This window comes from Lolium perenne, chromosome 2 (assembly GCF_019359855.2).
Source record: "Lolium perenne isolate Kyuss_39 chromosome 2, Kyuss_2.0, whole genome shotgun sequence".
In the NCBI taxonomy this organism is placed as follows: domain Eukaryota; kingdom Viridiplantae; phylum Streptophyta; class Magnoliopsida; order Poales; family Poaceae; genus Lolium; species Lolium perenne.
In genome coordinates this window covers 255,626,480-255,770,658 of record NC_067245.2, presented here as the reverse complement: position 1 = coordinate 255,770,658, position 144,179 = coordinate 255,626,480, and the positions used below count along the sequence as shown (strand labels likewise).

The following is a 144,179-nucleotide window of genomic DNA, read 5'->3' as shown; positions in this document are numbered from 1 at the left end:
TACTGACAGTGCCGTCTCTCATATGGTAGGGTACTAGACACTGGACAGTCAGCTAAACTTGATGTGTCATCGTTAGACCACGGACAGATGAGACTAACAACAAGCACGAGAGAAACTGAACCACGAAAACGATGAATAACTTCTCTGATGGCGGCGTCGACCCGCCGAATGAAAACGATGTGTGCACCGTGCCTGCGTGCACTTGTGCTCTGTGTTTACATGTAATCCTAGTACTCGTATATTTGCAACGGTAGCTTCAGTGCATACAACAATTCTCCGAAATTGACTTCCGCTACTAACAACTGGAGTAGCTCTTATTCATATCTCCATTTTGAGGAAAACTCTTCCTGGATGTGAGCTCGCAGCGTCTCTTGGTCAGTCAGCATTTAAAGGCGGTCCTTTTCCAACTGAAAAGCACAACGAACTACTAGGATGGAGATGAAGTCGTCGTCAGGTAGTTCGCAGTTGCGACGGTTTGTCACTTGCGTTCAACTCATTGGCTCGAGGTTCAAATCAACAATCCACGCCATGACATGTACAGGTACAGCTCGCAAGTTGCAGCAGGAAACTTACAGGCGAAGGATATCCTTCAAGGAAAGCCAGCCAATCCTGATACATCATTGTCCATTATTTGATTAATCAGTTGGACAGCATGCCCGCTACAACCTGGTTAACTCTGCATGGTCGACAAGGAAAGAAGAAACTAAATGGAATGATCAGCCAGAAACGCTCACAAAGTCACAATACATTCAGACAGCGTCGAGCTAAGAAAAGTTTGGACTTCAACAGAGGTCTCCAAATATGAAAGGGAAAACTACTGGCTAATTAAATAGCATAACAGAGTTTCATGTGGGTCATCTAAACATTAAAAGCAATCAGACGAACCCTCATGTTATGTGTCACCAGACAAGGCATGTCACGTTCAATTGGATGCCAAAAATCTCCCAACAAGCGCATAACAAACTCCACAGTGCCAAGGCTCATTAGTATCAGTCAATGCATAATGGTGCATCAGTATTCCTGTACGAGTGACAATACTACTGACGAGAACAGCCAAACAGCATGCTAAAGGGGCAAATATGATCACCTACTTTCAGTTCAGTATACATACGATAAAAAGGAGATAAACCCAGTACCAGAAATATGAATATCAAGACCTTATATGGAATGCCACATTTGTTGCTCCAAAGAGATGACAAGCAAAGTGAAGCGTTCTCAACAAGTTTTCATTATTAGTAAACTTCCTGTTGAATGCCCAATAAAATGAGGAGGTCGTCTCCTAACCCAGAAACCACCAACATTCGGTGCATTAACGTTTGTGTTAGGGTCACTTGCGCATGATTGTTTGGGGGTAAACCTTAGCAACTGATCCAACTGAGAAATTTGAATCGAACACCGAAAGCAGGTACAATGGTGAAGAAACATGAATTGTCGAGACATGTAAATATGACAGTTATTGCGTGCATTATCATGGTATTTTATATGTTTCTACTAGCTTGAAAATATCGGAGGCAATATTTTGCATAAGAAAAGTGACTTGATCGCCATGGAAAAATAGAAGTGTGCATAAGTTTCTTCTTGTAACAATATTCCATGGAACTAAGAAAAAACAGACCAACTCGGCTAAGACTTCACAATTTCAAGCGGATATTATCCTGGAGCTGATTAGTGAGAACTATTGATCATTGGAGGAATTACTGATGAAGCATAAATAGCACTAACCCAGAAAAAGTATATGCTCACAGCAGCAACCTAGTAAAATAGTTATTATCATTAAAACGGCTATGTTCTTCCTTGCCAAAAAAAAAAAAACTAACAAACAGTTGTACTCAAAATAGCAATTAGCACGTCAGACAAAGTAATATAGAATTATTTTGACAACCTTGCCAAAATAAATATTTAGACAACAGCCTAAGAACCACTGATCGACCAATATTTCACAAAACATCATCTAAATGACAAAATGGTGGTATCAAGACCCAAGACATTTATCTCAGCCAACTTAAAAAGTAATAAATGAATTTAGAGAAACCTTACATTTCTAAATGCACAACGAAACCATGTCCAGCGCCAGTGGACCTCAAAAGCAAATTGAAATGATTCTTCAAAACATATATCATGAATCAATGCTCCAACTAGTAAATACTATTTCTATTAATTCATGCACGATGCAATAAATTGAACTCTGAACTAGAGTTTATCGAAATCATATGCAAGTTAAACCCAATACAGGATACTTATCTCCAGCAATTGATGCTTAGAGAAGAAGTTCAGAAAGAAAGCACCGTCACAACAACCTGCTTAACCCTGCAAAATCAAGAAGAAGGAAATAAACTAAATGGAATGAACAGCCAATAACACTCACAACACAGGGTTCAGATGGTGTCAAAGTCAAATAAAGAAAAGTTTGGACCTGAACAGAGGTCCCCAAACATGAAAGAGAAGTCCAATGGCTAATTAAATAGACATTACATAACAGTGTTTCATGTGGGTCATCTATACATTGAAGGTAACCAGCCTAATCCCCGTGTTAAGTCTCACCAGATCACAAGGCATGGCACATTTTATTAGGAGCCAAAAATCTCCCAACAGACACAGAACAAACTCAACCGTACCAAGTCTGGTTAGTACTACTAGTCAATGGAGAATGGTGCGAATACATCAGGGCTCCTGTACAAGTGACAACATCCATGACGATAATAGCCAGACAGCATGTTAGAGAGGCAAATATGATCACTTACTTTCCTGTCCAGATATACACAACATAAAAAGGAGATAAATACAGTACTCCGTACAAGAAATATGAATGACAGACCTTATATGGAATGGCACATTTGTTGCTCCCAAGAGATGAGAAGCAAAGGGAACAGGTTTGAACAGGTTTTCGTAATTGGTGAACTTCTTGTTCAATGCCCAAGAAAACGAAAAGGCCGGTCTCCAACCCAGAAATGCCGTACATTAACAACAGTGTTAGTGTCACTCAGAGCACCACATCAATGCATGAGTTCTTTGAGCAGACTTCGCAACTGAACCAACTGAAAATTTTGAATCGAACACTGAAAGCAGGTAAACTGCTTAAGAAACATGAATTGTTAAAACCTGTAAATAGGACATCATTATGTGCATTATCACATTACGATCGGTATTGTATATATTTCTACTGGTTTGAAAATATTTGTGGCAAGACTCCATTGTTTGTTGCCCAAGAAAAATAGAAGTGTGCATGAGTTTCCTCTTGTCACAATATTTCATGGAAATAGAAGTGACCAACTCGCTAAAGCTTCCCAAATTCATGTGTATGTTGTTTTGGAACAGATAAACTGGAACTATTGATCATTAGAGAAATCAATGTTGAAGCATATAAGCTATTTGCATAAATAGCGCCATCCTATATATTAACAAAGAGCATAGGCCCACAAAGCTCAGTATACAGTTGCTATCGTTCAAAACATAGTTCTGTTCTTCTTTGAAAATACAAACAGTTACATTTGAAATAGCAATTAAAAAATACATCAGTCCTCCTGTACAAGTGACAGAACTACTGACAAGAATAGTCAAACAGAAATGTTAAAATGTAAATATGATCACCTACTTTCCAGTTCGGATATACAAATTAAAAAAAAGATAAACCCAGTACTAGAAATATGAATGTCAAGACTTTATATGGAAAGACACATGTGTTGCTCCTAAGAGATGAGAGCAAAGAGAATTGCCTTGAACAGTTTTTTGTAATTGGCGAACTTCTTGTTCAAGGCCCAAGAAAATGAAGAGGTCGTCTCCAAACCCAGAAATTCCCACAAATGATCAGCCAGAAACGCTCACAATAAGGTTTTAGATTGCGTCAAACTAAGAAAAGTTTGGACTTGAACAGCAGCCTCTAAATATGAAAGGGAAGACTACTGGCTAAATTAAATAGATGTTTTACATATAACAGAGTTTCATGTGGGTCATCTATACATTACAAGTAACCAGCCAAACCCTCATGCTACGTGCCACCAGACAAGGCCATGTCACATTCAAGATGCCAAAAATCTCCCAACAAACACAGAACAAACCCCACAGTACCAAGGCTGATGAGTATTAGTCAATGCATAATGGCACATCAGTGCTGCTGTACAAGTGACAATACTACTCATGAGAACAGCCATACAGGATACAATATGCTAAAGAGGCAAATATGATCACCTACTTTCCAGTTCAGATATACATACAATAAAAAGGAGATAAAACCAGTACTAGAAATATGAATGTCAAGACCTTATACGGGAATGACACATTTGTTGCTGCTCCAAAGAGATGAGAAGCAAAGAGAACAGTTTTCAACAGGTTTTCGTGATTGGTAAGCTTCTTGTTGAATGCCCAAGAAAATGAGAAGGTTGTCTCCTAACACAGAATTCACCAATATTCGGTGCATTGACGTAAGTGTTAGGGTCACTTAAGCACTGCATGATTGTTTTGGGTAGCCTTAGCAACTGAACCAACTTAGAAATTTGAATTGAACACTGAAAGCAGGTACAATGGTAAAGAAACATGCATTATTAAGACATGTAAATAGGACAGTTATTGTTTGCATTATCATGTTAAAACTAGTAATGTATGTTTCTCCTAGTTTGAAAATATGGGTGGCAACTGGCAAGACTCTTGCGATTGTTGCCCTACAAAACTAGAAGTGTGCATAAGTTTCTTCTTGTAATGATATTACATGGAACTAAGAAAAAAACACGACTCAGCTAAGGCTTAACAATTTCAAGTATATATTATTCTGACGGATAAATGAGAACTGTTGATCATTGGAGGAATTACTGTTGAAGCATAAATAGCACCATCCCATATTAAACAAAAAGTATAGGCCAACATCAGCAATCTAGTAAATAGTTATGTACTATCGTTAAAAAAACAGCTATGTTCTTTCTTGCAAAAAAGAAACAGTTGTATTCAAAATAGCAATTAGCATGCCAGATATTCAGCATACAACTGAAGTAAAACAGAATTTTTTTACAACCTTGCCAAAAAAGAAAAGTTCGACAAGAATCTGCCTAAGAACCACTGATTGGCCAATATTTCACAAAACATCGTCCAAATGAAGAAATGGCGGTATTAAGACTCAAGACCTTATACATGCACAACAAAAACATGCCCAGCTGCGATGCTCCTCGAGATAAGTTGAAATGATACTTCAAAAGATATATGTCATGAATCAATGCTCCAACTAGTAAATACTATTTCTATTAAGTCATGCGCAGTGCAATAAAGTAAACTCTGAACTAGTGTTTATGGAAATCATATCCAAGTTAAACCCAATACAGGATACTAGTCTTAAGCCAATTGACGGTCAGGGAAAAGGCAAAATGGAGAGGAAGGAAAGAAAGAAACTAAATGGGATGAATAGCCAGAAATACTCAAAACACAGGGTTCAGAAATATGAAAGAAATGTCTAATGTTAAATAGACATTGCGTAAGAGTTTTTCATTTGGGTCATATATACATTAAAGGCAACCAGCCTAATCCATGCTAAGTGTCACCAGATCACAAGACATGGCACATTTTATTAGAAGCCAAAAATCTCCCAACAGACACAGTAACTCAACCGCAAAAGGTCAGGTCAGTACTACTAGTCAATGCATAATGGTGCAAGTACATCAGTGCTCCTGTACAAGTGACAAAATCCCTGACATAATAGCCAGACATCATGTTATAGAAGCAAATATGACCACTTACTTTCCAGTCCAGATATATACACAAAATAAAAATGAGATAAATCCAGTACCAGAATATGAATGGCAGACCGTATATGGAATGACACATTTGTTGCTCCTAAGAGATGAGAAACAAAGAAAACAGTATTGAACATGTTTTCGTAATTGTAAACTTCTTGTTCAATGCCCAAGAAAAGAAAACGATTGTCTCCAAACCAAAAATCCCCAATATTCAGTACATTAGCATTAGTGTTAGTGTCACTTGAGCACTGGTAGGATCTGTGATCCTACCAGGCCGGTTACGTAGATTGTAGGGGTGGAAGTGTGCTGGACGAGGGAGAGGAAGGCGGCGCCGGCGGCTGGCCGCCGTCGCGAGGTTGGAGGAAGGTGGCGCAAGGGAAGAAGCGGCGGCTAGGGCAGGGAAGACCGACTCCTCAAGGAGTCGGCAATAACGATCTATAAGATCTGTTTATTGCTTGATTTCTCACGTACGTTTACAGCAGTATAAATAAGCTAATGAAAAGGATAAATGGGCTAAGCCCCTAATTTAGGCCCACTAATGGGCTTCCTCCTACTATAGGCCAAACCGGTCATAACAAGCACCACATAAATGCATGCTTTTTTTGAGTAAACTTAGCAACTGAACCAGCTGAGAATTTTGAATAAAAAAAGCAGGTACACTGCTGAAGAAACATGAATTGTTAAGACTTGTAAAGACACCATCATTGTGTGCATTATCATGTTAAGATTCGTATTGTACAATTTCTCCTAGCTTGATATTGGTGGCAAGACTCCATTATTTGTTGCCCAAGCACAATAGAAGTGTGCATGAGTTCTTTCTTGTGACAATATTCCATGGAACTAAGAAGAAACAGACCAACTCAGCTAAGGCTTTACAAATTTATGTGTATGTTGTTTTAGAACAGATAAATGAGAACTATTGATCATTGGAAAAATCAATGTTGAAGCATCTAAGTTGTTTGCATAAATAGTACCGTCCCATATATTAAACCAAGAGCATAGGCCCAGAGCAGCTCAGCAAATAGTTGCTATTGTTCCACCATAGTTTTGTTATTCTTTGCAAAAAAGACAAAGAGAGTTACATTGACGGAATACCTAACGAGAATAGCCGAAGAGCATTTTAAAGAGGCAAATATGATAACCTACATTCCAGTTCAGATATACATACATTAAAGAAGGAGATAAACCCAGTACTAGAAATATGAATGTCAAGACCTTACATGGAAAGACACATTTGTTGCTCTTAAAAGATGAGAAGCAAAGAGAACCCTCCTTACTGCATATTTTGCCAACTCCATAATAGAGTCTATTCTCTCTCCTACAACTCTAGGTTGTATATTCATATGCATTTCTAACTTTTTTTTGCAACCAAGCAGATTGTCCGTAACCGTGCATGAATTGAGCTAAGCTAAAAAAAAAAGACTATTTAAAAACTAGTCAATTCAATGATGACCCTCCATGGATTCACCTATATAGGCTGCGGCTAATGTTGCAAAAATAAGAGCTTGAATACCACTTGTAAATAATCCAAGAAACATGACAGGTATAGGGACTACTAAGGGGACTAAAGAAACAAGAACAACAACAACTAATTCATCCGCCAATATATTCCCGAAAAATCGAAAGCTAAGCGATAATGGTTTTGTGAAATCCTCTAGTATGTTAATTGGTAAAAGGATTGGACACATTTTGAACAGGTTTTTGCAATTGGCAAACCTTTTGTTCAATGCCTACGAAAATGAAGAGGTAGCCTCCAAACCCAGTAATCCCCAATATTTGGTGCATTAAACTTAGTGTTAGGGGTGACTTGAGAAGTACATAACTCCATGAGTGTTTTGGGTATGCAACTGAACCAACTGGGAAATTGGAACCGAGAACTGAAAACAGGTACAATGTTGGAGAAACCTGAATCATGAAGACTTGTAAATAGGACACTGTCCAGTGCATTATCATGTTAAGACAGATACATATATTTATCCTAGCTTGAAAATATTGGGGAAACACCCCAGCGCCTGTTGCCCTAGTAAAATAGAAGTGTGCATAAGTTTCTTCTTATAACAGTATTCAAAGGAACTAAGAAAATCAAGACAACTCATCTAAGGCTTCAGAAATTCAAGCAATATTGTTTTGGAGCAGATAAATGAGAAATATCAATCAATGGAGGGATCAATGTTGAAGCGTAAAGTTATTTACTCCCTCCGATTCAAATTAATTGACTCCACTTTATCTAGGTATTGATGTATCTAGTTAACAAAAGCATGTAGGTACATTCGTATTTAGATAAAGTGAAGTCAATTAATTTGAATCAGAGGGAGTACATAAATAGCACCATCCTGGATTAAACCAGAAGTATAGGTCCACCATCCACAGAAACCTAGTAAATATTACTACCATTCAAAAACCAGATATATTCTTCCTTGCAAAAAAGCCCAGTTATATTTGATATAGCAAATGGCATAAGAATCTGGACGCTCATGGACCGATGTCCACAAACATCATCCAAATGAAGAATTGGTAGTATCAAGACCTTTATCTCAGTCAACTTCGAATATCAAAATAAACTTCTATACGTCATAATTTCTTAAACGCGCAGCAAAACCATGTCCAGCAGTGATGCACACAACCCAGAAGTGATTCTTGAAAACATATATGTCATGAATCCATTTACAGATCATATCCAAGTTAAACCAGAGTACGTATCCCATGCCAATCCATGATTAGAGATTCAACTTACAATTCTCTGGAAGCCACATGATGCATGATCCAACAATAGACTTTTGCCACATTAGAAATAGATCATGAAGGCCAACAATATACTTGTGTCAAATTAGACATAGATCACAAAGGATAGCACAAGGTGATTAAAAACGCACTATTGATAGTCACGCACTCAAACTCACCTTTTGAAACTTCAAAAAAAAATCATAATATTTATTCAATGCAAGCAAAGTTTAATAGGAAATGTCTGCCCACTGAAAGGCCACAGCAATGTTTGGTCATATAATTATCTACCGATCACTATTAAGCACTCTCACCTCTCTTTTTGCTGAAGAACAAATTGTTCCGTTTTGTGGGTCTGAAAATGACAGCAGTTCGACAAATAGCATAAAAGCAGGACAAGAATTACTGCATGTACTAGAAAAACAAGACGGTCCATATACATGAAGCTATCACGTTAAATTGTTGAAACATACAACTGCCCTCAACCCCGTTACTAATAACTTTACGAAGTGAAATTTATTAAAGAATGTATTACAAAAGTAAACTCAAAAGGGCTACCGCAAAGAAAAGAATAGTGAAGTCTGAACAAAAGGCTGCGAAGCATAACCTTTCTTTACTGGCATTTGAGCAGAGCAAAATGTCATGCTTCGTTTGGAGATTCCGGTGTAGCATCCTCATTTCTATGAATAAAAGACCGGAAACCAGAAGGACTGTACAGCTGACCTGATCCGCTGCTGCTCACTGACCTCTCAATATCAGCCAGGTTTGCAACAACAGGGAGCGGACGGTCTGGAATTATTAGAGGTCCTGGTGCTGAATCCGCCTCTAGTATCTTCACGACTTGCTCCATTGTTGGCCTGGCATGGAGTTGTGGATGTGTGCAGAGTGCTGCGACAAGTACATACTTCTCCATGACCTTAGTAGGACCAGGTTCAGCCATTCCTTCTTGGATCACATCAATTGTCTTTCCTGTCCGCACCAATGACCAAGCCCAATCAGCGAGCACGAAGCTCTGTCCCTCACTTAGAGAGATGAAGGCTTTCTTCCCACTCAGAAGCTCAAGAAGCACGACTCCAAAACTGTACACATCGCTCTTCTCAGTTAACTGGCCATAGAGGGCATACTCTGGAGCGACATAACCCATTGTCCCAGCAACCCGTGTGCTCACATGTGTCATCCCCTCTGGCGCAAACTTGGCCAATCCAAAATCAGCCACCTTCGCCTCAAAGTCATCATCAAGCAAAATGTTGCTAGCCTTGATATCCCTGTGGATGATAGCTGGCTGTGTGTCACGGTGCAGGTAAGAGAGCCCCCGTGCCATCCCGATGGCAATCCTCTGCCTGAGCGGCCACGCCATGAGGCACTCCCCAGCACCAAACAGATGGTCGTGGAGGCTGCCATTATGCATGAGGTCGCACACGATCATGCGCTGGTGGCCCTCCCTCTGCGTGCTGGCGATGCAGTATCCGCGGAGCGAGACAAGGTTGACATGGCGCACGCTGGCCACCACCTCCACCTCATGCGCGAACACGGCATCCCCAGCCGCGGAGCAGTTCTTGAAGCGTTTCACGGCCACCTCCGCGCCATCTGGAAGCACCCCCTTGTACACGTTCCCGAACCCTCCACGGCCGATGATGCTATCTCTGTTGAATCCCCCTGTGGCCGCCTTGATCTCGTCGTAGGTGAACTTGAGCAGCGTGGTGCTGGCGGTGATGGACTCCATGGCCTGAGAGCGCTTGCTCCTGCTGTCTGCTCTGGCCGCAGCTAGCGCCGCGGCGGCGGCCCGCTCCCGGCGTCGCCGCAGCAAGAACCACGAACCGGCGGCGGCGGCGACCACCAGCACGAAGCCGACGCATCCGAAGATGACGCCGTAGAGCCAAGCAGGGGTGCCGGATCCGCTGGAGGGTCCAGCGCCCTCCTTGAGGAGGTAGAGGCAGAAGGCGGTGTCCGGGTCGTCGGGGCCGCGCGGGCTGGCCGCGGCACCGGCGTAGATGAAGGGGTACTGGACGCAGCCGGTGACGTTGTTCCCACCGTCGGGGGACCCCGGCAGGAGGTAGGCGGCCGCCGCCTTGCTGAGCGAGGTGGTGCAGCCGGTGCAGACGGGTACGGGGCCGAGCTCGCGGTTGCAGCTGGCGTTCATGTCCCCGCGGGCGGAGGCGGGCACGAGGGCGTCGAAGTCGGCGAGCGTGGAGATGTTGCCGCATCCGGGGGTGGAGAGGAGCGCGTCGATGCCCGCGAGGCCGCATGCGTCGGGCGGAGGGAGTGTGAAGGGGAGCGCGGCGCGGAGCGGCGGGAGGCAGGAGGAGGAGGTCGTGGTGTTGGCGGGGACGAGGAAGGAGCCGGTGGCGGCGAGGTGGAGGGAGAGGAGGAGGCGCACGGACTGCACCGCGAAGTTGCAGCGGGAGGCGTCGTCGGAGGGGAGCGGCGCGGCGAGGAAGGGGCGTAGCGCTGTGAAGTTCAGCGGGCATTGCGGTGGCGTGGGTTGCGAGTGGAGGGAGGTGGCGAGGAAGCAGACGGCGAGGAGGAGCAGGAGCGGGGGACGGCGGCGGAACATGGGAGAACCGGAGATGATAGAGGAGGAGCAAAGGGAGGAAGACGAGCGCGGGGTTGATGATTTGGGAAGGAGATTCAACGAAAGGCCCAGGTGGGTCCACCTAGTCAGTGTCCCACTCGCTCTCTTCCTCCTCCCGTCCAAGCCTCGTGTCCAGCAGCCGGAGCTGCGGCCGAGAGCGAGGCGTGGGCGGAGGAGCTCGCCGCGGCCCGGGCGATGGAGATCGAGCTCTCCCGGTGGCGGCCGGAGCAGGTCGAGCGGGCGCCCCGGAGCTCCTCTCGAGCCCGGGACCGACGGAACGGGGCCGGGGGAAGGAGGATAGGGAGAAGGCCTCCGAGCACGCGGGCGAGCAGCTCGATCTGGAGCGCGCGGCGAGGTGGAGGAGCGAGCTTGGCCGGCCGTCGGCCCGTGAGGCGAGAGAGAGGGAGGTGCAGGAAGGAGACGAGTTTGGTGGTTTTGAGGATAAAAAAAAAAAAGGTGATGGATGCGGATCTGTCAAAGCACGTTCATCCCCAAACCGGAAAACAGGGGAGGATGGGAATCTATCTGCTAGAGTTGCTTCCTAGCATTTTACCATATAAGCACGTGGCTGTATGTGTTAAGATTTTTCTTTCTACCTGTCTGAATTCTTCTCAATTTGTTCTCCTCACAGTCACAGTAGGTTTTTGTTTGGTAGCTCAATATTCTCAAAACCAAAGTGTTTCTAAACCAACGATCCCAACGCCCCTTCCCAAGTTCCCAACAAACACCACAGTTTTTCTCCTTTCTCCGCTTTAGAAAACAGAGGGTCAGACCTCGTTTTCCAATACTCCGAAATAAACACAATTTTTTATCTTCAAAACTAAAATATTTGTTAGAGACAAACAACTCAAAGTACTATTTAAAACTACACTATTTTTAGAAACCACGGTATTTTGACAAATCTTCAAAAATACTCAGCCTAACAACTTCTAATGTTGCTATACCCACTATGAATGAATCTGGTGGTACATTTTGCAGATACTGACGACATGCCAATATTTTTACTTAAAGCTGCACATTAAAATCGGGTCAAGCATTTTATTGCTTAGATATTACAGATACCGGGGATGAGTTACAAGGTAAGTCTGTAAAGGAGGGCAAAAAGCAACCAAGGCACCTCACTCAATCTCGATCTGTTGAGGCCCATCATCTTGAGCTCCCTCATCAGATTCCTCGGTGCTGTTCTCCTCAGCTATTCCAGAAGCCTCCACCGTTCGAGTCACCCACTCCTTGAGAGGATCCTCGTTCAGGTCAAGCCTCAAGAGACCAGCAAACACGCCACCCAAGAATGCAACTGGCTCCTGCGCACAAGGCATGGAAGATATCAGAGAAAATTGGAGCTAACGCCAGGAGTTGGTGCACCAAACACAGAAACAAATAAGTACTCTTTTGCAGCCCACCACAGGTTTTGCCTTAATTAGTTGCACCTAGCCTAAATAACATGGTTTGTGGTTTACAGGTGATTAGCACTTAAACTAATAATAAGCTGAAACAGTGATGGGGCCAGTTCCAGTAACAAGATGATTAACATCTCTCATAATGATTGTGTGTAGCACATAAATACTAAGTTTATTTAACCTTTTCGACAGACAGAGATTTGGTGCACATGGGCACCAGTGATCTCGTTTTTCAAATAAATCAAAAATCATATTTTTGAGTTTCAAAACATTCTAAAAAAAATCTGCATATAGCTAATAATATATCCCACAAACGTGTAAAATATCAATTAAATATTTTATATTTTAAGCTACACAAAAATGACAAAAGTGCAGATTTGAGTACTCATTTTCAAATCTCCAAAAACATGTCAGATTTTGTTATTTTTGTGTACCACATAGTAAAAAGAATTTTGGGTTGAGATTTTGCATGATCGTGAAATATATCACTGACAATCTTCAGAATTATTTTTTAGATTTTTTGATAACTTATTAAAAAAAATGACGAGAGTACTGGAGCTCGGGAGCCAAAAGCACTTTTCGAAACGTAATAATATGACTAATAAAAAGAGCTCCTAGTCTTAGTTACGAATATAAGGAGGGGCAACTGGGCAAGCCCAATAGTATGATTAATAAATCGATCTGTGTGAAACAAAATCACAGAACAAGCTAGTTAGACTAGCCATATCAGTAAATATAATGGATATGATGATTTTTTTTGTTCCAGAATTCATATTACATTTAGCATGTAGTACCTCCGTTCCAAAACATAAGCCTTTCTAGAAAGCTAAACTAGCTTTATAAAAGGCTTACAATTCGGAACAGAGGTAATAGATGATATTTCCTCCCCACGATTTCTTTCTTCAAAATACACAATCAAATAAATATTCATGCTAGTGACAAGAAAATGACTGCACATACGTGTCACGGATCCCTAAATTTGTTGGAACAACAAACAGTTAATTCGAGAGAGTATTGTCATTTTGATGATCCCTAAATTTTAGCCATTGAACTTTTTTGCACTTGTACCCAATTTTGGATTGTATGACATCACCTAAGAATAATGCAACACATGTTTACTTGAAAAAAGAGAGTATTAATAACCACTCACCTACATTTGCAATTAAATTATTTCTGTTTTATCTCTCCCCTATAACGGTAAGAAGACAACAGGAACAACAATTCGAGGCAATTAACAAATTGTTCTGAGCTCTTTCACTGAACATCAAATGGCCATATGCACTTTGTGGATAATTAAACAACCCTCTTTTCTAAACGCACGCCAAGAAAGGGAGATCCTTGAGGACTAAAAATTTGATAATTCTGCAACTACGAGTGTGTACCTAAGCATATATACGATTGATTCCAGTCCAATTGCCAATTAACAATCCCAAAGAGCAAACATGCACATCAAGGAACCGGTACATCAACCTGGACCTGACGAACCAACTCGTATCCTAGCTCAACCTGAACCTGACGACCCAACTCAGCTACCCAATCGCTAGATCGACAGATAAAAACACACCGAAAGAGCTGGGGCAGAATTTTACCTTCAAGGCCTCCCGGAGGATGCGCTCGTCCCCGAGAGGGTTGAAGCACGCTCGCACGGAGCCCACCGCGCCCCTTCTCCTCTCCCGCCGAACAGCTGCGCAGGGAGAGCTCCGCCCGGAAGCCGGACCGGGAAACCTCTGCAGAAACTACCAAAACCAGATCGATCAGTACGGCGCTGCTAAACTCAGTGATGAGCAATCGAGGGGCTTCTGCGCTAGGCCATGGAATTTACGGTGGGGGGAGTTCGCGGGCTGGTGAGGAGAGTGGAAGCGCCGGAAGGACTGTAGGCGGCCATGGATAACGCGCCTCGCTCGGGCGCTGGGTGAGCGGCGAAATGCGAGCTGCCTTGTTTGTTGCCTCGCAGCCGGAGGTGGAGTGGAGGGGATTTTTTCGTGGAGCAGCGGGCGAATGCAGGGGTTGGGCCAGGCCTAGTCTGCAGCGGCCCCGTACAGAGAATTGTCACCCACAGGCCGCTTGCGAGGGCCTACATGTGGCCTAGCAGGCTAAGAGCATCCCCACTCGTCTCCCCGACGAGGCCCCCGAGCGACGTTTTTCTCATCCGGACGGCGAAATTCGGTCCAGTCGCGCCCCCGGTTTCTCGTTTTCGTCCGGATTTGGCCATTCATCCATCCGGCGAGCCCACGCCATCCCCGGTCCCCCGGTGAGCTATCGGGGAGTCCGGACGAGTGAAAAGCGGGTGACATAGGCATTCCCAATAGGCCTGCCGAAGATGGTACCCGGGGTTTACTGAAGGCCCATGAAGTCAAAGAATATGAAGATCGGAAGCCCAATTAATTGTTAAGGAAAGATAGGTTGTATTAGGAATAAAGAGATTTGTAACTTTACGGGTCGGACTCAAAGAGCCTCCCGGAATCTGTAAACTTGTGTAATACGAAACCCTCGGCTCCGCCTCCTATATAAGGGGAAGTCGAGGGACAAAGAGAGGATCGAATCATTGGTCACGCAACCCTAGTTTTCATAAGCAGTCGAGTACTTTTCCGGCTGAAACCCTCGAGATCTACTTGCCCTCTACTTCCAACAAAATCCTAGTCTACAACTTGTAGGCATTGACAAGTCGATACCTTGTCAGCGGGGAAGGGCCCGATCTGTCGGCAACTGGACACACGAACCCCACCACCACCTCACTCAAAATCCCCCCACCCCTCGTATCTCTCTCGCCGCCGGCACCACCCCACCGGCTTGTTGCCCAGATTCCACCTTCCCTCCTTCCCACCTGCCTATATTCCGCCGTCTTTCGACGACGGCCTATCTGCCTGCTCCTCCGCCTGCCTGTTTTTCGACGCCGGCCTACTCCTCGTCCGGCTAGCCTCGACCACGCCCGTCAGGTGTTCGTCCATTTGCCTCGCCGGCCATGGACTCGGACAAAGAGGAGGAGCAGATGTTCGTCGAGCTTATGCGAGAAGAGATGGCAGCCGCTGCCCAAGACGAGGAGCACATGATGATCCTCGGTTGCTTGTCAAGCATGTACGTCGGGGTGGCAACTGGTCGACGTGGTGGATCGGCACCAGGTCGCCGGGAGTGCAAGCCGAGACAACGAATGGAGGGCTACTGCATGTTGTATGCCGACTACTTCGCCGACAATCCATTGCACGGTGAGACTGTTTTCAGGCATCGTTTCAGGATGAGCAGAAAGCTATTTCTGCAAATTGTGTATGCCATCCGAGACTTTGACCCCTACTTCAGATGCAAGGCGGATTGCACTGGCTTGGTTGGATTTTCGTCACTGCAGAAGTGCACAGTGGCAATGAGGATGCTAGCGTATGGAGCTCCCGGTGATGGTGCAGATGACTATCTTCGGATGGCGGAGTCCACCGCCCTTGATTGTTTCTACCGGTTCTGCAGGGCCGTCATAGCAGTGTTCGGGGACTTTTACTTGAGATCACCCACTGTCGAAGACACTTAGAGGATCCTTGCAACAAATGAAGCTAGGGGTTTTCCAAGGATGCACTGGAAATGGAAGAACTGTCCGTTTGCGTGGCAGGGAATGTACAAGGGTCACAAAAAAGGCTGCACTGTGATACTTGAAGCAGTGGCTACCCATGATCTCTGGATTTGGCACTCTTTCTTTGGTATGCCTGGATCCAACAATGAGATCAACGTCCTAAACTGCTCCCCGATCTTTTCCAAGCTTGTTGAGGGTCATGCTCCCCCGGTGAACTATGTGATCAATGATCGGCAGTACAACAAAGGATACTACCTTGCAGACGGTATCTATCCAAAGTGGGCAATATTTGTGAAGACTATCTCGAGACCCGGCAACCCCAAACATTGCGAGTTTGTCAAGAAACAAGAAGCTTGCCGAAAAAACCTCGAGCGTGCATTTGGTGTCCTCCAGCAGAGATTTGCTGTCGTCCGGTTCCCCGCTATGACTTGGTCCAAAGATCAGATGTGGGAGGTGATGAACTGTTGTGTGTGCTTACATAATATGATTATTGAAAATGAGCGAAGACATCCGGTTCCTCTGGCTGAGCAAGAAGCACCATATGAGAGAGAGGGTCCTCTTGCACAGCCTAATCACCAGGTGCCGACATCATGGGCCGCCTTCATTGCTATGCGCCAAGAGATTCGAGACTCTACAATGCATCAACAACTGCAAGATGATCTGGTGGAGCACATATGGACACTCCGAGGCAACGCCGACGCCAACTAGTCTGTCTTTATTAATTTGTTTCAAAACTCGTGAAATTGTGTGCTTCATTTGTTTCAGCACTCACTACTAGGAAAAGGCCTATAGATGGAAATACCACCCCGGCGCACCAGCAAATCCATGCGCCGGTGGCAAATAGTGCCGGCGCACCTACATGTCGCCGCACCGGCGATGGTGTCTTACTGCCGGCGCACAGGCAAAAAAGATGCGCCGGCGATAAAGTTCGAAGGGGACCAGACCAAATCAAAAAAATCGAGCTCTTACCGCCGGCGCACCACCATGTTGGTGCGCCGGTGGTAAATTTCTTACCACCGGCGCTGCAGCATGATGGTGCGCCGGCGGTAAGGGCTGCCATGTTTTTCACCCCCCCCCCCCCCCCCCCCCCGGGGACCGCCTTTTCAGTTTTCGAAAAAATAAAAGAAAATGATAGAAAATTCAAAAAATTAAATCCTTTGAGATTCCCATGTAATATGTCATCTAGGTTTAGTGAAATTTTAAAAAAAATGAATTTTGATATATTATGCAAAATGGCATCATCTTTCGGTAAAACAGGATTTCTGGTTGCATACGACCTCCGATGAAAAACTTTTTTATATCAAAATCTATCTACGAGAAATTTCCTATCGGAATTCAACGGCCTATGGCCGTTTGGACAAAAAATGGATTCATCAATTGTAAAACAGAAACAGGACTTTTTTCAAGTTTAAGATTTGGGTGAAAAAAAGAAAAAAAACACCCCCGGCGCACCACCATACTACGTGCGCCGGCGGTAAGCTGTACTACATATTGGATCCGGCCCTCCTCTCTCTTGTCCTTCCTCACTTCTCCTCTTTCCCTCATCCTCTTCTCCTTACAATACTCATTGACGGCCTCCTCCTCCTACTACTCCGGTGACCTCCTCCTACTCCGGTGATGTCCTCCTCCTCCTCCTACTCTGGTGAACTCCTCCTCCTCCTCCTACTCCGGTGAACTCCTCCTCCTACTACTACTACGGTGAACTCCTCCTCCTCCTACTCCGGTGAACTCCTCCTCCTCCTACTACTACGGTGAACTCCTCCTCCTCCTACTTCGGTGACGTCCTCTTCCTCCTCCTCCTACTCCGGTGAACTTCTCCTCCACCTCCACCTCCGGCCATCTTATCCTCCTCCTCCACCTCCGGCCATCTTCTCCTCCTCCTCCTCCTAAACCACCACCTCCGACCTAATCATCCTCCTCCTCCTTCTAAACCATCACCTCCGGCCTCATTCTCCTCCTCTTCCACCTCCACCGGCGCGGCAACGACGACAAGGTGGCGCACGGCCACTGTTTTCGAGGACCCGAGCTAGATCTAGATCTGGATCTAGATCTGGATCGGGCTTTTTTTTTGAATTTCGAAAAAACGTACCGCCGGCGCACCAGGCCTGGTTCGCCGGGGATAATTCATGTTACTGCCGGCGCACCAGCTGGTGCGCCGGCGGTAACTCATTACCACCGGCATGTTCCCACCGGCGGGCTCTGGTGCGCCGGCAATAGCGTTTTTTGGTGCGCCGGCAATAAGGCTTTTCCTAGTAGTGACTTATTAAACATTTCGCCGAATTTGGGTCAGCAGTTTTCTGAATCTTGTTTGCCGAACTTGTTAAATTTTATGTCGAATTTGTTTGAAATGTCAAATGGCCAAAGTCGGGGGTGTCCTGCCGGGGGGACGGCTGGAACTTCGGCGCTCCCCACGCCAAATTTTCCTCCAATCCGGAGAAAAATTTCGCCGAATTTGGGCGTGGGGAGCGCCAACTAGTGGAGATGCTCTAACAGCCTAACAGCATCTCAAAGGCCCTTCCCCAAACTCGGCCCAAACAACATTTGACATTTAAATAAAATTCTACTAATGTATTGCCCAGTTTCAAATATGTAAACGTGCAAACAGAAATATTCTCATTCAATCACAATATTGATATCCTGATATATCATTATTCATGCTACTAATGTATTGCCCAGCTTCTGGATTACACCTGGGCATTTCTCGGGCCGGGCTGGGTTTCGGGCCGGGCCCGAAAAAGCCCGAACTGAAATTCCCAGGCCCGAGCTCGGCCCGGCCCGACCTTCGGGCTTACAAATTAGGCCCGAACGGCCAAAAGCCCGGCCCGGTCCGACAAACCCAGCCCGAACTAGGCTTAAACTGTGTTTTATGTACAACTGGGCATGTGCAGCCCGGCCCAGACGACCCGGCCCAAAAATCCCGGGCCGGGTCGGGCTTGCACATCAGGTTCGGGCCTGATTTTGGAGCCCGAAGGTCGGGCCGGGCCGGGCTCGGGAGCCTAGTTCGGGCCGGGCCAGGCTTTTGGTAGTTCGGGCCGGGTTCGGGCCTAATTTCTAAGCCCGAAGGTCGGACCGGGTCGGGCTCGGGCTTGGGAATTTCAGTTCGGGCTTTTTCGGGCCCGACCCGAGGAATGCCCAGGTGTAGTTTTATGCAAGCCCAAGCCCGGCCCGGCCCGACGTTCGGGATCAAAAATCAGGCCCGAACCCGGCCCGATGTGCAAGCCCAACCCGGCCCGGCCCGGGATTTTCGGGCCGGGCTGCCCATGCCCAGCTGTATTCTGGATGCATACGTCCAAAGTGAGCCTAATAGTACTATACAGATATAATATGAATATATACTTCATGATGTACGATATGATAATATTGCTTTAATATTTTAAAGGTTGGTAGGTTTTCCCATGATCTTTATCAAAGTTTACTTTATTTTACTTTTAATAAATATATAATATATATGTTTTTTTATGAAAGGGAGGGAGTTAGCTTGAACTTGTACTAATAAAGGAGAAACCGGTCTTGCATATATAAAGGAGAAACCGGGTCTTGGCCAATTGGAAATCACTTGCCCCACTATTAGCATAATTGAAAAAAAAATCTCTTCCGCAAGAATAAAGATGCATTTTCAGGTGTGGAATCTAGTGGCTAGAAGACATGACCACGAGGTCGTGGAGCTTACGATCGACAAGATTCGAGCGCTCCATACGGCGATTAGAGACAGAGCCTAGAAGCTCGTTGTCGATCTTCCTACTTGTATCATGTGTGTTGCGTGGTAGTTATCGTTTGGCCGTTGGAATGAACTTGTATGCCCCTTCTGGAAAGTTTTTGTGTGGTACTTGGCCCTTAGTTCGCTGTCTGGTGTGGTTTGTTGAATTTTGTACTCGCCGTCTTGGCTTCATCAATTTAAACCCGAGCACTCGAGCCTTCCTTCCATCTAGAATAAGTAAGGAGAAAGGAACTAACACCCTGCATATGACATCTCTGTTTCAAATCTACGCCATCCCACCGACTACATTTTCTAAATCATCTTTGGCATCCACTACTGAAGCCCAAGGATCATGTGTTGATGACTTAGTTTTTTCTTTAAAACCAGGACAAAAGCTTTGTCTTATTCACTAATTAAGAAAAAGGTGCATAGTTAATTAGCAAAAACTCAAGAGAAAACCATACATCACAACCACCGCATACGCTCGCCACAACGCAAAGCCAACTCAACACTCGAGAAACGAAGGGCAGAGCCCAAACACATCGGTGAAACATCAGACAACACACTCATCGGGACCAACTAACATCCCACCCCTGCTACAGAAAAGACACTTTTGATTACTATGGGAAGAGAAAGCAGGGACGCTCCAACATAGCTGAAGAATATGGATCTCCATGAGAAATACGTCAGATCAACCTTGTCGGCCATACCACGCAAGGTCAATGGATGAGTTGTTGTCCCTGGTCAGGCATGTCTACATCGATGTTCACTCGCCGATCACCATGGCACCTACCAATACCAAGACCCCCAAGCGGTTACGGTTTATGTCCCCTTGATGCGTGCAGTTAACACATGTCCGTTGGGAACCCCAAGAGGAAGGTGTGATGCGTACAGTAGCAAGTTTTCCCTCAGAAAGAAACCAAGGTTTATCGAACCAGGAGGAGCCAAGAAGCACGTTGAAGGTTGATGCCGGCGAAGTGTAGTGCGGCGCAACACCAGGGATTCCGGCGCCAACGTGGAACCTGCACAATACAATCAAAGTACTTTGCCCCAACGTAACAGTGAGGTTGTCAATCTCACCGGCTTGCTGAAAACAAAGGATTAAACGTATTGTGTGGAAGATGATGATTGTTTGCGAAGAACAGTAAAGAACAATTGCAGTAGATTGTATTTCGGATGTAAAGAATGGACCGGGGTCCACAGTTCACTAGTGGTGTCTCTCCCATAAGATAAATAGCATGTTGGGTGAATAAATTACAGTTGGGCAATTGACAAATAAAGAAGGCATAAGTATGCATATACATATATCATGATGAGTACTATGAGATTTAATCAGGGCATTACGACAAAGTACATAGACCGCTATCCAGCATGCATCTATGCCTAAATAGTCCACTTTCAGGTTATCATCCGAACCCCTTCCGGTATTAAGTTGTAAACAACAGACAATTGCATTAAGTATGGTGCGTAATGTAATCAACACAAATATCCTTAGACAAAGCATCGATGTTTTATCCCTAGTAGCAACAACACATTCACAATCTTAGAACTTTCTGTCACTGTCCCAGATTTAATGTAGACATGAACCCACTATCGAGCATAAATACTCCCTCTTGGAGTTACAAGTATCAACTTGGCCAGAGCCTCTACTAGCAACGGAGAGCACGCAAGAACATAAACAACATATATGATAGATTGATAATCAACTTGACATAGTATTCAATATTCATCGGATCCCAACAAACACAACATGTAGCATTACAAATAGATGATCTTGATCATGATAGGCAGCTCACAAGATCTAACATGATAGCACAATGAGGAGAAGACGACCATCTAGCTACTGCTATGGACCCATAGTCCAGGGGTGAACTACTCACACATCGATCCGGAGGTGATCATGGCGATGAAGAGCCCTCCGGGAGATGATTCCCCTCTTCGGCAGGGTGCCGGAGGCGATCTCCTGAATCCCCCGAGATGGGATTGGCGGCGGCGGCGTCTCTGGAAGGTTTTCCGTATCGTGGCTCTCGGTACAGAGGGTTTCGCGACGAAGGCTTTAAGTAGGCGGAAGGGCGGAGTCGGAGGAGTCACGGGGGACCCACACGCTAAGGCCGCGCGGGCCCAAGCCTGGCCGCGCCGCCCTAGTGTGGCGTCGCCTCGTGGCCCCACTTCGTATCTCCATCGGTCTTCTGGAAGCTTCGTGGAAAAATAAGCCCCTGGGCGTTGATTTTGTCCAATTCCGAGAATATTTCCTTACTAGGATTTCTGAAACCAAAAACAGCAGAAAACAGCAACTGGCTCTTCGGCATCTCGTCAATAGGTTAGTGCCGGAAAATGCATAATAATGATATATAATGTGTATAAAACATGTGAGTATCATCATAAAAGTAGCATGGAACATAAGAAATTATAGATACGTTTGAGACGTATCAAACATCCCCAAGCTTAGTTCCTACTCGCCCTCGAGTAGGTAAACGATAACAAGGATAATTTCTGAAGTGACATGCTATCATAATCTTGATCAATACTATTGTAAAGCACATGAGATGAATGCAGCGATTCGAAGCAATGATGAAGATAATGAGTAAACAACTGAATCATATAGCAAAGACTTTTCATGAATAATACTTTCAAGACAAGGATCAATAAGACTTGCATAACAGTTAACTCATAAGCAATAAATTCTTAGTAAAAAGCTTTGAAACAACACAAGGAAGATATAAGTTTCAGCAGTTGCTTTCAACTTCAACATGTATATCTCATGGATAATTGTCAACACAAAGTAATATAACAAGTGCAATAGGAAAACATGTAAGAATCAATGCACACAGTTTACACAAGTGTTTGCTTCTAAGATAGAAAGAAGTAGGTAAACTGACTCAACAATAAAGTAGAAGAATGGCCCTTCGCAGAGGGAAGCATGGATTACTATTTTTGTGCTAGAGCTTTTCATTTTGAAAACATAGAAACAATTTTGTCAACGGTAGTAATAAATCATATGTGTTATGTATAAGATATCCTATAAGTTGCAAGCCTCATGCATAGAATACTAATAGTGCCCGCACCTTGTCCTAATTAGCTTGGATTAACACGGATTATCATTGCATAACATATGTTTCAACCAAGTGTCACAAAGGGGTACCTCTATGCCGCATGTACAAGGGTCTAAGGAGAAGGTTCGCATTGGATTTCTCGCTTTTGATCATTCTCAACTTAGACACCCATACCGGGACAACATAGACAACAGATAATGGACTCCTCTTTTAATGCTTAAGCATTCAACAAAAGATAATATTCTCATAAGAGATTGAGGTTTTGTGTCCAAACTGAAACTTTCACCATGATTCACGGCTTTAGTTAGCGGCCCAATGTTCTTCTCTAACAATATGCATACTCAAACCATTTGATCATGAAAATCGCTCTTACTTCAGACAAGACGAACATGCATAGCAACTCACATGATATTCAACAAAGGTAAAAGTTGATGGCGTCCCCAGAAACATGGTTACCGCTCAACAAGCAACTTATTAAGAAATAAGATACATAAGTACATATTCTTCACCACAATAGTTTTTAAGGCTATTTTCCCATGAGCTATGTATTGTAAAGGCAAAGAATGGAAGTTTAAAGGTAGCACTCAAGTAATGTACTTTGGAATGGCAGAGAAATACCATGTGGTAGGTAGGTATGGTGGACACAAATGGTATAGTTTTTGGCTCAAGGATTTGGATGCACGAGAAGAATCCCTCTCAATACAAGGCTAGGCTAGCAAGGTTGTTTGAAGCAAACTCAAGTATAAAATGGTGCAGCAAGACTCACATATGAACATATTGTAAGCATTATAAGACTTTACATCCTCTCCTTGTTGTTCAAACACCTCAACCAGAAAATATCTAGACTTAGAGAGACCAATCATGCAAACCAAATTTTAACAAGCTCTATGTAGTTATTCATTAATAGGTGCAAAGTACATGACGCAAGAGCTTGAACATGATCTATATGAGCACAAAAATTGCCAAGTATCAAATTATTCAAGACATTATACCATTTACCACATGCGGCATTTTCCGTTTCCAACCATGACGTGGGCATTACCCTTCGGGTAACCAATGTTGCTCTACCCTATGCGGTCCAGCTGGAGGCCCATGAAGGTACCCGATGGCAAGATGGGCCACTAGGACGGTGCGGCGGAAGCTTACTTGAAGTACAAGACACGGAAGAAGCCGAACAAGGAAGGTTTAGAGATAGATCTACAGTAAACCTACTCGTACTGAATTAGACCTCTCGAGACCTGGCCACCTATATAAAGGCCAGGAGAGGGGCTATCGAGGAATACAATCAATCTTAGCGATCTTAGCCAGCAGAAGCTTAGAGCTAGGTTACCCTAGCAATTAGCCATCTCGACGAGATCACAGCCAAACTATTCGGCACCCCATTGTAACATGTTATCATCATAATCAAGAACAGACAGGCAGGACGTAAGGGTTTTACCTCATCGAGGGCCCCGAACCTGGGTAAATCGCTCTCCCCGCTTATCTGTGAACCGATGTCTCGTGTCAGCTTGCAGGATTCCATCAACCCTAAGCCCCTATCGGAGGGCATTGCCGAGGAGCACCCTCGACAATTGGCGCCGTCTGTGGGAAGCCTGTCGGCACAAGGCAGGGCATCGGCAATACTAGTCACGTCTGCAGCGTTCGTGCTCGAGTCGCCGACACCTCCAGATCCAAAGGACCCGATTCGCTGCGGATCCTTCGAGTTCGTACCACACCTCAAGCCGCCGCACTCGATTCCCGCAGAATCGTGTGATGACATGACCGCCACCTTTGGAGGCGTTCACTTCATCATCGACTCCGGAGGCTTTCTTCGCCTCCCCAGGACAAATACGTCCGGTTTAGGGCCCTCAGTTTCGGCAGATGATACCCTGGCAGCAACTTTGGAAATCCCGCCCAGAAGCGCGCATGGAGGTAGCCGAGGAAGTTTTGATCTCTCAACAGGGCGAAAGAAAAGGCGAAGGGACTTGCACCATGAAGAAGAAGAACGTACAGCGCCTCACCCTCGTCAGTCCGAACGGGGACTGGAGGGCGCGCAATCGATCCATGGCCGCGCTCGTTCACCGTACTTATCGGCCACAGAGCAACTCAATGCGCCATGCTACCTCCACTCCTACATCGACCCGAAGGACGGTCGGGAGAAATCCAGTCACATGTTGAGAAACTGCCGACACTTCCTGGAGATTCGACAGTTCTGTGATGACCTCAGGAGCGAAGCTATATCAAGAGTTCACATAATGGAGAAGAGGGCAAGATCTTACAGCTATCGGTCGGAACCGTACGTGCCAGAGCCGTATGAACCGATGGAAAAGGACGAGTATGTACCAGCCGAGATATTCCCAGAACCGCACGGGCAGGTCAGCATGATCCATAAAACCATCTTTTCAAAAAGGGAAATCGAGAAATTCTCGCGAGAAGTGAAGTACGCAGAAGTTGCTATGGTCGACACACCCGAATTCATCGACTGGTCGGAACAAAGTATCTCCTTCGACAGGACAGACCACCCGAAAGCTGTCCCTAGACCAGGCCATGCAGCCCTTGTCCTTGAGGCGCAGATCGGAGGGTACAACATGAGCAAAGTATTCATGGACGGAGGAAGCGGCTTAAACCTACTATTCGCCAACACAATGAGAGCAATGGGTTTAACAGTCGATATGCTGAGAGAATCTGACACAGGATTCCATGGCATTATACCGACTCGACCCGCTTATTCTCTCGGAAAAACGTCATTGGATGTAGTCTTCGGTACGCCCACCAATTTCAGGAAAGAAAAGATCGAGTTCGAAGTAGTCGACTGGGAGTCTCAATATCATGCCATCCTCGGCAGGCCGGCGTTTGCCAAATTTATGGCCATACCTCATTATGCGTACCTAAAACTGAAGATGCCAGGCAACAACGGGACCCCAATAACCGTTCACGGGAGTTTTGCCCGATCAGACACCTGTGACAGGGAGTTCCAGAAGATCGCCTCGAAATTCGGCGCTAAGGAGGAAATCAATGCGATCGACGCTGCCATGGATCATACGCAGCCACCAGCCGACAATCGAAACGTGAGATCCGACGAGTTTGATGCTACAAAGGAAGCCAAGAAGCTGCAGGTGCATCCCACTGACCCGAAGAAAACGGTCAATATATCGGCTGATCTTACGGTCGCATAGGAAGGCGCGCTCATCGAGTTCCTCCGTGAGCGCTGGGAGATATTTGCATGGGAACCATCCGACATGCCAGGTATCCCCAGGGAACTCGCTGAGCACGCCCTTAACGTTGACCCGACAGCCAAACCCGGTCTGACGATCGATGCGTCGATTTTCTGAACCAAAGAGGAGAGCAATTGGTGAGGAAATCAATCGACTCCGTAAAGCAGGATTTATCCGAGAGCTCAAGGAATCAGAGTGGGTGGCCAACCCTGTCATGGTGCCCAAAAAGGACACCACCGCTCTGCGTATGTGTATCGATTACACCAGCCTCAACAAACACTATCCTAAAGACCACTTCCCGCTGCCTAGAATTGACCAGATAGTCGATTCCACAGCCGGATGCGACCGCCTCTCCTTCCTCGATGCCTACTCTAGGTATAATCAGATCAAACTGAAGAAAGAAGATCAGGAGCTAACCACGTTCATCACCCCACACGGCGTTTTCTGCTACAACGTCATGACCTTCGGGTTGAAAAACGCGGGAGCAACTTACCAACGTTGCATGCAAGCTTGCCTTGGAGAGCAGATTGGGCGAAACATCGAAGTCTATATTGACGATATCGTGGTGAAAATGAAGCACACTGCCACCCTCATCGATGATCTGCGGGAGACCTTTGATAACTTAGACAGGTATAAGATCAAGTTGAATCCCAAAAAATGCTTCTTCGGAGTACCAGGGGGGCAAGTGCTAGGATACTTCATCTCGGCCAGGGGGATCGAAGCCAACCCTTTGAAAATCAAAGCTATTCTCGACATGGAGCCGCCAAAGAATCTGCACCAAGTGCAGCAATTGGCAGGACGTTTAGCAGCGCTCAGCAGGTTCATCGCCAAGCTAGGAGAAAAAGCTTTGCCTTTCTACAATTTGATGAAAAAATCTGAAAAGTTCGAGTGGACAAAGGAGGTGCAGGAATCCTTCGACAATCTGAAGAAAATCTTGTCGACATCTCCAGTCCTTGTAACCCCCCGTGAGAAGGAAACGCTACTCATGTATATATCTGCGACAGCCCAAGTCTTTAGCAGCGTCTTGGTCGTCGAACGAGAAGAAGCAGGGAGAGTTCATGGCGTGCAGAGGCCCGTTTACTATCTCAGTGAAGTGCTCACACCCGCAAGACAGAGGTACCCTCATCATCAGAAGCTGGCATACGCAGTATGGAGGTCAGCCCGCAAGTTACGGCACTACTTCACAGAGCATCCGATTGTCATCGTGAGCGAAGCACCGTTGAAGAACATAATGACCAATCCAGAGGCCACAGGTCGAGTGTCCCAATGGGCTATCGAGATAGCACCACATGACATAACTTACGTTAACCGAACAGCTATAAAATCCCAAATCCTCCCAGACTTTGTGGCGGACTGGATCCAATCCCAGACACCAGCGGCACCCGACATGTCGGGATCGTGGATAATGTATTTCGACGGGTCGAAACGAAGCACAGGCGCAGCAGCAGGAGTGGTGCTGATATCACCACAGGGGGATAAGATGAAGTATATACTACGTATGAACTTCTCTCTGCCGACGAACAATGAAGCAGAATACAAAGCGCTGCTGCATGGAATGAAGATGGCAAAGGCATGTGGGGAAACTCGCCTGGAAATCTACGGAGACTCAAACTTGGTAGTACAACAGTCGATGAATCTGTCCGACGCGGTTAGCGACAACATGATCGCCTATCGGCAGCTGTACCAAAATATGGAAGCCAAATTCGAGGGATGTGAGCTCAAACATATCGGCAGAGCCAGCAACGAGGAAGCCGACACCTTAGCAAACATTGGCTCCATGTGCTCTCCCATCCCAGACGGAGTGTTTTACGAGGTGATCACTCAGTGATCAATAAAAGAGAAGGCGTCGGCACCTCTAAAACCATCGACTGACGAAGCAGAGGCAAACCCACAGCAAGTTGCCGACGAAACTCCAACTCTCCCTGCCGAACAAGTCCTCCTCCTTGAGCCACTATGGACCAAACCGTTCCTAGCATATCTAACAAAGCAGGAACTGCCGGCGGATCCAGTAGAAGCAAAACGAATCGTCAGGCGATCGAAAGCCTTCACCATAGTAAACGGTGAACTCTACAAGCGCAGCATTTCCGGTATCTTCCAAAGGTGCATTGCCATTGAGACGGAAGAGCACTGTTGCGTGAGATACACGAGGGAACTTGTGGGCATCATGCGGGAAGTAGGGCTCTCGTACCAAAAGCCTTCAGGGCAGGATTTTATTGGCCAACGGCGGCGTCGGATGCTCGAGATCTGGTCATGAAGTGCGACCCTTGCCAACGGTTTTCCCCAAAACCGCACGCCCCTGCGACAGACCTAATGACGATACCCTTGGCATGGCCGTTCGCCCAATGGGGACTCGATCAAGTTGGACCGCTGCCGAGATCATCGCCTGGAGGAAACACATACTTATTAGTCGCAGTCGACAAATTCACAAAGTGGATCGAGGCAGTACCAGTACGAAACCAGAAAGCAAAAACAGCAGTCCAATTCTTCAAGGAAATAACATGTCGATTCGGCGTGCCTCACAGTATCGTCACAGATAATGGAACTAACTTTGACTCCAAAGAATTCCGAGAATTTTGTGATGACAGGGGAATAAAACTGAAATTCGCATCAGTGGCTCACCCGCAAACCAACGGTCAGGTGGAAAGGATCAACGGTCTAATAGGGGACGGTCTCAAGAAACGTCTTACAGGCGCGGAGGGAGCTTGGGTCGAAGAGTTACCATCGGTACTTTGGAGTTTGCGTACCACACCTAACAGGTCGACGCAGTACACCCCATTCTTTCTGGTACATGGAGCCGAAGCAGTCCTACCAGCCGACGTTCGATTCGAAGCACCTCGAGTGACGGCATACACAGAACCCTCTTCCAACATCGCACTGCAGGATGTCGTAGACCTACTAGACGAAGCTCGAGACATTGCTTTAGCCAGAACCAGACTGTACCAGCATGCGCTGAGGAACTATCACAGCCGACGAATACGCAACCGATGCTTTAGTGTTGGAGACATGGTACTTTGGCTAAAACAAAAAAGACCCTCGAAACTCGAGTCTCCATGGGAAGGACCTTACATCGTCACTGAAGTGATACCAGGAGGAGCGTACAGGCCCAAAAATCCAACTTCGGGAAAAGATGTCGGAAATCCATGGAATATTGCACACCTGTGACGGTTCTATACATAGGACGCGATCGCTTTTTATTATTTAATAGCCTTTAGGGTTGCTTTTCGTTATGAATAAAGTTTTAATTAGGTTTTCTGCCTCCTTTCTTCAATTTAGGTCCTACCACCTGAATAGGTCGACTGCGGCCCCTACCTTCGGCTCTTACTCCCATCGGGAGCGCTGGCCCAGAAAACACGCAGTGTCATTAATTAAATACTCTCAACGGGAGCTAAGATTAGTGACACACAAAAAAACAACCAATCCAAGCCTCGAGAAAATACGCGAGTGCTGCAGTCGATGGTTACATTATCACAAAATAAGGCTCAAACCGGTGCACCGCGTGACGATGCCAAGCGTCTAATTCCCTCGACTAAGTCGACGGGTCTCGCTCTTGCAAAACTTACATAAAGGCTTCGCAATAACATTGCATAATCCAACGAAGTCGTCGGGAGAGCAGGTTGAACTGATCACTCAGCCGCCCTCGACAATAAAATATCAATCGAATTAACATAGCGTGCAACGTACGCAATAAATTTATACAAAACAATCTTATGCAGGAAATAAGGCTATTACATTCATAGTCGGGCTCCCCGGTCCCAATGGGCCTTCAGATCCTTCTCAAGGCACGACTCCATCCGAGAAACAATGGTGTATGCGGGACCTCTAGCAGCATCATAATACTGGCCTAAGCTCCTCTCGGTGTTTGCTACGGCTCCCAAGTCTAGAGATGGATGGCATGCCAATATTGAAGCAAAAGCAAGCTCAGCACCAGCCAGGAGTTCCTTCCGCACCAGCTGCCGAATCCTTTCGGGAGACTTGAATCGGGTGAACAAGGCAGACAAAGTTTCGGGTGCCTGGTCCAGAGGGAACAAAGTGTTCCAAACCATCGTGAGATGAGCGTGGAATTTATCAAAATAATGATGCACCTTCTTGATACGTCTCCGACGTATCGATAATTTCTTATGTTCCATGCCACATTATTGATGATATCTACATGTTTTATGCACACTTTATGTCATATTTGTGCATTTTCTGGAACTAACCTATTAACAAGATGCCAAAGTGCCAGTTGCTGTTTTCTGCTATTTTTGGTTTCAGAAATCCTAGTAAAGAAATATTCTCGGAATCGGACGAAATCAACGCCGAAGATCTTAGAATCCCCGGAAGCATCCAGAACACACGAGAGAGGCCAGAGGGGGGCCACAGGCCCACCAAACCATAGGCCGGCGCGGCCTAGGGGTGGCCCGCGCCCCCCTATAGTGTCGTCGCCTCGTTGACCTCCTGACGCCGCCTCTTCGCCTATTTAAGCCCCCTCGACCTAAAACCTCGAGACGGAAAAGCCACGGTACGAGAAACCTTCCAGAGCCGCCGCCATCGCGAAGCCAAGATCTGGGGGACAGGAGTCTCTGTTCCGGCACGTCGCCGGGACGGGGAAGTGCCCCCGGAAGGCTCCTCCATCGACACCACCGCCATCTCCATCAACGCTGCTGTCTCCCATGAGGAGGGAGTAGTTCTCCATCGAGGCTCAGGGCTGTACCGGTAGCTATGTGGTTCATCTCTCTCCTATGTACTTCAATACAATAATCTCATGAGCTGCCTTACATGATTGAGATTCATATGATGATGCTTGTAATCTAGATGTCGTTATGCTAGTCAAGTGAATTTTACTTATGTGATCTCAGGAGACTCCTTGTCCCACGTGTGTAAAGGTGACAGTGTGTGCACCGTGTGGGTCTCTTAGGCTATATTTCACAGAATACTTATTCACTGTTATGAATGGCATAGTGAAGTGCTTATTTATATCTCTTTATGATTGCAATGTGTTTTGTATCACAATTTATCTATGTGCTACTCTAGTGATGTTATTAAAGTAGTTTTATTCCTCCTGCACGGTGTAATGGTGACAGTGTGTGCATCCGTGTTAGTACTTGGCGTAGGCTATGATTATGATCTCTTGTAGATTATGAAGTTAACTATTGCTATGATGGTATTGATGTGATCTATTCCTCCTACATAGTGTGAAGGTGACAGTGTGCATGCTATGTTAGTACTTGGTTTAGTCGTGTTGATCTTTCATGCACTCTAAGGTTATTTAAATATGAACATTGAATTGTGGAGCTTGTTAACTCCGGCATTGAGGGTTCGTGTAATCCTACGCAATGGTGTTCATCATCCAACAAGAGTGTAGAGTATGCATTTATCTATTCTGTTATGTGATCAATGTTGAGAGTGTCCACTAGTGAAAGTCTGATCCCTAGGCCTTGTTCCTAAATACTGCTATCGCTGCTTGTTTACTGTTTTACTGCGTTACTACTGCTTGTTTACTGTCCTGGGCAAAGCACTTTTCTGGTGCCGTTGCCACTGCTCATATATATTCATACCACCTGTATTTCACTATCTCTTCGCCGAACTAGTGCACCTATTAGGTGTGTTGGGGACACAAGAGACTTCTTGCTTTGTGGTTGCAGGGTTGCATGAGAGGGATATCTTTGACCTCTTCCTCCCTGAGTTCGATAAACCTTGGGTGATCCACTTAAGGGAAACTTGCTGCTGTCTTACAAACCTCTGCTCTTGGAGGCCCAACGCTGTCTAGAGGAAAAGGAGGGGGGCGTAGACATCAAGCTATTTTCTGGCGCCGTTGTCGGGGAGGAAAGGTAAAAGGTACTCACACTCCGGATCTCGGCTACTAAGCTATTTTCGCCGTTGTAAGTACTCGAAGCTATTTCCTTTAGATCCTGCAATTGCATCTTTTTGTTTCTTGTTTACACTAGTTTGGCATAATGGACAACAATGAGCTTCTTATTCTATTTCCTGATTTAAGACATGGATGGTTTGATGCGAAAATTAAAAAACCTATGGAACATATTAGTATGAACGCTTTGAACACCATTGTTGCTAATGATATGGAAAATTCTAAGCTTGGGGAAGCTGGCTTTGATGAGCATGATATTTTTAGTCCCCCAAGAATTGAGGAGAAAATTTACTTTGATGATACTTTGCCTCCTATTTATGATGATTATAATGATAGTAGTCTTTTGTTACCACCTGTTATGGAGGATGAATTTGATTATGATTACAATATGCCTCCTATATTTGATGATGAGAATAATAATGATAGCTACTTTGTTGAATTTGCTCCCACTAGTACTAATAAAATTGATTATGCTTATGTGGAGAGTAATAATTTTATGCATGAGACTCATGATAAGAATGCTTTATGTGATGGTTATATTGTTGAGTTTTCTCATGACACTACTGAAAGTTATTATGAGAGGAAAATATGGTGGTAGAAATTTTCATGTTACTAAAACACCTCTCTATATGCTTAAAATCTTGAAGTTGAGCTTGTCTAGTTTTTCTATGCTTGTTGCATTATGCTTCTTGAATTTGTTTATTTACAAGATTCCTTTGCATAGGAAGCATGTTAGACTTAAATGTGTTTTGAATTTGCCTCTTGATGCTCTCTTTTGCTTCAACTACTATTTCTTGCGAGTGCATCATTAAAACTGCTGAGCCCATCTTAATGGCTATAAAGAAAGAACTTCTTGGGAGATAACCCATGTGTTATTTTGCTACAGTACTTTGTTTTATATTTTTGTCTTGGAAGTTGTTTACTACTGTAGCAACCTCTCCTTATCTTATTTTAGTGTTTTGTTGTGCCAAGTAAAGTCGTTGATAGTAAGGTTCATACTAGATTTGGATTACTGCGCAGAAACAGATTTCTTTGCTGTCACGAATCTGGGCAAAATTCTCTGTAGGTAACTCAGAAAATTATGCCAATTTACGTGAGTGATCCTCAGATATGTACGCAACTTTCATTCAATTTGAGCATTTTCATTTGAGCAAGTCTGGTGCCCTTTTAAAATTCGTCTTTACGGACTGTTCTGTTTTGACAGATTCTGCCTTTTATTTCGCATTGCTTCTTTCGCTGTGTTGGGTGGATTTCTTTGTTCCATTACCTTCCAGTAGCTTTGGGCAATGTCCAGAAGTGTTAAGAATGATTGTGTCACCTCTGAACATGTGAGTTTTTGATTATGCACTAACCCTCTAATGAGTTTGCTTTGAGTTTGGTGTGGAGGAAGTTTTCAAGGGTCAAGAGAGGAGGATGATATATTATGATCAAGGAGAGTGAAAGCTCTAAGCTTGGGGATGCCCCGGTGGTTCACCCCTGCATATATCAAGAAGACTCAAGCGTCTAAGCTTGGGGATGCCCAAGGCATCCCCTTCTTCATCGACAACATTATCAGGTTCCTCCCCTGAAACTATATTTTTATTCGGTCACATCTTATGTACTTTACTTGGAGCGTCGGTTTGTTTTTGTTTTTGTTTTCTTTGAATAAATGCTTGTGTGGGAGAGAGACACGCTCCGCTGTTGCATATGGACAAGTATGTCCTTAGGTTCTACTTATAGTATTCATGGCGAAGTTTCTTCTTCGTTAAATTGTTATATGGTTGGAATTGGAAAATGATACATGTAGTAATTGCTATAATGTCTTGGGTAATGTGATACTTGGCAACTGTTGTGCTCATGTTTAAGCTCTTGCATCATATACTTTGCACCTATTAATGAAGAAATACATAGAGCATGCTAAAATTCGGTTTGCATATTTGGTCTCTCTAAAGTCTAGATAATATCTAGTATTGAGTTTTGAACAACAAGGAAGACGGTGTAGAGTCTTATAATGTTTTCAATATGTCTTTTATGTAAGTTTTGCTGCACCGGTTCATCCTTGTGTTTGTTTCAAATAACTTTGCTAGCCTAAACCTTGTATCGAGAGGGAATACTTCTCATGCATCCAAAATCCTTGAGCCAACCACTAAGCCATTTGTGTCCACCATACCTACCTACTACATGGTATTTCTCCGCCATTCCAAAGTAAATTGCTTGAGTGCTACCTTTAAATTTCCATTCTTCACCTTTACAATACATAGCTCATGGGACAAATAGCTTAAAAACTATTGTGGTATTGAATATGTACTTATGAACTTTATCTCTTATTAAGTTGCTCGTTGTGCGATAACCATGTTCCTGGGGACGCCATCAACTACTCTTTGTTGAATATCATGTGAGTTGCTATGCATGTTCGTCTTGTCTGAAGTAAGAGAGATCTACCACCTTAATGGTTGGAGCATACATATTGTTAGAGAAGAACATTGGGCCGCTAACTAAAGCCATGATTCATGGTGGAAGTTTCAGTTTTGGACATATATCCTCAATCTCATATGAGAATAATAATTGTTGCCACATGCTTATGCATTAAAGAGGAGTCCATTATATGTTGTCCATGTTGTCCCGGTATGGATGTCTAAGTTGAGAATAATCAAAAGCGAGAAATCCAAAATGCAAGCTTTCTCCTTAGACCTTTGTACAGGCGGCATGGAGGTACCCCATTGTGACACTTGGTTAAAACATGTGTATTGCGATGATCCGGTAGTCCAAGCTAATTAGGACAAGGTGCGGGCACTATTAGTATACTATGCATGAGGCTTGCAACTTGTAAGATATAATTTACATAACTCATATGCTTTATTACTACCGTTGACAAAATTGTTTCATGTTTTCAAAATAAAAGCTCTAGCACAAATATAACAATCGATGCTTTCCTCTTTGAAGGACCATTCTTTTACTTATATTGTTGAGTCAGTTCACCTATTTCTCTCCACCTCAAGAAGCAAACACTTGTGTGAACTGTGCATTGATTCCTACATACTTGCATATTGCACTTATTATATTACTCTATGTTGACAATATCCATGAGATATACATGTTACAAGTTGAAAGCAACCGCTGAAACTTCATCTTCCTTTGTGTTGCTTCAATGCCTTTACTTTAAATTATTGCTTTATGAGTTAACTCTTATGCTAGACTTATTGATGCTTGTCTTGAAGTACTATTCATGAAAAGTCTTTGCTATATGATTCACTTGTTTACTCATGTCATTTACATTGTTTTGATCGCTGCATTCACTACATATGCTTTACAAATAGTATGATCAAGGTTATGATGGCATGTCACTCCAGAAATTATCTTTGTTTATCGTTTACCTGCTCGGGACGAGCAGGAACTAAGCTTGGGGATGCTGATACGTCTCCGACGTATCGATAATTTCTTATGTTCCATGCCACATTATTGATGATATCTACATGTTTTATGCACACTTTATGTCATATTTGTGCATTTTCTGGAACTAACCTATTAACAAGATGCCGAAGTGCCAGTTGCTGTTTTCTGCTGTTTTTGGTTTCAGAAATCCTAGTAAAGAAATATTCTCGGAATCGGACGAAATCAACGCCGAAGATCTTAGAATCCCCGGAAGCATCCAGAACACACGAGAGAGGCCAGAGGGGGGCCACAGGCCCACCAAACCATAGGCCGGCGCGGCCTAGGGGTGGCCCGCGCCCCCCTATAGTGTCGTCGCCTCGTTGACCTCCTGACGCCGCCTCTTCGCCTATTTAAGCCCCCTCGACCTAAAACCTCGAGACGGAAAAGCCACGGTACGAGAAACCTTCCAGAGCCGCCGCCATCGCGAAGCCAAGATCTGGGGGACAGGAGTCTCTGTTCCGGCACGTCGCCGGGACGGGGAAGTGACCCCGGAAGGCTCCTCCATCGACACCACTGCCATCTCCATCAACGCTGCTGTCTCCCATGAGGAGGGAGTAGTTCTCCATCGAGGCTCAGGGCTGTACCGGTAGCTATGTGGTTCATCTCTCTCCTATGTACTTCAATACAATAATCTCATGAGCTGCCTTACATGATTGAGATTCATATGATGATGCTTGTAATCTAGATGTCGTTATGCTAGTCAAGTGAATTTTACTTATGTGATCTCCGGAGACTCCTTGTCCCACGTGTGTAAAGGTGACAGTGTGTGCACCGTGTGGGTCTCTTAGGCTATATTTCACAGAATACTTATTCACTGTTATGAATGGCATAGTGAAGTGCTTATTTATATCTCTTTATGATTGCAATGTGTTTTGTATCACAATTTATCTATGTGCTACTCTAGTGATGTTATTAAAGTAGTTTTATTCCTCCTGCACGGTGTAATGGTGACAGTGTGTGCATCCGTGTTAGTACTTGGCGTAGGCTATGATTATGATCTCTTGTAGATTATGAAGTTAACTATTGCTATGATGGTATTGATGTGATCTATTCCTCCTACATAGTGTGAAGGTGACAGTGTGCATGCTATGTTAGTACTTGGTTTAGTCGTGTTGATCTTTCATGCACTCTAAGGTTATTTAAATATGAACATTGAATTGTGGAGCTTGTTAACTCCGGCATTGAGGGTTCATGTAATCCTACGCAATGGTGTTCATCATCCAACAAGAGTGTAGAGTATGCATTTATCTATTCTGTTATGTGATCAATGTTGAGAGTGTCCACTAGTGAAAGTCTGATCCCTAGGCCTTGTTCCTAAATACTGCTATCGCTGCTTGTTTCTTTGTTTCTTTGCGTTACTCGCTTGTTTACTGTCCTGGGCAAAGCACTTTTCTGGTGCCGTTGCCACTGCTCATATATATTCATACCACCTGTATTTCACTATCTCTTCGCCGAACTAGTGCACCTATTAGGTGTGTTGGGGACACAAGAGACTTCTTGCTTTGTGGTTACAGGGTTGCATGAGAGGGATATCTTTGACCTCTTCCTCCCTGAGTTCGATAAACCTTGGGTGATCCACTTAAGGGAAACTTGCTGCTGTCTTACAAACCTCTGCTCTTGGAGGCCCAACGCTGTCTACAGGAAAAGGAGGGGGGCGTAGACATCACTTCTCCACCCGATACTTAAACTTCGCCATGACAACAGCCTTCAGACGGTGCAGCCATAAATCATGCTTCGGGTGCGCTACGTCAGTCATCGCCTCGACCTCTTCATGGATCCTTTTGTTCTCTTCAGCTGTATCTGAAGCTACGATTGGAAAGGAACAAGAATCAGTTAAAGGAACATTCAAACTATGGCAGAAAGCAGAAGATGGGCTAATACTTACAGCCCAAACTTTCGGTAGCAATATGAAGACCATCAAGAGCGTACTGTTCGATAGCAGCCGCTATCTCCCCCTTTCTCTTCACCAAGGCCGCCATCGCACGAAGAGAAGTGATATCTTTGTCTAAACTAGACACTTGGTCACGCAAGCGGCGAACGAGGCTTGACTCATCATTACTCGAAGGGTTCGGAAAAAGCTCAGCACGAGAAGAAGATGGAGGAATCTGCAGCACAGTCCCCAGTTCAGACTAGCATCAAAGTAAAAACTCCCATCAGGAGCGCTGGGCATATATGATACATTCAAAAGCATGATTCAATTGGCAACAGAGCCAAAATAAAACTGAACTACGACAAAGTTACGGTTGATCTTATTTACAACAAGTCAAATAAAAAGTTCAAGGATTCGCCGATGATGAGCCAGGGGCAGATTCGGGAGTAGGCTTGGCTTGTGCTTCATCTACCAGCGTCAGAAGTTGATTGGCACAAGTTACTGCCGATCGCTTGAAAGGCTCAAGGTCGACTAAATGATTGTCATCATCGACAGGCAATGCCTTGGACAACTCCTCCAATTCTGACCCCATCCCATGGCCCATGAGCAACTGGAAAGTAAGAACCGCCCCAAATAAACGGCTACGGCGTTTCAATACCTCCACAGGCTCGGAAGGGTCAACGAGGAAAGAAGCCGCCATCTCGTCGAGAGTCTTGTCCTGCTTCATCTTCGGGAAGATCACCGAGTATAACCTTGACATCGCTCCTTTGGCCTTTTTAAAAAGACCAAGGACTTGGACATTAGACTCGGCAGCGAGTGACAAGGCGTCGGCTGTAGAGTCCACCCGAAGCTGATGACGTCGAGTGACGGTTAAGTCGGCAGCATCTGAAAGGAAGACAGATCAGTAATCAATAATAGAAACACCAAGACAGAAAACGGTGAACCATGGATTTTACCTAGTAAATCCTTGATGGACTCGCGAAGGACGCCTTCCTTTTTGTCGATTGCAGCCGCCGCTGCGCGCCTGGCATCCTGTTCATCCTTCAGCCGCTGCTTCAGCTTCTTCACCTCCTCCTTCAGCAAGACGTTCTCATTCTTGGCGTCGGTGGCAAGCATGTTGGCCTCAAGCACCTGATCAGCCGAAGATCTGATAGTCTTTCGAAGTTGGGAGTTTTCGGTCTCTAGCCGAGTGAATTGTTCGGCGAATTCGGCCACCGCATTGACTGTGGCATAAATTGGCTGCGGTAAAGTAAGATCATGAAGATTCAGTCGATATAAACTCGGCAAAAGCAAAGCAGGTTGAATACTTACATGATCGCGATCAGCCGACGAAGTAGGAACATCGCCAGGAGGAATAACTGTCGACACAGGAACCTTCTCTACAACCGTTCGCGAGGGAGGCGTCGACTTCGCGGGAGAAGGATTAGATTCCTTAGCCGATGCAGCTCTCTCGGAGACAAATTTGGCCCTCTTCGCAAGAGGGACTTCATCATCATCATCTTCAGAGCTATTTAAATACAGCGCACAGTTAGCATGCAAGTTGATAAGAAATAAATCAAGAAAAGAGTATAAGACGCTCACAGGTCAAGGTCATCTTCACCTGCAAAGAAACTTGTTGAACTCTTCTTGACGGGAGGAGGCGCGGCAGCTTCATCGGCATCATTATCTCCTTCGCTAGGACTTGATTCAGCCGTGGTGATGAATTCATCGTGTACCTGCTTCCGATGCCTACTCCTGATGAAGGCGTCATCTTCAGTAGCCTCTTCCCCTTGGACATCGCTGTCCTCAAGGGCGTGCTGGGCATCCTCGGTTCCATCAGAATCTTCATCGTCATCCTCTAGTACCACACCACTTTCGGGTGTAGGAGGATAGCATCGGGCAGCAGCGAGCGCCGGCCGAGGAAAAAGAAATTTGTGAGACACGACAGAAAAAGGGGTAACAACAGCAAAAAACAAACAAAGGATTGCCTCGGTTGGAGGATGATCAGAATCATAGGGAGAACGAGCCGATGTCAAGACGATGTTGTCCTTCATACTAAGGCACGTTAAGCGGCGGACTTCGTCTCGGAGGTCTTCAGCCGAAAGATCGGCAGAGCTAACTCTGGACTCATCATCCTTGCCCGTGTAAAGCCACAGCTGGTGGGGGCGAGACATTAACGGTTGCACTCGATGTTGCAGGAACACTGAGACAACCTCAGTGCCGCACATTGTCAAGCCTCCCGTGTTCTTCAGGATGACGATTTGGTCGAACAGCCTGTCGGCTGTCAATCTCTCTTCGGGAGAAAGGGTGTTTCACCAAGATTTCTTCGGCTTAGCTATCAGTTTATCTTCAAAGGGAGGAAGGTTTGAGCGTCGCCCAGGCACCAAAGGGTCTCGCAGGTAAAACCACTTGTTGCGCCAGCCTTGGACGGACTCCTTCATTGGATAATCAAGGTAGTCGACCTCCTTCCTAACAACAAAGCCAACGCCACCAACGACGGGGGGGCCGTTGCTGTCATTATGGCGCTTCACGTAGAAGATCTTCCTCCAAAGACCCCAGTGAGGGTCAATGCCGAGGAAGGCTTCGCAGACAGTGATGAAGATAGAAAGGTGGAGGATGGAGTTTGGGGTCAGCTGCCAGAGCTGGATCCCGTAAAAGAAAAGAAGAGAGCGAAGGAACTCGTGCGCCGGGAGAGAAAGACCACGGAACAAAAAGGCAGTAAACATGACAGTGAAGCCCTTCGGGGGCTTTGGGCGAGAAACCGCACCTGGAAGACGAATATCATCCTCAGATGCGGAGATGAATCCAAGGGCTCGCAGCTTGTTGATGTCGCGGTTGGAAATGGCGGAGGCACTCCAATCACGACTAACCTTGGTCGCGTCTGAAGCACTGGCACCCTTCTTTTTACCCATGGCGTCTGAAGCTTTTGAGGGAAGGATGTAGGAAGAAGGAAAGGATGGGCGAAGAAGATGAGCAGTAGGAGGCGTAAAAAAGTAAAAACGAGGAAGCCCTCTATTTATACCATGAGAATTAGCGTGAGATCGTGGCCATAACTCCATAGGCGTCGTGGGAGGTGGAGCGAATCTGGCTGTACACATGGCGTTTGGAAAGAGAATGGAACCGGCGGCCTATTATTCCCACGTCGCGCGAAAATCGAGGAAACGCCTCGGTCGCTGCGCGTGCACTGGTCAAAACCTAAAAACTTCCCACGCAGAACTAGGGTGGGCCCGTTAGGTCAAGTCTTGTCAATCGAGCCACGACGGCGAAACGTCATCAGTGACATCATGGGTGCTGTCGAAAGCACTCAAAGAAATAAAAAGCTATCGGATGGTCAATTCGAGTCTATGTACAGATTGCGAAGCATCTGCACTTAGACTCGGGGGCTACTCCCATCGGGAGCGCTGGACGCGCACCCGACAGAATGAGGACTCGAAGGAAAAATTTGACTCAAATCTGCACCCGGACGAAAACGCCCGTGTCCAGACTCGGGGGCTACTCCCATCGGGAGCGCTGGACGCGCACCCGACAGAATTTTTTTCGCATTCCAGGATCATGCCCGGGGACTTGATTCTGTGTAGGGTAATGTTGTTTTGCCATCGGCAGTTAACCAACAAAAGTTGGGCACGTTGTTCATTATCCCTTGCATAAAGAAAATATATTGGATGACCTACGAAGACTTGCAGGAAAAAACTTCGGCAGAAGATGTTCGAGTGGTAACAACTTGAGTCTACGCACGGATTGCAAGCGTCCGTACCTAGACTCGGGGGCTACTCCCATCGGGAGCGCTGACGCGCACCCGATAGAAGAGAATAATACAGACAGAAGAAAAGCAAGAATGATCAAAGAGAAGGACGTCGGAAGAAGACATGCTTCAATCTCTACCCGAACTATGTTCGGGTAGACACTCGGGGGCTACTGACGTGGGCATTACCCTTCGGGTAACCAATGTTGCTCTACCCTATGCGGTCCAGCTGGAGGCCCATGAAGGTACCCGATGGCAAGATGGGCCACTAGGACGGTGCAGCGGAAGCTTACTTGAAGTACAAGACACGGAAGAAGCCGAACAAGGAAGGTTTAGAGATAGATCTACTGTAAACCTACTCGTACTCGATTAGACCTCTCGAGACCTGGCCACCTATATAAAGGCCAGGAGAGGGGCTATCAAGGAATACAATCAATCTTAGCGATCTTAGCCAGCAGAAGCTTAGAGCTAGGTTACCCTAGCAATTAGCCATCTCGACGAGATCACAGCCAAACTATTCGGCACCCCATTGTAACCTGTTATCATCATAATCAAGAACAGACAGACAGGACGTAAGGGTTTTACCTCATCGAGGGCCCCGAACCTGGGTAAATCGCTCTCCCCGCTTGTCTGTGAACCGATGTCTCGTGTCAGCTTGCAGGATTCCATCAACCCTAAGCCCCTATCGGAGGGCATTGCCGAGGAGCACCGTCGACAAACCATATATCAATGAACGAGGTAGTTCAACCTTCGCAATGAACATTAAGAATAAAGCTAAGAACACATGTGTTCATATGCAACAGCGGAGCGTGTCTCTCTCCCACACAAAGAATGCTAGGATCCGACTTTATTCAAACAAAAACAAAAATAAAAGCAAACAGACGCTCCAAGCAAAGCACATAAGATGTGACTGAATAAAAATATAGTTTCACTAGAGGTGACCTGATAAGTTGTCGATGAAGAAGGGGATGCCTTGGGCATCCCCAAGCTTAGATGCTTGAGTCTTCTTAAAATATGCAGGGATGAACCACGGGGGCATCCCCAAGCTTAGACTTTTCACTCTTCTTGATCATATTGTATCATCCTCCTCTCTTGACCCTTGAAAACTTCCTCCACATCAAACTCGAAACAAACTCATTAGAGGGTTAGTGCATAATTGAAAATTCATACATTCAGAGGTGACATAATCATTCTTAACACTTCTGGACATTGCACAAAGCTACTGAAATTTAATGGAACAAAGAAATCCATCAAACATAACAAAACAGGCAATGCGAAATAAAAGGCAGAATCTGTCAAAACAGAACAGTCCGTAAAGACGAATTTTCCAGGGGCACTTAACTTGCTCAGATGAAAATGCTCAAATTGAATGAAAGTTGCGTACATATCTGTGGATCACGCACGTAAATTGGCAGATTTTTCTGAGTTACCTACAGAGAACCCTGCCCAAATTCGTGACAGCAAGAAATCTGTTTCTGCAAGAATCCAAATCTAGTATTGACTTTACTATCAAAGACTTTACTTGGCACAACAATGCAATAAAATAAAGATAAGGAGAGGTTGCTACAGTAGTAACAACTTCCAAGACTCAAATATAAAACAAAGGTACTGTAGTAAAATCATGGGTTGTCTCCCATAAGCGCTTTTCTTTAACGCCTTTCAGCTAGGTGCAGAAGGTGTGAATCAAGTATTATCAAGATATGAAGCATTGACATCAAAAAATTTCTCACAAACGAAACTTGTTGCAGAGGGTACCTTAGATGCTCCATTGTCTAAATTTCCCATAGTGGTACTAAGGGTTTTATCAATTTTATAATAATTCTTTGGCTTAGGCACCTTAGAGACATACATGAATTTTTGCTCCTTGCCCACATAAGCTTTATCCTTAAATTTAAGAGAAGAAAAAGTTGAACCCAATGTTCCCATAGCTTCTTCAAGTTTACCAATTCTATGGGTTTGATTATCATGGATAGCACAAGTTTCTAAAGTGGCAATTCTTTCATTAATTCCTCCTAGGGATTTATCAAGTTTATCAGTACTATCAAGTAATATCCCCAGTTTAGTCTCAACACTTGGAAGATTTTTCTCTATGGCTTCCAACTTTTTCATGACATCCTCAAGAGAGATTTCAATTTTAGTTTCATTAATAGGTGGTATTCCAACTAGACTCTCAATGATGCAACTAGCTTCTAAAGCAGGAGTACCTAGGAAATTACCCCCCGAAAGAGTATCAAGAACATACCTATTCCAGCTAGATATACCAACATAAAAGTTCCTAAGTAGGATAATAGTGGAGTGTTTCTTAGTGCACCTATGATGAGCATCACTAATTCTATACCAAGCATCTTTAAAACTTTCTCCACCTTGTTGCTTAAAAAAACGAACTTCAACTTCAGGATTACTCATTTTAGCAATAGTAAATAAAGCAAACTAGATGAAGTAAATGCAAATAACTAATTTTCTTGTGTTTTTAATATAGAGAACGCAAACAAGACAGTAAATAAAGTAAAGCTAGCAACTAATTTTTTTGTGTTTTGTTTTAGTGCAGCAAACAAAGTAGTAAATAAAGTGAAGTAAAGCAAGACAAAAACAAAGTAAAGAGATTGGAAGTGGAGACTCCCCTTGCAGCGTGTCTTGATCTCCCCGGCAACGGCGCCAGAAAAAGTGCTTGATGCGTGCAGTTAACACACGTCCGTTGGGAACCTCAAGAGGAAGGTGTGATGCGTACAGTAGCAAGTTTTCTCTCAGTAAGAAACCAAGGTTTATCGAACCAGGAGGAGCCAAGAAGCACGTTGAAGGTTGATGGCGGCGAAGTGTAGTGCGGCGCAACACCAGGGATTCCGGCGCCAATGTGGAACTTGCACAACACAATCAAAGTACTTTGCCCCAACGTAACAGTGAGGTTGTCAATCGCACCGGCTTGCTGAAAACAAAGGATTAAACGTATTGTGTGGAAGATGATGATTGTTTGCGAAGAACAGTAAAGAACAATTGCAGTAGATTGTATTTCAGATGTAAAGAATGGACCGGGGTCCACAGTTCACTAGTGGTGTCTCTCCCATAAGATAAATAGCATGTTGGGTGAACAAATTACAGTTGGGCAATTGACAAATAAAGAAGGCATAACAATGCACATACATATATCATGATGAGTACTATGAGATTTAATCAGGGCATTACGACAAAGTACATAGACCGCTATCCAGCATGCATCTATACCTAAATAGTCCACTTTCAGGTTATCATCCGAACCCCTTCCGGTATTAAGTTGTAAACAACAAACAATTGCATTAAGTATGGTGCGTAATGTAATCAACACAAAGAGAGGCGCTTGCTGGAGTTCACATTCGGGCGGGCCTCCTCGACGTTGCAGGCGAGCGTACGGTATCTGCGCTCGTGCAGCGCATCTACGCCATGGACTTCATCAACGACAACGCGGGCTGCTTCGCCAACGGCGGTAAGTTCCCCAAGAACGACCGCATCATCGAGTTCGGCAGCCACTGCATCTACTTCGGCACCGTCCCTGTGCGCCAGTGCCTCTCGCCGGTGCTGGTGGCACCGGATCCGCCAAGGTGGCTATGTGCTGGCCACGCCGCCGACAGCGTGGAGGTCATGATGGCTGGCGTGGCTGGCGCTGGCAAGGAAGCTGTGGAAGAAGGTGCTGGCCGTGCGGCATCGACCCGTCCGGCCAAGCCACCACTGGAGCGCGACGCAGGCGCTGCGGGAGCATCTTCCGCACCACCGGAGACACCACTTCAAGCGGCGATGAACGTGCTGGCGACGCCCATCGCGCAGAACATCGGCCCGGCTGCGGCTCTGGCGCAGCTGGAAGCCACACGCAAGACGCTGCTTTCCGGCGGCGCAAACATCATCCAGGCACAGCGCGAGCTGAACCTAACCCTACGTGAGTATAACGCTGCCCATGGCTTTGCTTCAGTTAGCGCTCAGGCTGCTAGGATGCCGGAAAACCAGCTTAAGGCTCGCAATCTAGATCAGGATTTGCGTAAGGAAGTTCTTGCCGGCAAAAGTACCTCTGCATCTGTGAGTATTGTAGAGAAACCTAAGTACAGTAGTCCGGATAAAACTATAAAAGCTGCTAAGGCCGCAATGGAGATGTGTGAGTCATTATCCGGTGATGCATTAGCAAAGCAGCAGGATAGAGTTAGAGAGCTGCTTGATACAATACAGGCACAAAATGACGAGCTTGCTAGAATCAATAAAGCAGCGCTCCAGTCAAAATCGATCCGATCGACAAAAGTAGCCGGAAGCAAGTCCCAGGGGCAGACGTCGTCCCCTCATCCGGATAAAAGAAGGGAAAAGGAAATGAATGCACGGCAGATGACCGTGTACGATCCGGTTCTTGCCGGAAAACAAAAAGCCGGGCCGCATGATGCCGGAGGAAAAAGCTATGGAGCAGGTCGCGGCTATGCCGGAAATGGCTATGCTGGAAATGGTTATATCGGAAACAATCATGCCGGTAGGTACGAAACCGGGCAAAATTATCGAGCTGCAAGGGCAGCGTACGCTGAAGAGGAAATGCAACCACCAAGGTACCAGCAGGCAAGAGCCGCGGAACCGGAAAGATACGAAGAAGGAGATTCCGAAGTGGAACGAATCAGAGCCTACCGGAACCCTTTGGGAGAACGTGTGGGGGAAAGATGCTTGCCAGGCCAGGATGCGAGGCACATGCTGGACAGTGTGCATCTTTCCGAGATAATCGAGTTTGAGGGTCCTCCTGGCCCAAAGTGCTTTGGCCCGCGAATCATGGGAGAAGAGCCACCGGTACGCAATTTCCAATTGCCCCGGGACACAAAAACGTATGATGGCACGACCAAGCCGGAAGATTGGCTAGCAGACTATGTCACAACTGTTTATGTGGCTGGTGGCGGAGTAAACCGGCGTTGGGCCATAAGAATCATACCGTCCTTCCTAGTAGGACCTGCACGTATTTGGCTTAACAACTTGCCGGCGGGAAGCATAAATGGATGGTTGGACTTTGAGGAAGCCTTTGTGAGCAACTTCAGCAGTACTTACAAGAGGCCAAACAGGCCTCAGGAGCTCGCTTTATGCCAGCAGCGTATGAATGAAACAGATCGGGACTATCTCACCCGGTGGAACTCAACGAGAAACACGTGTGAAGGAGTGATAGAAGCACAAGTGATTGCCTGGTTCAGTCAGGGATGCCGAAGAGGATTACCGCTGTGGCAAAGGCTACAAAGAAATATGCCAAGCACGTTGGCTGAAATGATGCGGGTGGCGGAAAACTACGCGTTGGGAGATCCAATGCAACCGGCAGTGCAAGCTGAGCCGGCACAAACAAGCCAACCCCGGCAAGATCAACACCGAGATAACCGGCACAACAAAAGAAGGGAAGACTTTCCGGACCGAAGGTATGGTCCGCAGCAAGTAGCCGCGGTGCAGGAAAATTCTGGCCCCAGCGGAAACCAGAGGCAGAAAACCGGATCACAGCCATGGGCGGGTCCTAAGAAGAAATGGGTTGAAACGGAAAAATGGGGACATAAAAAGATTGGCAAGAGCATGCGAGATACACCATGGAAGCGGCAATGGAGATGCCATGCAAGCTTCACACTCCACATCCATCGAAGCCAGCGAACCATTTGACAAAAGATTGTTCCTGGATCAAGCACTTGATGCTGAGAGGTGCGGCAAAAGATGCGCAAGCACAAGGCTGTTCCACAATACTGCCGCCCTCGCATGACATGCTGCACCAGCATCCATTACCACCACCACCACCGCTTACCGGAGCCAATACCATACCGGTACAACAACACCAGCAAGTTAACCGTGTGGAGGAAAATCATGATCAACCACCTCCGCTGGCACCTTTAGGCCGGAATGTTTACGAGGACCCACATCTGTGCTGTGTTGTCTTTGTCACTGAGCCAACCGACAGGCAAAGTGTGCATCGCCGTTCCATGGAAGTGAACGCCGTGATGCCAGCAATTCCCAAGTACATGCTGTGGTCAGATCAGGAAATCACCTGGTCATTCAAGGATCACCCCAAGATCATGCCGAATCCGGGTGGTTACGCTCTTGTTGTGGACCCAATCATGCGAGGGCCAGAAACTCGAGTCAAGTTCAGCAAAGTGCTGATAGACAATGGAAGCAGCATTGAGAATAAGCAAGTGCGTGTGGGTGGGGCGTCTTCCTAGCCTATCCACGATACCCGCTGCCGTGCGTGAACTGGGCGAGCGAGGAAAAAGACCGTGCGTGGATTGGGCGGACCAGGAAATAAGCCATGCGTGGATTCGGCGGGCGAGGAAAAAAGCGGTTCGTCACGGTCCATCATCCGGCAGATGTACCTTTTCCTCCTCTCCCTAGGCTTCCTCCCTCCCAAACCCTATTTCTCTCCAGTCTCGCTATCCTAGTGGCCGGCGGCGGCGGCGAGCGGGCAGCAGGCTGCAGGGGATGGCGAGGGGTGGTGAGTGCATCCTCTCCCCTCTTCTATCCTCTCTCGTTCTGTCCTCTCTCCTGTCTCAGGGCGAGGAACGACAAGAAGCGGCGGCAGGGAACTGGCATGTTCTCCTCTCTTGCTCTGTCTTCTCTCTCCTCTCTTGTGCGGCGGCGGGAAATAGTGAACACTGCTGCCTGGAATGGGTTCCCTCAGCTGTTCCCTCTCTTATTTGCCCCCCATGTCTTTGTTCTGACCCCTCTTTATATCTGAAGGAGCACGGGATGGTTACAGAAGACTGAGCCGGTGTCCAAGAAGAAGCCCAACAACAACATTCTTCAGGTTTGGTGATTACCCCCTAAAAAATCAGAGGTATAATTCTCCCGAGTTTATCCTTATTTGTTTCATTGTTTGTTCATAAGATTTGGTGAAGTTGAGCCTTCTTGTGGATGTATCCAAGGTCGTGGGGGTGATGGCCATCAAGATAGAGATACATGACGAGTACAACATCCTGGGCAAATCTCTCTTTCGGTAAACATCCTTTTTGTTCCTTGGTAAATTGCATGAGGTTTTATGTCGCCTTTATAATTATTTGTAAATGTTTTATTGTAGGTGGACAAGCGAAGATATTATGCAACTTTCGTTGTGATGGGCGAGGTGTACACGCATGTCTCGTAGCTGGTTGATGATGAGGTACTACTGTACTAATCTGAATAGGCTGTGGTGACGGATCTGGGATTGGTCAATGTGTGTTGAAATATCAGGGATTCAATGAACTCTGTTATTATATCATATTGATGATATGATCATGTATTAAATATATTGTATTTAGAAAGAATTGTCATTGTAGATCCTAGGCAGGTAGCATGTCATAATGCATTTGTTTCTGTCATTTTGAAATATGCATTGTTTAACTGACAAGTATTGTGATACATTGAGGAAGACCAAGACCTATGCTAATCATGTAACCAGAATAATTACTGATTCTTTCATAGGAGTACTACTTTTTGTATTTACTACATTAATGAGTCGCACAATAGGAGTTCAAATATAGCATTGTTCTAATAATGCACATGTATTTATATGTGGGTGTGTGCCAGATAGTTTTGGCTTCAGGTTTGCAAAAAGTTCGAAGGTGAATATGTAATAAGACTTACATTGTGGTCAATATGGTTGCTGAACCTGGATTGCAGAGACAAGCTCAAATTTTGTTTAGTAGTTTTTCCCCCATATTTCTAGACTGTTAAATTTGCAATGGTAGCCTCTTCTGGGCGTGCTTATGCATCATGGCATTTGTCAGTATAAATTTTTGATTATGAACTACTCTTTCCCCGCTCCTTCCTCAGCTCCGCCACGGCTCGACTTCTAAGGGATTGCTAGCTGGGTCCTAGCCATGTTAGCAACTTGGTAGGGGACGGTCTTGGTGGCTGGTTGCTCCCTGAGAAGACGGTTAAACATGGAAGGGAAGGTTGATCTATCAATGATTTTCGTTGTTCACTGAGTACTGAATTTGGAGGGATTGCACCTTTGAGCGGATACTTTGTTGTTATGTTGTGACCAGTAGGGATTGCATTTGCATGGTTCAGGAGAGCTCTCGTGGCCGGTTCGGGGATTTGCTAGCAATCATGTTGGCTGGGATCACATGGCGCTTGATATCCTCGAGGAAGTGTAAGTCCCTCACCATTTTCCCCCACCGTATGAATACTAAATTGACAAATCTGAATTTTTATTTCGATGTGATACTGAACTTGTCATTTTTGCTGTCTTGGATAGATTTATGGAACATTTATCTTCATAATTTCACATGTTTGTGTCTTCTCAGGAGCTTCAAAGCATTGCCACACTCAGAATTTGAGGTATGTATTATGAACACTAATAGAGAAGTCGAGCAATTGACTTTTGCTCTATAGTGTCAAAGTACTGAAATTCTTGTTTTCATGGTTTACTTATGAAAGAAAGCTTCCACAATCCATTGAAATTCTTTTTTTCAAGGTTTAAATTATGGAAGACATTTAACCAGCTATAAAAGTACAAAACCACAGGAGTTACATATTCATAGTATGTACTCTATTTCTCTGACATCATAGCTAGGAATATTCAGTAAAGGCTTACTGTTTTCCGATTTAATAATGCACGCTGACATAAATTTCCTGACAATAACCTTATGCATATTTGTTGCCTGTCAGTTCCATTTTAGAGACGGATGGTTTTGTAATTGTCGATTGAGGTGGTGGTAGTGCTACAAGATCTGATTCTGTTTGTTCTTTTTAGGAGTGGCCAATTCTGTCGAGAACTTACAATCTTCAAGCAAGCCATACAGTGAAAAGAAATATTGGAGCACATTGGTTCCTTCTCAAGAAAAAATCTATTTCACCCAAGACCATAAAACATGTTGTGCTAAAACAATTGATCTTGAACAGGGAGTAGACAGGGTCAGGCTGCATCGTTTTTTGGTAAAGGGCATTTCTCTTGAGGGTAGTAGGTAGGATTTTCGAAGATAGATTTCCCTTTATATGGAATTCTTTAAAGCATTGCAAGTTCTTGGAAACAATCCATTTATATGGATTCAGTGATGGATGCCACTCAAATTTGTCATCCAAGGCATTCAGGTAATTTATTTCTTAGCTCTTCAAAGGCTTGGATCTCCTCAAGTGTCCAAGCTGCTTGTTGTTGTTTTTTGTTACAAAATGAGATGTGCTTTTGAAAATTGCGAGCTACCCTAATATTGTGTTAGTTAATCTATGTGCATACCGATAAATGAAAGAATACATGTCCTATTTGTATTCGTTTTATCTAGATGACCTCAGTTAAGTTGATGATAACACTATTATACTCCAGTCGTTGAACTATACTTGCAAGTTGCAACCATAACTGGCTTGATAATAGTGGCCAATATAACTATTCTTGCCTTCGTACTCAGCTTGTACCGTCTTAGTCCATCCAAATGGGGATAACCCTTTTTTTCTGTAACCAAATGCCCATGTGCAGCTACGAAAAGAAAAAAATCCAATTTGGTGGAAGCACCACAAAAGCCCAATGATATCAAAACTGCCTATGACAGGTAGCTTGCAAATTGAAGAACTGTATAAACAATCATATTTATTACAATTTAAACCCCCCAAAACAAAATAGTAGATATCATGGAGAGAGATGGTCCTACTTACCAGAAAGTTACTTTGGGCTGATGGGAGGTGAAATATCCCACATACCATACAGCTCCTATATTTACAGAAGTAACTAATGTTCTTATGTGCTGAATTTGGGTCCAGCATAGAGCTATAACCATGCTAGGTTCAGGCTCACTCAACCTTCAGCGGAAAATACTGACTTATTTGCTTTGAGTTGGTATAGAGTTTGTGTACGCATAGTTTCTGATTTCCGTTGTGCTGCAGACTCAGCTTTTTGAACTTCATGTTGAACTTAAATTTAGAGAGAAATGAGACTACACATAAATATGTATACGATTCCCCTTTCCAACATACTTTAGCACTAACTCTGACAATATATACTTACCTTGTTCACCGTTACAATCAATTAAGCGTCGATATTGCAAAAATATAGCAGACAAATTACTGTATCTGGTTTATTCTATATTTATCCGCTTGCAGTTTCAGTAGTAGTTTGTTAACAGTTTTGCAATCATGTATTTCTTGGTGGAAAAATTAGAAGCCTACTAGCTAAATCAGTATTGATGCTTTGAATTTATCTCGTCATGCCAATCAAACATACTAGCTAAACCTGGTGATTCTTTAATTCTTGCAGGCCAGCCTTGAAGGCTTGCTTGGCTTTGTTGCCCCGAACTCAATTAATTGTCGCTCGCCTCCAGCTACTTTAGCCGGGCGTGACCAGGCTGTTCTAGCTCAGGCGTGGTGCTTCCCATAATACAATGTATTGAACAAGTTTACGACTCTTTGTCAGTATAATTGCTCAAGCTCTTCGCGGAGTTTGTATTTTTTCTCTCTATATTTTCTTTTTTGTTACTATTTTCAACATATGCTGGAAAATGCTACAAAATGTTCGTAATACATTATGGCTTGTGCTCCATATTTTCATTGTACTCGTTTATGTTCAAGAGATTATTTTTTGAGTTTTGCGTAGTAAGCAAATCAATGGCTCAAAATTCAGCATCTAGGTGCTATAATCAATCGCTTTTCTACATGCTAGGTTAAACATAAATACAAGCTCAACAGCCAATCATTGGAGAGTCCATGTGACAGGTCACTATTATCATTAGGTCTTGGAATTTGATCGCAAAGCACCGGCGAGGAGGCGCCCCATGGGGCGCCCCAACCACTAGTAAACATCATGTACAAACATACGATGCACACGCTGGGGATAACAGAAAACATGCTTCAGCCAACTCACACAACATTCCATGGAATCGTTCCGGGACTGTCCTGTGCACCGGTTGGAAAAGTCCGGGTGGATGTGTCTTTCGGAGGACGTGACAACTGCCGGGTGGAAAACATTCTGTTTGAGGTGGTGGACTTAGGCAGTCCCTACCACGCACTGCTAGGGAGACCGGCATTGGCGGCCTTCATGGCCTCAACTCATACGGCTTACCTCAAGATGAAGATGCCAGCACCTCGTGGACCTTTAACTGTGGTGGGAAACTACAAAGTCTCACTGGAAACTGCTTCCGCCGGATCAAATCTGGCAGAATCGCTGGTGATCGCAGAGGAAAAAAGGAGGATGCAAACTGCGGTTGCGCTGGCTCAGTCCTCACAGCTAAGCCTAGCGGCAATGAGTGGAAACTTGGGCGCACCGGCATTCAAGCCGACCAATGAAACAAAGGACATTGTGCTGGACCCGGCTTACCCAGACCGCACCGTTCGTATCGGTGCCGGCCTGAATCAGGCATAGGAAAGCGCGCTCGTCAGCTTCCTCCGTGAGAATCGGAATATCTTTGCCTGGTCTACTGATGACTTGGTAGGTGTTCCGAGGGAGCTGGCTGAGCACTCTCTGAATGTCCGGAAGGATGTTAAGCCGGTGCGACAACCTTTGCGCCGGTTCGCTGAAGATAGGAGAAAGATCATCGGAGAAGAAGTAACAAAGCTGTTGGTGGCCGGTTTCATCGTGGAAGTAACGCATACTGAGTGGCTGGCTAATCCGGTGCTGGTCGAGAAGAAAAAAGAACAAAACCTGGAAGCAAAAGCTCCAAAGGTGTGGCGCATGTGCATCGACTACACCAACCTAAACAATGCCTGCCCAAAAGATCCTTTCCCTCTGCCCCGGATCGATCAGGTGATTGATTCTACTGCTGGGTGCGAGTTGTTGTCTTTCCTGGATGCTTATTCCGGTTTCCACCAGATTCCCCTGAAAAAGGAAGATCAAATAAAAACTGCGTTCATTATCCCGCACGGGGCTTATTGCTATGTCACTATGCCTTTTGGTTTGCGCAACGCTGGTGCAACGTACCAGCGCTGTATGCAAAAATGCTTGTTTGATCAAATCGGAAAAAATGTGCAAGTATACGTGGATGATGTCGTGATAAAACCTAAGGTAAAAGACACCCTAATTGACGATATCCGGCAAACATTTGATAACTTAAGGAGGTTCCGGATGAAACTCAATCCGGCAAAATGTACTTTCGGTGTCCCTGCCGGCAAGCTGCTTGGTTTCCTTGTATCAAGCTGGGGCATTGAAGTGAATCCGGTAAAAATCCGGGCAATAGAAAGAATGACTGTACCGCAAGAACTAAAAGATGTGCAAAAATTTACCGGAAGCTTGGCATCGCTGAGCCGGTTCATAAGCAGGTTGGGAGAAAAGGCTCTGCCGCTCTATGCCTTAATGAAAAAATCCGATACCTTCGTCTAGACCCCACAGGCAGACGCAGCATTCAAAGAGCTGAAAACAATGTTAGCCACTGCACCGGTATTGGCCTCGCCTTTGGAAAGGGAGCCCATGTTGTTGTACATAGCAGCAACTAACCGGGTTGTGAGTGTTGTGGTTGTGGTAGAAAGAAAGGAAGAAGAAAAAATTGTGCAGAGGCCGGTATACTACTTGAGTGAGGTGCTTTCCCTCTCAAAACAAAACTACCGACACTTCCAAAAGATGACCTATGGCGTGTTCATGGCCGCCACCAAGCTCAAGCACTATTTCGAGGAGCACCCCATGAAGGTGGTGAGCGAGGCACCCATCTCAGATATCATGGGCAACAAAGATGCCAGCGACAGGATTGCAAAATGGGCAATTCAATTGTCACCATACGTGCCCGTATACGAAAGAAGAGATGCCATAAAATCACAAGCCTTGGCTGATTTCCTGGTTGATTGGGCGGAAATGCAATACAAGCCGCCGGAACACAAAATAGAATACTGGAAGATGCACTTTGACGGATCCAAGCTCAAAGAGGGTCTAGGTGCCGGTGTGGTACTTACCTCACCAAAGGGAGATCATCTCCGGTATGTTTTGCAAGTACATTTCAGGGCATCAAACAATGTCGCTGAGTACGAGGCTCTGATCCATGGGCTTAAGGTCGCAAAAGAAATCGGGGCACACCGGATCATTTGCTACGGCGATTCAGATCTTGTGATGCAGCAATGTTCCGGAGATTGGGATGCAAAAGATGCCAACATGGCCTCATACCAGTTTCATGTGCAAAAGATTGCCGGTTTCTTCGAAGGGTGTGAGTTTCACCATGTGCCGCGGGCTGAAAATGAAGCCGCGGATGCTTTATCCAAGCTAGGTTCATCCAGGCAAGAAATTCCTCCCGGAATAGCCTTGGCGCACTTAAGAGTTCCATCAATCAAGCCAAGTCCGGAATCGGAGTCGATTTTCATACCAGAATCACATGTGGTGCCAATGGATATTGATGAAGGAAACCCGGGGACTATGCCGGTACACTCGGGGACTGCTCCGGCAAACCCGGTGACTTCTCCGGTAAGCTCGGGGACTGCGACGCCCATACCGGAAGAAGCGATGCTTGTGGACAACATGGAGATAGAAGTGCCAGTGTTTGTGGTTAGAGAAGCACCATCGTGGGTTAAACCTATTAAGGAATTCCTGATCAACGGCACCTTGTCGACTGACGAAACTGAGTCAAGGAGGATCTAGCGGAGAGCCAAGGCATACACCTTCATCAATGGCGAGGTGTACAAAAGAAGTGTTACCGGTGTCCTTCAAAGATGTGTGGAGCCGGAAGAGGGAAAAGAGATGCTTAAGGAGATTCACCAAGGAGAGTGTGGGCACCACACTTCATCAAGGGCGCTGGTGGCAAAGGTGTTTCGGCATGGGTTCTACTGGCCCACTGCTTTGGAAAATGCTGAGGATTTGGTAAGAAAATGCAATGGCTGCCAGAGGTACGCCAAGCAAAATCATACCCCAGCGTCTGGCCTGAAAACTATACCGCTAACTTGGCCGTTTGCTGTCTGGTGCCTTGATATGGTTGGCCCATTCAAAACCGCAAGGGGGAACATGACCCACATCTTGGTGATGGTGGATAAATTCACCAAATGGCTGGAAGTAAAGCCTATCGCAAAGTGTGATGGCCACACAGCGGTGAAGTTCCTAAAAGATGTCATCCTGCGGTATGGATATCCGCATAGCATCATAACTGACAACGGCTCAAACTTTGCCCAAGGTGAATTCAAGCGATTCTGTGAGAACAATAACATCCGGCTAGATTTGTGCTCAGTGGCACACCCACAAGGCAATGGCCAAGTTGAAACAATCAACGCACTGGTGCTTTCCGGTATAAAACCAAGGCTCATTGAACCACTCGAAAAGACACCGGGCTGTTGGCTTGATGAACTGCCATCAGTACTGTGGAGCATAAGAATGACTCCAAACCGGTCTACCGGATACACTCCATTCTTCATGGTTTACGGAGCAGAAGCGGTCATACCAACCGACATTCTCCATGACTCACCAAGGGTGCAACTCTATACCGAAAAAGAGGTAAAAGAGGCCCGAGAAAACGATGTGGACTTGCTGGAAGAAGCAAGAGAGCTGGCGTTGGCAAGAACAACCATTTACCAGCAAAACCTCAGACGCTATCACAGCCGGAAGGTTAACCCGAGGGTGTTCCGGGAAGGAGACTTGGTGTTACGCTTAGTGCAACGCACTGAAGGCCGGCACAAGCTTTCACCCCCATGGGAAGGACCTTTCATTGTGAACAAAGCTCTCCACAATGATGCCTACTACCTAATTGATGCACAGGAATGGAAAGAAGGAAAGGCGGACAAATCTGGCGATGAGACCAAGCGTCCATGGAACATAGCTCTGTTGCGTCCTTTCTACTCCTGAAGTTGTGGTGTAAGAAGTTCCTTTTTGTACCTTATCCGCTATGAATAGAAGATGTCGGAACCTCGAATGAATCTCGGGGACTACCCCCACTAAGTTGCATGCAATATGTTTATTTTTTCAGTTTGTCGGTTGCTTGTAAACATTTTTTCTTTCCGGTTTAGTAACGTGCTAAACCTACCGGAGTCTTCGACTCTGCTGCTGTCCGCAACACGGCTTCATGGCAAGCAAGATAAACCGGTAGGGATTAAGCACGCGAACTACGAAAAGAGGGAGTGGGAACAAACAATCCGGAAAAATTTAACTAACCCCGGCTAAACCGGTTTTTTGCGAAAATTTCGAGTTATTTCTAAGTTCAAGAAAGTGCTTGCTTGGTAAAAGAACTTTGTGTCTCATACGCCAAAACACCAAAAAAGAGGTAGGCAGAGCCAAAGCAAAAGAGCCAAGTGTGCATCGGATTGGATGCGGAAACAATTCCAGAATCTTTGCAGTGCAAGATCAAAGCAAACAATAAGGAAGATGCTAAGTCAACACATAAGCGTAATTTAATAATCTACCGGTAGAACATACCGGCACACAACATGATACCATAGCCAAAAGAACAGCTAAGTTTTATATTACATCATAAACCCCGGCATACCGGGGTAGAATTTAATGAGCATTGTTTTGAGATAAATAGAGGCAAGCAAACATATCACAGCAAGTGTTCAAGCAGCAGGGGCCTCAGGAGGAGCAGCACCGGCCTCTGGAGTTTCCGGAACGGCATCACCTTCTCCGGCATCCTCATCTTCCTCGTCCTCTCCTTCTTCTTCGTCGCTGAGGTAGTCCTTGACGTCGGAAGGAGGGGGGATGAAGGTGCGGACCGACGCGTACTCAGCAATCCGATAGGCGCGATCCTGCCGCTTCGCAGTGAGGATCGGATCTGTATCGGTGGGAGCATTTTCGCGCATGCCGTGGAGGGCATCCAAGTCCAAGGTCTGGGTACCAGGAGCACGCGACGCGCAACGCAGCATCGGCTCCGGCACGAGCTGCGGAGCACTGCCACTCACGGATTCTCCGGCCGGCACCCTTCAGGCAGTCGGAGGTAAGCGTCAGGCTTGCCGGCACCTCCTCTTCAGGCCATGGCACCTTGAAGAGATGGATCGCCACGTCGGGCAGATCTGCAAGGTTCCGGTCCACCGCGCGCATGTGGGCGACCCGCGCAGAAAGTGCGGCCAGATGGTCATAAGGGTCCCAGGGCGCGTCAAGGTTCTTGAATGCTTGCTGAACCCGGCGCTCGGCCACCTTCTTCTGCGCGTGAGGCTGCGAATCCGGAAAGAGCCCTACGAGGCAAAGAAAAAAGATAAGGACATGCTACCAGAAAATGTAAGCTTATAAGCGAAAACCGGAAAAGAAAAGAGAAAAACTTACGGAAAGCAAGCGCGTCAGTTTGCATGACCAGTTGGTCATACTCCTTTTGTTCTGCCTCTAGGCGGGTGGCCCGATCCTCGGCTGCTTGCCGCGCCTTGGCTCCCTCCTCCAGCTCTGCCCGCAGCACCGCAGTGGAGTTGTTGGCATCCTCCAGGGCGTCGTTCAGCTTAGCCTCAGCGGCAGCTTGGGCAGCCTTCATCTCCTCGTTGTGCTTGAGCCCAAGTTGGATGAGCTGGTCCTTCAGCCCCCTGGAAACGAGTTCCTAGGCGTCTAGAGCCTCGCGATGCTCCCGGATAGCCTGCTCCTTCTCACCTAGAATCCGGGAAGGAAATCTTAGCAAAACCATAGTTGGTACAACGCAGAAAAGCAATTTAACCAAAAAAGAAAGAGTACCTTGGAGTGTGGCGAGCTGAGTCTTGAGGGCTTCGATGGAAGCTTCCGGGATAGCTGTTATGCAAGAAACTTGTAAATGACAAAGAAGAGAACAGTTTCCGGTAAGAAGATGCCGGAGGCAGGAAGACTCACCTTGGCATTTGCTATGCGCCTCAGAGAGGTCCCGATGCTCCCACAGAAGCTCCTCGAAGAGGCGCTTCCGGGCGTCCACCGTGCTCTGTTCAAAGGAAAATAATTATGAGAAAGCTGCCGGTTTCGAAAATTTTGGAGGAAGTTTCGCGCTCAGAGCTGCGCTCTAAACCCGAAACTCGGGGACTGGGAGGATATATGTAAATCCGAAAAGAATAAAACCGGCATCAATAGAAAAGTTGCAAAGAGTTTGGTGAAACTTACCACCACGTTGTTGGTGGCGTCATGCCACGCATTGTCAAATTCCTTCACTGCGCGCCGAAGCCGCATGAAGTGCTCTTCAGTGCACCGGGGGCCGGCCGGGTCAATGGCAGGAAGCCGGTCCTTCCCCAGGCCGCGCGTAGCTGCGGACACATCTGCCTGATTCCACTTTTCAGCGTAATCAAGCAGGTGCCCCAGCTCTTTGCCCTCGCGCTTCAGCTCCGTGATCCGGCCTAGCAGGCCGGTAGCTTTTTCTCCAGCTACGGCAGCGGCGGGGCCGACGTGCAGCACCAAGGACTGCGGGCCGGCAGCTGAAGTACCGGAAGCCGTTGCTTCCCCTTGAAAGGTTCCAACACGCGGAGCTTGGCGCCTTCTGGCGGCGGCGTCGGCTTAGCCGCAGAGGGCCCTTGGCTTGGCGGCGGCGTTGGCGCGGCCCCAGTGGGCTTGGCAGTAGGAGCTTCTGGCGGAGGCGCAGGCGAGGTCTTGGGCGACGAGTGGGCGTCAGGAGCGTCCTGGCCCGGAGTAGAACTTGCCGGCGTGGAAGAGTCCGGCACGGGCTTGGAGGGGGAAGAGCGTGAGCTCTTCTTCTTCTTTCTTTTCAGGACGGGAGGAACCTGAGGTTCCGCCCGCCCGGCAGCTTCAGAATCGGCGCCGATGTTGCTGGCGCTGGTATCTTGTGTATTTGGAGGGGAGACAAGATCCTCCTCCGCGCGGTGATCAGGAGGTGTAGGGGCCGCGCGCCCCGCACTTGGTGTGCCTCCCAGAGGGGAGGCAGAAGGGTTGTCGGTACCAGGAGGTACCGGGCTTGAACGAGGAGGAGGTGAGGTCCTGGTCGTTCCCTCGGAGCTCTCCGGCTTTGTACCGGTAGCGCCCTTGGAGAGCGTGAGCGCAGGGCTGAAAAAGAAAAAGAGAAAAGATAAGAAAAAACAACCAGAAGGAAAGTTTGTAAAACCAAGCAAACAGAAAAACAAAAACTCACCCGGAAGAGACCGGCATCGTTTTCCCTTTGTAGCGCCTCTTGCCTACTTCTTTCCCTCCAAGGACTTCCGTCCGGGAGCGCTTGGCGGGAGGGGCCTGGCTTGAACCGGCATCTGGTGCCGGGGCCTTGTTCTTCCTGCCCTGGGAGGCGAGCTTCTCTAGGAACTCGTGGCCAACCTCGGCCTGCAGAGGAGCCACATGCTCGTGAACCTGTGGTTGGGGGCCAGTTGAGGGAGCATCTACAGAAGGAAAGTAACAATAAAGCATGAGAGACCGGAAGAGAAAACTACCTCAAACACAGTGAGATCATCACTGGAACCGGGAGCTTCAGACGAGAAGTTACCGGGGCGCGAGGTGTGGGTGCGACCCATCTTGAGGTCGGTCCAATGAACAAAAGGGTCAGGGTCCACCTTGTCCAGAGGCTGTTTCCGGCAAGGGCCTCGCTGATCCGCAGTGATGCGAGGGAAGCGCTGCTTAGCCTGAAAAGAAACAAAAAGACAATTAGCCACAACACAACAGTTACCGGTACAGCAACCCGGGTTGCGCAATCTCTTACTTCTTCGGTTGGGGGGTTGGTGGAGCTGAGAGGCAGGAAGCCCCACTCCCAGTCCATCAGCATAGCAGTCTGGCAGATCTGCCTTGCCTTAAGAACTACGTCCTCTTTGCTCAGAGGGAGGCCGGTGATCTTGGTGGGATCGCCGGGGCCATACATCTCACTTATCTTGTGAGCCCGGCGCTTGAGGGGAAGCACCCGGTGTGAGATGAAAGTGCAGATGATGTCGTCAGAACAAATGTTGGTCTCTTTCATCAGCTTCTCCATGAAGCGTACAACCCGGTTCGTCTCAATGTGATTTGTCCCAGGAAAGAAGCGCTAGTTGACCTTTGTGGGCGGCGCCGGGTTGAAAGCCGGCAGATTAATGAGATCCGGGGCGCCGGTGTTCTTCACGTAGAAGAAGGTCCCTTGCCATAACCGGCATGATTCGAGACCGGAGAACTTAAAAAAGGGGCTCCCTTGACGGGAGCCGATGATACAGGACCCGCATTGAACGGGGGGTTTGGGCTTAGGAATTTCTTTGCCCTGAACGGAATTAATCCGAAGGGAAAAGAAGCGAGCAAAAGTCTCGCGAGAAGGACGGACGCCGATATATCCCTCCATGAAAGTAGCATAACAAGAAAGATAAAAAACGGCGTTGCCGGGAAGGTGGTGAGGCTGAAGTTGGTAGAAATCCAAGAACTGGCGGAAGAAGTCAGAGGCAGGGAGGCCGAAGCCACGCTCGAAGTGAGCGAGGAAGACAACGAACTCACCGGGTTCAAGTACCGGCTCGATCTCGTCGCCTGGAAGCCGGCAGGATACTCCTTCTGGTATCCTTCTGGACCGGTATAGCCAGTCGATCTCATGTTGTGTCACGTCGGAGCCTTTCCAGGCCCCGCGGGTGATGCCGGATAAATCTACTCCGGAAGCTTGGCTAGAGCTGCCGGCCTCTTGACCTTCACCGGTATCGGTTTCCATCCGGGCCAGCTCGGCTGAAAGTCCGTCGGAAGATTCACTCTGATGGCTACCGGAAGAGGATTCGGAAAGAAGATCCTCGCTAGACATATGAGTTTGAGAGATGCCGGATTCTACCGAAAAACAGGTTTCCCAAGATCTACCTTTGCGCGAAGATCTACGAGTAAGAGAAAAAAGCAAAAGAAAAGGGAAAGTAAATACCCTACCGGCCCAAGATCTGGAAAGCAAAGAAGAGAGAGGTAAATGCGTTTCGAGCCTAACCTGAGGCGGCGGAGGCGCTTAGGGAGAAGGTCGCCGGAGCAGCGGGAAGCTCGTGAGCGCCGACGGAGGCTGGCGACGGCGAAGGGTGAAAACCGCCGAAGAAAGCTCGAGGCAGCAGCGGTGATGAAGCACCGGTGGATCTCTCCGCGGGCAGCGAGAGCGACGGCGCAAGTTCGTCGGGAGCAGGGCTCTGGTGGCGACCGGCGGCGACGAGATTGCACGAGGCAAAGAGCTCGAAGCACTGGGAAGTAGGCGAATGCGAGGAAAGAGACGAAGTGGAACCGCACTCCCTCTTTATAGGAGAAGGAGTTAATGGGCCGGCAACCGCTGGGCCGCGGCGGTTCGGTTCGTGGGCCGCCACGTGGCGCGATGATACACGCGCGGAAAATAACATGCCACAGGGAGGCCACACGGATCCGGAACGGCAGCAGGGATCCGGTGCGGCGCCATAAATGCAGGCGCAGAAGCCGAAGGGAAGTGACCCGTGACACTGGCGCGTCAGATACAGTGCGCATGTCTCTGACAGGCACTGTACCCGAGAAATTCTCGACTTCACCGAGGAGGAGTTTAATGTCACACGATACCGGAAAAATCCGGAAGGTAACAGAAACAAGCTAAGGCAAAGACGCCGGAAGAGCTGAGCATGGTGCCGGAATGATTAAACCGGTACCTTGTAATATGGGAAACTGGCATGGCCCGTCGGATGAGATCCACCGGACTATACCAGCTTCGGGGACTAATGTTGGGGGGATGACCCCCGGTATGCCAAAGGCATGCCAAACCGGATGGTTTGAGCCATCAAGGTACCGGTTTGATGTTCATTCCGGAGAGCAAAGTTAAACGATTGGCTAAGTAAATCTATGCCGGTATCCCCAAAGAGAGGTATACCGGTATGGGCTAAGAAGACACCGGACTGCCGGTAAGAAGTGCACTGTAGCACGTCGGTAGGACTGGTCAAAGATTCTCTCAAGAGCTAGAGGACACAGATGACCTAAGCAAAGTAACTTTAAACGAAGCCCTGGCGCCAAAGAGGAAGGTGACGCCAAAAGCAACCGGAGGACGTCAGCCTCCCCGATTAAAGAAGATACCGGCGTCACCTGTGATTAAAGTAGCTTTGTAAAGTAGCTTTGTAAAGTAGTTTGTCTGTTCAAAGATGCCATTAGGGTTTGTTCCCCTGTAAGCCACCCTCTCCCCTATATAAGGAGAGGGGGCACACCCCCATCGCGGGCATGTGATGTACGAACCTTGTATCCAAAAACCTGTATTCTGTAGAAATCAATGAAGAGAAAGATCTAGAGCAGAGTTCTTCCTTGTGTCTCTCTTCTTCTACCTCTGGCTTAGGCCAAGTTCTTGAGGAAAGCACCCGGAAGTTCATCCAATCTAATCCAAAAACCCTCCCCCGAATCCTCTAGCGTCCAACTCGGCCCCAACTTAAGCCATCCCATGGCATCTGTCTGTTCACCACGACGACAGGTGCGTAATGTAATCAACACAAATATCCTTAGACAAAGCATCGATGTTTTATCCCTAGTAGCAACAGCACATCCACAACCTTAGAACTTTCTGTCACTGTCCCAGATTTAATGGAGGCATGAACCCACTATCGAGCATAAATACTCCCTCTTGGAGTTACAAGTATCAACTTGGCCAGAGCCTCTACTAGCAACGGAGAGCATGCAAGAACATAAACAACATATATGATAGATTGATAATCAACTTGACATAGTATTCAATATTCATCGGATCCCAACAAACACAACATGTAGCATTACAAATAGATGATCTTGATCATGATAGGTAGCTCACAAGATCTAACATGATATCACAATGAGGAGAAGACGACCATCTAGCTACTGCTATGGACCCATAGTCCAGGGGTGAACTACTCACACATCGATCCGGAGGTGATCATGGCGATGAAGAGCCCTCCGGGAGATGATTCCCCTCTCCGGCAGGGTGCCGGAGGCGATCTCCTGAATCCCCCGAGATGGGATTGGCGGCGGCGGCGTCTCTGGAAGGTTTTCCGTATCGTGGCTCTCGGTACAGAGGGTTTCGCGACGAAGGCTTTAAGTAGGTGGAAGGGCGGAGTCGGAGGAGTCACGGGGACCCACACGCTAGGGCCGCGCGGGCCCAAGCCTGGCCGCGCCGCCCTAGTGTGGCGTCGCCTCGTGGCCCCACTTCGTATCTCCCTCGGTCTTCTGGAAGCTTCGTGGAAAAATAAGCCCCTGGGCGTTGATTTCGTTCAATTCCGAGAATATTTCCTTACTAGGATTTCTGAAACCAAAAACAGCAGAAAACATCAACTGGCTCTTCGGCATCTCGTCAATAGGTTAGTGCCGGAAAATGCATAATAATGATATATAATGTGTATGAAACATGTGAGTATCATCATAAAAGTAGCATGGAACATAAGAAATTATAGATACGTTTGAGACTTATCACCCCTCCATTGGCACCAGCGCTGGTTTGTTCGCCTTTGATGACCGCTCGAGCCTTGGAGTCACACAGACCCTGACCTATAATGATTGGGAGAGTTTCCATTTCTTGTGTTTATTTTTTGTGTGTATATTCTTCCGAATGGTGAGGCGGCGGCGACATCGTCAAGTAAAATAAGGTCCTCCCTGCCCTATCCTCACTTCCAGTGGTGTGCCTAGCGCTGGTGGGGGGATTGTGAAGTTGTGTGTCCGGCAGATCTCCTAGGACCCGGTCAGGTTTTGCGTTCATTGGTGTGGTTTTAGGTCGGTCTCTTCCGATCTACAGCTGTCATCATTGGCGATAGTTGCTATTCTGATGCGCTCGTTCTTTACAACCTTAGCACAATTACTTCACATTTGTGTACTACAACAACTTTTGTCTAGCTCCAGTGATGAAGAGACGAGGACAAGGGCAACAAGATTAAAGACGGTAATGGCTTGTGAACATGCCCTCTAGAGCACCATGACGGTACTCTCACAAAAAAATTATCCTGACAACTTTGCCATGTCGCAAGAAAACAGGTAGTTGCCATCCACCATATGCTTAAAGATCCGAGGACGCCTATTCTGTTCGTTCCGTAAGACTAAAATCCTCACGGTTCGCTCAATAAATTTTCCCGACATTAATTTTTTTGATAAACAGGGAGCGCTCCCCAGCTCCATTCTCATTATAGAAAATGAAACACATAGCGTTTTAACAACACAGTAGTAAAAAAAACTAAAGAGATCCAGCCCATCAGCTAAGCTGAGGGTCTTAAGAAACATATCGAAAAGCTCTAGACAAGAGGACAATCATCAAACAACATCTGATCCCAACTTGCCAAGAAGCAGATAAGCCCAGCTACACTATGTTTAAAGCACTAAAGCACCTCCTCACCACACCCAGACCATGTCATCAGATCACCACATGTATGTTGCCTGATTCTTCCGGGTGCTTCGACAGGTAGGCTTCAGAGGCACGCCCTTGATGGACAGAAGCCGTGGACGACTTCCAGGTCGAGATCCAATCAAACGAAGTGCATTTCAGTCTGGCATCAGCGATGGCACCGTTCTCAGTCTTCTCACCAGGGCGCATTTGAATTTTTCCACCAGATCCCATTCCAGGTGTTTGAATGGAACCTGCCAGATCCTTAGGTATGATAGGAGTAAGCCCCACACCTGTTTCATGAACAACCAAGTTTTTCTGTTAAACACCAAATGGTTCCTATTGTTCCAAATGCACCATATAACTGCAGATGAGACAACATTTAACTGCTCAAACTTTTCATTGCATAGCCATTTTGATGCAAGGGATAAGTAATCAACAATTTCTACACCAAAAATCTCTTGCACCACAGACCAAAGCAACCTAGATATCCGGCAGTCAAAGAACAGGTGTTTAACAGATTCTAATTCACTACAAAGCTCACAATACAAGGGTTTTTGAATACCCCTATGCCTAAGATTATCCCTAGTCATGATTTTATTTTGGGACAACAGCCAAAGAAAGATTTGCACTCTAGGTGGGATTTTTAAGTCCCAGACAGCAGGCAGGAAAACTGGTTGAACCCCTCTAAAATTGATGATAGCATACAAAGATTTAGAGGAATAAACCCCTTTCGATTCATACTTCCAGATAAGCTGGTCCTCTTCCACAGAAAAGATGATAGTTTGAGCAATTTCACATATCTCAAGCCACATTTCCATCATCCGTGGAGTAAAGGTTCTCCTAAAGTCACATCTTAACTGTTGTCCATCCCATAGATCTGCAACAGTTTTCATTTGCTGGTTAACCACAAAGTAAATGTCCCAGTACTGAGTGGAAAGAGGAGCATTTCCAAACCAAGTATCTTCCCAGAATCTAACAGTCCTACCATTCCCAATTTTCCATTTATAACCAAATTTAACTGCTCTAGATGCCCACATCATACCCTTCCAGAAGACAGAAGGATTAATGTCTTGGCAACAGAATATATTAGGATCCCTAGTATTATATTTAGCATCTATTATTCTTTTCCAGAGACTCCCTTCTCCATATATATATCTTTTAACCCAAGAACCAACTAAGCATATATTTAAATCCTGTAGGTTTGGAATACCAAGCCCACCATATTCTTTTTTCATGCAAATAGATGGCCAATTGGCTAAATGAATTTTCTTATTTCCATCTACATCATCCCACATGCAATTAGCTATCTGAGTATTGATAAGATCTAGAGCCCATTTTGGGAACTTGAAAAAGGAAAGCATGTATATAGGAATGCTAGATAAAACAGTTTGGATGAGGATTCTTTTTGCCTCTAAAGACAACAATTTCCCCCTCCATCCTGCCATTCTACTAAGAAGACTATCAACCAGAGGTTGCAGATCTTCTCTTTTGAGTTTACTAAAGTGCAAGGGAAGACCTAAATACTTCACAGGAAATTTCCCAGCAACACATTGGAAAATATCTAAAAAAGGAGCAAGTTCATCACCCTCCATGTTAATACCCATCAACTCACTTTTGTGGTAGTTGATTTTCATCCCTGACACTTGTTCGAAACAAGTAAGGGTCCATTTAAGGTTTATAGCATTTCTCTCATTGTTTTCTAGGAAGAGCAGGGTATCATCTGCATATTGCAGACTAATCACCCCACCAGGAACTAAATGTGGACACAATCCTGTGATCATGCCACAAGAAGCACCTTTATTCACCATTTTCGAAAAAACATCAACCACAAAATTAAAAAGGAGGGGAGCAAAAGGATCCCCTTGCCTTAAGTCTTTACCAGTGAGGAAAAAATCTCCCTCCACATCATTTACCTTAACACCAACAGACCCCCCTTGGGTTATCTGTTTAATCATTGAGATAATTTTCCACCCAAAACCTCTAAGTTGCAAGATTTCATAGAGAAAATCTAGATTTACTCTATCATAGGCTTTTTCATAGTCTATTTTGAAAACTAAACCTTTCTCTTTCCTCCTATACACCTCATGAATGATTTCATGAGCTGAGACCACACTCTCTAAAATAAACCTACCCTTAATGAATGCAGATTGTTGTTGAGAAATCAATCTTGTCAATCAGTAAGGAGAATCTATTTGTAATAACTTTGGTAAAGATTTTAAACACACAGTTCAATAAACTTATAGGTCTAAACTTCCTCATCTCTTTTGCATCATCCTCCTTGGGGATCAAGGTGATCATAGCAAAATCTAACCTATAGATGTCTAACCTATTATGATACCAGTCATCAAAGAGCTCAAGAAGATCCCTTTTAATAACGTCCCAAAAAGATTGGAAAAAAGAAAGGATAAGCCATCCAGGCCAGGTGCTCCTTCAGCATAAGACCCAAACACAGCCTCCTTAATTTCCTCTTCAGAAAACTCCTTCTCTAACTCAACATTCTCCTGTAATGTAACTTTCTCTTCAGAAGAAAAGAAGTCATCCATTAATCTAATATCATGTCTTTCTTCCTTTTTAAACAACTCTTTATAAAAATAAGTTGCTATTTTAAGCATGCCTTTTTGGTCAGTAACATGACCCTCTGACCCCTCTAAGACATTTATTCTTTTCTTCCTTCTCCTTTGATTAGCTATTGCATGGAAATAGGCTGTGTTCCTATCTCCCCCCAGGATATTCCTATCCCTGGATCTTTGCCTAGCTTTGGTCTCCTCAATGATCCAATAAGTGTTTAGCTCAGTGAGGATATCATCTAATCTTTTTCTACTGTTATCATCTAAAGGCTGGGTTTCAGCAGAAATATCTAAAGAGTCATATTCCTCCATGAGTTCTTTCTTATGTTTCCTAATATCAGCCTCTAGGTTAGCACTCCATCCTCTAGCTAATTTCCTAAAATACTACATTTATCATGCCAACTATCAATAGCAGATTTGTTACCTCTGCCCAGACTCCAAGCTTTGATCACTAGATCCTTAAAGTCAGGCCTGGATAACCACCATTTCTCAAACTTAAAACCACTTTTCTTTGGAACCTGATTACAACCAGAGTCCCATATAATGGGGGTATGATCACTCCCTACTCTAGGCAGAGCTCTAGCATGAGCTAAAGGAAAAGTTTCTTCAAATTCAGTTGTACAGAAAATCCTATCAATTCTACTCATGATCAGATTTTCCTGGTTATTGGCCCAAGTAAAAGCTCTACCAGTTAACCCAATCTCTATGAGAGCCCAAATATCAATCAAGCATTGAACTTATATGCCATCTATGATCAATAATACCATTACTCTTATCTGACTGAGATCTAACAAGGTTAAAATCACCACCAATAATGGCATGACCTTCCCAATGAAGGAAAAGCTCATGTAGTTCCCGACATTAAATCTCACATGGAAATACAACAGACTGTATTACATGCACATATGAAATTTGAGCTAGTGTGGATGTCTTGTATTTGTAAATTTGCATTGCCACGGAACTACGGAAGCTACTTGTTTATGCAAGCACGCTCTGATGATCCACGAAACAGCCACGCGACGGGAAAGCCTTTGAGTGGCCGTACCTTGGTCCCTAGGTACGTCTGAGACCGCCGTTTCCTCATGTCGTAGAAGCTGCAGTAGAAGGACACCTTCTTCCTGTAATAGGGGCAGTGATAGCCACGGGCGGCAGCATCACTCACGAAGAAGATACGGTCCCCGGTAACGTAGTCCTTGCACCGGCCGGGGATACGAACAGCTCGGGAGCACCATCCCTGGACGAACAGCACCGTATCTTCCCCGACGCTGCTCAGCTCCGTCCACCGTGACCGCGCCAAGTCGGCCTTGAACACCGTGAACCTGGTCGCCCTCTCCAAGCCTCGGCCTACATAATGCACGGAATCACCGCCCATGAACGGATTTTGTATGTCACTGTTAGGATCTCCTCTGCGGACCATCAGCAGCGCGCCGTCGGATTCGAGCAGGTACGGCGACCACGGTGGCGACTCGATGACTTCCCACATGGAGCCCTCGACAAGGATGTCGACTCGGGACACGTTTGGCTCGCCGGTGTCCCTGTCCTCGCCGACGGAAACGCAGAGGAGGCGGCAACGGGTATCGTGGAGGGCGTAGAGCTTGCCTCGATGCCAGATCATGTCTTGAAGCGACTTCAGTTGATCGTGGGCGACCACCACCCACGACGCTGACCCTGGCCGGCACAGCGCGAGCTGCCACCCCTCCCCAACGACCGCGGCGACGAGTTTAGGCGAGCACACCACTAGCTTCTTCATGAACGGCGGCGGGTCGCCGATGGCGTGCGACGGCTCCGTGGGCAGCCGGGGGAGCACCATGGTCGTGGACATGGAGAAGGTGTTTACCAGCGTGTACGCGCCGTCCCTGCGCTCGAAGACGAACCACTCGCCGCAGGAGCTCTGGGCGTGCGGCAGCTGGCGATGACGCTCGAGGTGGAGCGGCAGCGGCTGGAAGGCGGAGTCCGGCAGGCTGTAGAAGGTCCGGTCGGGTAAGGCGAGCCACGGGAATTGCGATGGTGGGGTGTTCCGCCGTGCGCAGGCGCGCCACTCGCGGCACACGGTGCCGAAGCGGACGCGATCGGCATGGTGCTGGAGGCGGCGGAGGATAGTGTTGCCGAGATCCGTTGGGAGTGCAGACCACGACGCCATATTAGAAAGCTATATATAGACTTACGGATTTTTCTTTGGGATTTTGTTTATACAATGACGAATTAAATCGTCGCCACAAGGGACACGGTAACAAAAAACCGTGCCGAACCCGCTCAAACACGAATCTGTTGACTTGTTGGCTTGGAATCGGTTAATTTAACGATGTGACCTGTTCTCAGTGAACTATCTTTGTTCTAAGTAGAATGGTGTAATCGGATTTTAGTTGCAACTGCTATCAAACGTATGGGATTAAGTAACCCTAACTTAGGGCCACGGTGCTTTATATATAGGGCAACGCTACGCGTCGAGCGTCGGATATGGAGCCAAAAATCGGTCATGCTCCGCGCCGTTCGATGCGATCCGACGGGCAGAATTAACTAAAACACAAATTTTGTGATTTGCTCCCTACTTTTTGTAAACTCAACCCGCAGTCCTTTACTTTCCCAATTAAACCGAAAGGGTGTATCCCTTTGGGCCTAACCTTCTCAATATTTACAACAAAAATACCACTCTACGACCGATTCAAGTCATACCGAGTACTACACCAAAATCTCCGACTCACCTACAAAAGATATGTACTATTACAACAAAAATTTCACAATAAATGTAAAAAAAATTAATCTTACAAAAAGTGGCTAAACAACAATTATTTTGCTACAGGTTTGTTTACAACATAAATACATAACAATTGCAACAACAAATCAACAACTATTACAACAACAAAAACATGAGTTTTGTGGCCATGAAAAGTTGGTTAAACAATAAATAATTTGCTACATATTTAGTTACAACAAAAGTCACCAACTTCTTTTACAAAAAGTCACAGACGATTATAATAAAAAATCAATATGTTTGCAAATGATGCAAAGTGGTCAAGCGACATTTAGTTTGTTACAGATTGAATTACAACAAAAGTCAAAAACTCTTTTTACAAAGGTGTCAAACGATTACAACAAATTCTATATATTTGCAAACACTGCAAAGTGGTGAAGTAACAATTAATTTGCTACATACCGAATTACAACAAAATCCACCAACTATTTATACAAAAGTCAGAAACGATTAAAACAAAAATATATATGTGTTATCACCAGATTTTGGACAAATCCAGAGGTGGGCCGTAAGAGAGATGGGCTTGGAAGACTACACGTGGAAGATCTCTGAAGCGGCCTTGCACGGAGAATTTGGGCTAGTTTGCCCGTGTATCTTTAATTATAGTAGATTATGTTTTAGATCAAGATTAGAGTTTGTATCGTGCACGGTGGGATATTCCCACGTTAGAAAGTCCCCTAGACTATAAATATGTATCTAGGGTTTATGGAATAAACAACAACTCACGTTCAACCCAAAACAAACCAATCTCGGCGCATCGCCAACTCCTTCATCTCGAGGGTTTCAATCAGGTAAGCGACATGCTGCCTAGATCGCATCTTGCGATCTAGGCAGCACAAGCTCCACGTTGTTCATGCGTTGCTCGTACTGAAGCGTCTTTGATGGCGAGCAACGTAGTTATCATAGATGTGTTAGGGTTAGCATAGTTCTTCGTATAACATGCTTACGTAGTGCAACCCTTGCATGTCTAGCCGCCCTCACGCCTATCTCAGGTGTGGGGGCGGCACCCTGCTTGTTCATCATCTAGTAGATCTGATCCGTTACGATTGCTCCTTGTTCTGCAAGGATTAGTTTAATATCTGCAATAGTTAGGCCTTACAAAGGGGGGAGGATCCAGCGGCACGTAGGGTGGCGTTCGAAAGTCCTAAACAGGATGTTCCGAGGATCAACGTCATGTTGGTTTTTAGGCCTTGTTTAGGATCGGCTTATGAGCACCGTGCGTGGCCGCGAGGCCCAACCTGGAGTAGGATGATCCGATTATGCGGTGAAAACCCTAAATCGTCGTAGATCTCATTAGCTATATCTTGATCAAGCAGGATCACCAAGTATTCGTGCACCCCGTACGAATCATGGGTGGATCGGCTCTTTGAGCCGATTCACAGGATAACCTGAGAGCCGATCGAGGCTCGTATTTAATGTTTACGTGTATGCCATGCAGGAACTAAGCGAGGCATCCCCATCACCTTCCTGACCAGGTATAGGTCAGGTGGCACGCCCTTGCACTTCACATCGCCGCGTGTGACCAGAAGAGCATTGCGGGCCGTCGCTCGGAGGGGTCTCAGCCAGCCGCAGCTCTAGGCTCTTCCCGGCTCTACTAGTGTTGACAGGCCGCTGCCCGCCGGTGGGTTTTAGCAGTCAACACATTCTCAGCACGCCGGTGGGACAATCGTCTACATCAACCACATCGCCATCTACATCTGAGATGGCGGCGGACACGCCGGTCACCTACGAGGAGCTGCTGCCGAGCTCAAGAAGAAATATGACGAGATCAAGGTCACCCTCGAAGCCGACCTCATCGGCTCTTTTCAGAGAACCCGTTCCCATGGCATCAGATGGAAGGGATTCTCACCGCAAGGTGCACTCGATGGGATAGATCTCTCTGCCCCGTCGGAGGAACGCACCAGGGGCCTACGGCAGGAGATCAGCTACTTGGTGGCTCACTCACTACACCGCCACTCTGAAAACTTGGTCAACGTGTTGGAGCGTCTCGCTCTGCGCGTGATCCAGGAGATCATGAGCCACCAGTACTCGCCGTCAGGACCAGCTCTCGGGACGCATCAAGGAGAGTTGCCGCTCCAGTCCCGTCCACCGCTGCCATATGCGTTGGCAGCACCACAAGTGCCGGCTACACCGGCATTCGTCGTCTACAAGATTGGTGGTGATCCTAGTGACTACCAGTTCTTGACCGAGGCGCCTAAGGAGATCCCTCAAGGATACGCGTGCACGTATGTGCCAGATTGTGGCAACTGGGCACTCTCAAACCAGGCCACAACATCAGGGACTCCGGCGAAAACAGGAGAAACGTCAGCAACAGAGCTTGAAAAGCAGACGTGGCTAACTAAGTACGCCACCCCGACGAAACTCCCGAGCCCAGCTCCTGCAGTTGGCTCAGAGCTGGAAAAGCAAGCATGGCTGGCTAAGTACGCCACCCCGGCGAATCTTCAGAGTGCAACTTCTGCAGCCAGCACAGCGGATCAGATCAGTACCATACTGAGAGACCAGTTCGGCATGGTGCCGAAAAGAATGGCAATCGGCTATTCCAAGCCGTACCCCGACGAGTACGAGATGATCCCGCTGCCACCTAAATATCGGCTCCCTGACTTCTCCAAATTCAGTGGATCAGATGGCTCCAGCTCCATCGAGCACGTTGGCCGATATTTGGCGCAACTAGGACCGGCTTCAGTGTCGGATCAGCTACGCGTGAGGCTCTTTTCACAGTCCCTCACAGGATCGGCTTTTGGATGGTACACCTCTTTGCCAGCAAATTCCATCCAGTCTTGGAAGCAATTGGAAGAACAGTTCCATATGCAATACCATTCAGAAGCTTCCGAGTCTAGCATTGCCGATCTAGCACAACTACGTCAGAAGCGCGGAGAAACGGTGACAGAGTACATCCAGCGCTTCAGGAATCTTAGGAACCGATGTTATTCGGTTCGTATAACTGAAAAGGAAGCGATCGAGTTGGCGTAGCTGGCCTTGCAACACAGCTCAAGGACATGGCCTCCCAAGCAGATTATCCCTCGCTGGCGCACATGGTTCGTAAACTATCGGCATATGAACAGCGCCACCCAGACTGTACCAAGACAAGTTCAAGCGTGCAGTAGTCATGGTCGATACGAGAGGAAGGTGAAGTGCTGCGGGAGACCAAGAAGTAGCGATGGCTGAATGGACTCGGGGAGGAACCCTGTGTCCTGCAAATGGGTAAAGCCACCGGGGCCGCCCGGGGGATTTGATTTTGACGTGACCAAGACTGAACAAATCTTCGACCTCCTGCTCAAGGAGAAACAGTTGACGATTCTGAAGGTCTCAAGTTCCCCACGGCGCAAGAGCTGAACGAGAAAGCCATCGCAAATTCCACAACTCGCTCTCCCATGCCACCAACGGCAGGGGTGTGGCGTCGGCACATCCAAGCGGCGATAGAGAAGGGCGTCTAATTTTCAACCGATCGCCATGAAGGTCGACACCCAACCCTTCCCCGCCGTTAACATGGTGGAAGTCACCTACCCCGAGGGTTGCCGGCCCAGGTCCCACGTTCAGCATCAACATGGTAGGACACTGGGAACCACTCTGGCAAAGATGGAGATGGGGGCAGCTGCTCTCGTAGCAAGGATACAGAGGAGGCCGCTCCACGCGAGCGGCTCCATCATGATGGCAAGCGCTACGTCACGAGAGGAGAAGTGAAGAACATAAGATATCAACGACCTCTCTCTAATCACCTCCTCAACAAATATGTGAGTCAGTATGACCAACGCCGACGGTCCAACTATGATGATGAAGGAGATCGTCTGGCTAGAGAAGCCAGAAGACATCGTCGGCATGATCGCGATGAGGAGGAGCACGAGCGCCGTGCCACGGACAAGTCAAGGGAGCAAGATGACAACGCCCGGTTCTTGGGACTGCCCTTTCTTCGGACAACTGCTGGGATTCAGGAATGAGCCGATTGCCCACAATCGGCAATTGCCCAATGCAACCGGAAGAAGAAGGAGGCAGCCAACGTGTCTGTGTTCAAGCGCTTAGGGCCTCTCCCGCCCACGAGCAAACGTCTTTGAGTCACCTCGTTGGGCAGATCTTGAGGATTCTGAAGACGAGGGACTAGAAGAAGAAGAAGACAGGTACCACCGTCCAAGGTGGTGCCCTGACGGACTCAGCCGTTCACAAAAACGCAGGGTTCAGCGGTTGCGCGGCCTGGAGGAAGCCGAAAGGTTATACTTGCACACGCTAAGGAAGGCACGACCTGATCTGGCTGCAAAGGTTCAGCGAGCCCTGGAGGAAGAGGGTCGTCCACGGAGAATGGAGTGGCGTCCCAAGCAAAAGAAAGCCGATGATGAAACATCGGCTGGCACAAACATGGTGCTCGTCTTGCCGACAGAGCTTAGTGCTCCACGATTATATGATGCACTCAAGGTGGACGAAAGCAGGCGCATCAAGTCAGAGGTTGGGTTGGTTTTATCCAGCCTGACCGAGTAGCAAGATTAAACCATTGAGCGAACCGTGCGAGGCTGATCCTTGTGATCGGCCCCAAAAAATTTATGGAGGGACATTACAAAACCTTCATCGAACAAGCAATGTGGAGGCCGATTCCAGCAATCGGCCGAAATTGTCTTCTGCACATATTCTGTTTATGGTCAGCAACGATCTACTGGGCAGCGGCCACGTCGGCAGATGAAAGTCAGCATGAATCTTTGCGAAGCCGACGTGCAAGTACAGTGCCCTGACTAACCATGAAAGCCGATATCTGCAGTCATTTGGCAGATTCGGCTCGGGGGGCATATAGTCAGATGAACATATGCAAATGAAACATGTGCAGACATGCGTGCAGTGGAATATTGGGGGCCGATTCATTCTAAAAAATCGGCCAAATAAAAAAAAAAAAGGGTTAGCCGATGCAGATACGTGGCCATCGACTCAAGAGGAACAGCTGTTATGAGCAGAAAGGGTCAATGGAGCAGGAAGTGAGTCACGAAGAGAGATTCTAATGGAAGAGCTCCTCAGTTGAGTGGCTTGATGACTTCGGTTTTCTCTTCAAGAACCTCTGGTTTCTTTTTTACGAGTAATGTGCAGATCAGGTTAAGGATGGGATGCATCGGATCCACCACGAGGGAAGGAGCCGATCTGACACTGCAAGGCGCGAAAGTAGGCGAAGAAGTCCGGGGGCAGCTCACCACTGAAGGTTCTCTGCTTTGGGAGCCGATTTTGTTGAAATCGGCTAACTCTGCGTAGGCGGCACATTCGGCTGATCCATTACCGTTCTCGCCTCGGCGAGACTCGGGGGCAGCTGGTGGTGGCCTCTGTTTTGGAAAGCCGATTGGAGTCGCATCGACTGGCCCTGCATTGTGATCTCCTCTGAATCGGGGTAGGAGGCCGTCAGTTTTTACAAGTTTGGACCGTCTTGTCGCTGCAAGAGGAAGAAAGGGACTAGATTCTCAAAATAGCCGATGAATAGTCATCGGCTAAGGGATTGCGAAAAATTATGGTCAGATACCAAATCGCAGCCTGAAATTGAGAAGTTCTTGGCCTACGAGTTTATCGACATGAGGGTCCGGCTTCATGGGCGTCCAAAAGGAAAAATCCGATACATTGCTATCGGTCTTGACAAGACAGGCGGAAGGAATGAAATTGGGGCAATTGAAGGATGAATCAAAAGAACAATTTCATTAATTCAGAGGAGCGGCTTTACAAGAAAGAGCCGATTGGCTCTCAAAAGAGGGATCTAGTACCTAGCGCACTACTACTACTACTCCTATTCTACTAGTCGTCGCTGTCCTCGTCGTCACCGCCGTCGATGTCGTCGGCGCTGCTCCCAGGGGGCTCCTCGTCGCTGCTACCCCAGCCCGTGGCCGGAGCCTCTTCCTCCTCGTCATCATCATCGTCCTCACTGTCCGCCTAGGAGCGGAAGCGCTTGGTTGGCGGGTACCCGGCGGAAGAGGAAGATTCATCTTCCTCCTCCTCTTCTTCTTCTTCGTCGTCATCTTCATCCTCGCTGTCCGCCCACATACGGGAGCGCTTCTTCAGCGGGAGCTTGGCGGAGGGGAAGGTCTTGGCCTTCGCTACTTCTCCTTCTTTCTTCTCATTATCGGAGGGGAGGGGGTTCACCTCGGAATGAGGCTTGTCCTCGTTCTTCTTCGGCGAGAATGGGGGGAAGAGGTTTGAGAAGGAGGAGGAAGAGGAAGACATGGCTGGGGGAGAAGAGGGTTTTTTGGGTGCCGATGGCTGGAACAGGGGAAGGGGATGAAGAAAGCTAGTTGATCGGCACAGTTAAATAATGAGAAGCCTGGTGGAAATTTAATGTCATTACAGTTTCCAAGGAGATGACGCCGGAGCTATCGAATTTTGCAGAGAAGCTGAGAAGACAGGGCATAATGATAATGGATACTGCAACAACTCTGCTCTGCCACGACATGACCCGACGAAGGAAAGCATAATGATTTTGGAAAAATTATTTCCAAAACCAGGGGGGCATGTGTTATCACCAGATTTTGGACAAATCCAGAGGTGGGCCGTAAGAGAGATGGGCTTGGAAGACTACACGTGGAAGATCTCTGAAGCGGCCTTGCACGGAGAATTTGGGCTAGTTTGCCCGTGTATCTTTAATTATAGTAGATTATGTTTTAGATCAAGATTAGAGTTTGTATCGTGCACGGTGGGATATTCCCACGTTAGAAAGTCCCCTGGACTATAAATATGTATCTAGGGTTTATGGAATAAACAACAACTCACGTTCAACCCAAAACAAACCAATCTCGGCGCATCGCCAACTCCTTCATCTCGAGGGTTTCAATCGGGTAGCGACATGCGCCTAGATCGCATCTTGCGATCTAGGCAGCACAAGCTCCACGTTGTTCATGCGTTGCTCGTACTGAAGCGTCTTTGATGGCGAGCAACGTAGTTATCATAGATGTGTTAGGGTTAGCATAGTTCTTCGTATAACATGCTTACGTAGTGCAACCCTTGCATGTCTAGCCGCCCTCACGCCTATCTCAGGTGTGGGGGCGGCACCCTGCTTGTTCATCATCTAGTAGATCTGATCCGTTACGATTGCTCCTTGTTCTGCAAGGATTAGTTTAATATCTGCAATAGTTAGGCCTTACAAAGGGGGGGAGGATCCAGCGGCACGTAGGGTGGCGTTCGCAAGTCCTAAACAGGATGTTCCGAGGATCAACGTCATGTTGGTTTTTAGGCCTTGTTTAGGATCGGCTTATGAGCACCGTGCGTGGCCGCGAGGCCCAACCTGGAGTAGGATGATCCGATTATGCGGTGAAAACCCTAAATCGTCGTAGATCTCATTAGCTATATCTTGATCAAGCAGGATCACCAAGTATTCGTGCACCCCGTACGAATCATGGGTGGATCGGCTCTTTGAGCCGATTCACAGGATAACCTGAGAGCCGATCGAGGCTCGTATTTAATGTTTACGTGTATGCCATGCAGGAACTAAGCGAGGCATCCCCATCACCTTCCTGACCAGGTATAGGTCAGGTGGCACGCCCTTGCACTTCGCATCGCCGCGTGTGACCAGAAGAGCATTGCGGGCCGTCGCTCGGAGGGGTCTCAGCCAGCCGCAGCTCTAGGCTCTTCCCGGCTCTACTAGTGTTGACAGGCCGCTGCCCGCCGGTGGGTTTTGGCAGTCAACAATATGTTTGCAAACACTGCAAAGTGGTCAAGCAAAATTTAATTTGGTACATATTGAATTACAAAAAAAAACACCAACTATCTTTACAAAAATTCACACACGAATACAACAAAAATCGGGTGCACAAAGAAGCGATGCAGCGCACCAGCAATTGGTCTCTATGTGTGTTGAGTGTTGGGCCGAACGTGTGGGCGAACAGGTGATGGGCCATGCGGGCGAACAGCCGATGGGCCAGATACCAGGCAAGCCAGCGAGTCGTGGCCCACCAACGGATGCGGAACCGAGCGACCGATCCTTTTCCCTCGATCGGCGGCCGGATGAGAAGCGTTTTCCTTATATATAGGAGGACATGTACAAGGTCCACCTCAACAGAGGGGTATACACGGTACAATACATGAGCACTGATGGAGCTACGTTAGGGCCAAACTGGGCCTTGGCCCGCTCAGGATTTTCCCCCAAAAAAATGTATGGCTATGTAGGAGAGGCCCAGCCCACTAATACATATTCGGCCCCCGGCCAGCAATTCCCCGTCTCCGACGATTCGTCCATCGCCCGACCGGAAATTCCCTGTCTCTGCCATGGAGCATGGAGCATCACACGCTAGGATGCTAATGCTAGGATTAGATATTTAGGTACGAGGATATATAGGAGGTTAGGGGAAGCAGTGAATCAGCAGCAGCTCAATAGGCAGTAGTGCCACCTGAGCCATGGGGCAGAGGTCGCCGGACTGCCGGAGTACGGATACTGACAAGGTATTAACTTGTCAATGCCTACAAGTTGTAGACTAAGATTTCACAGAAAGTAGATGGCAAGTAGATCTCGAAGGTTTCAGCCGAAAAGGTGCTTGATACGCGTAAAGCACACGTCCGTTGGGAACCCCAAGTGGAAGGTATGATGCGTATAGAAGCAGGTTTCCCTCAGTAAGAAACCAAGGTTTATCGAACCAGTAGGAGCCAAGAAGCACGTTGAAGGTTGATGGCGGCGGAGTGTAGTGCGGCGCAACACCAGGGATTCCGGTGCCAACGTGGAACCTGCACAACACAACCAAAGTACTTTGCCCCAACGTAACAGTGAGGTTGTCAATCTCACCGGCTTGCTGTGAACAAAGGATTAACCGTATTGTGTGGAAGATGATTGTTTGCGAAGAACAGTAAAGAACAATTGCAGTAGATTGTATTTCAGATGTAAAGAATAGGACCGGGGTCCACAGTTCACTAGTGGTGTCTCTCCCATAAGATAAATAGCATGTTGGGTGAACAAATTACAGTTGGGCAATTGACAAATAAAGAAGACATAACAATGCACATACATATATCATGATGAGTACTATGAGATTTAATCAGGGCATTACGACAAAGTACATAGACCGCCATCTAGCATGCATCTATGCCTAAATAGTCCACTTTCAGGTTATCATCCGAACCCCTTCCGGTATTAAGTTGCAAGCAACAGACAATTGCATTAAGTATGGTGCGTAATGTAATCAACACAAATATCCTTAGACAAAGCATCGATGTTTTATCCCTAGTAGCAACAGCACATCCACAACCTTAGAACTTTCTGTCACTGTCCCAGATTTAATGGAGGCATGAACCCACTATCGAGCATAAATACTCCCTCTTGGAGTCACAAGTATCAACTTGGCCAGAGCCTCGACTAGCAACGGAGAGCATGCAAGAACATAAACAACATATACGATAGATTGATAATCAACTTGACATAGTATTCAATATTCATCGGATCCCAACAAACACAACATGTAGGATTACAAATAGACGATCTTGATCATGATAGGCAGCTCACAAAATCGAACATGATAGCACAATTAGGAGAAGATGACCTTCTAGCTACTGCTATGGACCCATAGTCCAGGAGTGAACTACTCACACATCAATCCGGAGGCGATCATGGCGATGAAGAGTCCTCCGGGAGATGATTCCCCTCTCCGGCAGGGTGCCGGAGGCGATCTCCTGAATCCCCCGAGATGGGATTGGTGGCGGCTGCGTCTCTGGAAGGTTTTCCGTATCGTGGCTCTCGGTATTGGGGGTTTCGCGACGAAGGCTTTAAGTAGGCGGAAGGGCAGGTCAGGGGGCGTCACGAGGGGCCCACACAACAGGGTGCGCGGTCAGGGGCTGGGCCGCGCCGCCCTAGTGTGGCATCGCCTCGTGTCCCCACTTCGTTTCCTCTTCGGTCTTCTGGAAGCTTCGTGGAAAAATAGACCCCTGGGCGTTGATTTCGTCCAATTCCGATAATATTTCCTTACTAGGATTTCTGAAACCAAAAACAGCAGAAAACAGCAACTGGCTCTTCGGCATCTCGTCAATATGTTAGTGCCAGAAAATGCATAATAATGACATATAATGTGTATAAAACATGTGAGTATCATCATAAAAGTAGCATGGAACATAAGAAATTATAGATACGTTTGGGACGTATCAAGCATCCCCAAGCTTAGTTCCTACTCGCTCTCGAGTAGGTAAACGATAACAAAGATAATTTCTGAAGTGACATGCTATCATAATCTTGATCATACTATTGTAAGCATATGAGATGAATGCAGCGATTCGAAGCAATGATGAAGATAATGAGTAAACAACTGAATCATATAGCAAAGACTTTTCATGAATAGTACTTTCAAGACAAGCATCAATAAGACTTGCATAACAGTTAACTCATAAGCAATAAGTTCTTAGTAGAAAGCTTTGAAACAACACAAAGGAAAATAGAAGTTTCAGCGGTTGCTTTCAACTTCAACATGTATATCTCATGGATAATTGTCAACATAAAGTAATATAACAGGTGCAATAGGTAAACATGTAAGAATCAATGCACACAGTTGATACAAGTGTTTGCTTCTGGGATAGAAAGAATAGGTAAACTGACTCAACAATAAAGTAGAAGATAAGCCCTTCGCAGAGGGAAGCATGGATTACTATTTTTGTGCTAGAGCTTTTCATTTTGAAAACAAGAAACAATTTTGTCAACGGTAGTAATAAATCATATGTGTTATGTATAAGACATCCTATAAGTTGCAAGCCTCATGCATACTATACTAATAGTGCTCGCACCTTGTCCTAATTAGCTTGGATTAACATGGATTATCATTGCATAGCATATGTTTCAACCAAGTGTCACAAAGGGGTATCTCTATGCCGCCTGTACAAAGGTCTAAGGAGAAAGTTCGCATTGGATTTCTCGCTTTTGATTATTCTCAACTTAGACATCCATACCGGGATAACATAGACAACAGATAATGGACTCCTCTTTAATGCATAAGCATTCAACAACAGTTAATATTCTCATAAGAGATTGAGGATTTGTGTCTAAATTGAAACTTCCACCATGAATCATGGCTTTAGTTAGCGGCCCAATGTTCTTCTCTAACAGTATGCATACTCAAACCATTTGATCATGAAAATCGCCCTTACTTCAGACAAGACGAACATGCATAGCAACTCACATGATATTCAACAAAGGTAAAAGTTGATGGCGTCCCCAGAAACATGGTTACCGCTCAACAAGCAACTTATTAAGAAATAAGATACATAAGTACATATTCTTCACCACAATAGTTTTTAAGGCTACTTTTTCCATGAGCTATATATTGTAAAGGCAAAGAATAGAAGTTTTAAAGGTAGCACTCAAGTAATGTACTTTGGAATGGCGGGGAAATACCATGTGGTAGGTAGGTATGGTGGACACAAATGGCATAGATTTTGGCTCAAGGATTTGGATGCACGAGAAGAGTTCCTCTCAATACAAGGCTAGGCTAGCAAGGTTGTTTGAAGCAAACTCAAGTATGAAATGGTGCAGCAAGACTCACATATAAACATAGGGATTTCTATTTTCGTGCCCCTGCTTCGTTAGTTGTACTCAGTTTTTCCCAGCTCGTTAGTTTTTCCTCAGTTTTTCCCTCCCTCTAGTTTGAAACCCCTCGAAGACGCGGGTTGCCGTCAGGTCAGAGGCCTTACCGTTACCGTCAGGTCAGTTCCTCTCTGACCGTCTCGTGCTGACGGGTAGCCATCCATCTACCGCTGAAGCGTGGGCCGTTTTATTCCTTATTGTATACGCGATGCTGCCAATGACAAATGGGGCCGCTCTATGGGGCTGCCGCAGCCAATGACCAGTGGGTCGTCTATTTATTTATAGAAAATTATATATTGCCGCTCTGTGGGGCCTCCGCAGCCAATGACCGCTGTGGCAGGTGACTATTTTCGCAGCTTAATCTAAAGTGACTCTTATGCTAAACATTGTGCATCCCGACGTTGACCTAGCAGTGGCGGCGAGCATAGCCGTTCTGACCATGCCGATATCGGCATCGGCATCGGCATCGTTTGGAGGATGTGGTGCTCGAATAATAGTGAAAATGCGATATTATTTTTTACATGCATAATATATAGAAAATAGCTACATCTCTAAATCGATGCATATGAAGCTACATATATATTCTTGGTCATAATCCCCTTATCTAAAGGGGATGGATGCATGGCTTCACATCGTCGTCGCATTCATCGTCAGTATCTTCGTCGTCTGAGTAGTAGTACCTCCTGCACATTGTTCCGTCGAACACCTTCACTGTGAGCCCATCATAGCCTTCATATTTGAAGTGTACGTAGCAGCCGAAATCTACACCGCGCGCGATGGCGAATTTCTCCCAGCCCTTGTCGAGGTACATCCGGCCTTGTCCGTCAAATAGGACCTCCACGGTCCAGAGACGAGGACCGCAGTCAGCTGCTCGCAGATACACCTTAGCTGGCTCCTGGCCGTCAAGATAGTCCGCAAATTTTTTTGGGAGTTCCTGCAAAGAGATCGAGCGCCGATCGTTTGAAATTAAAGGTTTTTTAGAACATGCCCATAATTAATCACATGCATCATATATGTGGGAACGCGTACGTACCTTCTTGACCAAAGGGTCTTCATAGACGACGATGAAGAACACCTCTATGATCAATGGCAGTGTTAACGGTGGTGGTGGCAATGATGATGATCCACTTCCCCTTCCCCTTCCCCTTCCCCTTCCCCTTCCCCTTCCCCTTCCCCTTCCCCTTCCGGTCCGCGTCCGAGACGTGGAAGCCATGGCAATGGATCAAGTGTATGTGAACGAAGAAGAGAGAGGCAGAACCTATTGACACAAGGGATGGCCGTGTGGGTGTTTACAAGGGAGAGATGACCGTTGTAGGGGTTTACACAATAAAATAAGGAGGAGGTGAACGTTGGTGGGGGTTTACACAATAAATTAAGGAGGAGATGACCGTTGTGGGGGTTTACACAATAAATTAAGGAGGAGACGACCGTTGTGGGGGTATATATCTCAACAAAAAAGTAATGCGGACTATCTTGACGGAAATGGAACTTCGTGATATAGTTTATCATTTTACCGTGAAAAGTAATGCCTAAAAGAAATGGTAATTCGTGATAGTTTATCATTTACCGTAATGGCTACAACAAATCGTTGATGGTTTATCATTTTTTGCGTGAAAAGTAATGGCTACAAGAAATGGGTGATGGTGTATCATTTTTTGCGTCAAAAGTAATGGCTACAACAAAATCGGTGATGATTTATCGTTTTTTGCGTGAAAAGTAATGGCTACAAGAAATGGGTGATGGTGTATCATTTTTTTGCGTGAAAAGTAATGGCTACAACAAAATCGGTGATGGTTTATCATTTTTTGCGTGAAAAGTAATGGCTACAAGAAATGGGTGATGGTGTATTATTTTTTGCGTCAAAAGTAATGGCTACAACAAAATCGGTGATGATTTATCGTTTTTTGCGTGAAAAGTAATGGGTACAAGAAATGGGTGATGGTGTATCATTTTTTTGCGTGAAAAGTAATGGCTACAACAAAATGGTGATGGTTTATCATTTTTTTGCGTGAAAAGTAATGGCTACAACAAAATCGGTGATGGTTTATCATTTTTTTGCGTGAAAAGTAATGGCTACAACAAAATCGGTGATGGTTTATCATTTTTTGCGTGAAAAGTAATGCCTAAAAATAGTTTATAATTTAGCTCGTGAAAAATAATGCAGAAAACCAAACTTTGCGTGAAGCTAACCGACGACAGAGAGAGAGAGGGTGGTGGCCCCGACTAGAGAGAGAGATAGGATTTATCCTGCCCGTTAGATCATACGATCAACGGTCGGCGGGCACGATCCGCGTGACTGTTATCACCAGAATTTGACCGAATCAGAGGTGGGCCGCGATCAAGATGGGCTTGAAGAATATACATGGAAGAATATACGTGAATCGGCCTTATATGCAAAGTTGGGCTAGTTTACCCGTGTATCTGTATTATAGTAGGATACGTGTCGATTAGTTAGAGTTTGGCTCGTGCCCGGTTGGGATTATTCCCACGTTAGAAAGTCTACAGACTAAAATGTATCTAGGGTTTATGAAATAAACAACAATCACGTTCACCACAAACCAATCTAGGCGCATCGCCAACTCCCTTGTCTCGAGGGTTTCTTCCGGGTAAGCATCATGCTGCCTAGATCACATCTTGCGATCTAGGCAGTACAAGTTTATTCGCTGTTCATGCGTTGCTCGTACCGAAGCCTTTTTGATGGCGAGCAACGTAGTTATCTTAGATGTGTTAGGGTTAGCATTGTTCTTCGTATCATATGCTGTCGTCGTGCAACCCTTAGACATCTAGCCGCCTTTACACCTATCTTAGGTGTAAGGGCGGCACCCCGCTTGATCATTATTTAGTAGATCCGATCCGTTATGGTTGCTCCTTGTTCTTCAAGGATTAGTTTAATATCTGCATGGTTAGGCCTTACAAAGGGTTGAAGGATCCAGTGGCGCGTGGGGTGTAGTTTGCTAGCCCTAGACAGGATGTTCCGGGGATCAACTTCGTGTTGGTTTTTAGGCCTTGTCTAGGATTGGTTTACGATCACCGTGCGCGGCCGCCAGGCTCAATCACGAGTAGGATGTTCCGATTATGTGGTGAAAACCCTAAATCGTAGTAGATCGTTTTAGCTTTATTCTGATCAAGCAGGACCACCATATATTCGTACACCTCGTGCGAATCATGGGTGGATCGGCTCTCTGAGCCGATTCACAGGACAACCTGAGAGCCGATCGAGGCTCGTATTTAATGTTTACGTGTATGCCATGCAGGAAACTAAGCGAGGCACATCCATCACCTTCCTGACCAGGTATAGGTCAGGTGGCACGCCCTTGCACTAGCATCGGACGTGCGTGCCGAGTCTTTGCGGGCCGTCGCTCGGAGGGACCAGGGCCAGCCGCAGTCCTGGGAGCCTCCCGGCTCTACTGTGTTGCCCGTCGCTGCTCGCCGGTGGGTTTCTGACCGCAACACATTCTGGCACGCCCGGTGGGGCAATCGTCGACATCAACCGCATCGCCATCTACATCTGAGATGGCGGAAGGCACCCCAGTCACGTACGAGGATTTGACCGAGGAGCTCAAGAAGAAGTATGACGAAGTCAAAGCAATCCTCGAAGCCGACCTCATCGGCTCTTTTCACAGAACCCGCTCGCATGGCATCAGGTGGAAAGGGTTCTCACCTGAAGGCGCGCTCGATGGAGTGGACCTGTCCACCCCGTCAGAAGAACGCACCAGGTCCCTGCGTCAGGAGATTAACTTCATGGTAGCTCACTCGTTGCACCGCCATTCTGAGAGCCTGGTGAACACTTTGGAGCGTGTCGCTCTTCGGGTGATCCAGGAAATCATGAGGCATCAGTACTCTCCGTCAGGACCAGCTCTCGGGACTTACCAAGGAGAGATGCCACTCCAGTCCCGTCCACCGTTGCCATTCACGTTGGCAGCACCAGAAGTGCCGAATTCACCGGCATACATCGTCTACAAGATCGGTGGTGACCCTAGTGACTACCAGTTCTTGCATGAGGCGCCTAAGGAGATCCCTCACGGATACACATGCACATACGTTCCAGACTGCAGTAACTGGGCACTCACAAACCAGACTGCAACAGCAGGGACTTCTGGAACGACAGGAGGAACTTCGGGAACAGATCTTGAGAAGCAGACGTGGCTAGCTAAGTATGCCACTCCGACAAACCTCCAGAGCTCAGCTCCTGCAGTTGGCTCAGAGCTGGAAAAGCAAGCATGGCTGGCTAAGTATGCCACTCCGGCGAATCTTCAGAGTTCGATTCCTACAGCCAGCACCGTGGATCAGATCAGTACAATCCTGAGAGACCAGTTCGGCATGGTGCCGAAAAGGAGGACAATCGGCTATTCCAAGCCGTACCCCAACGAGTACGAGTTGATCCCGCTACCACCCAAATATCGGCTCCCTGATTTCTCCAAATTTAATGGATCAGATGGTTCCAGCTCCATCGAGCATGTGAGCCGATATTTGGCACAGCTGGGCACGATCTCAGCATCAGATCCACTACGCGTGAGGTTCTTCGCACAGTCCCTCACAGGATCGGCTTTCGGGTGGTACACTTCGTTGCCACCAGACTCGATCCGGACTTGGAAGCAGTTGGAAGAACAGTTCTACATGCAGTATCACTCAGAGGCTTCCGAGTCTGGCATTGCCGATCTAGCACAAGTACGTCAGAAGCGTGGAGAAACCGTGGCAGAATACATCCAGCGCTTCAGAACTGTTAGGAACCGATGTTATTCGGCTCGAGTGAATGAAAAAGAAGCAGTCGAGTTGGCAGTGGTGGGCCTTGCATCACCAATCAAGGATATGGCCTCCCAAGCAGACTACCCTTCACTGGCGCACATGGTTCAGAAACTATCGTTATATGAACAGCGCCATCCAGACTTGTACCAGGACAAATTCAAGCGTGCGGTAGTCCTGGTTGAGGCAGATGAAGACGAAGGCTCTGCAGGAGATCAAGAGGTAGCAGTGGCTGAATGGACTCGGGGGGCAACCCCCGTGTCCTGCAAATGGGTTAAGCCACCAGGTCCGCCCAGAGGGTTTGATTTTGACGTAACTAAAACTGAGCAAATTTTTGATCTCTTACTTAAGGAGAAGCAGTTGAAGTTACCCGAAGGCCTCAAAATCCCCACGGTAAAGGAGCTGAACGGAAAGCCATACTGCAAATGGCATAACTCGTTCTCCCATACCACCAACGACTGCAGGGTGTGGCGTCAGCAGATCCAAATGGCGATAGAACAAGGACGTCTAATTTTCAACCAGTACGCCATGAAAGTCGACACTCACCCCTTCCCCGCCGTTAACATGGTGGAGTGGCGCCCCAAGCAAAGGAAAGCCGATGATGAAACATCGGCTGGCACGAATATGGTGTTCATCCTTCCGACGGAGTTTAGTGCTCCAGGATCAGACGAAGCACCTGTGGCACAACTTGACTGCGGCCCACGGCCAGTTATCTTTGAGAAGCCACGAGAAAGAAGCTACAGACATCTGAAGGCCCTGTACTTGCGAGGTTATATCGATGGGAGGCCTGTCAACAAGATGCTGGTGGACACCGGAGCGGCAGTCAACATTATGCCATACTCCATGCTACGTCGGTTGGGACGCTCTAGCTCGGATCTGATCAAGACCAACATGACATTGAGCGACTTCAATGGCCAAGCGTCTGACGCACAAGGTGTTCTGAACGTGGATCTGACCGTAGGAAGGAAAACCATCCCTACGACGTTCTTTATTGTCGATAGCAAGAGCACCTATGCTGTCCTGCTGGGAAGAGATTGGATCCACGCCAACTGTTGCATTCCATCCACGATGCACCAATGCGTAATACAGTGGGATGGAGATGAGGTAGAGGTCGTCCAGGCAGATGACTCAGCCGAGATTTCAACGGCTGGCATGAACGCTTGGGAAACAGCAGGCCAAGAGCCACTCTCAGGCATCAATTTGGACGACTGCGAGCGCATCGACGTGACAAAGGATGGGGTTATGCTGGTCTTATCCACCGGCCTGACCGTGTAGCAAGAACAAACCTATGGACAAATGTGGCGAGGCCGATCCTTGGGATCGGCCCCAAAGATCTATGGAGGGACATTGCAAAACCTTCATTGAGCGCTTCGATCAACATGGAGGCCGATTCCAGCAATCGGCCAAAATTAGCCTCACCATACGTTCTGCCTGTGTTCAACATCGATCTAATGGGCAGCGGTTTTACGTCGGCTGATGAGAGTCAACATTAGTCCTAACGGAGCCGACGTTCAAATACAGTGCCTTGGCTAACTACAGAGCCGATATCTGCAGTTACCTGACAGATTCGGCTCGGGGGGCACCTAATCAGAGGGACATGTGCGATACATGTGCAGTGAAATATTGGGGGCCGATAGAAAATCGGCCAGTAAAAAAAAATTCTCATGGTATACAGCCGATGCACGGGCATCGACTTTAGAGCTAAGAAACAAAGCCGATGTACAGCCATCGACTCTAGTACAATTACACAGGATCTACCTGCTGCGTGTTCAAGACGCGGATTTTCACCAAGTCCAGTTCAGCTGTGAGGCCTTCTGCTTCCTCGAGGGAGAGAACAATGAGAGCTTCCTCAGCTGCAATGAGCCGATTTTGGTGCCCGGACCTTCTTTTCGAGGACTTCCAACCCTTTGCGCCAGCGGAAGAAAAGGCGATCGATGGGGGCAAGTTTGGCTGACTCTGCATAATGGTTGTCTCAGAATTACATGAGTTCAAAGCCCTTTGTCTGATCTGTGCATCCTCACCGCTATTCTCGCCTGGACTGAGGCTCGGGGGCAGCTGGCCTGGTAGATGCTCTATTTTTTAGGAGCCGATTGGGGTGTCATCGGCTGGTCCTTCGTCGCAACCTTCTTTAAAAATGGTGAGTTCTTGCAGAAGAGATCACTGGAGCTGGTGAGAGGAATTTAAAGGCTCTCTGGAAAGCAAGGGTCTTCCACATTATCCACCAGAGCTTGAAGTCATCAGTCGAAGAGTTGAAGGATAGTTTGTGAATGACCGATGCGTTGCCATCGGTTCATTGAGCATTGGCTGAGTGAACAATCGGCAAAATCAGTATGAGAGGAAATCGGCTAAATCAGCTTAAAGGAAATCGGCAAAATCAAATTGGGGGAAATTCTTCATTGATAAACAGGATTTCTTACATGAAGAGCTGATTGCTCTCAAAAGGAAGTACTAGGGGATACATTGCCCCATCTACTACTGCTGATCCTATGCTAAGGGTCCTATCTACGGACCGTCGCTGCCCTCGTCGTCGCCGTCGTCGCCGCTGTCGGCGCTACTCCCGGCGGGCTCGTCGTCGCTGCTGTAGCGGCCGCTGGCAGGACCCTCGTTGTCCTCGTCCTCCTCGTCAGCGTCATCGTCATCGCTGTCGAAGTCGCTGAGATTCCCCGGCCAGGGGCAGAAGCGCTTGGCCGGCGGTTCGTCGGAGGAGGTGTCGTCCTCCTCCTCCTCCTCCTTCTCCTCCTCCTCCTCCTCGGGGGAGGTGAAGTCACAGGAGAAGCGATCGTCATCGCTCTCCTCCTCCGTTTCCCCGTCGGCGAGGAAGCGGAGGTCACTTTCCCCGTCGGTTGAGGACTTGTCGTCCTCAGACCAGACGGAGAAGTCGTGACTGGACTCCTCCCCGGCTTCGATGGCGCGGCGGATGTTGGCCGCATGGGCCTCCTCCGGGTTCCACTCTGGCGTCGGCTCGCGGGAGGAGGAGGATTGGGTGGAAAGACCCGATGAGGCAGAGGAGGAAGAAGACATGGTGGCGCAGGAGGGCTTTTGGGAGTGCTAATGCGAAGGGGATGAAGAAGCAAACTGTTTGGAGCGGTTAAATAAAAGGGGATATAGTGGAAATTCAATGCCATAGCAGTTTCCGAGGAAGTGGTGCCCAACGAAATTTTGTTTTTGCCAGGACACGCGGAAGTGGAAGAGGCAAAGCATCATGAGGAAGGATACTGCGACGGTTCTGCCACGACATGTCCCGACGAAGAAAAGCAGAGTGATTTTGGAATTATAAATTCCAAAACCAGGGGGGCATGTGTTATCACCAGAATTTGACCGAATCAGAGGTGGGCCGCGATCAAGATGGGCTTGAAGAATATACATGGAAGAATATACGTGAATCGGCCTTATATGCAAAGTTGGGCTAGTTTGCCCGTGTATCTGTATTATAGTAGGATACGTGTCGATTAGTTAGAGTTTGGCTCGTGCCCGGTTGGGATTATTCCCACGTTAGAAAGTCTACGGACTATAAATATGTATCTAGGGTTTATGAAATAAACAACAATCACGTTCACCACAAACCAATCTAGGCGCATCGCCAACTCCCTTGTCTCGAGGGTTTCTTCCGGGTAAGCATCATGCTGCCTAGATCACATCTTGCGATCTAGGCAGTACAAGTTTATTCGCTGTTCATGCATTGCTCGTACTGAAGCCTTTTTGATGGCGAGCAACATAGTTATCTTAGATGTGTTAGGGTTAGCATTGTTCTTCGTATCATATGCTGTCGTCGTGCAACCCTTAGACATCTAGCCGCCTTTACACCTATCTTAGGTGTAAGGGCGGCACCCCGCTTGATCATTATTTAGTAGATCCGATCCGTTATGGTTGCTCCTTGTTCTTCAAGGATTAGTTTAATATCTGCATGGTTAGGCCTTACAAAGGGTTGAAGGATCCAGTGGCGCGTGGGGTGTAGTTTGCTAGCCCTAGACAGGATGTTCCGGGGATCAACTTCGTGTTGGTTTTTAGGCCTTGTCTAGGATTGGTTTACGATCACCGTGCGCGGCCGCCAGGCTCAATCACGAGTAGGATGTTCCGATTATGTGGTGAAAACCCTAAATCGTAGTAGATCGTTTTAGCTTTATTCTGATCAAGCAGGACCACCATATATTCGTACACCTCGTGCGAATCATGGGTGGATCGGCTCTCTGAGCCGATTCACAGGACAACCTGAGAGCCGATCGAGGCTCGTATTTAATGCTTACGTGTATGCCATGCAGGAAACTAAGCGAGGCACATCCATCACCTTCCTGACCAGGTATAGGTCAGGTGGCACGCCCTTGCACCAGCATCGGACGTGCGTGCCGAGTCTTTGCGGGCCGTCGCTCGGAGGGACCAGGGCCAGTGATGGCGTGTAACTCACATGTTCGTTGGGAACCCCAAGAGGAAGGTATGATGCGCACATCAGCAAGTTTTCCCTCAGAAAGAAACCAAGGTTTATCGAACCAGGAGGAGCCAAGAAGCACGTTGAAGGTTGATGGCGGCGGGATGTAGTGCGGCGCAACACCAGAGATTCCGGCGCCAACGTGGAACCTGCACAACACAACCAAAGTACTTTGCCCCAACGAAACAGTGAGGTTGTCAATCTCACCGGCTTGCTGTAACAAAGGATTAACCGTATTGTGTGGAAGATGATTGTTTGCAGAAAACAGTAAAACAAGTATTGCAGTAGATTGTATTTCAGTAAAGAGAATTGGACCGGGGTCCACGGTTCACTAGAGGTGTCTCTCCCATAAGATAAAAGCATGTTGGGTGAACAAATTACAGTCGGGCAATTGACAAATAGAGAGAGCATAACAATGCACATACATGTCATGATAAATATAGTGAGATTTAATTGGGCATTACGACAAAGTACATAGACCGCTATCCAGCATGCATCTATGCCTAAAAAGTCCACCTTCAGGTTATCATCCGAACCCCCTCCAGTATTAAGTTGAAAACAACAGACAATTGCATTAAGTATTGCACGTAATGTAATCAATAACTACATCCTTAGACATAGCATCAATGTTTTATCCCTAGTGGCAACAACACATCCATAATCTTAGAGATTTCTGTCACTTCCCCAGATTCACGGAGACATGAACCCACTATCGAGCATAAATACTCCCTCTTGGAGTTACTAGCATCAACTTGGCCAGAGCCTCTACTAATAACGGAGAGCATGCAAGATCATAAACAACACATAGGTAATAACTTGATAATTAACATAACATAGTATTCTCTATCCATCGGATCCCGACAAACACAACATATAGTATTACAGATAGACGATCTTGATCATGTTAGGCAGCTCACAAGATCCAACAATGAAGCACAATGAGGAGAAGACAACCATCTAGCTACTGCTATGGACCCATAGTCCAGGGGTGAACTACTCACTCATCACTCCGGAGGCGACCATGGCGGCGTAGAGTCCTCCGGGAGATGAATCCCCTCTCCGGCAGGGTGCCGGAGGAGATCTCCAGAATCCCCCGAGATGGGATTGGCGGCGGCGGCGTCTCAGTAAGGTTTTCCGTATCGTGGCTCTCGGTACTGGGGGTTTCGCGACGAAGGCTATTTGTAGGCGGAAGGGCAGGTCAAGAGGCGGCACGAGGGGCCCACACTACAGGCCGGCGCGGCCAGGGCTTGGGCCGTGCCGCCCTGTAGTCTGGCCACCTCGTGGCCCCACTTCGTCTCCTCTTCGGTCTTCTGGAAGCTTCGTGGCAAAATAGGACCCTGGGCGTTGATTTCGTCCAATTCCGGGAATATTTCGTTACTAGGATTTCTGAAACCAAAAACAGCAGAAACAAGAATCGGCACTTCGGCATCTTGTTAATAGGTTAGTTCCAGAAAATGCACGAATATGACATAAAGTGTGCATAAAACATGTAGATATCATCAATAATGTGGCATGGAACACAAGAAATTATCGATACGTCGAAGACGTATCAGCATCCCCAAGCTTAGTTCTGCTCGTCCCGAGCAGGTAAAACGATAACAAAGATAATTTCTGGAGTGACATGCCATCATAACCTTGATCATACTATTTGTAAACATATGTAATGAATGCAGCGATCAAAACAATGTATATGACATGAGTAAACAAGTGAATCATAAAGCAAAGACTTTTCATGAATAGTACTTCAAGACAAGCATCAATAAGTTTTGCATAAGAGTTAACTCATAAAGCAATAAATCGAAGTAAAGGTATTGAAGCAACACAAAGGAAGATTAAGTTTCAGCGGTTGCTTTCAACTTGTAACATGTATATCTCATGGATAATTGTCAACATAGAGTAATATAATAAGTGCAATATGCAAGTATGTAGGAATCAATGCACAGTTCACACAAGTGTTTGCTTCTTGAGGTGGAGAGAGATAGGTGAACTGACTCAACATAAAAGTAAAAAAGAGTGGTCCTTCAAAGAGGAAAGCATCGATTGCTATATTTGTGCTAGAGCTTTTATTTTGAAAACATGAAACAATTTTGTCAACGGTAGTAATAAAGCATATGAGTTATGTAAATTATATCTTACAAGTTGCAAGCCTCATGCATAGTATACTAATAGTGCCCGCACCTTGTCCTAATTAGCTTGGACTACCGGATCATCGCAATGCACATGTTTTAACCAAGTGTCACAAAGGGGTACCTCCATGCCGCCTGTACAAAGGTCTAAGGAGAAAGCTCGCATTTTGGATTTCTCGCTTTTGATTATTCTCAACTTAGACATCCATACCGGGACAACATGGACAACAGATAATGGACTCCTCTTTAATGCATAAGCATGTGGCAACAATTATTATTCTCATATGAGATTGAGGATATATGTCCAAAACTGAAACTTCCACCATGGATCATGGCTTTAGTTAGCGGCCCAATGTTCTTCTCTAACAATATGCATGCTTAACCATAAGGTGGTAGATCTCCCTTACTTCAGACAAGACGAACATGCATAGCAACTCACATGATATTCAACAAAGAATAGTTGATGGCGTCCCCAGAAACATGGTTATCGCACAACAAGCAACTTAATAAGAGATAAAGTGCATAAGTACATATTCAATACCACAATAGTTTTTAAGCTATTTGTCCCATGAGCTATATATTGCAAAGGTGAATGATGGAATTTTAAAGGTAGCACTCAAGCAATTTACTTTGGAATGGCGGAGAAATACCATGTAGTAGGTAGGTATGGTGGACACAAATGGCATAGTGGTTGGCTAAAGTATTTGGATGCACGAGAGGTATTCCCTCTCGATACAAGGTTTAGGCTAGCAAGGCTATTTGAAACAAACACAAGGATGAAGCGGTGCAGCAAAACTCACATAAAAGACATATTGTAAACATTATAAGAATCTACACCGTCTTCCTTGTTGTTCAAAACTCAATAGTAGAAATTATCTAGACTTTAGAGAGACCAAATATGCAAACCAAATTTTAGCATGCTCTATGTATTTCTTCATTAATGGGTGCAAAGCATATGATGCAAGAGCTTAAACATGAGCACAACAATTGCCAAGTATCACATTACCCAAGACATTTATAGCAATTACTACATGTATCATTTTCCAATTCCAACCATATAACAATTTAACGAAGAAGAAACTTCGCCATGAATACTATGAGTAGAAAACTAAGGACATACTTGTCCATATGCAACAGCGGAGCGTGTCTCTCTCCCACACAAAGAATGCTAGGATCCATTTTATTCAAACAAAACAAAAACAAAAACAAACCGACGCTCCAAGTAAAGTACATAAGATGTGATGGAATAAAAATATAGTTTCAGGGGAGGAACCTGATAATGTTGTCGATGAAGAAGGGGATGCCTTGGGCATCCCCAAGCTTAGACGCTTGAGTCTTCTTAGAATATGCAGGGGTGAACCACCGGGGCATCCCCAAGCTTAGAGCTTTCACTCTCCTTGATCATATTGCATCATACTCCTCTCTTGATCCTTGAAAACTTCCTCCACACCAAACTTGAAACAACTCATTAGAGGGTTAGTGCACAATAAAAATTAACATGTTCAGAGGTGACACAACCATTCTTAACACTTATGGACATTGCATAAAGCTACTGGACATTAATGGATCAAAGAAATTCATCCAACATAGCAAAAGAGGCAATGCGAAATAAAAGGCAGAATCTGTCAAAACAGAACAGTTCGTAAAGACGAATTTTAAAATGGCACCAGACTTGCTCAAATGAAAATGCCAAATTGAATGAAAGTTGCGTACATATCTGAGGATCACTCACGTAAATTGGCTTAATTTTCTGAGTTATCTATAGAGAATTTTGCCCAGATTCGTGACAGCAAAGAAATCTATTTCTGCGCAGTAATCCAAATCTAGTATGAACTTTTCTATCAACGACTTTACTTGGCACAACAAAACACAAAACTAAGATAAGGAGAGGTTGCTACAGTAGTAAACAACTTCCAAGACACATAATAAAAACCAAGTACTGTAGTAAAAACCATGGGTTGTCTCCCATAAGCGCTTTTCTTTAACGCCTTTCAGCTAGGCGCAGAAAGTGTAAATCAAGTAACATCAAGAGACGAAGCATCAACATCATAATTTGTTCTAATAATACAATCATAAGGCAACTTCATTCTCTTTCTAGGGAAGTGTTCCATACCTTTCTTGAGAGGAAATTGATATTTAATATTACCTTCCTTCATATCAATAGTAGCACCAACGGTTCGAAGAAAAGGTCTTCCCAATATAATGGGGCAAGATGCATTGCATTCAATATCCAAGACAACAAAATCAACGGGGACAAGGTTATTGTTAACCATAATATGAACATTATCAACTCTCCCCAAAGGTTTCTTTGTAGAATGATCAGCAAGATTAACATCCAAATAACAATTTTTCAGCGGTGGCAAGTCAAGCATATCATAGACTTTCTTAGGCATAACGGAAATACTTGCACCAAGATCACATAAAGCATTACAATCAAAATCTTTAACCTTCATCTTAATGATGGGCTCCCAACCATCCTCTAGCTTTCTAGGAATAGAAGTTTCAAGTTTTAGTTTCTCTTCTCTAGCTTTTATGAGAGCATTTGTAATATGTTTTGTGAAAGCCAAATTTATAGCACTAGCATTAGGACTTTTAGCAAGTTTTTGTAAGAACTTTATAACTTCAGAGATGTGGCAATCATCAAAATCTAAATCATTATGAGCTACAGCAATGGGATCATCATCCCCAAGGTTGGAAAAAATTTCAGCAGTTTTATCACAAGCAATTTTAGCAGTTTTAGCAGTTTCAGGCAGTTTCTCGCGCTTTGCATTAGAAGTGGAAACATTGCTAACACCAATTCTTTTATTAGTAATAGTAGGAGGTGCAGCAACTTGTGTAGCATTAGCATTACTAGTGGTGGTAATAGTCCAAACTTTAGCTACATTCTTCTCTTTAGCTAGTTTTTCATTTTCTTCTCTATCCCACCTAGCACGCAATTCAACCATTAATCTTATATTCTCATTAATTCTAACTTGGATGGCATTTGCTGTAGTAACAATTTTATTTTCAATATCCCTATTAGGCATAACTTTCGATTTCAAAAGATCAACATCAGAGGCAAGTCTATCAACTCTAGAAGCGAGAATATCAATTTTATTGAGTTTTTCCTCTACAGATTTGTTAAAGGCAGTTTGTGTACTAATAAATTCTTTAAGCATAGCTTCAAGTCCAGGGGGTGTGTTCCTATTATTATTGTAAGAATTCCCATAAGAATTAGCATAACTGTTACCATTATTATAAGGATATGGCCTATAGTTATTACTAGAATTGTTCCGATAAGCATTGTTGTTGAAATTATTATTTTTAATGAAGTTTACATCAACATGTTCTTCTTGGGCAACCAATGAAGCTAACGGAACATTATTAGGATCAACATTAGTCCTATCATTCACAAGCATAGACATAATAGCATCAATCTTATCACTCAAGGAGGAGGTTTCTTCGACAGAATTTACCTTCTTACCTTGTGGAGCTCTTTCCGTGCGCCATTCAGAGTAATTAATCATCATATTATCAAGGAGCTTTGTTGCTTCACCAAGAGTGATGGACATAAAGGTACCTCCAGCAGCTGAATCCAATAAATTCCGCGAAGAAAAATTCAGTCCTGCATAAAAGGTTTGGATGATCATCCAAGTAGTCAGTCCATGGGTTGGGCAATTTTTAACCAGAGATTTCATTCTTTCCCATGCTTGTGCAACATGTTCAGTATCTAATTGTTTAAAATTCATTATGCTACTCCTCAAAGATATAATTTTAGCAGGGGGATAATATCTACCAATAAAAGCATCCTTGCATTTAGTCCATGAATCAATACTATTCTTAGGCAGAGATAGCAACCAATCTTTAGCTCTTCCTCTTAATGAGAAAGGGAACAATTTTAATTTTATAATGTCACCATCTACATCTTTGTATTTTTGCATTTCACACAATTCAACAAAATTATTAAGATGGGCAGCAGCATCATCAGAACTAACACCAGAAAACTGCTCTCTCATAACAAGATTCAGTAAAGCAGGTTTAATTTCAAAGAATTCTGCTGTAGTAGCAGGTGGAGCAATAGGTGTGCATAGGAAATCATTATTATTTGTGGTTGTGAAGTCACACAACTTAGTATTTTCAGGAGTACCCATTTTAGCAACAGTAAATAAAGCGAACTAGATAAAGTAAATGCAAGTAACTAATTTTTTTGTGTTTTTGATATAGAGTGCAAGACAGTAAATAAAGTAAAGCTAGCAACTAATTTTTTTGTGTTTTGATATAATGCAGCAAACAAAGTAGTAAATAAAATAAAGCAAGACAAAAACAAAGTAAAGAGATTGAGAAGTGGAGACTCCCCTTGCAGCGTGTCTTGATCTCCCCGGCAACGGCGCCAGAAAAAGAGCTTGATGGCGTGTAACTCACACGTTCGTTGGGAACCCCAAGAGGAAGGTATGATGCACACAGCAGCAAGTTTTCCCTCAGAAAGAAACCAAGGTTTATCGAACCAGGAGGAGCCAAGAAGCACGTTGAAGGCTGTAGCGGCCGCCGGCAGGACCCTCGTTGTCCTCGTCCTCCTCGTCAGCGTCGTTGTCGTCGCTGTCGAAGTCGCTGAGATTCCCCGGCTAGGGGCAGAAGCGCTTGGCCGGCGGTTCGTCGGAGGAGGTGTTGTCCTCCTCCTCCTCCTTCTCCTCCTCCTCCTCCTCGGGGGAGGTGAAGTCACAGGAGAAGCGATCGTCATCGCTCTCCTCCTCCGTTTCCCCGTCGGCGAGGAAGCGGAGGTCACTTTCCCCGTCGGTTGAGGACTTGTCGTCCTCAGACCAGACGGAGAAGTCGTGACTGGACTCCTTCCCGGCTTCGATGGCGCGGCGGATGTTGGCCGCATGGGCCTCCTCCGGGTTCCACTCTGGCGTCGGCTCGCGGGAGGAGGAGGATTGGGTGGAAAGACCCGATGAGGCAGAGGAGGAAGAAGACATGGTGGCGCAGGAGGGCTTTTGGGAGTGCTAATGCGAAGGGGATGAAGAAGCAAACTGTTTGGAGCGGTTAAATAAAAGGGGATATAGTGGAAATTCAATGCCATAGCAGTTTCCGAGGAAGTGGTGCCCAACGAAATTTTTTTTTTGCCAGGACACGCGGAAGTGGAAGAGGCAAAGCATCATGAGGAAGGATACTACGATGGTTCTGCCACGACATGTCCCAACGAAGAAAAGCAGAGTGATTTTGGAATTATAAATTCCAAAACCAGGGGGGCATGTGTTATCACCAGAATTCGACCGAATCAGAGGTGGGCCGCGATCAAGATGGGCTTGAAGAATATACATGGAAGAATATACGTGAATCGGCCTTATATGCAAAGTTGGGCTAGTTTGCCCGTGTATCTGTATTATAGTAGGATACGTGTCGATTAGTTAGAGTTTGGCTCGTGCCCGGTTGGGATTATTCCCACGTTAGAAAGTCTACGGACTATAAATATGTATCTAGGGTTTATGAAATAAACAACAATCATGTTCACCACAAACCAATCTAGGCGCATCGCCAACTCCCTTGTCTCGAGGGTTTCTTCCGGGTAAGCATCATGCTGCCTAGATCGCATCTTGCGATCTAGGCAGTACAAGTTTATTCGCTGTTCATGCGTTGCTCGTACTGAAGCCTTTTTGATGGCGAGCAACATAGTTATCTTAGATGTGTTAGGGTTAGCATTGTTCTTCGTATCATATGCTGTCGTCGTGCAACCCTTAGACATCTAGCCGCCTTTACACCTATCTTAGGTGTAAGGGCGGCACCCCGCTTGATCATTATTTAGTAGATCCGATCCGTTATGGTTGCTCCTTGTTCTTCAAGGATTAGTTTAATATCTGCATGGTTAGGCCTTACAAAGGGTTGAAGGATCCAGTGGCGCGTGGGGTGTAGTTTGCTAGCCCTAGACAGGATGTTCCGGGGATCAACTTCGTGTTGGTTTTTAGGCCTTGTCTAGGATTGGTTTACGATCACCGTGCGCGGCCGCCAGGCTCAATCACGAGTAGGATGTTCCGATTATGTGGTGAAAACCCTAAATCGTAGTAGATCGTTTTAGCTTTATTCTGATCAAGCAGGACCACCATATATTCGTACACCTCGTGCGAATCATGGGTGGATCGGCTCTCTGAGCCGATTCACAGGACAACCTGAGAGCCGATCGAGGCTCGTATTTAATGCTTACGTGTATGCCATGCAGGAAACTAAGCGAGGCACATCCATCACCTTCCTGACCAGGTATAGGTCAGGTGGCACGCCCTTGCACCAGCATCGGACGTGCGTGCTGAGTCTTTGCGGGCCGTCGCTCGGAGGGACCAGGGCCAGTGATGGCGTGTAACTCACACGTTCATTGGGAACCCCAAGAGGAAGGTATGATGCGCACATCAGCAAGTTTTCCCTCAGAAAGAAACCAAGGTTTATCGAACCAGGAGGAGCCAAGAAGCACGTTGAAGGTTGATGGCGGCGGGATGTAGTGCGGCGCAACACCAGAGATTCCGGCGCCAACGTGGAACCTGCACAACACAACCAAAGTACTTTGCCCCAACGAAACAGTGAGGTTGTCAATCTCACCGGCTTGCTGTAACAAAGGATTAACCGTATTGTGTGGAAGATGATTGTTTGCAGAAAACAGTAAAACAAGTATTGCAGTAGATTGTATTTCAGTAAAGAGAATTGGACCGGGGTCCACGGTTCACTAGAGGTGTCTCTCCCATAAGATAAAAGCATGTTGGGTGAACAAATTACAGTCGGGCAATTGACAAATAGAGAGAGCATAACAATGCACATACATGTCATGATAAATATAGTGAGATTTAATTGGGCATTACGACAAAGTACATAGACCGCTATCCAGCATGCATCTATGCCTAAAAAGTCCACCTTCAGGTTATCATCCGAACCCCCTCCAGTATTAAGTTGAAAACAACAGACAATTGCATTAAGTATTGCGCGTAATGTAATCAATAACTACATCCTTAGACATAGCATCAATGTTTTATCCCTAGTGGCAACAACACATCCATAATCTTAGAGATTTCTGTCACTTCCCCAGATTCACGGAGACATGAACCCACTATCGAGCATAAATACTCCCTCTTGGAGTTACTAGCATCAACTTGGCCAGAGCCTCTACTAATAACGGAGAGCATGCAAGATCATAAACAACACATAGGTAATAACTTGATAATTAACATAACATAGTATTCTCTATCCATCGGATCCCGACAAACACAACATATAGTATTACAGATAGACGATCTTGATCATGTTAGGCAGCTCACAAGATCCAACAATGAAGCACAATGAGGAGAAGACAACCATCTAGCTGCTGCTATGGACCCATAGTCCAGGGGTGAACTACTCACTCATCACTCCGGAGGCGACCATGGCGGCGTAGAGTCCTCCGGGAGATGAATCCCCTCTCCGGCAGGGTGCCGGAGGAGATCTCCAGAATCCCCCGAGATGGGATTGGCGGCGGCGGCGTCTCAGTAAGGTTTTCCGTATCGTGGCTCTCGGTACTGGGGGTTTCGCGACGAAGGCTATTTGTAGGCGGAAGGGCAGGTCAAGAGGCGGCACGAGGGGCCCACACTACAGGCCGGCGCGGCCAGGGCTTGGGCCGCGCCGCCCTGTAGTCTGGCCACCTCGTGGCCCCACTTCGTCTCCTCTTCGGTCTTCTGGAAGCTTCGTGGCAAAATAGGACCCTGGGCGTTGATTTCGTCCAATTCCGAGAATATTTCGTTACTAGGATTTCTGAAACCAAAAACAGCAGAAAACAGCAACTGGCACTTCGGCATCTTGTTAATAGGTTAGTTCCAGAAAATGCACGAATATGACATAAAGTGTGCATAAAACATGTAGATATCATCAATAATGTGGCATGGAACACAAGAAATTATCGATACGTCGGAGACGTATCAGCCAGCCGCAGTCCTGGGAGCCTCCCGGCTCTACTGTGTTGCCCGTCGCTGCTCGCCGGTGGGTTTCTGACCGCAACAGTGACATGGGCTAGACCAATCAGGGCAATGTTGGGCGTCTGTGAGAGTTTGTGAAGGGAGAGGGCAAGACTGAGTAGTATCAAGAAACCAAGGGCAAGTGAGTAGTAAACAGACTAAGGGATTCAAATATGAGATTTAAAAAATGGAAAATGCGTGTTTTGTACAATGAAACCCATCTTGGCCTACCTCAAACTATTTGCAATACAAATCTACATGAGTGTGAAAATTATGGCCTCATTCAGACAAAGTATGTTTTGGGGAAAGCTGTTTTGGGTAGGGCTTATTATGGAAAACCATGCACCTTCATAGCTACTAGATGATTTGAGAAGTGGCAATTTGTGGTGAAACTTGATTTATCTATGATTTGAGAAGTGGCAATTTGTGATAAAGACTCAATGAGTAAGTGCCACTCTTTTTCGGAATTTTTTGCACATTAAATAACTCATTTAACTAGTTAATCCCATTTGTTGACTCTCTGTTGACCAGCCACTTGAGGGTAAAACTGAGTATATTGCACTAGCCAGTATTAGCACTCAAGGCGAAAACTGAGCACACAAAAAATGCTAGTATATGACTCGAGGGTATACCTGAGTATATCTAAATTTCCAGGGTTAGACCCGAGGACGCGTGTTGCGGTGCAGAAGTGGAAGACGTGCCATTGTTGATGCGTGTCGCGATGCAGACGTGCAAATAGTGGACGCGTAGGACGCGGGTCGCATTTAGGACGCGTAAGCCCCTCCCTCCCTCTGCACACAGTCGTCTCATTCTCGCTCACGCACGAAACCACCCCTCTCACGTCCCATCAACTTCTCCAAATCGAAAAAACCCCAACCGCCGTACGCACGCTACCCTGCCGGCGATGGAGAAGAAGAATGCGCCGGCGGCCGTCGCCTCCGAGCCCGTCGCCGCCGAGCCCGTCGCCTCCGAGCCCGTCACCGCCGAGCCCATCACCGCCGAGCGCGTCGCCTCCGAGGGCGGCGCATCCAAGCGCGGTGCCTCCGTGAACTGGGCCTCTCTCTCGGCTGATGGACCACTTCACAAGATTGGCGAATGCTTACTGGCGAACGAGGAGTACGCCGACACCTACTCTGCTATGAGGCAAGTCTGTAGAAGGCGCTCAGGTTTGCCTGAGCCCGACGTGCACCTGGACGAATGGATCATGCTACACAACGCCCTTCCACGCGTCGCTGAGTTCACCTTCCTCCAACTCGGCACATCACGCTACGTCACCATAGATCTATCGGAAGTTCATACAAGGTTCAAATTCCTCCATATCTACCTTTTTATTTTCAATCTTAAACATCTTAGTGCTGAATGTTATCTTCATCAATATATTTTAGATACTACTTCATCGTCTTTTGCCGTGGAGTCATCGTGCTTGCCCAGAAGAACCCGCCGCACAAGATACGGCTTCTGAACCCACTCACAAAGAAATCGAACACTATGTTTGAGGCGCAGATGCCATCTGTTTTTCTGAAAACAGTCGCTGTTATCAAATCCCCGACTATGGTCTTCGTTGCCGCACATTACCCGCCGGAAATTGGTTGGGTCGATGAGAGCACTCCAACTAAGGATATAAATGAAGATTGGGGAGTAGGAAGATTTTCGATCAAGAACCATTGACTGCGTTGCATTACCCCGTTCAATGGTGAACTGTATGCAGTAGCTGCGGACAATTTTGAGATCGGAAGAATAGTGTGCACCAATGTACAGTTGCAGCAGCGCCCGAGCACTGTCAAGATGGAGACACTAATTTCATTTCCAGAACTTGGACGTCAGAAGTTCTACCTTGTGAAGTCGGATGGTGATCTGCTGCTTGTGTTGTTGGTCAGCGAGGCTTTGGCGGGCAAACCATTGGTGTACCGTGTGGACACTCAGAGCCGCTCTCTCCATCCGGTCAGTAACATTGGCAGTAATGCCTTCTTCGTGAATTATATCCGGTGTATCTCCGTCGACACCAGAGTGTACCCGACACTTCGACCTGGCAGCATCTACTACACGGATTTGGGTTATATCAGAGAGTACTCTCATGATACAAAGGCCTGGGATGAGTGGCCACTACGTGTGGATAGAATAGGACTCTACGGTATGAGAAATGAACACAGGCCATACCCTTTGGAGGATGTATTGGCCTCACACTGCAGACGGAAGGAGTTCAATGCATATTTCATTGGGGTAATGCACGGATGGGGGGAAGAAGAAATATATGAGGAGGAATGAAGAACAAATTCATTCATCCTGGGGTATCCTAATCTTCTTGTTGTCCATACATTGCGTGCGTCTTGTATATTTTTCAGCTTAGTTTGTCGTGAACATTAACAACGTTATTGGCTGCTTTTGGCTACTGTATGCAGTTTATGTATTATACTTAGTTTTCTGATTATGTTGTTGAGAATTTATCATATACTAGCTTCTAGATTTGCTGCCATATTGGGCAAAAAACAAGGGCCAAAAGGCATAAATAACCCCAGAGATTTGCTACTAGATTTGCTGCCATATTGAAGAAAGACAGAAATAGAAGCTTCTCTAGATTTGATACTAATTTGGTGAAAAAGACAAAGAGAGAAAGAGGGGAAAAGGTGCTCTTAAAAATACCAATTTGGGCCGAGAGAGACAAAACCCAGCTCCTGCTCACGTGCAACCAAACGCTTCTCGTCCTGTCCCACGCGGTCCCTTTCTACCAGCCCCACGCGACGCGGCCCCACACGACGCGGCCCCACAGACGACGCGGCGCAACACGTCAGCACAGAACGTCCAAATAAACGGAGTCCTTCCGTCTGAGCTCGTTCTGCGGGTTTCAAACATAGGCTTGGGGAAAACTGAGGAAAAACTAAGGGGCTGGGGAAAACTGAGTACAACTAACGACCCGAGGGCACGAAAATAGAAATCCCATAAACATATTGTAAGCATTATAAGACTTTACATTGTCTCCTTGTTGTTCAAACACCTTAACCAGAAAATATCTAGACTCTAGAGATCAATCATGCAAACCAAATTTTAACAAGCTCTATGTAGTTATTCATTAATAGGTGCAAAGTACATAATGCAAGAGCTTAAACATGATCTATATGAGCACAACAATTGCCAAGTATCACATTATTCAAGACATTATACCATTTACCACATGCGGCATTTTCCGTTTCCAATCATATATCAATGAACGAGGTAGTTCAACCTTCGCAATGAACATTAAGAATAAAGCTAAGAACACATGTGTTCATACGAAACAGCGGAGCGTAATATCTCCAATATAAAGAATGCTAGGATCCGATTTTATTCAAACAAAAACAAAAACTAAAGCAAACAGACGCTCCAAGCAAAGCACATAAGATGTGACGGAATAAAAATATAGTTTCATTAGAGGAACCTGATAATGTTGTCGATGAAGAAGGGATGCCTTGGGTATCCCCAAGCTTAGACGCTTGGGTCTTCTTAAAATATGCAGGGATGAACCACGGGGGCATCCCCAAGATTAAACTCTTCACTCTTCTTGATCATATTGTATCATCCTCCTCTCTTGACCCTTGAAAACTTCCTCCACACCAAACTTAAAACAAACTCATTAGAGGGTCAGTGCATAATTCATATATTCAGAGGTGACATAATCATTCTTAACACTTCTGGACATTGCACAAAGCTACTGGAAGTTAATGGAACAAACAAATCCATCAAACATATCAAAACAGGCAATGCGAAATAAAAGACAGAATCTGACAAAACAGAATAGTCCGTAAAGACGAATTTTTTAGAGGCACCAGACTTGCTCAGATGAAAATGCCCAAATTGAATGAAAGTTGCGTACATATCTGAGGATCACGCACGTAAATTGGCAGATTTTTCTGAGTTACCTACAGAGAACCATACCTAAATTCGTGACAGCAAGAAATCTGTTTCTACGCAGTAATCCAAATCTAGTATTGACTTTACTATCAAAGACTTTACTTGGCACAACAATGCAATAAAATAAAGATAAGGAGAGGTTGCTACAGTAGTAACAACTTCGAAGACTCAAATATAAAACAAAGGTACTGTAGTAAAAACATGGGTTGTCTCCCATAAGCGCTTTTCTTTAACGCCTTTCAGATAGGCGCAGAAAGTGTGAATCAAGTAACATCAAGAGAAGAAGCATCGACATTATAATTTGCTCTAATAATAGAATAATAAGGTAACTTCATTCTCTTTCTAGGGAAGTGTTCCATACCTTTATTGAGAGGAAATTGATATTTAATATTACCTTCCTTCATATCAATAATAGCACCAACAGTTCGAAGAAAAGGTCTTCCCAATATAATGGGACAAGATGCATTGCATTCAATATCCAAGACAACAAAATCAACGGGGACAAGGTTATTGTTAACCATAATACGAACATTATCAATCCTCCCCAAAGGTTTCTTCATAGCATTATCAGCAAGATTAACATCCAAATAACAATTTTTCAATGGTGGCAAGTCAAGCATATCATAGATTTTCTTAGGCATAACAGAAATACTTGCACCAAGATCACATAAAGCATTACAATCAAAATCTTTGACCCTCATCTTAATGATGGGCTCCCAACCATCTTCTAACTTCCTAGGGATAGAAGTTTCAAGTTTTAGTTTTTCTTCTCTAGCTTTTATGAGAGCATTTGTAATATGTTTTGTAAAGGCCAAATTTATAGCACTAGCATTGGGACTTTTAGCAAGTTTTTGTAAGAACTTTATAACTTCAGAGATGTGACAATCATCAAAGTCTAAACCAATATGATCTACAGCAATGGGATCATTGTCCCCAATGTTGGAAAAAAAATCAGCAGTTTTATCACAAGCGATTTAGCTTTAGCTTTCAGGCAATTTTGCACGCTTTGCACTAGGAGTAGAAACATTGCCAACACCAATTATTTTACCATTGGTAGTAGGAGGTTTAGCAACATGTGAATCATTATCATTACTAGTGGTGGTAATAGTCCAAACTTTAGCTACATTATTCTCTTTAGCAAGTTTTTCATTTTCTTCTCTTTCCCACCTAGCATGCAATTCAGCCATTAATCTTATATTCTCATTAATTCTAACTTGGATGGCATTTGCTGAAGTAACAATCTTATTATCAATATCCTTATTAGGCATAACTTTCAATTTTAAAAGATCAACATCAGAGGCAAGTCTATCAACTCTAGAGGCAAGAATATCGATTTTATCAAGCTTTTCCTCAAGAGATTTGTTAAAAGCAGTTTGTGTACTAATAAATTCTTTAAGCATGGCTTCAAGACCAGAGGGTACATTCCTATTATTGTTGTAAGAATTCCCATAAGAATTACCATAACCATTACCATTATTAGAAGGATATGGCCTATAGTTGTTACCAGAATTATTCCTATAAGCATTGTTGTTGAAATTATTATTTTTAATGAAATTCACATCAACATTCTCTTCTTGAGCAACCAATGAAGCTAAAGGAACATTATTAGGATCAACATTAGATCTACCATTCACAAGCATAGACATAATCACATCAATCTTATCACTCAAGGAAGAGGTTTCTTCAACATAATTTACCTTCTTACCTTGTGGAGCCTGATACGTCTCCGACGTATCGATAATTTCTTATGTTCCATGCCACATTATTGATGATATCTACATGTTTTGTACATACTTTATGTCATATTTATGCGTTTTCCGGAACTAACCTATTGACGAGATGCCGAAGGGCCAGTTGCTGTTTTCTGCTGTTTTTGGTTTCAGAAATCCTAGTAAGGAAATATTCTCGGAATTGGACGAAATCAACGCCCAGGATCTTAGAATCCCCGGGAGCTTCCAGAACACCCGAGAGCCGCCAGAGAGGGGCCACAGGGGGCCCACACATGGTGGCGGCGCGGCCCAGGAGGGGGGCGTGCCGCCCTAGTGTCTGGTGGCGCCAGACCCCTTCTGACGCTGCCCTTCCGCCTATTTAAGGTCTCCGTCGCGAAAACCCTACCACGTTCGACGAAACCAGAGAAAACCTTCCAGAGCCGCCGCCATCGCGAAGCCAAGATCTGGGGGACAGGAGTCTCTGTTCCGGCACGCCGCCGGGACGGGGAAGTGCCCCCGGAAGGCTTCTCCATCAACACCACCGCCATCTTCATCAACGCTGTTGTCTCCCATGAGGAGGGAGTAGTTCTCCATCGAGGCTCGGGGCTGTACCGGTAGCTATGTGGTTCATCTCTCTCCTATGTACTTCAATACAATAATCTCATGAGCTGCCTTACATGATTGAGATTCATATGATGATGCTTGTAATCTAGATGTCATTATGCTAGTCAAGTGGATTTTACTTATGTGATCTCCGGAGACTCCTTATCCCACGTGTGTAAAGGTGACAGTGTGTGCACCGTGAGGGTCTCTTAGGCTATATTTCACAGAATACTTATTCACTGTTATGAATGGCATAGTGAAGTGCTTATTTATATCTCTTTATGATTGCAATGTGTTTTGTATCACAATTTATCTGTGTGCTACTCTAGTGATGTTATTAAAGTAGTTTATTCCTCCTGCACGGTGTAATGGTGACAGTGTGTGCATCGTGTAGTACTTGGCGTAGGCTATGATTGTGATCTCTTGTAGATTACGAAGTTAACTATTGCTATGATAGTATTGATGTGATCTATTCCTCCTTTCGTAGTGTGAAGGTGACAGTGTGCATGCTATGTTAGTACTTGGTTTGGTTATGTTGATCTGTTATGCACTCTAAGGTTATTTAAATATGAACATTGAATATTGTGGAGCTTGTTAACTCCGGCATTGAGGGTTCGTGTAATCCTACACAGTTAGTGGTGTTCATCATCCAACAAGAGGGTGTAGAGTCTAGCATCTATTTATTTATTCTGTTATGTGATCAATGTTGAGAGTGTCCACTAGTGAAAGTATGATCCCTAGGCCTTGTTCCTAAATACTGCTATCGCTGCTTGTTTACTATTTTACTACTTGTTTACTTCCTGCAATATTACTACCATCAACTGCACGCCAGCAAGCACTTTTCTGGCGCCGTTACTACTGCTCATATTCATTCATACCACTTGTATTTCACTATCTCTTCGCCGAACTAGTGCACCTATTAGGTGTGTTGGGGACACAAGAGACTTCTTGCTTTGTGGTTGCAGGGTTGCTTGAGAGGGATATCTTTGACCTCTTCCTCCCTGAGTTCGATAAACCTTGGGTGATCCACTTAAGGGAAACTTGCTGCTGTTCTACAAACCTTTGCTCTTGGAGGCCCAACACTGTCTACAAGAATAGAAGCACCCGTAGACATCAAGCACTTTTCTGGCGCCGTTGCCTCTTTTGCTATGTTGGATGGATTTCTTTGTTCCACTGACTTCCAGTAGCTTTGGACAATGTCCAGAAGTGTTAAGAATGATTGTGTCACCTCTGAACATGTGAATTTTTATTATGCACTAACCCTCTAATGAGTTTGTTCTGAGTTTGGTGTGGAGGAAGTTTTCAAGGGTCAAGAGAGGAGGATGATATACTATGATCAAGAAGAGTGAAGAGTCTAAGCTTGGGGATGCCCCCGGTGGTTCATCCCTGCATATTTCAAGAAGACTCAAGCATCTAAACTTGGGGATGCCCAAGGCATCCCCTTCTTCATCGACAAATTTATCAGGTTCCTCCCTTGAAACTATATTTTTATTCGGTCACATCTTATGTACTTTACTTGGAGCGTCTGTTTGTTTTTGTTTTTGTTTTTGTTTGAATAAATGCTTGTGTGGGAGAGAGACATGCTCCGCTGGTTCGTATGAACACATGTGTTCTTAGCTTTTAATGTTCACGGCGAAGGTTGAAACTGCTTCGTTAATTGTTATATGGTTGGAAACGGGAAATGCTACATGTAGTAATTGATAAAATGTCTTGAATAATTTGATACTTGGCAATTGTTGTGCTCATGTTTAAGCTCTTGCATCATATACTTTGCACCCATTAATGAAGAAATACATAGAGCTTGCTAAAATTTGGTTTGCATAATTGGTCTCTCTAAGGTCTAGATAATTTCTAGTATTGAGTTTTGAACAACAAGGAAGACGGTGTAGAGTCTTATAATGTTTACAATATGTCTTTTATGTGAGTTTTGCTGCACCGGTTCATCCTTGTGTTTGTTTCAAATAACCTTGCTAGCCTAAACCTTGTATCGAGAGGGAATACTTCTCATGCATCCAAAATCCTTGAGCCAACCACTATGCCATTTGTGTCCACCATACCTACCTACTACATGGTATTTCTCCGCCATTCCAAAGTAAATTGCTTGAGTGCTACCTTTAAAATTCCATCATTCGCCTTTGCAATATATAGCTCATGGGACAAAATAGCCTTAAAAACTATTGTGGTATTGAATATGTACTTATGCACTTTATCTCTTATTAAGTTGCTTGTTGTGCGATAACCATGTTTCCTGGGGACGCCATCAACTCTTTGTTGAATATCATGTGAGTTGCTATGCATGTTCGTCTTGTCTGAAGTAAGGGCGGTTTTCATAATCAAATGGTTTGAGTATGCATACTGTTAGAGAAGAACATTGGGCCGCTAACTAAAGCCATGAATCATGGTGGAAGTTTCAGTTTGGACATAAAACCTCAATCTCTTATGAGAATATTAACTGTTGTTGAATGCTTAAGCATTAAAAGAGGAGTCCATTATCTGTTGTCTATGTTGTCCCGGTATGGGTGTCTAAGTTGAAGAATGATCAAAAGCGAGAAATCCAATGCGAACTTTCTCCTTAGACCCTTGTACAGGCGGCATAGAGGTACCCCTTTGTGACACTTGGTTGAAACATATGTCATGCAATGATAATCCGTGTTAATCCAAGCTAATTAGGACAAGGTGCGGGCACTACTAGTATACTATGCATGAGGCTTGCAACTTGTAAGATATAATTTACATGATACATATGCTTTATTACTACCGTTGACAAAATTGTTTCATGTTTTCAAAATAAAAGCTCTAGCACAAATATAGCAATCGATGCTTTCCTCTTTGAAGGACCTTTCTTTTACTTTTATGTTGAGTCAGTTCACCTATTTCTCTCCACCTCAAGAAGCAAACACTTGTGTGAACTGTGCATTGATTCCTACATACTTGCATATTGCACTTGTTATATTACTTTGCATTGACAACTATCCATGAGATATACATGTTATAAGTTGAAAGCAACCGATGAAACTTAATCTTCCTTTGTGTTGCTTCAATACCTTTACTTTGATTTATTGCTTTATGAGTTAACTCTTATGCAAGACTTATTGATGCTTGTCTTGAAAGTACTATTCATGAAAAGTCTTTGCTTTATGATTCAGTTGTTTACTCATATCATTACCATTGTTTTGATTGCTGCATTCATTACATATGCTTACAATAGTATGATCAAGGTTATGATGGCATGTCACTCCAGAAATTATCTTTGTTATCGTTTACCTGCTCGGGACGAGCATGAACTAAGCTTGGGGATGCTGATACGTCTCCGACGTATCGATAATTTCTTATATTCCATGCCACATTATTGATGATATCTACATGTTTTGTACATACTTTATGTCATATTTATGCGTTTTCCGGAACTAACCTATTGACGAGATGCCGAAGGGCCAGTTGCTGTTTTCTGCTGTTTTTGGTTTCAGAAATCCTAGTAAGGAAATATTCTCGGAATTGGACGAAATCAACGCCCAGCATCTTAGAATCCCCGGGAGCTTCCAGAACACCCGAGAGCCGCCAGAGAGGGGCCACAGGGGGCCCACACATGGTGGCGGCGCGGCCCAGGAGGGGGGCGCGCCGCCCTAGTGTCTTGTGGCCCCAGACCCCTTCTGACGCAGCCCTTCCGCCTATTTAAGGTCTCCGTCGCGAAAACCCTACCACGTTCGACGAAACCAGAGAAACCTTCCAGAGCCGCCGCCATCGCGAAGCCAAGATCTGGGGGACAGGAGTCTCTGTTCCGGCACGCCGCCGGGACGGGGAAGTGCCCCCGGAAGGCTTCTCCATCAACACCACCGTCATCTTCATCAACGCTGCTATCTCCCATGAGGAGGGAGTAGTTCTCCATCGAGGCTCGGGGCTGTACCGGTAGCTATGTGGTTCATCTCTCTCCTATGTACTTCAATACAATAATCTCATGAGCTGCCTTACATGATTGAGATTCATATGATGATGCTTGTAATCTAGATGTCATTATGCTAGTCAAGTGGATTTTACTTATGTGATCTCCGGAGACTCCTTGTCCCACGTGTGTAAAGGTGACAGTGTGTGCACCGTGTGGGTCTCTTAGGCTATATTTCACAGAATACTTATTCACTGTTATGAATGGCATAGTGAAGTGCTTATTTATATCTCTTTATGATTGCAATGTGTTTTGTATCACAATTTATCTATGTGCTACTCTAGTGATGTTATTAAAGTAGTTTATTCCTCCTGCACGGTGTAATGGTGACAGTGTGTGCATCGTGTAGTACTTGGCGTAGGCTATGATTGTGATCTCTTGTAGATTATGAAGTTAACTATTGCTATGATAGTATTGATGTGATCTATTCCTCCTTTCGTAGTGTGAAGGTGACAGTGTGCATGCTATGTTAGTACTTGGTTTGGTTATGTTGATCTGTTATGCACTCTAAGGTTATTTAAATATGAACATTGAATATTGTGGAGCTTGTTAACTCCGGCATTGAGGGTTCGTGTAATCCTACACAGTTAGTGGTGTACATCATCCAACAAGAGGGTGTAGAGTCTACCATCTATTTATTTATTCTATTATGTGATCAATGTTGAGAGTGTCCACTAGTGAAAGTATGATCCCTAGGCCTTGTTCCTAAATACTGCTATCGCTGCTTGTTTACTGTTTTACTGCTTGTTTACTTCCTGCAATATTACTACCATCAACTGCACACCAGCAAGCACTTTTCTGGCGCCGTTACTACTGCTCATATTCATTCATACCACTTGTATTTCACTATCTCTTCGCCGAACTAGTGCACCTATTAGGTGTGTTGGGGACACAAGAGACTTCTTGCTTTGTGGTTGCAGGGTTGCTTGAGAGGGATATCTTTGACCTCTTCCTCCCTGAGTTCGATAAACCTTGGGTGATCCACTTAAGGGAAACTTGCTGCTGTTCTACAAACCTCTGCTCTTGGAGGCCCAACACTGTCTACAAGAATAGAAGCACCCGTAGACATCAGAGCCCTTTCCGTATGCCATTCAGAGTAATTGACCATCATATCATCAAGAAGCTTTGTAGCCGCCCCCAAGGTGATGGACATAAAGGTACCTCCAGCAGCTGAATCCAATAGGTTCCGCGAAGAAAAATTCAGTCCTGCATAAAAGGTTTGGATGATCATCCAAGTAGTTAGTCCATGGGTTGGGCAATTCTTTACCAAAGATTTCATTCTCTCCCATGCTTGAGCAACATGTTCATTATCCAATTGCTTAAAATTCATTATGCTACTTCTCAAAGATATAATTTTAGCGGGAGGATAATATCTACCAATAAAAGCATCTTACATTTAGTCCATGAATCAATACTATTCTTAGGGAAATATAGCAACCAATCTTTAGCTCTTCCTCTTAATGAGAAAGGAAACAACTTCAATTTTATAATATCACCATCTATATCCTTATACTTTTGCATTTCACATAGTTCAACAAAATTATTAAGATGGGTAGCAGCATCATCAGAACTAACACCAGAGAATTGCTCTCTCATAACAAGATTCAGTAAAGCAGGTTTAATTTCAAAGAATTCTGCTGTAGTAGCAGGTGGAGCAATAGGTGTGCATAGGAAATCATTATTATTAGTGTTTGTGAAGTCACACAACTTAGTGTTTTCAGGAGTATTCATTTTAGCAATAGTAAATAAAGCAAACTAGATAAAGTAAGGGATTTCTATTTTCGTGCCCTCAGGTCCTTAGTTGCACTCAGTTTTCCCTAGCTCCTTAGTTTTTCCTCAGTTTTCTCCAAGCCCTTGTTTGAAACCCGCAGAAGCAGCTCAGACGGCAGGATTCCCGTTTAGTTGACCGTTCTGTCACGTGTGGGGCCGCGTCGTGTGGGGCCGGTAGAAAGGGACCGCGTGGGACAGGACGAGACCGCGTTTGGTTGCGCACATGAGCAGGAGCTGGGTTCTGTCTCTCTCGGCCCCAAATTGGCATTATTAAGAGCACCTTTTTCCCCTCTTTTCTCTCTGTCCTTTTCACCAAATAAGTATCAAATCTAGAGAAGTTTGCATTACTGTCTTTCTTCAATTATTTGTGCCTTTTGGCCCTCGTTGTTTGCCCAATATGGCAGCAAATCTAGTAGGGATCCAGGGTAATGTACGATAAATTCACAGTCATAGTAAATCGAGAAAACAAAGTAGGGCCAACAAAATATAGTAGAATAGGGATAGATAATAGGGATCCCTCCCTAGATAATAAGCTGCATACACAGCAGCCAACATAGTAACAGGTTCTAGGTTCTTCACAGCACCATCATACAAACAACATAACAACAAGGGATCCCTAGCTAACAACAAAGGGATCCCAACAACAAAATGGGAGGCAGCAGCAGCACACGTCCAGGACTCCGCCTACCCCATCTGGCTCTCCCTCCACTTGTTGCTGCTGCTCCCCTTGGGAGCCTTGGGCTTGAGTGGAGGCATGCGCCCGGCGGAGATCTCCACCCGCTGCATGCTGCGGAGGTGCATGCCGAGCGCCCTGTGCTTGGCGTGGAAGGAGTAGACGTTCACCGTCATGCCGACCTTGGGGAAGGTGTTGCTGATGTTCTCAGCATGCGTGATGAGGCAGTTGAAGTCCGTGCCGCCGAGTCTCCTAGTGCAGAAGGGGCACCTGTAGACACCCTTGGCGAAGTAGGAGATGTACTGGCCGACCTGCAGCCTCCGCAGCACCTGGCGAGTCTTGACGTCCTCCTCCTCATCGTCGCTACCGACGTCGCTGCCAGACATCTGATCCATATCAAACAGAAACTATGAGTGAATGAGTTGCAACGATGACGAACGTGCATGATAACAAAGTTAGGAAAAACAGAGTCTGCCTCAGTTAGAGTGGGCACGATTATATATCTACAGGGAAGGTGTAAGCGAACCAAAGCTCATGCACAACAGATTTGTACACAGCAATGGTTCGCTGAACCCTCCCTGTAAAAATTTGTGCCCAACGATTCATCATAGGCAAAGAAACAGATTCCAGATCTGAACTTGAACACATTCCAGATTATTTGCAAAATTAAACGGTTGATATCTTTCGATTAGTGCATAAAATAACTGATTGAGCTCCCATAATTACTTGCATAAATTAACTGATTGAGATCCAATTATTACTAGCATAAATTAACCGAACGGCCGAACCCCAAATCTTAAAGAAAATCAAGAAGTGATCAAAACAAAATGGAATAAAATCGGCGCAAATATTAGCCCAATGCTCATCCATCTACAGATCCATCTACACCAGCAAAAATAGGGTTCAAAAAGGAATGGGGAACAAAAAAGGAAGCAAACCGTAGTTACCTCGCTCCATGGGTCCTCCAGGAAGGTGTCGTAGGGGTTCGAGGGCGGGACGTACGGCACCGGCTCATAGGGGTCATATCCCGGCGGGATCTGACCGCCACCGGCGGCAGCAGCCTCTGATGCATCGGCGGAGGCGGCGGCGACGTCCGTTGAGGGGACGGCGTCGAAGAGGGAGGCGTCGCACTTGGAGCCGACGGCGCCGTGGACGATGGGATTGGCATTCTCCTTGTCCATCTCGCCGGCAGAGGAGAGGGAGAGGGAGAGGGAGAGGGTTTTTTGCTTTGGAGAAGATGATGGGACGTGAGAGTGGCGTCGTTGCGTGGGCGAGTGAGAGTGACAGAGATAGTGGGAGGAGGCGTCTATAAAGGCGAGGGGTGGTTAATGCGACCCGCGTCCTACGCGTCCACCGCTGCACGTCTGCACGTCTTGGACTTCTGCAATGCAACACGCGTCCACGATTGCACGTCTTCGACTTCTGCACCGCGACCCACGTCTACGCGTCAACAATTGCACGTCTTCCATTTCTGCACCGCAACACACGTCCTCGAGTCTAACCCTGGAAATTTAGATATACTCAGATATAACCTCGAGTCATATACTAGCATTTTTTGTGTGCTCAGTTTTCCCCTTGAGTGCTAATACTGGCTAGTGCAATATGCTCAGTTTTACCCTCAAGTGGCTGGTCAACAGACAGTCAACAAATGGGATTAACTAGTTAAATGAGTCATTTAATGTGCAAAAAATTCCGAAAAATAGTGGCACATACTCATGGAGTCTTTACCACAAATTTCCAGTTCTCAAAACTGTAGGATAACGTTGCATAGAAAACAAAAAATTTCCTACCGCGAACACGAAATCCAAGCCAAGATGCAATCTAGAAGACGGTAGCAACGAGGGGATTATCGAGTCTCACCCTTGAAGAGATTCCAAAGCCTACAAGAGGAGGCTCTTGTTGCTGCGGTAGACGTTCACTTGCCGCTTGCAAAAGCGCGTAGAAGATCTTGATCACGATCGGTTCCGGCGCCACGAACGGGCAGCACCTCCATACTCGGTCACACGTTCGGTTGTTGATGAAGACGACGTCCACCTCCCCGTTCCAGCGGGCAGCGAAAGTAGTAGCTCCTCTTGAATCCGGCAGCACGACGGCGTGGTGTCGGTGGCGGTGGAGAAGTCCGGCGGAGCTTCGCTAAGCTACGCGGGAGATATGGAGGAGAGGGGGCGGCTAGGGTTTGGGAGGGGGTGGCCGGCTTGTGGTCTTGGGGTGGCCGGCCCCCTCCCTTGGCCCCTCATTATATAGGTGGATTCCCAAGAGTTAGTCTCCAAGTCTTCGAATAAGACCCGAACCAAAAACTTCCCATAAGAGGGGGAAACCTAGCCAAGCTAGGACTCCCACCAATGTGGGAGTTCCACCTCCCATATGGGGGGTTGGCCGGCCCCCTAAGGGGGAGTCCACTTGGGACTCCTCCCCCACTAGGGTTGGCCGGCCATGGAGGTGGAGTCCCATGTGGACTCCACCTTCCTTGGTGGTTTCTTCCGGACTTTTCTAGAACCTTCCATAGAACCTTCCGCGACATTTTAATTCACATAAAATGACATCCTATATATGAATCTTATTCTCCGGACTATTCCGGATCTCCTCGTGATGTCCGGGATCTCATCCGGGACTCCGAACAAATATTCGAACTCCATTCCATATTCAAGTACTACCATTTCAACATCCAACTTTAAGTGTGTCACCCTACGGTTCGTGAACTATGCGGACATGGTTGAGTACTCACTCCGACCAATAACCAATAGCGGGATCTGGAGATCCATAATGGCTCCCACATATTCAACGATGACTTTAGTGATCGAATGAACCATTCACATACAATACCAATTCCCTTTGTCTCGCGATATTTTACTTGTCCGAGGTTTGATCTTCGGTATCACTCTATACCTTGTTCAACTTCGTCTCCTGACAAGTACTCTTTACTCGTACCGTGGTATGTGGTCTCTTATGAACTCATTCATATGCTTGCAAGACATTAGACGACATTCCACCGAGAGGGCCCAGAGTATATCTATCCGTCATCGGGATGGACAAATCCCACTGTTGATCAATATGCCTCAACTCATACTTTCCGGATACTTAATCCCACCTTTATAGCCACCCATTTACGCAGTGGTGTTTGGTGTAATCAAAGTACCTTTCCGGTATAAGTGATTTACATGATCTCATGGTCGTAAGGACTAGGTAACTATGTATTGAAAGCTTATAGCAAATAACTTAATGACGAGATCTTATGCTACGCTTAATTGGGTGTGTCCATTATATCATTCATACAATGACATAACCTTGTTATTAATAACATCCAATGTTCATGATTATGAAACTAATTATCCATTAATCAACAAGCTAGTTTAAGAGGCATACTAGGGACTTCTTGTTTGTCTACATATCACACATGTACTAATGTTTCGGTTAATACAATTATAGCATGATATATAAACATTTATCATAAACATAAAGATATAAATAATAACCACTTTATTATTGCCTCTAGGGCATATCTCCTTGATCTCCCACTTGCACTAGAGTCAATAATCTAGATTACATTGTAATATACCTAACACCCATGGCATTCTGGTGTTGGTCATGCTTTGCCCTAGGGAGAGCTTTAGTCAACGGATCTGCTACATTCAGATCAGTGTGTACTTTGCAAATCTTTACTTCTCCATCTTCGATGTACTCGCGAATCGAGTGGTAGCGCAGCTTGATATGCTTCAGCCTCTTGTGTGACCTTGGTTCTTGTGCATTGGCGATGGCACCCATGTTATCACAGTAAATGATTAATGGGTCCAATGCACTAGGAACCACACCGAGCTCTATAATGAACCTCTTCATCCATACCGCTTCTGATGAAGCCTCTGAAGCCGCTATGTACTCTGATTCTGTTGAGGATTTCGCCACCGTGCAATCGCTTCGAGCTTGCCCAGCTTATCGCAGCACCATTCAATATAAACACGTACCCAGATTGTGACTTAGAGTCATCAGGATCAGTGTTCCAACTTGCATCGGTGTAACTTGTTACAACGAGCTCTTGGTCACCTCCATAACAAAGAAACATATCCTTAGTTCTTTTCAAGTACTTCAGGATATTCTTGACCGCTGTCCAGTGTTCCATTCCTGGATCACTTTGATATCTGCTAGTCAAACTAACAGCATGTGCTATATCCGGTCTTGTACATAGCATGGCATACATGATAGAGCCTACTGCCGAGGCATAGGGGATCTGACTCATCCTTTCTCTTTCTTCTGCCGTAGCCGGACCTTGAGTCTTACTCAAGACCTTGCCTGGTAACATAGGTAAGAATCCTTTCTTACTTTCGTCCATTCTAAACTTCTTTAGAATCTTGTCCAGATATGTACTCTGTGATAGCCCTATTAGACGTCTTGATCTATCTCTATAAATCTTGATGCCTAATATATATGATGCTTCACCAAGGTCTTTCATTGAAAAACTATTATTCAAATAACCCTTTACACTGCTTAATAGTTCTATATCATTCCCAATCAATAATATGTCATCTACATATAATATCAGGAATGCTACAGAGCTCCCACTCACTTTCTTGTAAATACAGGCCTCTCCATGACACTCTATAAACCCGAAGTCTTTGATCACTTTATCAAAGCATCGGTTCCAACTTCTCGATACTTGCTTCAGTCCATAAATTGAACGCTGAAGTTTGCATACTTTGTCAGCATTTTTAGGATCGACAAAACCTTTGGGTTGTACCATATACAACTCTTCCTCAATGTCTCCATTAAGGAACGCCGTTTTGACATCCATCTGCCAAATCTCATAATCGAAAAATGCAGCTATTGCTAACAAAATCCTCACAGATTTTAGCTTCGCTACAGGTGAGAAAGTCTCATCGTAGTCAACTCCTTGAATTTGTCGGAAACCCTTTGCGACAAGTCGAGCTTTATAGACAGTAATATTACCATCTGCATCTGTTTTTCTCTTGAAGATCCATTTATTCTCGATAGCCTTTCGGCTATCAGGTAAGTCTACCAAAGTCCATACTTTGTTATCATACATGGATCCCATTTCGGATTTCATGGCTTCTTGCCATTTGTTGGAATCTGGGCTCATCATCGCTTCTTCATACGTCGCAGGGTCCTCATCATTGTTATCCACAATCATGACATTTAGACAAGGATCATACCAATCAGGAGTGGCACATTCCCTTGTCAATCTGCGAGGTTCAGTAGTTTCCTCGTTCGAAGTTTCATGATCATTATCATTAGCTTCCTCTGTTGCCGGTGTAGGCGGTACTGGTACAACTTCCGGTACTGCGCTACTCTGATCAACGAGTATAGATTCATCAATCTCATCGAGTTCTACTTTTCTTCCAGTCACTTCTTTAGTGACAAATTCTTTCTCAAGAAAGGTTCCGTTTTTAGCAACAAAGATTTTGCCTTCGGATCTGTGATAGAAAGTGTACCCTATAGTTTCCTTAGGGTATCCTATGAAGACGCATTTCTCCGCTTTGGGTTCTAGCTTGTCCGGTTGTAACTTCTTTACATAGGCTTCGCAACCCCAAACTTTCAGGAACGACAGCTTAGGTTTCTTATTAAACCATAATTCATACGGTGTCGTTTCTACGGATTTTGATGGTGCTCTATTTAAAGTGAATGCGGTTGTCTCTAATGCATAACTCCAAAATGATAACGGCAAATCAGTAAGAGACATCATAGAACGAACCATATCTAAGAGAGTTCGATTACGACGTTCGGACACACCGTTACGTTGTGGTGTTCCCGGCGGTGTCAATTGTGAAAGTATTCCGCATTTCTTTAAATGCATGCCAAACTCATAACTCAGATATTCACCTCCGCGATCAGATCGTAGAAATTTAATCTTCTTGTTACGTTGATTTTCTACTTCACTTTGGAATTCCTCGAACTTCTCAAAAGTCTCGGATTTATGTTTCATGAAATAGATATACCCATATCTACTCAGATCATCTGTGAAGGTTAGAACATAACGATAACCACCGCGCGATGCTACACTCATTGGTCCGCACACATCGGTATGTATGATTTCCAATAAGTCAGTAGCTCGCTCCATAATACCAGAGAATGGAGTCTTAGTCATTTTTCCCATTAGACATGCTTCGCATCTATCAAGTGACTCAAAGTCAAGTGATTCAAGTAATCCATCGGTATGGAGTTTCTTCATGCGTTTCACTCCAATATGACCAAGACGACAGTGCCACATATAAGTAGAATTATCATTCAATTTAATTCGCTTAGCATCAATGTTATGTATATGTGTATCACTACTATCGAGATCTAACAGAAATAAGCCATTCTTTTCGGGTGCTCGACCATAAAAGATATTATTCATAAAAATAAAACAACCATTATTCTCAGATTTAAATGAATAACCGTCTTGCATTAAACAAGATCCAGATATAATGTTCATGCTCAACGCGGGTACAAAATAACAATTATTGAGGCTTAAAACTAATCCCGAAGGTAGATGTAGAGGAAGTGTGCCGACAGCGATCACATCGACTTTGGATCCATTTCCAACGCGCATGGTCACTTCATCCTTTAGTAGTCTTCGTTTATTCTTTAGTTCCTGTTTCGAGTGACAAATATGAGCAACCGAACCAGTATCAAATACCCAGGTACTAGTACGAGAACCAGTAAGATAAACATCTATAACATGTATATCAGATATACCTTCTTTCTTCTTCTTGACAAGGCCGCTCTTCAGATCCGCCAAATACTTGGAGCAATTACTCTTCCAGTGTCCCTTCTCCTTGCAGTAATAGCACTCAGCATCAGGCTTAGGGCCAGTCTTAGGTTTCACAGGAGGCGTGGCAGCTTTCTTGCCACTCTTCCTGTTCTTGCCTTTAGACTTGCCCTGTTTCTTGAAGCTGGTGGTCTTGTTGACCATCAACACTTGGTGCTCTTTCTTGATCTCAATCTCAGCAGATTTTAGCATGGAGAAGAGTTTAGGTAACTCTTTGTTCATGTTCTGCATATTGTAGTTCATCACAAAGTTCTTGTAACTAGGTGGCAGTGATTGAAGGACACGATTAATCCCCAGTCTATTAGGAATCACTATTCCCAAGTCACTGAGTTTCTTCGCATGCCCGGCCATGGCGAGCATGTGCTCACTAACGGAGCTGCCTTCTTCCATCATGCAGCTGAAGAAGTGTTTCGATGCTTCATAGCATTCCACGGCCGCATGAGTCTCAAATATAGTCTTCAACTCATTGATTAACTCATGTGGATCGTGGTGCTCAAAACGTTTTTGAAGATCGGCTTCAGATCGCATAAGATGGCACACCGAACTTGAGAGTACCGAGTTTTCCGAGTTGCGTAAACAGCTTTTACTTCATCGGTTTCAGTTTACGCGGGAGGGTCACCTAGCGGTGCATCAAGCACATATTGCAGATTTCCGCCATTGAGGAAAATCCTCACATGACGGAACCAGTCGGTGAAGTTGCTACCGTTGCTCTTAAGCTTTTCTTTCTCTAGGAACTGGTTAAAATTGATTGAGGACGCCATATCTACAACATATATTTGCAATAGTTTAGACTAAGTTTATGACAAATTGAGTTCAAATTTTAATTCAACTTAATTAAAAAAAATTAGGTGAACTCCCACTCAAAACAATATCCCTCGCATTGTCTTAGTGATCACACGAACCAAATCCACCGCACCTAAGTCCGATCATCACGAGACAAGGTGTGATTTCAATGGCGAACATTCAAAGTGTTCATCATATCAATCATATGATTCATGCTCTACCTTTCGGTATCACGTGTTCCGAGACCATGTCCGTACATGCTAGGCTCGTCAAGGCCACCTTAGTATCCGCATGTGCAAATCGGCTTGCACCCGTTGTATGCACTTGTTGATTCTATCACACCCGATCATCACGAGATGCTTCGAAACGACAAGTCTTGGCAACGGTGCTACTAAGGATGAACACTTTATTATCTTGAGATTTTAGTGAGAGGGATCATCTTATAATGCTACCGTCGCGATCTAAGCAAAATAAGATGCATAAAAGGATTAACATCACATGCAGTTCATATGTGATATGATATGGCCCTTTTGTCTTTGCGCCTTTGATCTTCATCTCCAAAGCACGGACAAGATCTCCATCATCAACGGGCATGATCTCCATCATCGTCGGCGAAGCACCAAGGTCAATGGCGCCGTCTTCATGATTGTCCTCCATGTAGCAACTATTACAACTACTTTGAAATACTACTCAACATGAAATTTAAAGACAACCATAAGGCTCCTGCCGGTTGCCACAATACAATAATGATCATCTCATACATAGTCATCATCACATTATGGCCATATCACATCACCAAACCCTGCAAAAACAAGTTAGACGTTCTCTAATTTGGTTTGCATATTTTACGTGGTTTAGGGTTTTCGAGTAAGATCCAATCTACCTACGAACATGAACCACAACGGTGATACTAGTGTTGTCAATAGAAGAGTAAATTGAATCTTCACTATAGTAGGAGAGACAGACACCCGAAAAGCCACTTATGCAATACAAGTTGCATGTCGAGCGTGGAGCAAATCTCATGAACGCGGTCATGTAAAGTTAGCCCGAGCCGCTTCATCCCACTATGCCACAAAGATGCAAAGTACTCAACTAAAGATAACAAAAGCATCAACGCCCACAAAACATTGTGTTCTACTCGTGCAACCATCTATGCATAGACACGGCTCTGATACCACTGTAGGATAACGTTGCATAGAAAACAAAAATTTTCCTACCGCGAACACGAAATCCAAGCCAAGATGCAATCTAGAAGACGGTAGCAACGAGGGGATTATCGAGTCTCACCCTTGAAGAGATTCCAAAGCCTACAAGAGGAGGCTCTTGTTGCTGCGGTAGACGTTCACTTGCCGCTTGCAAAAGCGCGTAGAAGATCTTGATCACGATCGGTTCCGGCGCCACGAACGGGCAGCACCTCCGTACTCGGTCACACGTTCGGTTGTTGATGAAGACGACGTCCACCTCCCCGTTCCAGCGGGCAGCGGAAGTAGTAGCTCCTCTTGAATCCGGCAGCACGACGGCGTGGTGTCGGTGGCGGTGGAGAAGTCCGGCGGAGCTTCGCTAAGCTACGCGGGAGATATGGAGGAGAGGGGGGCGGCTAGGGTTTGGGAGGGGGTGGCCGGCTTGTGGTCTTGGGGTGGCCGGCCCCCTCCCTTGGCCCCTCATTATATAGGTGGATTCCCAAGAGTTAGTCTCCAAGTCTTCGAATAAGACCCGAACCAAAAACTTCCCATAAGAGGGGGAAACCTAGCCAAGCTAGGACTCCCACCAATGTGGGAGTTCCACCTCCCATATGGGGGGTTGGCCGGCCCCCTAAGGGGGAGTCCACTTGGGACTCCTCCCCCACTAGGGTTGGCCGGCCATGGAGGTGGAGTCCCATGTGGACTCCACCTTCCTTGGTGGTTTCTTCCGGACTTTTCTAGAACCTTCTAGAACCTTCCATAGAACCTTCCGCGACATTTTAATTCACATAAAATGACATCCTATATATGAATCTTATTCTCCGGACTATTCCGGATCTCCTCGTGATGTCCGGGATCTCATCCGGGACTCCGAACAAATATTCGAACTCCATTCCATATTCAAGTACTACCATTTCAACATCCAACTTTAAGTGTGTCACCCTACGGTTCGTGAACTATGCGGACATGGTTGAGTACTCACTCCGACCAATAACCAATAGCGGGATCTGGAGATCCATAATGGCTCCCACATATTCAACGATGACTTTAGTGATCGAATGAACCATTCACATACAATACCAATTCCCTTTGTCTCGCGATATTTTACTTGTCCGAGGTTTGATCTTCGGTATCACTCTATACCTTGTTCAACCTCGTCTCCTGACAAGTACTCTTTACTCGTACCGTGGTATGTGGTCTCTTATGAACTCATTCATATGCTTGCAAGACATTAGACGACATTCCACCGAGAGGGCCCAGAGTATATCTATCCGTCATCGGGATGGACAAATCCCACTGTTGATCAATATGCCTCAACTCATACTTTCCGGATACTTAATCCCACCTTTATAGCCATCCATTTACGCAGTGGTGTTTGGTGTAATCAAAGTACCTTTCCGGTATAAGTGATTTACATGATCTCATGGTCATAAGGACTAGGTAACTATGTATTGAAAGCTTATAGCAAATAACTTAATGACGAGATCTTATGCTACGCTTAATTGGGTGTGTCCATTATATCATTCATACAATGACATAACCTTGTTATTAATAACATCCAATGTTCATGATTATGAAACTAATTATCCATTAATCAACAAGCTAGTTTAAGAGGCATACTAGGGACTTCTTGTTTGTCTACATATCACACATGTACTAATGTTTCGGTTAATACAATTATAGCATGATATATAAACATTTATCATAAACATAAAGATATAAATAATAACCACTTTATTATTGCCTCTAGGGCATATCTCCTTCAAAAACATAGATAAGAAATAGATAAATCAAGTTTTACCACAAATTGCCACTTCTCAAATCACCTAGTAGCTATGAAGGTGCATGGTTTTCCACAATAAGCCCTTCCCAAAATAGCTTTCCCCAAAACATACTTTGTCTAAATGAGGCCACAATTCTCACACTCATGTATATTTGTATTGCAAATAGTTTGAGGTAGGCCAAGATGGGTTTCATTGTACAAAACACACATTTTCCATTTTTTAAATCTCATATTTGAATCCCTTAGTCTGTTTATTACACAGGTGCCCTTGGTTTCTTGATACTACTCAGTTTTGCCCTCTCCCTCCACAAATTCTCGCAGACGTGCAACATTGCCCTGATTGGTCTAGCCCATGTCACGCGGATCGTGCCCGCCGACCGTTGATCGTATGATCTAACGGGCAGGATAACCCCTCTCTCTCTCTGTCGGCGGTTACCTTCCACTCTCTAAGTATGCTAAAGGGCGGTTTTCTGTATTCATTTTCACGCGCTAAAAATTATAAACTCTTTTAGGCATTACTTTTCACGCAAAAAATGATAAACCATCACCGATTTGTTGTAGCCATTAATTTTCACGCAAAAAATGATAAACCATCACCGATTTGTTGTAGCCATTAATTTTCACGAAAAAATAATAATCCATCACCGATTTGTTGTAGCCATTAATTTTCACGCAAAAAATGATAAACCATCACCGATTTGTTGTAGCCATTAATTTTCACGCAAAAAATGATAAACCATCACCGATTTGTTGTAGCCATTAATTTTCACGCAAAAAATGATAAATCATCACCGATTTGTTGTAGCCATTAATTTTCACGCAAAAAATGATAAACCATCACCGATTTGTTGTAGCCATTAATTTTCACGAAAAAAATGATAAACCATCACCGATTTGTTGTAGCCATTACTTTTCACGCAAAAAACTACCTATCTTTGTATAGAAGATCGTCTGTATGATTTTTTTAGGTCATTTAGAGAAGGTAGAAAAAAAATCCCTTTTGAGAAGGTCGAAAAAACCTAACTTGTTACAAAAGCTGGTTTCAGTGAGACCTAATCAAATTTGGCATACATGATGCCATATCTATAACAACAAGGAATATCTAAAAGGGAAAGTTTCACAAAATTTGAAATTTAGGGCGAAAATGATGCCATACATGATGCCATAACTTGTTACAAAATCTGAAAATCAATTGGGTATTATAAAGGGAAATAAAAAGTTCGAAAAATGTAAAAACGAAACCATCTATCTATCTATGTATAGAAGATCAGCTGTATGAAATTTGAGGTCATTTAGAGAATGTAGAAAAAATCACCTTGTTAGAAAAGCTGGTTTCAGTGAGACGAAACGGCATGCGTTTAAGCAAAGTGATTTTTTCGAACATCTCCAAATGACCCCAAATTTTTCATACATGATGCCATACGTGTAACAACAAGGAACCCTATCTAAAAAGTGTCAAAAAAGTTTGCCCAACCGTATAGCTCTATCAAAAAGAACCTCACCATGGCGCTAGTATAATTTTGGGCTTAGTTACAAACTTTCGTTACCTAACCTTCAACACGAAACTTGTTTCAAATCACTTTTGGCGTACAAGAAACAAATCTCACCTTGATTCGAGCACCACAGCCTCCAAACGATGCCGATGCCGATATCGGCATGGTCAGAACGACTATGCTCGCCGCCAGTGCTAGGTCACCGTCGGGATGCACCGTCAATCCCATCCTCTCATTCGATCACTGACATACCAGAGATACCGCCGAGGCCAATGCCGAACGTACATGCTGATGCCAATGCCGAACATGCATGCACGCCGCTGTGGGCACGGCCACGCCGCCCCGCTATGCTGGATGCCACAGACCACCGCGAGGTCTTTCCCTTCGCCACCACACTCTTCTAGCACCCATCTATACACGCCAGAAAGGAGAGACACTAGTTTTCTCTACATTGCTCGCGTTCGTGTCGGACACGGTCAGTCAAAGTTTTGAGGTAGTCGTCGATGTCGTCGACCATTTCTTCTCTTCTTTGCATGGTTAAACGCGTCTAGTTCATATCTATCTAATGTGTCTGGTCTTGCCTCATGCAGTTCTTTGTGGACGTCGATCTCATCTCGGCACCCCGCAGGCCACCTCCTCCGTGCCATCGCTGTAGAGCTCCGTTTAAAAATCTATTCCTACCCGTGTATTGCCCATTGTATCAGCGCCATGGCCCACTTGTCATTCGATATACCGAAGCCCCACTCGTGCGCGTTTTGGTCAGGGATACACCGATGCTTACGGTCAAACAAAGATGGATGGTCTGACGTGTCTTTGCGGGCTCTACGTGGCCCCACTAGTCACAAGATAACAGTCAACCGTCGGGCAACCGGCCGTTACATCACGTGTGATGGTTTCAGACAAAGGCTAGGATAAAACTGAGGAAAAACTAAGGAGCTGGGGAAAACTGAGCACAACTAAGGACCCGAGGGCACGAAAGTAGAAATCCCATAAAGTAAATGCAAGTAACTAATTTTTTTGTGTTTTTGATATAGAGAACGCAAACAAGATAGTAAATAAAGTAAAGCTAGCAACTAATTTTTTTGTGTTTTGTTTTAGTGCAGCAAACAAAGTAGTAAATAAAATAAAGCAAGACAAAAACAAAGTAAAGAGATTGGAAATGGAGACTCCCCTTGCAGCGTGTCTTGATCTCCCCGGCAACGGCGCCAGAAATTTAGCTTGATACGCGTAAAGCACACGTCCGTTGGGAACCCCAAGTGGAAGGTATGATGCGTATAGAAGCAAGTTTCCCTCAGTAAGAAACCAAGGTTTATCGAACCAGTAGGAGCCAAGAAGCACGTTGAAGGTTGATGGCGGCGGAGTGTAGTGCGGCGCAACACCAGGGATTCCGGCGCCAACGTGGAACCTGCACAACACAACCAAAGTACTTTGCCCCAACGTAACAGTGAGGTTGTCAATCTCACCGGCTTGCTGTGAACAAAGGATTAACCGTATTGTGTGGAAGATGATTATTTGCGAAGAACAGTAAAGAACAATTGCAGTAGATTGTATTTCAGATGTAAAGAATAGGACCGGGGTCCACAGTTCACTAGTGGTGTCTCTCCCATAAGATAAATAGCATGTTGGGTGAACAAATTACAGTTGTGCAATTGACAAATAAAGAAGGCATAACAATGCACATACATATATCATGATGAGTATTATGAGATTTAATCAGGGCATTACGACAAAGTACATAGACCGCCATCCAGCATGCATCTATGCCTAAATAGTCCACTTTCAGGTTATCATCCGAACCCCTTCCGGTATTAAGTTGCAAGCAACAGACAATTGCATTAAGTATGGTGCGTAATGTAATCAACACAAATATCCTTAGACAAAGCATCGATGTTTTATCCCTAGTGGCAACAGCACATCCACAACCTTAGAACTTGTCACTGTCCCAGATTTAATGGAGGCATGAACCCACTATCGAGCATAAATACTCCCTCTTGGAGTCACAAGTATCAACTTGGCCAGAGCCTCTACTAGCAACGGAGAGCATGCAAGAACATAAATAACATATATGATAGATTGATAATCAACTTGACATAGTATTCAATATTCATCGGATCCCAACAAACACAACATGTAGGATTACAAATAGACGATCTTGATCATGATAGGCAGCTCACAAAATCGAACATGATAGCACAATTAGGAGAAGACGACCATCTAGCTACTGCTATGGACCCATAGTCCAGGGGTGAACTACTCACACATCAATCCGGAGGCGATCATGGCGATGAAGAGTCCTCCGGGAGATGATTCCCCTCTCCGGCAGGGTGCCGGAGGCGATCTCCTGAATCCCCCGAGATGGGATTGGCGGCGGCTGCGTCTCTGGAAGGTTTTCCGTATCGTGGCTCTCGGTACTGGGGGTTTCGCGACGAAGGCTTTAAGTAGGCGGAAGGGCAGGTCAGGGGGCGTCACGAGGGGCCCACACAACAGGGCCGCGCGGTCAGGGGCTGGGCTGCGCCGCCCTAGTGTGGCGTCGCCTCGTGGCCCCACTTCGTTTCCTCTTCGGTCTTCTGGAAGCCTCGTGAAAAAATAGGCCCCTGGGCATTGATTTCGTCCAATTCCGAGAATATTTCCTTACTAGGATTTCTGAAACCAAAAACAGCAGAAAACAGCAACTGGCTCTTCGGCATCTCGTCAATATGTTAGTGCCGAAAAATGCATAATAATGACATATAATGTGTATAAAACATGTGAGTATCATCATAAAAGTAGCATGGAACATAAGAAATTATAGATACGTTTGGGACGTATCAGTGCTCGACTGCTAAAAACTACGGTTGTATTGACAATGATTCGATCCTTTCTTTCTCCCTCGACTCCCCCTTATATAGGAGGCGGAGCCAAGTGTTTCGTGCCGTACAAGTTACAAACAGCGAGACTCTTTGAGTTCGTCCCGTACACTTATAAATCTCTCTATTCCTAATCTATCTCCATCTTCCATATCGACGCTTTATTGGGCCTCCGGGATTTGTAATCTTCGGGTCATCGGCCTTCAGTAATCCCCGGGTACCTTCTTCGGCAGGCCCATTCGGGATGCCTATTTCAGTAGCCCCCGAGATTTTGCTTGAATCCTAGAATCGAGTAAAATCTTCATCGTTAGAATTGATTCATAATTTCTTCGAGTTACCATATATTTTCTCTAAAATATTTATACGTTGCGCAGGGATAATGGTAGATGGGGCTAGTTCATCTGACGGATCAGGTACCAATTAACTGCTCTCGTGGAAAACCCGCAAAAACCTACTTCAAGGTCAAGTCCCTGGACTCGACCTCGGTATACTGGCGTAATTCGACATGTGCCGCTTAAGGTCTTACCATGAACCGAATTACAGTCATATTTTATCGAGTACCTAACGCGTCCGCTAGGATTTTTCTTCGCGTCTATTGACACGGAAAAAGTAGTAGAGCGCATTCGGGTGCGATACCACGCCTCACAGGACGGATCCTGGGGACTTACCTTCGTAAAATATTTCGGCATCCAGAATTTTCATCGCGACGGACGCGTTCTAGGAATATATTGTCGAGTGCCTTTTTCGGATGTTGGAATTGCCAATTTCTTCAACCTGCTTATGATAATATCTTGATCTCCCGATGGGAGTACATGGCGAGTTATATGTAACTCGAAGATATACAACAATGATTTCTCACTTTATCTTTGTCTTGGCACCTGTTTTTATTCTTTCTCGGGTTTTATCGGGTGCGCGACAAGCACTCCCGATGGTAGTAGCCCCCGATGCTACAATCGAGTGCTTGCACTTGGGTGTAGGCTCAACTTGTAGTGTTTATACCTTCTATATTTTTGGACTTGTCGCTATTTTCATTTCTTTTTTTTTCATCGGGTGCGCAACTAGCGCTCCCGATGGGAGTAGCCCCCGAGGCTACAGTCAAGTATTTATACTTGTCTGTAGGCTCAACCTTTGCTACCATAATAATCTCTATATTTTGTCTTTCAGCTTAATCTCTTATCAGAAGCTTGAACAATTCTTCTGATAAGAGTATCCCCCGAGCATATGAACAAATCCTCGGATTTAGTCATAGGCTCCCGAAATTTCTTCGTTAAATGACTCGAGTTTTCTTTGTCACTACCTTGGATGAAGCCACTCGAAGTTTTCTCTTTTGACGACGTCATTGCTGACGATTGCCACGATCATCTCATTGGGAAACCACGGCTCCTGTCACTTCTCTGAAACGTGGGTCCAAAGTTCTGCGCGATCGACACATTGCGCAAGTGGATGACACACGTCCTCCGCAATTTCCGGCACACGCGCAGTAACTCCTGTCCATTAACTTCATGCTGAAAAGACCGTTGTACCCTTGTTGACACGCATAAGGCTTAAGATCCATTTCTTTTTCATCCAACGGCGTGACGGATCGGCTCCTCGCTATAAAGGTACCTCATCGTCCTCATTCTCCCCCTTCGCCGCGCCGCACATCTTCTTCCTCTCTCCGCCTCCGCCATTGTCGTTCCTCTAAGATCCTCAAGCCCTTGCTCTCTTTCGCGCCGCTGCTCCACCAAAACGCTCCCCTATGCCGCCGCGCACGAAGCTGACGAGGCATATAGCTCCAGGCACAAACGCTACCATGGACAAGGCTGAGGTCTCTGGGTGGGAGCGCTCCAAGATCTCCAACCAGGACACGGGGATGCTGAAGAAATTTGGCCTGCTGAAGAAGCAGGATTCGCTGATCTTCCCTGGCGACGAGAGCTTCCCGCGCCCTCCAATCGGGTACCGGGTAACTTTTATCGACCACCTCATTCGCGGCCTCTCTACCCTTGTCCACGAATTCCTTCGTGGTCTTCTCTTTATTTACGGGATCCAGCTACACCAGCTGACTCCAAACTCCATCCTCCACATCTCTATTTTTATCACTTTGTGCGAGTGCTTCCTCGGCACCCATCCTCATTGGGGCCTATGGAAGTGTATTTTCTACCTCTGGCGCAACAAATCCAGCAACGTCGTCTACAATGTGGGCGAGGTTTGCATCTGCGTACGACCCGATGTTGACTACTTCGACGTCAAATTCCCCGACTCCGTCCAAGGGTGGCGCAAAAGATGGTTGTACATCCAGGATGAGTATGTCAACTCCCAGGAGTATGGCATCGCTCCCTTCGAAGTTGCCGAAGAATTCTTAGGCGCCGATCTTGGGACGCCGAGGCCACTGCCAAAGAAAAGGCGGCTACCGACGCCCTGATGAAGCGCATTTATCAGCTCCAGAACACCCACGGAGAGGAACTTTCGGGTGTTCAGATAACTGCTTACTTCCTTAGGATCAGGGTGCAGCCACTGCAGGCTCGCAAAAACCCTCTCTGGTTGTACTCTGGCGAGAAAGATGTTGATCTCTTGTCGAAGGACCTCTCTGTGAAGGACTTGGAGAGGCTCATCCGACGTTTTTCCTCCTTGGGCAAGAAACACGAGGTTCCGTCCTCTTGCCGCGTGGAGCCATATAGTGGTAACCACGCTCTTCCCGAAGTAAGTGGCCTTCCTTCGAGTTGTTCTGCTATTTTTCGACTGCTTCTTTATTTTTCTTTGTGTATTCATCTTGATCTTGCTTTTGCATTGTATAGGGCCATCAAATATTATCGTCTCTCCCCCCTTGCCTCAAGGTGGAGAGGTAGACGAGCGAGCCGTTTTCACTGACGACTCGCAAGAAACCTCTCGTCCTGAGAGTGAAGTCGCGGGATATCAAAAATCCATGGCTTCCTCCGAAAAAGAGACTGAATCAGAACATTCTGATTCTGGCCCCTCCATCTCTCCTCCTCTCGCTATTTCTCCTGGGCGCAAGAGGAAGAGAGATGATGTCGAAGATTCCGGCACCTCCAAGCCTTCTGAATCGGCTGCCGAAGAAACATCGCTTGAAGAGGATGATGCCTTCGACCCCTACGACGACGCTGGCGCCGTTAGCTCGTGAGTCTTTATTTTTATATTCTTTCTAACTCCTTTTTCTTTGGAATGCTCATTTTTTTGTGTTGATAGCGGCGAGGAGGAAGAAGAAAAGGAAGAACCCGTGGTTCATGGTACGGCTCCGACGAGTACGTCCAACACCATGGTTCTTTCTGAAGAACACCGCACTGCCGCGGAGTCTTCACCTCCACCTCAACAAAACGTGGAAACGCCGACTCCTATAGCCAGCCCCCGAGTCCCCTCGCCGAAGAAAGCAAGGATTGGGGCTGGCGATAGTCATGAAATTGTTGCGAGGAGTTCCTCGACTCCTTCTTTGGACGATGTAAGTCTTCTATTCCTTTTGATTCACTGTTCTTTTTACTAGTCTATCTCTCTTTTTCCACCGGTATCTTTGATCGTTTTGACGAGTTTCGCCTCTTTTGAACTTTCTTCCTGACGCTTACTCTTTACAGCCTCTGATGAAGCATCTCATCAAACTTGGGACCCAATTTATTGGGTTCCGTGACGAAGCCGACGATTTGAGAGGTAAGGCCCGCTTTGTTTTTGGCGACTCATTTTTCTCGCCTAACACGTGTTTTTTGTTTTCTGACACTAGATCTTTGCCCCTTGACTTTCTTTTCTGAGGCTCTCCACCGAGCCGAAAAATGCGCTGCTGCACATGCAGCTAAGCTTGAGCGAAGCGAAAAGGCTCGCGAGAAACCCGAGGAAGATGCTGCTGCTGTTGGAGATCTTCGCCAGAGGCTCCACAATGCTGAGAGTGCTTTGAGCGACAAGATTTCTCAGCAAATCGAGTGTGAGAATGCCATCATAGATAGTTTGGACACCCAAAACCGGAGATTCGTTAGTAAGTTTTTCCCTTCGCCTGTCTTTGTTTTTATCTTGACTTGCTTCTCTGAATATTGATGAATCCCTGCTTTGCTCCAGCAGGAAGGATGGGCGAAGATTTTACCTTGCACGAGGGGGTCGAGGATCGTCTTCTCGACACTCTTTCAATCCTCGAGTTGCACGGCGATCTGGCTCACACTAATATTTCCAATGCTCGTGCCGCGTTTAAGCCACTCTTTCCCCACTTCTTTCCTAAGGAAACACAGCCTGAGATTTTCTGTGAGCTTGTCCATCGCTTCCGGGGTTAGAAGGATCCTGCCTTAGTTTATCGGCAGTAAAACTTGAAGGTTGGAGTCGAGGGGACCATCGCCTTGGTAGCCGACAGCCAGCAAGACGTCGATTGGGCGAAAGTTGGTAGCCCCAAAGGGATGAACAAGGAGAAGTGGAAGACTTTGGTGAAGGATGCCAAGCCTCACTCGAAAAAAATCCTTGCCTTATTGGGGCCTAAGCCTGCTGCATCCGCTAGCGCTTCCAGGACCGAGGTCAAGTAGACCAAACTGTCCCTTTGTCTTTTACTTTTCCTTTTGTAGTTGTCTCTATCTTCATGATTTGCGACTATCTATGTCGACTCGCTAGGAGTCAATTTTTGTAAGGGACCCCGATTATGTAAATATCTCCACTATTAATGAAAACGTGATCCTTGCTGAATGATTGATGTCGATATTTCTTTCTTCCAGTTCATATTTGATAACTATACTGAGGCTGTTGGACCTTCCCCTGCTTCACCTGCCGTGTCTCGCTCTACATGGATACTGATACGTCCCCGACGTATCCATAATTTCTGTCGTTCCATGCTTGTTTTATGACAATACTTACATGTTTTGCTTGCACTTTATGATGATTTCATGCATTTTCCGGAACTAACCTATTAACGAGATGCCACAGTGCCGCTTCTGTTTCTGCTGTTTTTGGTTCCAGAAAGGCTGTTCGGGCAATATTCTCTAATTGGACGAAATCAACGCCAAACCTCCTATTTTTCCCGGAAGGCTCCAGAACACCGAAGAAGAGTCGGAGAGGGGCCAGGGGGCCACCACACCACATGGCGGCGCGGGCCAGGCCCTGGCCGCGCCGGCCTAGGGTGTGGCGCCCCCAGGTGCCCCCCTGCGCCGCCTCTTCGCCTATAAAATCCCTTTCGACCTAAAAACGCAGTACCAATTGACGAAACTCCAGAAAGACTCCAGGGGTGCCGCCGCCATCGCGAAACTCCAATTCGGGGGACAGAACTCTGTTCCGGCACCCTGCCGGAACGGGGAAGTGCCCCCGGAAGCCATCTCCATCAACGCCACCGCCTCCGCCATGCTCCGTGAGTAGTTCCCCCATGGACTACGGGTTCTAGCAGTAGCTATGTCGGTATACTCTCCCCCATGTACCTCAATACAATGGTCTCATGAGCTGCCTTACATGATTGAGATTCATCTGATGTAATCGGTGTTGTGTTTGTTGGGATCCGATGGATGATACATTATGATTAGTCTATCTATAAAGTTTGTGAAGTTATTGTTGCTGCAATCTTGTTATGCTTAATGCTTGTCACTAGGGCCCGAGTGCCATGATCTTAGATTTAAGCTCTATATTGTTGCTTAGATTGTATCTACAAGTTGTATGCACATGTCACTGTCCGGAACCAATGGCCCCGAAGTGACAGAAATCGGGACAACCGGAGGGGATGGTAGTGATGTGAGGATCACATGTTTTCACGGTGTGTTAATGCTTTGCTCCGGTACTCTATTAAAAGGAGTACCTTAATATCCAGTAGTTTCCCTTGAGGCCCGGCTGCCACCGGCTGGTAGGACAAAAGATGTTGTGCAAGTTTCTCATTGCGAGCACGTACGACTATATACGGAAAACATGCCTACATAATTAATAAGCCTGATATTCTTTCTTAATACCTTTGATTCCTATCAATTGCCCAACTGTAATTTGTTCACCCAACACTTGTTATTGGAGAGTTACCACTAGTGTAGATCGCTGGGAACCCCGGTCCATCTCTCATCATAATATACCTGTTCTACATGTCATTGGAAGTAGTATCAACTATCTTCTCGTGCCATCGCTCTCATATTGCTATTACTGCTGCTGTGTTACTGTTACTATTGCTCTCATATTACTGCTACTTTCACATCACCCCTGTTGCTAGTGCTTTTCCAGTGCAATGAATTGACAACTCAGTTGTTAAGGCTTATAAGTATTCTTTACCTCCCCTTGTGTCGAATCAATAAATTTGGGTTATACTACCCTCGAAGACTGCCGCGATCCCCTATACTTGTGGGTTATCAAGATCGTTTTCTCGCGCCGTTGCCGGGGAGGCATAGCTCTACTCATAAGTTCACCTGGGGAGTACACTCTACCTCTCTTTCTGTTTTATTTTATTTTGTTTTGCTTAGTTTACTTTTTCCTAGTTTATTTGTGCTTAGTTTATTTCTGTCCAGTTTTATTTTGCGTAGTTTACTTTTGCTTAGTTTATTTTTGTCTTGTTTAATTTGTCTCATATACCCAAAAATCCATAAAAATTTGAAAAACCAAAAAATTAAAAACTACTGTTATGGGAGAACCAACAACCTACTTGGAACTCATAGAATGTTATAATAATTATAGGAAATCAAGAGCTGGTGAAATAATGAGTGCTATGATAGAAAAAGTGGATACAATTGCTAAAATCTTGCTTAAACGCCATGATATAAACTGTTGCTCTCAACAGGATACTAAACATCTTAAATTTCAATGTGGCTTTAGTGAGGAATTTTTAATTAAGAACTATAATCGGAATTGCTATATTCATTATGGGTTCGAAGAGGTAGAACAATTTGTCGTGTTTATGGGAGCTTCTGAGATCGAATCCTTCATGGTTGAGAATTATGAAACTTGTGTTGTTTGTAAGGACCTTAAAGATTATGTCTCTTCTATCCTTAATTGTTGCATAGAATGCTTCGGTAATAATCCTTATATCATTGATTATAAAGAGAGACACATTAATGCACAAGAATGCACTCACAATTTGCAGGAACCGGTGGAAGAAGAAACTGATGAACCTGAAAGCGCATTGGATGAAAAAGAGGAGGAAATTGATGAACCAGAAAGCTCATTGGATGAAAAAGAAGAGGAGAGCGACGAACAAAAGGAGGAAGAATGGATTAGCTACCCATGCCAACCTTCTAATGAGAGTAACTCTTTATCTCTTACATTATTTGATTGTCCTCCATGCTTACCGAAAGAGGTTGAATGTTATGTTCCTGTGGATTCTCTTGAAATATTCCCTATGAGTAATACTTGTGAGAATGATTATGCTACTGTTATTTATGATAATCCATGCTATTTTGATAAATCTTATGATAATGCTTTGTTTGTGCCTGATGTCGAAATGCATGGTACTAAAGAATTTTGCTTAGCAAATGTTTATGATAAAGCTCTAGATGATGGTCCTATGTTACTTGAGAATATTAATTGTACTACTAATGAAAATGGGATTGGAGAGTTCTTGACTTATTCTATGAGTCCCATATCTCTTGAGATTGATCAACTACCTTGTTATATTATTAATAAAAGTAAGTTTGAAAGTTTTAATTCCACTATTCTTGAGATTGATAAAAATTATGAGTTTGTGGATCATGAAAAGTATGCTGCATGTGATAGTTATATTGTTGAGTTTATTCATGAAGCTACTGAAAATTATTATGAGAGAGGAAAATATGGTTGTAGAAATTTGCATGGTACTAAAACACCTCTCTATGTGCTTAAAATTTTGAAGTTACACTTGTTCTCTCTTCCTATGCTTGTTACTTTGCTTTTCATGAACTTGTTTATTTACAAGATTCCTTTGCATAGGAAGCATGTTAGACTTAAATGTGTTTTGGATTTGCCTCTTGATGCTCTCTTTTGCTTCAAATACTATTTCTTGCGAGTGCATCATTAAAACTGCTGAGCCCATCTTAATGGCTATAAAGAAAGCAACTTCTTGGGAGATAACCCATGTGTTATTTTGCTACAGTACTTTGTTTTATATTTGTGTCTTGGAAGTTGTTTACTACTGTAGCAACCTCTCCTTATCTTAGTTTTGTGTTTTGTTGTGCCAAGTAAAGTCTTTGATAGTAAAGTAAGTACTAGATTTGGATTACTGCGCAGTTCCAGATTTCTTTGCTGTCACGAATCTGGGTCTACCTCCCTGTAGGTAGCTCAGAAAATTAAGCCAATTTACGTGCATGATCCTCAGATATGTACGCAACTTTCATTCAATTTGAGAATTTTCATTTGAGCAATTCTGGTGCCATTTTAAAATTCGTCAATACGAACTGTTCTGTTTTGACAGATTCTGCCTTTTATTTCGCATTGCCTCTTTTGCTATGTTGGATGAATTTCTTTGATCCACTAATGTCCAGTAGCATTATGCAATGTCCAGAAGTGTTAAGAATGATTGTGTCACCTCTGAATATGTTAATTTTTATTGTGCACTAACCCTCTAATAAGTTGTTTCGAGTTTGGTGTGAAGGAAGTTTTCAAGGGTCAAGAGAGGAGGATGATATATGATCAAGAAGAGTGAAAAGTCTAAGCTTGGGGATGCCCCCGTGGTTCATCCCTGCATATTTCAAGAAGACTCAAGCGTCTAAGCTTGGGGATGCCCAAGGCATCCCCTTCTTCATCAACTTATCAGGTTCCTCCCCTGAAACTATATTTTTATTCAGTCACATCATATGTGCTTTACTTGGAGCGTCTGTGTGCTTTTATTTTTGTTTTTGTTTGAATAAGATCGGATCCTAGCAATCCTTGTTTGGGAGAGAGACACGCTCCGCTTTTTCATGTGAACACTTGTTCTTCGTTTTACTTTTAATGTTCAATGATAAAAGTTGGAAGCTACAATACTTATTATTTGGTTGGAAACAGAAAATGCCTCATATGTCTTGGATAATTTGATACTTGGCAATTGTTTTGAGCTCTCAAGTAGATCATAAGTTTTTGCATGTAGTTTAAACCTATTAGTGGAGAACTACCGTAAAGCTTGTTAAAATTGGTTTGCATAATTGATCTCTCTTAAGGTCTAGATATTTTCTGGTAAAAGTGTTTGAGCAACAAGGAAGACAATGTAGAGTATTATAATGCTTGCAATATGTTTTTATGTAAGTTTTGCTGTACCGGTTCATACTTGTGTTTGCTTCAAACAACCTTGCTAGCCTAAGCCTTGTATCGAGAGGGAATACTTCTCATGCATCCAAAATCCTTGAGCCAACCACTATGCCAATTGTGTCCACCATACCTACCTACTATGTGGTATTTCCTGCCATTCCAAAGTAAATTGCTTGAGTGCTACCTTTAAACAATTCAAAATTTATTACCTCTGATTTGTGTTAATGTTTTATAGCTCATGAGGAAGTATGTGGTGTTTATCTTTCAATCTTGTTGGGCAACTTTCACCAATGGACTAGTGGCTTCATCCGCTTATCCAACAATTTTGCAAAAAGAGCTGGCAATGGGATTCCCAGTCCCAAATTAATCAAACTAAATAGACACTCCTCCATGGTATGTGATTGTTGGACGGCACCCGAAGGATTCGGTTAGCCATGGCTTGTGTAAGCAAAGGTTGGGGGGAGTGTCATCATCATAATAAAACTAAAATAAAAAGGCACTCCTTCATGGTATGAGATTGTTGGCAGGCACCCGAGGATTCGGTTAGCCATGGTTTGAGAAAGAAAGGTTGGAAGGAGTGCCACACAAAAATAAAATAAAATGGGAGCCGCTCTTTGAAGGTTTGTCTGGCAAGGGGGTTAGAGTACCCGCTACCATTCGTTGACAACAACATACACCTCTCAAAATTTTACTTTTTATGCTCTCTATATGTTTTCAAAACCAAAGCTCTAGCACAAATATAGCAATCGATGCTTTCCTCTTTGAAGGACCATTCTTTTACTTTTAATGTTGAGACAGTTCACCTACTTCCTTCCACCTTAGAAGCAAACACTTGTGTCAACTGTGCATTGATTCTTACATACTCGCATATTTGCATTCATCATATTACTTTGTGTTGACAATTATCCATGAGATATGCATGTTGAAAGTTGAAAGCAACCGCTGAAACTTATATCTTCCTTTGTGTTGTTTCGATGCTTTTACTTTGAATCTATTGCTTTATGAGTTAACTCTTGTGCAATCTTTTGATGCTTGTCTTGAAAGTACTATTCATGAAAAGTTTTGCTATATGTTATCTACTTGTTAGCAACTATAGATCATTGCCTTGAGTCACTTCATTCATTTCATATGCTTTGTAATAGTATGATCAAGGTTATGTAAGTAGCATGTCACTACAGAAATTATTCTTTTTATCGTTTACCTGCTCGGGACGAGCAGGAACTAAGCTTGGGGATGCTGATACGTCCCCGACGTATCCATAATTTCTGTCGTTCCATGCTTGTTTTATGACAATACTTACATGTTTTGCTTGCACTTTATGATGATTTCATGCATTTTCCGGAACTAACCTATTAACGAGATGCCACAGTGCCGCTTCTGTTTTCTGCTGTTTTTGGTTCCAGAAAGGCTGTTCGGGCAATATTCTCGGAATTGGACGAAATCAACGCCAAACCTCCTATTTTTCCCGGAAGGCTCCAGAACACCGAAGAAGAGTCGGAGAGGGGCCAGGGGGCCACCACACCACATGGCGGCGCGGGCCAGGCCCTGGCCGCGCCGGCCTAGGGTGTGGCGCCCTGTGTGCCCCCTGCGCCGCCTCTTCGCCTATAAAATCCCTTTCGACCTAAAAACGCAGTACCAATTGACGAAACTCCAGAAAGACTCCAGGGGCGCCGCCGCCATCGCGAAACTCCAATTCGGGGGAGAGAACTCTGTTCCGGCACCCTGCCGGAACGGGGAAGTGCCCCCGGAAGCCATCTCCATCAACGCCACCGCCTCCGCCATGCTCCGTGAGTAGTTCCCCCATGGACTACGGGTTCTAGCAGTAGCTATGTCGGTATACTCTCCCCCATGTACCTCAATACAATGGTCTCATGAGCTGCCTTACATGATTGAGATTCATCTGATGTAATCGGTGTTGTGTTTGTTGGGATCCGATGGATGATACATTATGATTAGTCTATCTATAAAGTTTGTGAAGTTATTGTTGCTGCAATCTTGTTATGCTTAATGCTTGTCACTAGGGCCCGAGTGCCATGATCTTAGATTTAAGCTCTATATTGTTGCTTAGATTGTATCTACAAGTTGTATGCACATGTCACTGTCCGGAACCAATGGCCCCGAAGTGACAGAAATCGGGACAACCGGAGGGGATGGTAGTGATGTGAGGATCACATGTTTTCACGGTGTGTTAATGCTTTGCTCCGGTACTCTATTAAAAGGAGTACCTTAATATCCAGTAGTTTCCCTTGAGACCCGGCTGCCACCGGCTGGTAGGACAAAAGATGTTGTGCAAGTTTCTCATTGCGAGCACGTACGACTATATACGGAAAACATGCCTACATAATTAATAAGCCTGATATTCTTTCTTAATGCCTTTGATTCCTATCAATTGCCCAACTGTAATTTGTTCACCCAACACTTGTTATTGGAGAGTTACCACTAGTGTAGATCGCTGGGAACCCCGGTCCATCTCTCATCATAATATACCTGTTCTACATGTCATTGGAAGTAGTATCAACTATCTTCTCGTGCCATCGCTCTCATATTGCTATTATCGTTGTGTTATCGTTACTATTGCTCTCATATTACTGCTACTTTCACATCACCCCTGTTGCTAGTGCTTTTCCAGGTGCAGCTGAATTGACAACTCAGTTGTTAAGGCTTATAAGTATTCTTTACCTCCCCTTGTGTCGAATCAATAAATTTGGGTTATACTACCCTCGAAGACTGCCGCGATCCCCTATACTTGTGGGTTATCAGATACATGCCGATGTTTTCTTGGACGATTCTTCGTGTGCTGACTCAGTTCAGCAGGAGCTGACTGAACTTCGTCAACAGCTCCAAGCCATTAAAAAACAAGCAATCACTATTATGGACCAATCCCGCAAATCCTCCGAGCACGAGAAAACTGCTCTTTGACAGGCTCAGGAATTAAAGGGAACTGCGGTGGCTGAGGCTATGCGATACCGCCCGCTGCTCTTTGACAGGCTCAGGAATTAAAGGGAACTGCGGTGGCTGAGGCTATGCGATACCGCCCGTGAAAATTATATGCTCGACCTGATGACTGACACGAGTCAAGATATGGAGGGTACGTTGCACTGCATATCTCTTTTTCCTCGACAGTGCTCGTGTGCGTTGTCATATCTTGTTTTTCTTGATTGGTTCTAGGTTCCTTTATTGATGTTGTTGCTGAAGATCAACGCGTTGACTCGCGAGTTGAGGTCCTTCTCCGGCTTGCCAGACAAAGTGGTAGTGATTTCTGGGCTAGCGAGGATCGCACTCGACGAATCGTTCAGTTCCAGGATCGTGCCGCTCAGGTCCGGAAGTTTCTTGACTTTTGCACTAGTACTTTGCCCATGATGTACAGCGCTATGTTTTCTCCGAATCCTCGACCTGCAACTCTTCCTGATTTGATGAAAAAGTTCAAGAACTTTCATCAGATCCATGACTCTGTGAAAGCTCATATGATGGCCGGCGCCAGGTTTGCTTTGATCAGGTTGAAAATTTGCCACTCAAAACTGGATCTGAATAAAGTTATCGATGTCTGCTACTCCAAGTTAAAGCAGAGGAGAAAAAACGTCGACAAGCTTAACGATGCGGTGACACCTGTTGCTGAGAAAATGATTGAAGAACTTCTAAGGGTGGATGCTGCTTTCTTCCATGAATATCACTATGAGGATGCCCTGGATGCTCCTGCTGAGGGTGAAAAAGTGACCATAGACAATTTTTTATAGATGCTCATCTTCTTTTCCTTCTATTGTGCTCGACTCTGAGCCAGAGTGTGAAGTTTGTATATGGAGAATCATATGTGATGTAAACATTATTGCGAGACTCATGTATAGTCAAAGCAAGTTTGTATATTTTTTGTTTTCTTCTAGCCCCCGAGTATTTTCGTGGCGTATCTATGTTTATTATTCGCGAGGGTTTGTTTTTAACCAGGTAAAATAGTTTCGAGCTATATTTTGCGAGAGTCGAGTATATATTGTGAATATTCGGGTTTGAGCCCCCGATCCTTGCGAGAAAAATATATATCACCACTATTTTTACTATATTGCAGCATCGCAAGCCCGCCTCATTGCATCTGAGAACTTGCGAGCTTTTTCAGTACATTGTGTGCTTACATATTTGATACTATCTCGGCTTCTAAGCGTAGAAACATCAGAGCTGCGCCACATTTCATGGGTTTGATTATTCCTTCCATGTCTTCTTGTCCTTCATTCTGTATGCTCCTCCTGGAATTACTTCGGTGACGATGTATGGTCCTATCCATGGAGAATCAAATTTTTCATGGCTATCCTGAGTTAGTCAAAGAACTTGGTCGCCAACTTGAAAAGACCTGGGTCGCAAACGTCGACTATAATAGTTTTTTAGGTTCTGCTGGTACGTGGATACTCTTGACAATACTTCATCCCTTGCTTCGTCGAGTGTGTCAACGTCGTGTTCCAGCGCCTTTCTCGAAGTTTCTTCATCATACTCTGCAACTCTCGGAGAATTATGCTCTATTTCTATCAGGGTACCGCTTTAGCTCCATGGACTAAAAACAACGAAGTTTCTTGCGTTGTTGTGTTGGGCATTGTTCGTATTCCATAGCACGCTAGGAAACTCGTCAATCCAGGTGTGTCGAGCTTTCTCTAGTGGTGTTAGCAGCCGCTTCATGATGCCATTGCAGATAATTTTGCTTTTTCAACTTGGCCATTAGTTTGCGGGTGCGCTACCGATGCGAAGTGTAGTTTGATTCCTACCTCTGCGCAGTAGTCCTTGAATTCTCGGGAGGTGAAATTGATGCCGTTGTCCGTAACTATACTGTTGGGGACGCCAAACCAAAAAAACTATGCCTTTCATAAAGCTCACAACTGATGTTGCATCTGCCGAAGTTACTAGTACTGCTTCGATCCACTTGGTGAACTTGTCGATAGCCACGAGCAAATATACGTGTCCCCCTGGCCAGGACTTGTGTAACTTTCCTACCATACCGAGACCCCACTGTGCGAACGGCCAAGCCAATGGTATCGGCATCAGCTCTGCTGCTGGAGAATGAGGTTTTGCCGCAAATCTCTGGCACGCATTGCAGGTGCGTACTATGTCTTTCGCATCTTCTATTGTTGTTAGCCAATATAAACCGTATCCATGGTGATCATTGTTTCCTCGCTGATCATAGGCACCTCCACGCAGCTCATGTTCATTGCGCTGCTGGTTTGGGTAGTTCCCACGTCCACGGCCAATGAAGCCACCACGACCACCGCGATTCGCCGCATTTACCGACGAGCCACTCCCAGAAACTCTCCCCTCCAAGCGACCCTCATATGACATGAATTGAGAGTAGACATCGCTCAGAGTAACGACTTGTTCCGCCTTGATCAAGGCAGTAATTGCAGGAACAAAACCATCATATTCATCATAAAGCCCGGCCAGAACATATGATATAATGTCATCATCATCCATGGGCTTACCAGCAGCAGCCATCTCATTAGCTAACGCCTTGATCTGATCGAAGAACATAACTCCGGTCTTGTCCTCTTTGCGGGTTTGATTCAGCTTCGTGCAAAGGTGCACCACCCGTGCTTTAGACTGCGATGAGAACATCTCTGTCACAGCCTTCTAGATAGTCGCTGATGTATGTAGGCCAACCATCTGCGTGAGAACTTCTTTCGACATGTTCCTCACCAGAAAACCCAGCACAGACTGATCTTGCGTGACCCGGCGCATATGCTCGGGATTTGGAATTTTCACCTCAATCCCATCCTTGTCTTTGGTCTTGATCTCCTTCTCCGGTTCAGGCAGGGATCCATTCAGGAAGCCAAACAACATGGCACCACGGATCTCCGGAAGGACTTTAGTTTGCCAAAGTAGGAAGTTCTCTCGGGTGAGCTTCTTCGAGACGGTAATGTTGAGCGCCGCCACGCCGCTCGTCGAGCCAGAGGAGGAAGAAGCACCGTACGACATGGTCTCACAGGCGAGACGACGATCTTCAGCGGCGTCGGCAATCTACAGATGCGTTTTGGAAGAGCGAGGCTCTAATACCATATCAAACATATGGGATTGTGTAACCCTAACTTAGGGCCGCGGTGCTTTATATATAACATGACATGTACAAGGTCCACTTCAACAGAGGGGTATACACGGTACAATACAGGAGATTATACAGCTAGCTATACAAGATGTTTAACAACTGTAACTTACCATTAGCACGGATAACGAAGCAAATCTAACGGTTCGAAGACGTTTCTTCTAGTTACAACTTCACTTGTAACTGAATCCAACATTTCCAGAATCTACTAAGCACAAACTTCATTCTCAGTCTACCAAAAACTAGCAATTACAAAATTATAAACGCCTTTAACAACAAAAAATACAAAGATACCAAATATAGCTTGCACGATAGAGCTGTACACACAAAAAAACCAGGCCTACATAAATGGATACACTCGAAAGTGTGAAATAGAGGGTGCGAGCATACGGAGACTACGCTAAGGAAGAGCATAAGCTAGACAAGCAAAGGGTTGTCAGGCCAGAGCTCATCCTAGAGAACGGGCGCACCGATGAACGCTACACGTCGTCTAAACTACTCCATCATCGCAGGCAACACCACCAGTAGCTCACCGCCACTAGAACCCGCAAGCTTTGTTGAAGAGAGTAAATCGAAGAGCCAACGACATCTGAAGAAGTACTACCGCAACTCCGCTACACATCCATAGGAGACCGCGCCCTCAACTCTAAGACGTTATCTTTATGAAGAGCACGACACAAGAGAGCCGCCACTGCCCAATCTAAGGATATTGGGTTTTCACGTTGAGCACGTAGAAGGAGTGAAAGAAGCCCCAACAATGCCTTTAGGATGGGAATGTCGTACATGGATGTCGTCGCCGTCGTGGCCCAAACGGGCATTGTTTCCCCTCGGCATAATCTCTCCTTCTACATATGGTTCAGACTGTCGAACGGCATTTGAACCGCTGCTATAGAACGTTGCTCGCCAACCACCATGCCTCCCTCACGACCGTGGTCTCCGGCCAGTACCTAGGTCGTGGCTCGCACCTCAATCAACATGGCTACCACCGTCCAGGGCCGCTGCCCCAGCGACAATACTCTGCGGACTGAAGGAAAATTGAGAATCACCACTGCGAGGGCCTCGATCACCTGCAAGCACATGTAGGCCGGCAACTACACCATGCCACCTTGACGAGAGAGTGCTCATCCGGCCAAATCGACGACCTACAGCCCCAACGGCAGCCGAAAACACCAGATTTGGAGGCGGGGGACCATGGGCTCGAAACCCATGCCCCAGCTGGAACTGGAGGCGGCCAGAACCGCGGTCGTGCTGCCCATCCCACTCCCTGGAGCCCTTCTCGTGGTTGTTGCGCCGCCGCAGTTAGCCATATACCGATGTGGCTGGGTCAGACCTTGCACCACACGACTCCATCCTCCACCATCTAAATGCGCCAAGTTTGCGTCGCCCACATCAACATACTCTCTAGAGGGAGCCGCCACCATGAGCATGCCGAGCCCATACTGGCCATTGTGGCCCGCGTTGCTACCACCACTTGAGGGGGAGAAGACGCCAGCCTCCGCCCGAGCTTCACCCGGTTGCGCCCCTACCGACGGTGAGGGAGGGGAAGGAGGAGCCTGGCAGCGCCCGATGTAGGGTTTTTCCCTGGGCTTGCGGGAGCGAACATGACAGAACGGTCTCCCAAGGGCAGCATTGTAAAGCCATCCTAATGTACCTTTTCAAACTAAGTGCACTCAGTCAAGTCCAGCACCGTTTAAGCCATCGTCCTGTACTTTTCTAAATTAAGTTCATACTCAGTTAAATTCTACACCGTTTAACTACATTATGGTGCACCATTTAATTACATCATGGTTCATGCATATACATTCCAAGTTGAATTGGAGCTGAATATTTTTCAGTTAC

At 45.6% G+C, this 144,179-nt stretch overlaps 5 protein-coding genes across 16 annotated transcripts in view; 1 reads left to right on the top strand and 4 right to left on the bottom strand.

Annotated features, from left to right (window-relative positions):
* The window catches only part of LOC127335685 (uncharacterized), a 1,067-nt gene extending 1,011 nt beyond the window's left edge, over positions 1 to 56 (bottom strand). The window contains exon 1 of the mRNA XM_051362404.2: positions 1 to 56. This exon is cut by the window's left edge and continues 1,011 nt beyond it. The gene's annotated coding sequence lies outside the window, so the exon portion shown is untranslated.
* Positions 57 to 8,823: 8,767 nt separating this feature from the next.
* On the bottom strand, positions 8,824 to 11,525 carry LOC127335679 (probable LRR receptor-like serine/threonine-protein kinase RKF3). The gene has a single exon (XM_051362399.2). It carries the CDS (start codon positions 10,990 to 10,992, stop codon positions 9,079 to 9,081), a length of 1,914 nt encoding a protein of 637 aa, XP_051218359.1. The 5' UTR covers positions 10,993 to 11,525; the 3' UTR covers positions 8,824 to 9,078.
* A 481-nt stretch (positions 11,526 to 12,006) lies between these two features.
* On the bottom strand, positions 12,007 to 14,384 carry LOC127335683 (UPF0426 protein At1g28150, chloroplastic). 2 transcript variants are annotated; one of them, XM_051362402.2, is made up of 3 exons: positions 14,230 to 14,384; positions 13,997 to 14,134; positions 12,007 to 12,311 (listed from the first exon to the last, which is right to left on the bottom strand). In XM_051362402.2, the coding sequence occupies exons 1-3, from the start codon at positions 14,290 to 14,292 to the stop codon at positions 12,129 to 12,131; spliced, it is 384 nt and encodes a 127-aa protein (XP_051218362.1). In that variant the 5' UTR covers positions 14,293 to 14,384; the 3' UTR covers positions 12,007 to 12,128. The 2 variants fall into 2 exon arrangements, with proteins under 2 accessions (XP_051218362.1, XP_051218361.1); XM_051362401.2 differs by having other exon boundaries at positions 13,997 to 14,143; positions 14,230 to 14,382.
* Positions 14,385 to 47,062: 32,678 nt separating this feature from the next.
* Positions 47,063 to 51,208, top strand: LOC127335684 (uncharacterized). 11 transcript variants are annotated; one of them, XR_011752542.1, is made up of 9 exons: positions 47,063 to 47,196; positions 47,442 to 47,538; positions 47,627 to 47,697; positions 47,779 to 47,859; positions 48,513 to 48,634; positions 48,753 to 48,834; positions 48,989 to 49,022; positions 49,438 to 49,775; positions 50,929 to 51,208. XR_011752542.1 is itself a non-coding variant. In XM_071826640.1 (8 exons), the coding sequence occupies exons 5-8, from the start codon at positions 48,623 to 48,625 to the stop codon at positions 51,046 to 51,048; spliced, it is 297 nt and encodes a 98-aa protein (XP_071682741.1). In that variant the 5' UTR covers positions 47,063 to 47,196; positions 47,442 to 47,538; positions 47,627 to 47,697; positions 47,779 to 47,859; positions 48,513 to 48,622; the 3' UTR covers positions 51,049 to 51,208. The 11 variants fall into 11 exon arrangements, 2 of the variants coding, with proteins under 2 accessions (XP_071682741.1, XP_071682742.1); XR_011752539.1 differs by having other exon boundaries at positions 48,731 to 48,834; XR_007872927.1 differs by having other exon boundaries at positions 48,731 to 48,834; positions 48,940 to 49,022.
* Positions 51,209 to 67,228: 16,020 nt separating this feature from the next.
* Positions 67,229 to 128,806, bottom strand: LOC127329315 (uncharacterized). Its single transcript, XM_051355846.2, has 2 exons — positions 128,768 to 128,806; positions 67,229 to 68,407 (listed from the first exon to the last, which is right to left on the bottom strand). The coding sequence occupies exons 1-2, from the start codon at positions 128,804 to 128,806 to the stop codon at positions 67,229 to 67,231; spliced, it is 1,218 nt and encodes a 405-aa protein (XP_051211806.2).
* Positions 128,807 to 144,179: the final 15,373 nt, after the last annotated feature.

Excerpts from the sequence above, each read along its gene's own strand:
- LOC127335679 (XM_051362399.2), bottom strand. The coding sequence starts at position 10,992 with ATGTTCCGCCGCCGTCCCCCGCTCCTGCTCCTCCTCGCCGTCTGCTTC.
- LOC127335683 (XM_051362401.2), bottom strand. The coding sequence starts at position 14,292 with ATGGCCGCCTACAGTCCTTCCGGCGCTTCCACTCTCCTCACCAGCCCG. Across the intron at positions 14,144-14,229 it reads GCCCGCGAACTCCCCCCACC|TTTCTGCAGAGGTTTCCCGG; the intron begins GTAAATTCCATG and ends TGGTTTTGGTAG. Across the intron at positions 12,312-13,996 it reads TCCTCCGGGAGGCCTTGAAG|GAGCCAGTTGCATTCTTGGG; the intron begins GTAAAATTCTGC and ends CCTTGTGCGCAG.
- LOC127335684 (XM_071826640.1), top strand. Across the intron at positions 48,835-48,939 it reads CTTGATATCCTCGAGGAAGT|ATTTATGGAACATTTATCTT; the intron begins GTAAGTCCCTCA and ends TGTCTTGGATAG. Across the intron at positions 49,023-50,928 it reads TGCCACACTCAGAATTTGAG|GCCAGCCTTGAAGGCTTGCT; the intron begins GTATGTATTATG and ends TAATTCTTGCAG.
- LOC127329315 (XM_051355846.2), bottom strand. The coding sequence starts at position 128,806 with ATGTGCGGCGCGGCGAAGGGGGAGAATGAGGACGATGAG. Across the intron at positions 68,408-128,767 it reads GGGAGAATGAGGACGATGAG|CTTTCTAATATGGCGTCGTG; the intron begins GTACCTTTATAG and ends GTCTATATATAG.